The sequence below is a fragment of the Pyxicephalus adspersus genome, chromosome 8 (assembly GCF_032062135.1).
Source record: "Pyxicephalus adspersus chromosome 8, UCB_Pads_2.0, whole genome shotgun sequence".
Classification (NCBI taxonomy): domain Eukaryota; kingdom Metazoa; phylum Chordata; class Amphibia; order Anura; family Pyxicephalidae; genus Pyxicephalus; species Pyxicephalus adspersus.
Genome location: NC_092865.1, coordinates 33,770,312 through 33,910,341, shown reverse-complemented (window position 1 = coordinate 33,910,341; position 140,030 = coordinate 33,770,312). Strand labels below are relative to the sequence as shown.

Genomic DNA, 140,030 nt, shown 5'->3' with positions numbered 1-140,030 from the left:
TATGTTGAGACAAACATCTGTCCTAATTGCATTTATTAAAATAATGCTTTTACTGGGGAAAGCTGTTTATTTCAGCCTTTGATGAGTTTATTACCTTTTATATTGTGCTTTTTACTATTTTTTTTAAAAATAAACTTTTGGCCAGCATCCAGAACAAATTAAATGATTTTCTATAGAAACCTATGGGAAATCATGTTTCAGTTAACAAAGATTTCGACAAGTGTGATTCCCAAACAAATTATCTTTGTTAGCTGAGGTATCACTGTATTAACATAAATTTATGTCTAATATAGGTAAATGGATCTTAACTAGGGGGTGTATCTATATTTTACAATTATAAAGAAAACTTTTCTGTAACAGTGTATGACAGATGCCAATCATTGCTTCACATACTGAAATAGGGTTGCAGCATTTTTGCTAAATGCTCCCCGCTACTGCCCTTGATCTGCCTCAAAATTGAGAGACCCCAGGGATGAAAAAAAAATTTGCAGAATTGGCTTTGTGATCCCTGAGGTCTCTCCATTTAGCTAAATACTGCCATATGGCTTTACTTTAGTATATATAAAGCGGCACTTGGCGCCTGCTATACACTGCTACTGAAAATATTCTTTTATATTTCTAAATTTGGGATCCACTCACCATTTGCATTTGGGAATCTGCATCTTGAGTTGTGGACAATGTTGCTCTTTTGAAATCACTTTGTAGAGATGATAAACAATGCTGTGTGTTATTGGCTTGCCTGCTAGGATTTCAGTTCTCCAGGCAGTAGGCACCTACCAGCCTCGTAATGTTTCTTATGAAGGCCCACTGCACAATTCTATTACACCTTTGCACACTCACACCGCCATTTCCTTAGTTGCTTATATTCAAGCCTATCACAGCCCACCTCCAGAATATTGCCTCCTTCTATTAATAATAGCCTTTCCAGGCTGTCCTAGCCCCCAATAAACTATTCTTACCCAGATTTCCCCCAGCAAGCTCTCCAACCTATGCCTGCTACCAGTGGCCCTACCTGAAAGGCATGCTAAAGGGATGTTTTAAGTAGGCCACTACATTTTAGGCCTCCTTTATGCCCCCATATAGATATTTATTTATCTTGGGTCTTCCTAATTATCACCTTGTTTTCCCAATTGTGGCCAAATTAAGCCACTTTCATATTCAAGCAAAATGTTTTTTTCATGTGCAGTCTATTAAGCATTTTGTTTATTGCTACAGGCTATCTTGTCTGCGAATAATTGTATTCTATTGCAGGCATATTGTGTATGCATTGATCTACACATAGGACAGGCGCAAAAGTGATTATCAACCTCCCACATAGAGGTATAGTTATACAGCAGTGATTCTGGTGAGAGTCAGCTAAAGCCAGACGTTCATAAAAACTGGGCAGAGAAAAGGTGATAACTGTATAAACACTGTGCACTGTTAAAACAGCGAACAATGTAATTGATTGACCTAAGAAAATGAACAATACCCTACATTTATAAGTGCCAGCTTTCACAAAAACAATACAATATTCATAAAATGCAAAAGGAAAATTAAGCGATAAACCATATGGAAAGGGAACTTGACATTTTAGTGCTTGAAATTGGCTTGACATTTTAGTGCTTATGTATTTGAACACACTTTTCTTCTAATGCACATGCATGTATTACCTGCAAAGTTGTCCAGCTACTGGCATAGCTCACCATAAAAGACCCTGAACTCGGCCCACAAACCCTTTTTTCTTCCTTTTATGTTCCTTGTCAGCTACTGCATCACATCAGCCATTCGACGATCTCTGCCACACTCTTGTCTCTATTTATAGGCCACCATAAGCGTAAAAGTCTTTGACACAGGGGAAATGGCAGCATGAGGCTAGGTGTGGTTCAGGCAGAAGGGCTGTGTGGAGCCTGTAAGCTGGGAGAAGGTCTCCCAAAGTTGAGGTCTGGTAGACCAGAGCCAGCAGGCTAAAATTTGTGTTTTATTGTCATGCATTAATGACTTTGATCCCCTGCAAGAGAAAATCCAGGATTTTGTTGTGTTTGTAGAGACTGTTATAACTAAAAGTGGGCACAGTGCCTGAAATTCAAGTGCAGTCTGGAATACCTCTAATTATCTCCCACGACTGTTGAAACAATAAATTTGCCTAAGTAAACTAGAAAAAAAAAACTCACTCACCTGTACCTTCGCAGATCTGTCAATCCTTTTGGAAGTTTCCTGGATTGGGTCCTGCATCATCTCAGTATCCCCTTTCTCCACAGCATGGAGGAAGCAACTGGTACTGCCATCTTATGATGTCTGCGCTCCTGCGCTTCTGTCTTCATTGCCGCAGGGAGGGGCTTTACCCTTTTTTTCTCCTCTCTCTCGCCTTCTCTCTCAACCTTTGTGGATAGGCAATGGGGGCATCTTTGCCGTTCTTTTATCCAACAATAGTTTTCTGGAATATGGTTTGCCAAAGTAGGAAGGGGGCAAAAAGTAGGTAGTCTAACTAACAATTACCTTTGCAAACTCCAGCGATGTCCAAAATGGGATCCCACGCAGATTGTTCCAGCCGAACCCCCTCGCTTGTCCCCAAATGGAAAAATCATAGGAGCACCTCTTAACTGGTGGGGGTGGAAAGGTGCACGTTCCTATATTCCTCTACCCTCTAGATGGTTTAATTGCCCTGTTGAAAAAAATATACTAATTATTAAGGTTTTTGTTTATTAAGGAAATTGAAAATAAATTATACTCATACCTGTTTGGCTTGTGGTATTTGCTGGCAAAGAAACATGCATTGGCTGGCAAAGCCCCCAGATCTCCTTATGTCCATATAGATGTTACTCAGATGGTGCATAATACATGTAAAGTTCTTCATCTTCACCTGTAAAAATGGAAATGAATGGCTGTAGATTGATGATTTCTGCAGGGGCGAAGAATGCAACTTCTTCTTGCAGTTCTTCAGACCATATGAAAACTAGCCTGGAAAAAAATGATAACCTTGGTTAGTTTAAATCTTTAAGGAAATCACAATAAGTCATAAAATGATCACCTAATATATAAGACTGATTGGACATGCTACATACCTCAATGATTCCAGGAACAGCTGCCTGGCACAAGGGACAGGTACCTCTTTCTGTCAGCCATCTGTTGATACAGTACAGGTGGAATTTATGACCACAGGGTAGTATTTCAGTTTGGTCCCACTGTTTGTACTTAATCAAGCAGATGCTGCAGCTTGGCTGATCCTTGGGCTGCTGGTTATTGGCTGGGGGTGTCTGGTTGTTTGGGGTCCTGGAATTCCTGGAAGGTATTCATCCTTGCAGCTGACTGTGATTACTGATGTTCTGATACTCTGCTTACAAAAGTAACTCTGGATCTGGTCTGATGAGCTATTGAAGAATACTGGCCTGCAATGACAAATATATATGGTTCGAATTTCTGAATGAGAGATGCATCCATCCCAACCAATCAATAGCATGATCCCAATGCCTACTATTTATCACATTTTGTAAATCAATAATCAAATAATGAAAAAAGGATCCTCATCCTGATGTGGGTGTGTGGTGAATATAGACTGAACTATTTTCATTATTTTAAAACTAGTAAAAGAACTTTAAATGAAGCCTTTCATGACCTTTCCAGCTCCATAAACTGTGAACTATCAATCCACAATTCTAACAACAGAAACAATATTAATGCCTATTTCCATGTTTTTTATTAATATTAAGTTGTTCTTTTTATTATATATTATATTGGCCTTACCTGAATGGCTTTTCTCCTCATGAGATGAAATCTGACGAATGTTATGCTGTGAATGGCCTCTCAGTGTTGGCATCCTGATGGTATCAGATGCTCTTGTAGAAGATTCACCAAAATAACAAATAGAAAACTCTGAAACCTGCAGAAAATCTCTGAGAAAGCGCTTTGGAGATGCTTGCACAGTCGCTACTTCTTAGCAGGTGGTCAGTTAGCACAGCTTCAGTGCTTAGCCTTAGCTACAATGGTATTGTCCAACTGCCACACAGCTCGGGAATCCACAATTATTTTTATGTCCAATGAGATTAGCCTGCCTGTACTAGGCCTTACAACACACACTCAGTACAGTAAGGGTGCCTAGCCTTGTGGAATAGCAATACTGTTGATGGTACCATCTAACCTCGATTGTTCAACCCTTATACCAAGTCCACACACCATACAGTCGTAATTTGTGGTATGTTAGCATCATAGGACACATCAAGAACCCTCTAGATTGCACAGCAAGAAGTTATAACCAAACTTTTATTCTGTAAACAGATTTAGGCTAGGTAGGATGCTAAAGACATTTTATTTTTTTACACACTTTATTCAGGTAAGCTTAATCAGTCAGTAATGCAAACCAAGTTAATAAATAGTATTCATCATTTGACTGTAATAATGATTATTCACTGCATGTATAACAAAGGAAGTATAATAATAAATGTGCCTTGCTGATTTTCTTAATAGAAGTTTCCCCAGCAGGTTTAGGGTCACATTTCAGCCTAAACTACCTAACCTGTGGCCACAGTCACTAAAGCAACATTTTATCTTTACTTTCTGTTCACCATTGTTATGTTTCTTTTGACTCATAAAGTCTATATCTGGAGGACTGCCACCCCCACACAGCCGCTACCCAGCTCAGACTAACTGGCCACAACCACTCCATGCAGCAGCTTTCACTGAAGATTGCATCTTCATTGGCATTATACGTATGTCCAGGTGTTCCCTAGTAGTATACTTCCTAGCCTGAACTGGAAGTGTCAACCTGCACGTTGTCCATATGGAGTGTTGTTTTCAGACAGATTCTGCAGCTTCTGTTTTTGTGCAAGCTGGTTCCTGCTTTTTTAAAGACCTCATGCACATCATATGTGTTGCAGCATTGCAAGTTGAAGGCGCTTTGGGCTGCTTGCGCAATAATTTCTAATTGTATCTCAACATACATAAACACTAGGAAATGCACTTGACCCCTTGTGGATGCTGCAAAAAGATCTTTGTGCACAAACTTTTTGCCATGTCAGTATGGTACAGATTGCATTTCTGCAGACTTGCTACCAAGGTTATCAGTATATTGCTGATTCTATAACTGTGGATATGATTTTATTTGTGTCAGTAGTGTGCTGATTCATTCTGTGATATTTTTCTAGATATATCAGTCCTGCACAGTACAGTAATTATTTCTTTGCAGATGTGTGCATATGTTAATATGATACTGAATAGGCCTGAATTAATAAAGCCCTCCATGATCGGAGAAGATAGACTGTCATGTTAGAACCTATGTGATCTAGCAAACCTGGAATGCATTTCCTAAAATCGTTTGCTATTAGTTGGCAAACATTTTTAGTCTTGGACCAGATCTATTTCAGATGGGATAAGAATATTATGTTTAATTTTAGGGGGTTTGTATGCCCAGATAAATTAAGAAAGAGAGTTGACTGACCGGATAAGCGGCCTAATGAGAGATAATGATGAAGATATAAAAAGTTAAAATTGCTTAACAGCCATTTTTCTCTATTCCTGCCTCTCTGGGGTAACTTTAATTTCTCTGGCATACCTAGATTGTCCAATAAACCAGACTTTCGCCTTTTGGGGGTAAAGTCTTTGGTTAATCTGGTGACCCATAAATCATTCTCTTTCAAAGCAGCACATTCTTTGTATCGCTTTTTGAGATCAGAAAAGTACTTATCTATTATCAGCCCCAAACCCACCAAGAGGGGCAATGGTGGAGGTCTATCTCCAATATGGAACTACGTATAACTATGCTGACGGTCAGATGTAACTTAGAAAATGGAAAGTGGGAAACCTTTTCCCACTAACACCCCAGTAGACATTTTGGCAGACTTTAGGCAGGCTTGGAGAGCGATCTCTTCTTCAATGTAAAGGTAGATGACATTAAAGACTTTCCAAGGTGACTACTTTTCCCCCTCCATTTCTTCCAGATGGGAACTAGTGTTTCCCCCCCATTACTTAAGATGTGCGCCTGCTGAAGGAAATCCATAGCACATTTTATGGGGCTGCCCCAAGAAAAAACATTTTTGGACAATATGTCCTTGAACATCTGGTGAATTACCTACCTTAGTCTCCTGAGTGGACAATTTTTGTGACATTAGATTTGCAAGGGGTAAAGATTAAAAACAGGTGCAGAAAGCTGTTATTATTAATCAATGGTTGTCAAGTTAGCTATACTATACAGATACATAAGCCCTAACCCTCCTACCCTATCTCTTTTTGGAAAAATTGAGCCATGTGTTTCACATGGACTGGTTGGGGCCCCCTCAAGTTAATGTTTTTTTTCACTGTGTTGGAATCTTATGTGCATGCTCTACCAGTGTATACAAAACAGCACAATATCAAAACATTCAAGCAGACAACATATGTGTACAGGTTACTGGAAAATGACCCCCCCAGTCTTGTTTTAATAAACCAAACCATTCTTGACTTTCATATGTTACTTTGAAATTGTATGCTTTGTACCATTGTTAATATCAGTGCCCGTGTTGATGTATTCTGTTTCATTCTACTTGTGTAATCCTAGCAAAAAAAAAAAAAATTAAAAAAAAGGTAAAATCATAGATATTTAAAATATTTTGGCCAAACCATAGAAATAGGCCCAAAGCAACTACACTCGGAAACAATTTGGAACAAATGTTTTGTTGACTTCAATTTTTAAGCTTATTTACACTAAAATAGGTATGCTGATTCTGAAAGTGGAGTTAGTTTTCTTCTATCACGTCAGGTTATTTCTCTACCGCTTATAATAATGCGATTACTTTAGTGTGGATTTGTATAGGCTATTAATTTACATGCAACGTGTGGTCAGTTGTGTGCTGCTCTACGTAGTAAATAAGCAAAATTTATTTTCCTACTTACACACGTATTTCCTTTCTTTCAGATCATATCTGGCTCTGCTGTTTATCGTTGTAAGTGCCTAAACAACCCTGATTCATTTTGTTATATCTGTGGCAGTTTCACCATTCACAGTCAAATGGCAAACATCAGCACATTTGTAGAGCAAGCCTATTTGGCATATTTCAAAGTTAAACTTGGGGATCAAGATAAGTCTTGGGCCCCTCATAAGGTGTGCAAACAGTGTGTTGAGGGTTTACGGATGGTGATTTGGCCCACTCTCCTATTCTTTACCCCTGCATGGTTCTCTTTGGCACCAAAAATCATATCCTGAATTGGCAGGGGCTAAGTATAATAAGACCTGGACATTGTACATTAAACATAATTGTGCTGTTTTAGTGCTCCATGACTGTGTAAACAATAGCATTTCCTAACAGAAAAATGGAGGGCAAAGATCCTTCTTGTTGCTAAGTATGTGTGTGGGGGTGTACATAAGGCATTAAATGCAGCTTACAATAAACATGGAGCCATATAATTTGTGTGCAGAGATGACACAGGAAGAGTTAAACAAGCAATGAATCCCCGTAGAAATCTGACTGGAAAGAAGAAATGTTTTATTACATTAATTACCTGCAGAGTTTCTCAACAGATGCTTTGTGTAGGCAAACACAGGCATATGGGCCTAACATTGCTTAACACAAGAGATGCTTTTCTGTAAAAGTGTCCTTCTCAATAATTTCATGTTCTTTTCTCCAGAACAATTTCTATTATATAAATGGCTTTAAGGAAACATGTCCACAACAATAAATGTCTGACAACAATTCGGGTTTAAATGGATAAAGCATTAAACAGGGAGGGGGATTTTCAGTTACAGAAAGCTGTGGTCAAGGAAATATTTATACTTATAAATATATTTAGATGTTAAAGATGTGATAAATACATTCATTGACTAGTGAGTCTAGATGAAGCAGGCACAGCTCCATGTCCATTGAAAAGATTCAGGAATGAAATATGCCCTCCCTGTTATATACTGTGCTAAATATACATAATGTGAATGTAAGCTGTAACAATAAATGTCTTAAATGTGTTTTTTGAACACCTAGGTGTCTATTTATAAAGCAGTGAATCTGGCATTTCTTGGTGGTAATCAATTACTTTAGAAGTAGAGATCATTTTTTCATCTAAATATTTATGGTTTTGTTTTATACATTATTGCTGTGACCTTTTAGGACTTGCCAGCTCAGGCTCATATAAAGTACATTTTCATAGACTAGACTTAGCTGAATCAGAGGGTGGCATAGATGCCACTGAATCATTTCTCTGTGTTGGATGGAAAAACTAAGCTCACACAAATATTTGCAGGCTGGATTTTCAAGGGATCAAGGGTTTGATGAGTTACACTAGGGAAAAAGGGCACATAAATTACTAGAATGTTTATATTGCCTAAAATATTTCATTATTATAAATGAACCCAATAATTATCAGGTGGTATTTATAGATTAACTAATACCTAAAATATACATAGATCTATATTTAGTATTAAACCTACTAATCTCTATTTGAGTCTGGTTAGCTACGTTTTATACTACTTGGCAATACGCCATAATTCAATACTGCACAAACTTCATTTGAAACTTCATACAATGAGGAAGATGTTCTTGTACTTACTGTTGCCAGAGGCACATTGTGACCTACAAAAAATACTATTAGGTTTGTTGGCTTCACCACTAAAATTGACATTTGATCGGGGAGTGATGTGAAGGTAAGGGAGTTACATGTAAATGAAAATCTCCAATCAGGATTTACTGTTGGTGACAGTTATCATCTAAATACATATCCGCATTGGAAGATACTTCCTATAGTGGTGTTACATTGATAACTGTAATTTTTTGCCTTACTTTCCCTCTCTGTGGTTCTCAAGCAAAATCAGACTTCAGTAAAAAAAAAAAAAATATGGCCAATCTAAGCCTATCCTCCTTTTTGGACTAGAATAGAAACTAGAATAGAAAGCTGGAGTTATACGTCAGCCTATTTAGATTAGGAGTTTCCTTTTACAGGTAAATATTGCTTTCTGTAGAAATATACAAATGATTAGTGTTAATGTGTGGGGTCCTAAAGATGGCAGACATAACTATTACAAACTCCTTGCAGACATGTTTTTCATACTAGACATGTAACACCCACACAAACCACAATATTAAAGCAATCGTTTGTGTTTGTGAAAAACAAAGCATAAATATTTAGGGTGGAATGTTCACAGAAAGATAATTCTGTGTTCTATTCGGAAAGAAGCAAATGAAAAATAATTAAATGTAATTTATCTTTTACTTGAAAATAACTTGACATCTTTTTAAGCCTCCAGTTCTTGGCATTGGGTATTCTGATTTGCATAATCTAAAAACATGTTTTCTTTTCTCTACAAGACTGAGGACCCCATAGAAGGATATAAAAGGACTATACAAAAAGACAGAGGATCACAACAAACAAAGGAAGCCAGATGAGGTCTTGCACAAGTGTTAAAGGTTCAGGAGATCAAGCTATGTTACCTTATACTCTACATTGCATTATTTTATATAGGTTATCTATTTGCTTGTGTGGATTAATCCTTATATATAGGCAAAAATTATACCCTCTCCTACCCCACTCTAGCCCACCCTGCACCGATTTATACCTATAAAAGCAAGATATATTTGCCTAAATCTGCTGTCTAGCTCCCTTGCCAGCACTGTTTCCATATGTTAGGGAACGCTAATCCAGTTGGAAATATGTACCCATAACAGTTGGTCCCCTACAGTCCCCTTGGACTGATTTAACTTCTACAGACATTGCTTCTCAATCTAGAGAGGACCCAATCTGCTGGACAGCCATGAGTCCAAGTCACACAGGCACAACCTATTGCACCAAGAAAAGATGAGAGAACATCCAGGTCTTGAGCATATCATGACCATTGCTTTAGGTGTGGAAAAAGGGCAATGATCATTTAGTAGGGAAAGGGGGAAGCCTGGAGACCAGTTTACTTACTTAATATTTGATATATTATTATTGTTATTATCAAGAACAAGCACCTAAACTAATTAAAAATGAAGAAATACATTAATAGATGACAAACCATTTTTTTTACCACTAAAAACTGAGTCTTATCATAGTGTCATGGTCAGTGACGACATTCTGGTTCTGGAAATCTTAGGATATCTAATCTTCATCTTTCACTGCAGGGGACTTTGTAAGTGCTAGATATGGGCAACCTAAACTGACCTGAGCTGGTCTAAACGCTTCACAGATCAAATAAAATTAATTAGACATGGAAATGAACTTAGATTGTTCTTCATGTCATTGCTATGTGCAGTTTAATTATCTGAAGGTTATGGCTCAATAGAGCATAAGACAAGTGTGTACTGGTTTTCATTGCTTGTCATGGTGCTTTGTTCATCTGATATATATTTATAAGCAAGTCATTGTGTTTATACTGCAGATATGTTATCTTCTATATATAAAGAGTATGTAAGTTTATATGTTCATTTATTGGATAGTATAAAGCTACCTACAGACATTTACAGAACCCAATCATACACAATCTGGCAAGCACAAGTCTTTGTAAAGAAAGATAACTGAATTAACATGTACATTTGTTACTGGGTGACTGCACATTCTTTTGCCTGTGGTGGTATTTGGCACATTACAAACCCTCTAAAACCCTAGCAGAGAATTGCTGCCTAAAGGCCTTTAAACATTCCAAAATGTGATTGGAAAAAAGAATAAATAAGGTTAAGTTATCTTGTGTCTGCAGAAACATTGTGTATGTGAAAAAATTATTACAGTTATCATCGTGTATGTGTGCATTTATTTTGGTTACACTTCTGTTTTATTGTGTACTTGCTCCTTTCCTTTTAAAACACCTTTTGATCCTGCCAGTACCCTCGTTTTGCTTTTTGATTGTCACCACAGCAAGCATAAAACAGACCTGTACTGGCTTGGTCAGTTTGCATCCCTGGGCTACTGCTTTGTAGACACAGGTCTCCATCTCTTGGTGTGCTTGTTTTATCTATAACCACAGCTGTTAGCCCAGCTACAACTTCACAACAAGTACACAACAGATTGTGTCATTATTTATTTACCATAAATGAGGCCCAAACTGAGAATCCATGTATGGAAAAAAAGTACACCTTATGATTCAATAGCTTGTAGAACCACCTTTAGCAGAAATAACCTTCAGTAATCATTTTCTGTATGGCTTTATCAATCCTTCACATCATTGTGAAGGAATTTTGGCCCACTCATCTTGACAACAATACAGAGCTGCATAATATGGTGGTGCTTTATAAATACTTTTTATTATTATTATTATTAATAATATTATTAATAATAATATTAATAATAATAATAACATTGCTTCAACTCATTGAGATTTTGATCAGGTTAAAGTCAGGATTTTGACTGGGCCATTGCAACACCTTGATTCATTTTCCATTATGGTTGACTCAATGGGCCTGATTTATTAAAGCTCTCCAAGGCTGGGGAGAATACGCTTTCATCAGTGAAGCTGGATGATCCAGCAAACCTGGAATGGCTTTCTTCAAAGTTATTTGCTAGCAAATGTTTTGAATCTCAGACCAGATCCTTTCAAGGTTTTCTGAATCACCCAGCTTCACTAAAGAAAGTGTGTCCTCCCCAGCCTTGGAGGTGGTTACATTTACCCATGATCAGTTATTCAAGAGCATTTGATTAGCACCCGGCTGCTACTTACCATTTTATCTCCTATGCAAGTGGTAATGGTGTAATGCTTTTTCACTCATTGCATAATTGTTTTGACTTGGTCTCTGTTATACAATGACATGGTGTAATAAGCTATGTGGTGTTCATGTGAGATAGCATTTACCTAATTTCCTGTCCCTTTGATACAAAGACAAAATGTGAAAGTTGGTATTGACAGAAGTTCTAACCCTTCACAACTTCAATAAAATGTACTTTTATTTTTTCTCTGTTACTATTGGTCAGATTTCTCTTTGCCTCACCACTTAACTTTTTGTCTGACATTCATTAAACTCTAACGGAGAAAACTACATAAAAGGGGGCACAGGGCACCATATGAAGTTTTGTTTTAGCTTGGTATTAATATGATTGGAAGACTCAGTTTTATTCTGCAAGTTTTTGACATATGGTATGTACAGTATATATTTTTGTGTAAACCCCCCCTAGGAAAACAGGTCATTATTTATTATTGCATACAGCATTTCCACAATACTGTACATAATGATATCTATTTAGAATAGTTTGTGTAAAGGCCTACGTTGTTGAAATTTGTTTTAGACAATGGGCTTTGTATTACTATGTAAATCCATGGGAATGCGAAATCTGCTTGAAAGGAATCAAAACCAGATCAGAATGAGGTTAACTGCAGATCAATTGCATCTGTCAATGAATTCTGAAAAATTGCTGACTGAGGTCAAACCAATGTCACTGAAAAAGTTATAAAGGCCATAAATAAATTTTGAACCCCAATGCTATAACTAGATAATTGATTATATCTACAAATTTCAAACATTCCATGTAATACATTATTATCCTTACAAATATGAATGGATATCTTTGTTTCTTATTCCACAATAAAATAAAACAAGTCACAAGCATAAGAACTACATTTGCAATCTGAACACCTAACACTAAATTCAAAATAGCAGTTAAAAATTATAGCGTTTACTGCTTCTGGGCACGTCAGCAACATTTAGGGTAACAGGCAGTAACTGCTAAATACTGAAATGCCTTTGTTTTTATTTTTCTAACTTCAACATGGAATGACATAATTTTTATGTCGTTAAAAAATTGTTGCTCGCAAAATAAAAAAAAAACACACGCTTTTTAAAAAATCAAATGAACCATTTATTCAAGTTCATAATAGAATATTTGAAGAGCAGCATTTTTTTGTGTTAGAAATTGAAAAGCAGCAAAAACCAGTATGTACACATATAGTAGAGGGTATCACTAATATTTGTGTAAAGAATTGAAAAACCAACACTTAAGCTAATGTTTGAGAACATTATGTCTCTCTATACTAAAGCCTAATTACCCATTAATGCTACTCTATTTACTGGTAAACCAATGTATTTGTTTCAAATTGGTTCAAGAGAGCTGTTTTTTTGGCAAAATATTTATACTATGAATGTCAAATTCTATACACAATTCCACTTTGACAATAATGCACTCCAGTGGTCAATCCACTGGATGGGAAAAAAGTATAGACGGGTGGCAGCCCCTGTATTGTGACTCAACTCTTCAGTAACCACCGTGGGACAATACCTGTGTAGGGATTTGAAATAAAAATCCATAAACTTTCTCAACTCATTAGATTTCAGCTATAACTATATATGTGTGTGTGGAATAATTCTTTAAGACCTAACCTATATGTTAAATATTTAGTTACAAAAATACCCAGCCCTCTTATATACAATTATACCTAGCCCAAGATATTGCAAATCAGGCCCCATATCTGCTTGTCAAAACCTTGTGTGCCCTTCCTACATATAAGCTGTGTACGCTCTATTCAGTCCTATAAACCTTTCCAAGGCTCATTCTCACAATAGCAATGTGGGACATTTTACTACATACACACTCAATGCTGTTTGCATTGTAATTCTCTTTAATGGGCAGCTCTTTTATTTGAATAGGTTGCAATTCTGCACAACAGTACTTAACCAAGATGCATTTGGTGTTCCATTAACAATAAATTGCAACTAAGAGCAGCAGCACATGTGATGTTTGTTGCTGCATGTTGCATGAACACGACACAATAGTGTGATTGAGCCCTACTGTGTGCTCGAGCAGATCACAAACTCTCCATAAGAATGTAGATGATGTTTTGACAAGCAGCTGTGTGGTCTCATTGATATATCATCAGATAGAGGACAGGTTAGTATAATACTGACAGGGAAGGGGGGGTTGGCAGAGAAGCTACAGCATATATGTAACTACACATGTGAATTCGACATTCAGATTGCCACTTTTTTATTTTATACTTTTGAAATCCTAATTCCAACTTTTATAACAAAATTAACATCATAAAAGTGGGAATAAGTTTTGTTCCTGAGAGACTGGGATTTCAAAATCAGTTAATGCCTGTACCATATTTATCCTGAAGTGGCAATCAGAACCTTCATTCACCTGATTGCAGTAACTGATGGCCATATTTGAAAGTAACATATTCACTTTTTATTGCATCCTTGTAATAGTGACTGTGGTAAAAGTGATGATTAGGGTGTTTGAAATAAACTGGTCACTGCTATTTCTTTTGGGGATTGTAATGATCAAAGTGGCAATCTTCATCGACTCCTATAAAGTGGTAATTAGGTATCATCACCACTTTATAAAGGTTCTAGTTTATTGTACAAATGAATACTGTAAAGCCACCTGGAGCGAAAAACTTTGGCTGGATTAGGATAACTACTGGTATGTTTGTATATGCAGTCAGTGTGGCCATGGGGAGATTTTCTTACACTTCAATAAATTCATTTTTTTTTTATATGTGAAAAATTCATATTTTATGTTATATGTGAACTTGGACCTGTAATGTTAAGGTTACCTGCCACAGGGACAGATGAGGCCAAGTCTACTCATAGGTATGCAACTTTGATAGAACTTAAGTTTTACAGTATCTACTTTTACTTATCCAATATTGAAGAAAGTGTTGGCTAGAGTTTTGGTTTTAAACTTACAAAGTAAGAATGTAAAGAAAAAGCAAAATGAACTAAAGTTAATTTGAATACAGCAGAGTAATAGTTCTGAATTGAAAAGATTCTGGTTGAAAAAGAAGAGAACTCTGCAAATTCCTTTTTTTTTTAAAGTCAATGACAGGTATAGTGTTAAGCAAATACAGAGGGCTGAATTGCCTTAGCCATATACTCAGCCAATTCAACCAACAGAATATGACAGCTGTCATTGCCTGGCACCTGGATTGCCTGAACAAAGAAAGGTGCTCAGCTACGTGCAGGTCCTAGATACACTTTCATCAGTGAAGCTGAGTGATCCATCAGTGAAATTGGGTGATTTCTTAAAATATCTTTATTATATCAGGCACATTGTGTGCAGCCAATCAAGCAAGGGGGCAGCTGGGGATGTTGCTAGTTTTCAGTGAAAGTGAAGAGGGGCGGTGCTAAAATGGATAATTCTGGGATTACATATATGTACATTGCAGGACCCTGCAAAAGTGAATATTGGTACAAAAGACAAACCCTACATGTTTTCCCTTCCAATATCAGGCTGCTAATTGGGCAGAATTAAAGCAGTCCAACCAAATCACCTAAATTTTAGCTCTTTGGGGAGATTTAGTGAGAATAAGAAGAGATCAGCATGCATTGGTACGTGTGGATTAAGGTAGGCCAACCACACTTTTTTCACAGTAATAAAACGTTCTTTGTTTTCTCCAACATTCCCACGTCCATAATCCGTTCCTGTGTTATTCAGCTTTTTATACCCAGTGTCCTCTGGCTGCCCTACACTACATATACAGAACAGGGGGACAGAATAGCACCCCCTTCGTGTAAATACTTCTGACTTTCCAGTAAGCAAGGCAACTACAATCCCATTATTCAGTGAGGACATTTTCCAGCACATCTTAAGCACAATTTTAAACAGACTCAGACATTTGTTTGGCTCACAGCACAAGCCCATACTTCTTGTAATAGGCTGCAGACCTTATTTTTAGAAATATGTCAGACACATATATTATGCAATTGCTCAGGAAGATCTCTTTGAAATATTGCTGCAAGTTGTGACAAGACCCTGCTCCTATCCGCTTACCAGAAACAGTTGTAGTTTGCAGAGAGAATTACACAACAAGGTCATTATTTATTATAAGACTATAAAATTATTACAGCTGACCATTTTATCCAGGATGATAACAATTTCCTGGCTTTTATCAGGGGGTAGATTATTTTCTTTATTAGTATTTTGGATAGAATGGGGAAAGTTTAGAACTCTATTCAGGATTTACTATTACCATGGGCCATAGAGAGTAAGTATGGGTAACCCTGCAAAAGGGAAATAGACAACAATAAAAAGCTGATAACGGTTCTATAAGTTTGTTACTTAACATAATTTTTTCTTCTGCCTTTTTTGCTGTTGATGAGTTTTCTTTACTTACTATCTAGGCATTGAGTGAAGGAATAAAACTTTCCATTAGAACCTCTACACATGAGTAGTAATCCTTCCATACTGTTTATTTATATAGATTTTAACATTTTTGCTGTCTGTTTCCCCATTGGAGAGATTTAACCTTCTTTTTTCCTATTGTTAATTTTTACTAGGGCTTCGAATAGAGGGAAATCCAAAAGTTTGAGCTGTCACAAGAACAGAAACAGAAGTTAAATCTATGAATTGGGGCGTGTGTTCTATGGACAGATGCCTAAGGCCAGGTTCACTGGTTAGGGTCATTTATAGAGAGAGAGATTGTTAGTACAGTGATCCATCCTGCCAGATCATTAAATGACTGACAGCATCATCCACTGTTGATTACTATTGGGGAGGATGCATGTGATGTTATTTGTGTTGTCTTAATTGGTGCCCCATCTTGTTTGAATATACAGTTGCTAAAAAAGCTTTCCTAACAGTCCAATATAATTAATATTTGTCTATTTCTATCTTTTCATTAAAATAATATCTATTTTGCTCATTAGCAGTCAGTTTTTCATAAGTGGCAATAGATTGGCAATACATTGCTGAGCAGCATGACTGATGATTTTTTTCTTCTGGTAACATAAATAAACTTTATTTTTAAAAATTGGTATATGTGTGTGTTTTTATTTCAATTAAGGACCTTTTGATGGTGTCTGTGTTTTTTTTTTTTTACAGTTAACACTTTCTGAAATTGGGGAAGGGGTACTAATGTTGGAACAATAAAGTGGATCCTGTATCATTGTTTTACATTTTTAACGATGCAATACCCTTTCCCAATACTCCTACCTGGCCATTATTCTGGCACGTAGCCTGAGTGGCTGGGAAAAGGGGGAGATCAAAGCTGTGGTCCCTGCTTCCTGTACCAAACCTAGCCTTAAACCTTCTTTAGCATAAGGACCTTATAGGACATACAATGCCCCAAAAACATTAAACACACAGATACTTTAAAAATCTATAAGTTAAGTTGAAGTTGGCATTTAAATACCCCAGCATTTACCACTGCCTATTGACAACTGATAGGTGCCTGGAAGTGGAAAGAAATGAAAACAATAAATTATGGATTGCTCCTTTTGTTTTGATCTGAAAATGCAAAGTATATATTGCCTATTTTTATACAATATTTATATTCGCTGAGCAGGCTAATACAAATATGAGGTTTATGGGTAATTAAATTATTAAATTTAAATCCACACTTAGAATCTAAAAGGAAAAAGAAAACGGGAATTCCCTAAACATTACTTCCCCTTTATTTTTACAGCAATTGGCTCTATATTTAATTCTTTAATCAACATTAATTTTGTATTTAGTTTTAACTTGGACTTTGTTCTTCCGTGTTTAATATGCATTGCTCAAAAGCATCAGCTAAAGTAGTAAAGTATTAGTATTTTTATATTACCAATGTTTTATGATCTAAAAAGCCATAACAACAATTCATTAAACCTGATTTAAAAAATGGAAATGTTGGAACTCTTTTTACACAGACTCTGAGAATGGTGAGACATGCAAAGGAACCCTTTACCAGTAATTAGTGGTCGGGCTATGCTGTAAGGCAGGGGTCAGCAAACTGCGGCCTTTAGGCAAGATATAGCCTAGCTGTTAGTTTGTTCCAGCCTAATGCCCCCTGGCCAATCCGGCCTAATGCTGGCCGGCAACCCGAGGCTCGAGAGCCGCGGGTTGCTAGAGGATCGGCCAGGGGGCGTTAGGAATTACTGGAGCCGGAGCCGCTGGAGCTCTGGTGCTGCCCCCTTGCAGTTGCTCCCCTATTTACCATGGCCGGTGTTGATACTTCCGCCGCTGCGGTAAATAGGGGAAGCTCCCTGAAGGTAAACCCCTCTCCTCAGCAATGCATACAGAGAAGAGGGATTTCACAGGGGGAGTTCCCTGGTGGTGGGCAGAGTCATTAGGGCGGGTCCAGCCTAGTGTGCTCCCGCCCACCCAATAAATAGCCTAGTGGCCATAAAACTTTGCCGACCCCTGCTGTAAGGCATGATTTATTTTTCTTGACTAGAAAAAAAACTGGCACAAAGATTAAATAAAGACTGGAACTAATTAAAAAGAAAAGGTGCACCATGATGACCATGATGATCTTGTTTGTATTGATTTATACACAATAAATAAAGCCTCACTTCCCCACTTTTTTGATTGTTTAAATTATTCTTTACATTTTTTAGTTTGCTTTTTCTCTTATTGTACCTTGAAATGTTTTTGTTCTGACTTATATTAAACAACACCTTGTTGCATTTTCTTATTTGGAGGACAGTTAGTTTTTTTTATCATATTGGTTTTAATGTAGTGTTGGGTAGTTGGCTAGTTTTTTCTATGTAAGAATGCTGTAATAGAGAAAAGGTCAATCACCTACAGTTATATGAGCAACCAACCACTTATATAGTGTAGAAAAAGGAAATATGTGATGCCAAGTTCAGGGGATATTTGTTGTGTTGTTGTGCTGCGGATTTACAGCTCTTTATTTGGGATCCAGGCCCAGAATGCCCTGGAAGGAATGCCCTGGAAGGAATGGGTGCGCCAGGCACTCCATCCCTCTTCCAGGCCAAATATTGAGAATGGCTCCAGAGAACCTGGCTCATAATAAAGGGCACCTTCCTTTGTGTCAGGGAGGAAGTTTGGAGCATGAGGCCAGGTGTGGCTGTGTGCAGCCTGCATGCTGGGAGAACCCAGGAGGTCTCACAAAGTTTGTTTTTGGCACTGATAGAGAGCCAGGAGCCTAAATTCTTTTTTTGTGTGTCATGCTGTGAATTACATTGATCAAGGAAATCCGTGATTTTGTTGTGTTTTTGAACTTTGAATGTTTTGAATTGAACCTAAAGCCTGGGATACCTCTCTGCAGTGAATGCATTTGATGCCAATCTCACACAATAGGTACATAAAAAGAAAACAAGATCAAATAAACCTGAGCCTGGCGTATTGCACAGAGGGGTTCTATGGGTATTAACATTCATGTTTGATTCACATATGCTACAAAACAGTTTTATATCGTGTATCATATATAATGAAGAACAACTATTGCAATACAGGTATTTATGTACAAATATTGAAGTACAGGTCCATACAGGTGATTACATGAGTTCAAATTAATACATAGGTTCAAGTTTATCCTAAAATCTCTACGCGTTTTGCAATGCTTTTTGAGGGGATGTAGGTAGTCAGGTATCAATTAATAAGGAAGGACTGTACAATCAGTATATATAACTTATTTATATAGTCATAATCAAGGGTTGGTGATACCACCTTATTGAGTATCAGATGATTACCCCAACAATGAGACTAAATTCATGTAGGAATAACTGGGGAACTTTTCTGTGATGGTAAGACTAGATGACTGATTGAAAGTAGAGTTTAGACACAAGCAGGCCATTTGTAGCTCAAAATGTATATTGTCTTATGGTCTAAAATCTAAAATGACTGGGGTAGGTGGATGTCATAGCATGAAACACCAGTTATTGTAGATTATTTTTTGTTAAAAAATAAATAAATATATATATATATATATATATATATATATATATATATAGCGATTTAATTATAACAACATATAAAAGTAATATGTTTGCAGCTTTTATACTAATAGTTTGTTTCAATGCTCACACACAACACACACATATAAGTATATATGATGAACTCCACCCAATAATATATTTTTCCTGTCTTCTACTGATGGATTTAAAATGTGAAGATATAAAGAACAGCTGAAAAAAATAACTTTAATAGCTTTCTCTTCTAATGTGATTTTATAGAAACATTATATTAGGTTACTGCACTAAAGGGCCAGGTTTACTGGATTAGAGAAGTAATGTAAGATGTTCTAGCTTGACATTTAGCTGAAACAAAATAGACACTGAAGTGAAAAAGTGTCCTTGGTGACATTCTCTTTTCTTGTATTTACTCCATCTCTCAGTGTGGTATTTAAAATAGATAACTGTTCTTGTGTTATTCCGCACGTAGGTGTCTTCATTAGAGTCTTTACATTCCGTACCTCCATAAATTTTATCAGGAAGATATTGCTCATTTGCACAAATATGGCTTGCACTTGAGTAGGAGAGGCAAAACAAAAATATTTGTTAGGGGAATTTTAAAATCTAACCATTTAACCCGACTATACCCCTTAATGAAACCCATGTATGGGTTGGTTGTAGTATATATCGTAATTAGTGGTGAATGAAATTGTGGGCTTTTAAAAAATTGGGAGATTTCAGTAAGATGTCAGCATTTTTGTCAACATGCAATCTTTAGGAGTACTGTATAGGCGCAAATATATTTATAAGGGTTTTAGGTACTCGTGTTGGTGTTCTTGGTAGCCATCCATTTGTTAATGGCACACCAAACACAACCCACAACCATACTGCAGTGCAATGTGGAGTGGTTTAAAAAATACAGCATGCACTACATTTGTGTGTGATGTTGGGACACCTAATAAAATGAGTAAGCTGCTGAACCAATACATAGAAATGCATGTGAATTTTGAAAAATGCATTGTTTACTCATGGAGGGAATGAGCCCGTACTTCCTATAATATAGCAATATATGCAAAGTCTTCACTTGTTGAGTTCAAGGCCCTTTTATAATCAATATATTGTTTAATCTTTCCATAAATGAAACTAAAAAAAACTAAAATTGTTACCCAAAAAAAAAATTAGCTAAATTAAAAATAATTTTTTTGGGGTAGGGGTGAGGGTTTAAAACCCTCTTTTTTATCAAAAGCATAAATCCACTCCCTTTCTGTCTTAAGCACAGAATGAGACAATATGAGACATATGTCATGCTTCCATTAATTGTCTATCTGGGATGACATTGCCTCTCCCTTTCTGCAATAACCACCTGCCTTATCCTATTTTATACAGAGGTTCCCCTCAGCCACTGCTGACAATAGATCTTTGCTCCTTTGTATTGTATCTGTGCTCATGAAGTCTCTACTTTGTGACTGTACCGGGTTTAGGTTTAGGAGTTTGTGAAAAATAAAAACACCATGACAGAAAGCACCAGAGCCGAGAAAAGGAAAATTAGGAACAGGGACTGCATGATACGGTTTCATGGGCCCCTTGGCATTGAAGGCGTTAAAATAAGTTCACAAAGGAGAGGTGGGAGGAAGAAGGGGTTGGTAGAAAGGAGGAGAAAAGTAGGGGTTCAAAAAGCCAAGGTGAGGAGTGGGGCAAGGCAGTTGAGATCTGGTACGGAAAAAGTTTCCTGCCTGCCCCCTTGTTTTGGGGTTTTTGGTATTGGTGATGGGCATGGTTTTAAGTTAGGAATAGAGGGCAGCTGGGTTTCTGAAAGGTAGTGGAGAATGTGGGGAGCCCATCTTGGGTTTGGGTGTGCTCGGAGGTGGTAAAAAGGTGGTAAATAGGTTATTATGTCTAGTTCTGGGAAGGGACTGCATATGGCAGATATCAGCACCGGAGCAGGGTTTGGGGGCTAGGGGCCAAAAATATCTAGCCTTGGCAAACCTAATTGGTCTAACATTACCATTGATCTGAGGCCTTCCAGGAAGAGCAACGAAAAAACCTGGGTGTTAAACTGTTGTTATGATTAAGTTATTGTTAAGTTATTTGTTAACTTATGGTTAGTTATGTTATGTGAAATAATGTAAAGTTATTAGGAAAAATGTTAACTTTTGTATAATACAGATTGGCTGTTTCACCCAGTTTTTCTCCGAAAAATGGTGTGTAATTATTGGGGCTGGACTGGTGAAAAGGGGGAGGGGTACGGGTTGGAGGTAGGAAAAGGGGGCATCAGGGCTGCCCCAGTCAAGGAAAATACTAAACTTCTGCAAATACAGGGAATTTCTCATCTCATAGCACTGCCTCTCGCATGCAGTATCAGCACATAGCCATTTCTTGACAAACTGCATTTGTGTTTTTATGATTGACAGGAAAGAAAGCAAATAGAAAAGAATAATAAATAGCAAATAGTGAAAGAAGAGGGCTAGGACAACTCCTATGAAGTTTGGTCTGGATGATCTTTGTAGTCCATCAGATGGGAAACAAGGTGGACTCAAGATACCTACTGCATATACTAATGCTTGTTGTGTGGAAGTCAAATTGTCCGAAATTAGACTTTTCACTTTTATCACAGGAGATTACATTCCTGAATCCATATTGCTATTGAATGTCTTTTGAATGTGGGTTTTATTACCTCTCTCATTATTGTGGGTGGCACAGTAGCCTTTGCAGTGCTAGGTCCCAGGTTCCAATCTCGGCCAGGGCATAATCTGCATGGAGTTTGTAGGTTCTCCCCATGTTTGCGTGGGTTTCCTTCTACATTCCCAAAACATTGCAAGCTTTCCTCCAAAATTGACCTTAGACTGTATTAAAGACATATTACTATGGTAGGGACATTAGATTGTGAACTCCTTTGAGGGACAGCTAGTGACATGACTACCGTGATGTCGACACTATATAAATACTGTGTAATAATAATAATATTGAAAGGGATTCCAGAGGACCTTTCCCATGCAAACATAAATTATATTAAAGTTTTATCCTGTATTAGCAGATTTATATCTTTACAAACTTTCTTGATAAATGCTTACAGAGGGGAAAAATTACCCCATGATCAATGAATTTTAAATTGTCTCTTTAGAATCCTAAAAGTGCTGTTACACTATCAGTAATAATTTGGTGAAAGCAGATTTTATACACCACACTAATCCTCCACCACCATTCCACTTCCTATATCACAGAGATGTTTCCACTACTTGAGCTGCATACATTGGAGGAATATTGTATTTATCCACAGAAAAACAGAAAAACCTTAAATTGGTAAATTTTCTCAGTCCATACCCTTTATGTTATCTATATAATCAAAGGTCTGTGTGTTGTATTGGGGGAAACCAAGGAAGTTATCCCTTAACATAAATACCCCATCAACAACAGAATAACTGCCGCTGATACATCATTGAATGCAGACTGACAGTTTTTCAGGTAACATATGTAATTTTAGATTATATCCCCAGACACAGAACACATAATAGGAAATAGGAAATGGTTCCTTTTGTTTTAAATACAATGTTATACTTTGTTACTTTCACTGATGAGGTCATTTCCGGTTTGCTCTGATATAATGAATGGAGTTGATATCATGTATCAGAACATTTGTTTGTTTGGCCTGATGGAGGGCATGTTGCCCAAAACCGTTGCCATGTATGAATAACTATTATTCTGTTTGCATTGATATTCCATAAGAATAAATATTTTTACTGGTACCGCAAACCTCTATGTGTTATTTTGGATAATAAAGCTGCTGAGAAAGCTCTGCTTGTGTGTGCATTGACCTGCTGTAGGCAATCTGCCACCCTTACTCATTTCCTGATATCCTAATATATATTTCTTAAAAACAGATATCATTTAAAGGGACATTCTGACGTGTACAGCGTTCTCCTACGTCATTCATTAATCTGTCCTGGCATTCCCATGGAGGAGATCACAACGGGTTGCCGCTCACTCATCCTCCCCCTACATTCTCTATAGAACAAAGCAGGGCTATGTGTAGAGCACTCGTTCATCTGTCACTGAAAATGATCACAACAGATTATTTTCAGCAACATTGATCTGATGTGTGTATATAGCCATAGGAACACCAGCATGGGAGTACAGGATTTTGGCTACTCACTATAAGTTGAACTGTAAGAAAATGAATATTGTCTAAATACAAAAGGCTTGAGTATTCTTTAAAATTTTCGTGTGTGATTTGAATTTCCTACAGATATTTGCAGTGATCCAGATTGAACTTTCCCTCCATCCAGGAGCATCCTATATTAAAGACCATTTATTGCTGCTCCCCCTCCTAGAACAGGTTTTGTATACATTCCCTAGTCCAGTATTTTTCTATGGGAAGCCTGTAATAGGTGGGCCTTCTAGGTTCCTTCTCGCTGCACAGGCATTCGAAGATGCCACAGCTAATTTTACCATTTTATCAACTGGGCTTTCAAATATATTTTGTACTAAAAGAGTGGATTGTGCTCCTTTGTGTCTATTGAGGAATATTTTCCAATATAAGTTTCCATTTCCGGAGTTTTGCTTTAATTTAATCACCTCCTATTGGTACCCATTGGAGACTGTAGTACAAGTGTAAGGGACAACACTGGCTTAGACGCTTAGCTGACATGTAAAGCTGGCATAATGCATTTATGGGAAATTGCTTCCACAAAAAAAGCTGGCTGTCCCTCCTATGTATAGTAGTCCCTATGATTTCTTCCATGGTCCACCATCAGCAATATCTGATGCCAGCTCTGATCCAAATATTTAATTGTTCCAACTACTTACTTTAACTGTTAAAAAATATCGTAGTCTTGTCTTCCTGCACAGGCTAATTCTTTATTGATTAATAATATGAAATATCATATAATAATAATCATATAATATAATATTAATAATATAAACTTATCTCCTGCAGGTTCCATCATATTATGGTTGGGCACCCTGGCTGCTTCTATGCCAGTCTTTCTGTTTCTGCTTTTTCCTCTGGTGCTGCACCTGACATTCTGCTTGTGTGAAGACTATCTGTGAAACAAATACATTTCTGGTGCTGCATTATGGAGGAACTTATAAGAGATAGCCTATAGAAGGCAAGTAATTGAAAGGCAACTACAACTGACCGCAAACATTATATATATATAATATATTTAATTCTTGGTCTTTTGTTCAACTTTTGAGAAGCCATGGAAGTTTACCAATCTGAACCTTCTGGTTTGGTCAGCTAATTCCTACAGATTAGTAGCAGCACTAAACACATACCTCCCAACCTTCAGAGATAGAGAAGGGGAACATTTTAGCTTAGTATATGTAGGCAAATGACACATTCCTACCATGTCCCAATTTCATGGACCACACCTATTAAATATGCAAAAATGATAAGCAAAACCATCAAGTTTATTTTCTTAACTACCTAACCTTTATATTAGCTTTTCAACATGTCAAAAAGAATCATTTAGAAGTCAGGTACAAAGGTTTACTGCAAAGCACACTTTTTACAGAGGTTTAGCTATTCACCCATAAAGAGAGACATCTGATGAGGAAAGAAAGGGACAGTGCATATAAATCAGAGACAGCTAAGGTCTGATTAACACCCTTTTGCAATCAGTGTAAAAAGTTGATCCTATTCCTATAAAAGTCTTTGAGTAGGATAAACATATCCAGACTTTGCTATACATCAGCCCACAGGCTTTCAGGTTAGCACACTCTCCCCTGATCATTCCACTAACGTCTGCTTCTCCTCCTCCTCTTCACACGTCAACACTAGCTTATTTTTCCTGCTCAACTAAGAGGAGAGGAAAAAAAAAGGAAATAAAAAAAGAGAAAGGGAGGGATGATGGTAAAAGGGAGGGTGCCAGGGTGCTGATAGCAGATCAGTGGGCGGCTGTGATTGGCTGCTGGCTGCCTCTGAGTCCTGTTGTTTCAGGCTATAAAAAGATGAGAGGATGGGAAGCAGCAGCAGCAGCAGAGCAGTGACAAGCTGGACAAACACATCCAGTGACATAGAACCAAAGCAAAAAAGCAACTCTCTCCTTGTCTGGGAACCTGACCTCACAGCCAAGATGTGCAAAGGACTAGCTGGGGTGACCTCTTTCCCTGCCACCTGCTTGAAAAGGTGAGGCTATGGTCTGCACAGCAACACACCATTGGGATGCACTGCAAGGCATTTGCTACAGAGATATGCAGAACATTGCAGCACAAGGGTGCATGCAGAGTATCTGTCACCTTTGTGGGTGCCCTATAGAATTGTGCAGGGCATTGCAGCACAAGGGTGTATGTAGATTATCTGTCACCTTTCTGGGTGCCCTATTGGATTGTGCAGAGCATTGCAGCACATGCAGAGCATTGCAGCACAAGGGTGTATGCAGAGTATCTGTCACCTTTCTGGGTGCCCCATAGAATTGTGCAGACCATTTCATCCTGCTTCCATACATTGAACACCATTGGTTTATTTAGACCGTATAGGCTTTGCTATCTGACATCATATATGGGCCATTAAATTGACGCTCATGACATTTTATGTTCATTGTAGTCAGCTCTCTTTGATTGGCATGTATTTGTTTTTTTTCTATTTTTATTTATTGTTCTTTGATGCAGTATGGTAGTTCTATTGAGTCTTAACTATAGCTTTATATACTGGCCATTACATTTCATTAACTGGTTTATTGATTGACCATGGTTGAAATTGATCATAAGATGTAAACCTTCTTGGGGGTGGTGGCCTATAGATTATTGCCTATTATGTAACAGTGAGAAAGTTCACTCACTCTTGCAGAAATCAGCAAACTGCTTAGTTTATTTTGTGTGTGTGTATATATATATATATATATATATATATATATATATATATACATATATATATATATATATATAAATATATGTAGATAGTATAGTATTAGGGACTCATCCCCAAGCCCCATTAGATACTTAACATTAAAATATTTACTTCATAACCAAGAGTAATATATTCATGGTTAGATCACTTTATATAAAGGGTATTTATGTAATTGCATATATGATGAACTTTTTTGGTACATTTTTTAATTGGCAAGATTTTTTGTTAAAAAAGACAAACAAGAATACAAAAACATAATGATAATGGAATTATAATGTAAAAAATTGATATTTGTGAAAACAACCCTAAGAAAATGTATTGTTTGTTAAACTGTTTGTTATTATGAATATGCCTTTTGGAAATGTATTTTGGGTTAAAGAATCATGCAGTTCCTCCAGTTCTTCCTTTGTGCCTGTAAAGTAAAATAGCAATTGTGACAGATGCAACTCTCAATAACATAATTCCTTTTAAAATGTCATTGCAGGCATGTTCTTACATTATTCTTTTAATTAATTTTTTTAAGATTTATTACATGTATGATAACATTAAAGTATAGGAACTGGAGCCTTATTTAGTGGAGTAGTGCTACAAGCATGGGAACAGTTATTCAAATTCCTATGATCCTCAAAGCTCCAAAAATAGTCATATTTTAATTACTGTAATAACATCAGGAATTAAACACTGATAAACTACCTAAAGGCGAATATGAGGCAAATAGGTAATCATTTAAAAATATATAGAGGGGATTCACTGGTGCTGTAATAATATGAATATGGGAATATGCATCACAATTTAATGAAAGGGTAATTCAGCATTCAGCATTTAGCATTTTCAGCATTTCAACATAGCAAAGTTTCACTCTGTTGCAACACTATATATTTTTGTTGCAGCTTCCAGATACAGAACACTGTCCAGGCGTTTAATCTTATACAATTGATAAGCTGTTCTCTGGAATAATTTGGGGGATTCAAAAAAGAAGCCTTCTGCTCATTTTCGCAGTTTACTTAATACCTGCATGAATTTAGAAAGTAAAAGTGATTATTTCAACATGTAACAGGCTATTGCCTCATAAAGGATCAATTATTTGTTTTAATAATATATTAATATTATTATATTATTAATAATATTATATTATTATTTAACATATTTATTTATATACTTTTAATGGAGCAACATTATAAATATCTATGTTCAGTTAGGTAGCTAATTAAATAGTTAATATGTGCTAGTGAACACATTATGATAAATGTGATGTCTGTCAGTAAAGAATGCTTCCACTGGGGGATCTCTGGTTAATATTTGAGAGACCCGTTCCAGTGCTCCATGACACAAGCCCAGCATCTGGGGGATGTAGTATGATGAAGAGCAAACTTGCACTTGCCTAATGCATGCTAGACCATGGATGAGCGGGTTTGGAGAGGAAAATTACAGGATCAGAGAGCAGTGGCAAACGAAAGCACAGACACAGGGAAATAGTATAGCGTAATAACACTAATGGCTTTCTTCAATATAAGAAATGCTAATTTTTAAAGCAGAGGTGCATTTAAAAATATTTTTTTAGTTATGAATCGAATGTTAAAGGATTAGAATTTTTGAGGATTTTTTTCCTGTTTGAGACTTTTTTTGTGAATGTCTTATCGACATCCGCCATTGGAACAGGCACAGGGAGGTAATCCTAAAATGTGGAGAATGAATTTTACTGGGTTTAGGGAGATCACCTGTCATTATCATTTCTATCTCCAGGAAAGAATTAAAACTATATGATATCTCTATCCATTGGGACACAATCTAAAATCAGGAAGGAATCTTTGAAAGAAATAACACAGTTTAATAAATATTGCCATTATTAGCATTCTGAATGGGCAGATTGTAAGGAAGTACAGGCAGAAGACATTCAGTGTCTATAGAAGTCAAATATTACTGCTAGCATTCACCTGCAAAATAATATAATCTACATGGTTGCTAAGGATACCATCTATACTTTTCTCTCTAGCCTATGTTTTATACATCGGAGCCACTAGCTATCAGAAATTTAGAATACCCTATTATTTCTTCTGCATAACATATTATTATATTAATATACCATATAGTTCCGTAGATGCATGAGATTCTAGATAGGGTTAATTAAATTATAGGCCACTTGTGCCTGCAAGATCATGTCTGCATCATAACACAGAGATATCAGATGTGACCTGGTTTATTTATGACTATGACATAATGGATCATAGCTAATGGCCAGTGTCATTGTGTGACAGGGTATAACCTGTGAAGATACACATGTATAAACACACAGAGACCTCTTTTATTGTTATCATATGCTGACATAATTGTTATTGCTGTAAATGGCTTAATTATATGCTATTGGCTGTTACAGCAAAGCACTTCAAATAATGATATATAGTGTAGTTGTACGTGGCAGGGATATTCCATCATTACATGACTGCCTGAATGTCTCCAGTTGTAACACTTAATTAGAAGGAACTAGTTTATACTTTATAGAAATATACAATACATATTATCTTGACCTCCGAAGCCAGTAGATAGGCATTTTGTGTAATTCCCTGTTGTTAAAACCTCTTGATAAATTAGGTTCCTACTTTTTGACAAAGCTAACATTGTTAGCTCAGCATATTGAATTCATTATGTCTATTCTGGATCTGAAGTGACCATTGAGACTGATACATACAGCCCTGCATGATTACCTGTGAGGATCTATGAGTCAACAAATCCCACTTGCCAACATTTTTTATGACTGACGCTTAAGGTGTTTCCACATTGTCATAGATGACGTTTAGTAATATCATTTTGCTACTTATCTCTGCTCTGCCTCAAGCTATTAGATTTGCAAAAGGTTCAGTCTATAAATCTCAATTTCCCCAAATATCACACAGGCAAACAGTAAGGAAAACATGTTTTTTTCCACATCCTAGAAGTGGTGGTGGGCCCACATGTGGGTTCCCACCCTCATTGCTGTCCATGTAATGTAGGCTCAAATACTGCTACATTGGAAATACCTCATTACAAGCACAATATTGCTTCACCAACCTTGCCAAAGTTAAAGAAGGCAACAAACATAGTATTTGCTAGAAATGCTTTTGTTCCTCAGTCCAGCCATGCACACATTTATGTTATCTTCTAAAGTACAGACTTTTGTGTCATCAGGAACAGTTGAAGTATACAGAAATACTACTGCAAATGTGTGCCAGAACATGCTAAGGTAGCACACGCTATCATCTTGACATAATAAAGGAGTAGAACTAAAAGGCAATTTAAATCCTAATTGAACTTTCAGATCTACCTGTACTTCCAGTTTAAACCATTCCAGGTGCCTGCCCCCTGGCACTAGCTGCAAAGTGGGATCCTTACTCACTAAGGTGTGGAAGCATTGGTGTCTCTAAAGAAATGCAACACATTCCTTGCTGAGATAGACCAATAGCTCAGCAATCATCGACCCTCATGATTTCTTATGATTGGAGAACCACAGCTTCCCCTACAGCTTACTGGCAAGGGATAGGTAAATTGACTGCATAAAAAAAGCCTATCACAAGTAGAAAGTTTAACTGCCCAATGGCAGACATAACCGGCTAGCATGGTTTGTTCATGAGGACTTTTCTAAAAATTTTGTGAGCTATTGTCAAACATGTTTCCAAGCTTTACCGGAGAAAAGGCATAAGGAGGCAGAGCCTACACCTTTTGTCCTTTCAAACTTATCAACATATTTCCAAGTATCAGATGAAAATATCCAGCATTGGTTTCCTAGTTAATTCCCTAATGGAGTTCTATAGGTTTAATAAATCAGCAGATCATTATATCTTTAAACACCCCAACAAGAGAAGTAAGGTAGTTGTGATAGTGAGAAAAAAATCTCATGTTCAGCAGGGAATCTTGATTTGCAAATCTGTAATACATCATATAATGCCATGGGTGCTTTATTTCATCAATTTCCAGCCAAAGCTAGAATAATAATCCAGTTACTAGTGGTATAAAAGATTATTTTGTTTCCCAGCATCTAGACAAATTAGTGGTACATAGCCCTATAGATTTATTTGTGTGAAATGTCTTCCTTCAATCTATTGTTTAGTTTTATTCTCACATTATACTATTGCAATTTTTTTTCAACAGTGCCAAAGATATGAAGCATCGACTTGGCTTTCTTCTGCAGAAAGCGGATGGCTGTGATAATAGCACTTCTGTGAAGAAAGACAAACCTGCTTGTCAGAGGTAAGCTTATTGTGTCCCTCATGTGTTTATGTTGCACACTAATTACCAATTATTTGTAGATGGATTACTAATGGTGATCTCATGACCAGGAAAAAAAAATTGATCTCACTAAAATACAATAAGCTGAGGTGTTTGCTAATCAAATCTCCCAAGTGACTGTTGAGTTAATCCTTAAGTCCATGATTATATATCCAAACTTTCCAAAAGCTGAAGGTCATGGTAATACCGACAATGGCTCAATCCAATGAGCTACAAGGGGTGAAGTTTAATTATAATTGTTGTGCAGCTGCTAATTCCTGATGAATACACCCAACTCCAATTACTACAAAATTCTATATCGTTCATCTTCCCACAAAAGTTTCTGTGGAACCTGGTCTTATTTAACTCAATTGTGCTAAAAAAACCCACATATTATATTATCTGTTCTAGGTTAATGAAATTAAAAAAAAAAATATCCTAAAGTTGAACTCCAGGCAAAAAAGACAAATAAATACAGCTTTGTTACCATGTTTCTATGTTAAAAATTATATAATTAAATAGTTATTTGAACAATAACTAAAAAGTTCTGTATTAAGTATTTAATCTGGTTATTTAGCTAGAGTTTAGCCGTAACTAATAAGTATTTTTTTTAGTATAGCAGGCTCTGGTTTGCAGTTGTTTATTGTATTTGCAGTATCATGTGCCATTTTTTAATGAAATATGTGGCCTGTGATGTGTTCGCATCACATTTATAACCCAACAATGTAACCATTCATAGAGATAAACATTTATTCCTCTGCTTTGTTTTTAGGCTTACTTATGATGAAGTGAAGAAATGGGCAGAATCTTTGGAAAATCTCATGAACAGTGAATGTAAGTAAGACAACGATGTTAATGTGAATTACAAAAGTGTGAAAAAGACTAGAGCTACATATTTATCCCCAAACATGCTACACCATTTATACAATGTAAAACTGCCTGTATTGTTCTATAGCTACTAAAAATGTAAAAATGCTCTTGACAACATAAAGCATGAATGAATCTGAACCAGATTGGTAGCTGTAGAGAAAACCAATTTATAAATTATACAAGCGGTATGTTTGTGGAGCGCTGGATCTCTAGTAAATGTTAAAGACCATGGTCTCTGCATAAGATGAGACAGGTGGAACTCTGGAGAAAAAAGACCCTTGGAAATGTGTTAGCACTCTGTTTTATATAACTCCAGATGAAAAGCTTTTCTGAACCTAACACAATTCCCATGATACTTCTTCAGTTTTCCTTATGTGACAATTGATGACGATTGCCAACTATTATTTTATAACATGGTTAGCTTTAAAACAACAATGATTATTAAACCTATAACTGGCAAGCGTGACTATTTATTAGCGTGAGTTCATTTACTGAATAGAAGCAAATAGCAAACAAGAACCGCTTTGTACTTATCTTAAAGTAAACCACATAATTAAGTACTTATTTTACACAAAATACTTATTTACACTTTGACAAGAATTTTATAATTACATTGATGTGTATAATACATTTTAAGTTTAGTCAGCATAAGTCACTGCCCAGATTTACAAGACAAGCTAGTTATCCAACATGCCAGTTGTGTATGAAAAAGATGGTTGGCTAAAATGGCTGTATGTCTAACTTGATCTTGCAAGCTAAAATAATTCTAAAAATGTCAATTATATAAATATAAAATGTATGCAACAAAATGTGTTATGCTTTATTATTATGAACTTTTTCTGTGACGTCGAACTATAACTCCCAACATTCATTGGTGGTCAGAAAGAAAATATCCTTCCAGTTGTAGTGAAATCACAGATATGGAAACAAGTTTATTGAGACCATTAGCTTTAGGATGAATCAGACCAGTTATAGTCTTTAATTTTTCATAAGCTAGTTCATAACTGTGCATACGTGACTAAAGTCAGCTAGGGAGATCCAAAACACTGGGACGTGAGAAATAAAACTGTCCTAGAGGCATTGCCCTAGAATTTTCGAGGTTTACAAAAGGATCCAGTGACGTCAGCCCAGGGTCACTATTTTGAAATGACCTTAGTTTGGATGTGATACAAGACACAGAGCCCTGGTCCCCAGATGAGGGGTGATTTTTATTTTTTCTAGCTGCCCTTTACCATCATTCCCATACTCAAGTGTCTCTGCTATCTGCTGACCTCCATTACGTGAGACAGATGCTCAGAAATAAAACATATGGTGAGAGCATCCGTCCGGCTCTCATCTTGAAGTCAGGTCTCTTTATTTATTTTACACTATATTCTGTAGAATAACATCCCAAGGGTACTCAATATTTCTTCCAGCTTTTAAAATCCATCTTTCTGTTGGATCCTTTATGTATGATCATTTGTGCTGCATTTATTTACAGTTACCATTATTATGACATTTAGGTTATATCCTTTATATTTATAAAATTGTTCTTTTTTGTAGGTGGCTTGGTAGCTTTCAGGTCATTTCTTCAGTCTGAATACAGCGAAGAGAACCTTGACTTTTGGCTGGCTTGTGAGAATTACAAGAAAACAAAGTCTACAGCAAAGCTAGCAAGCAAAGCCCAGAAGATCTATGAGGACTTTATTTCAGTGGAGGCTTCCAGAGAAGTAAGAATCCCTTGTTACATTTTTTATTCCATGGGGGATGAGAGACTTATAGCCCCATGTTTTAGGGAACATCACAGAGGTTTCAGAACAACCTTTGTGGCTTTCCTTAGCAAGCTATTAGAACTTCTTGCTGTAGCTCATTCCAGCAGAATGTTTAATTTATATTCTCTGTCAACTCCATTAAAAATAGGTTTAATAATGTTTGCTGGGATTAATTGTACTTGTTTGTGCATCTGAGCTCTCCATAGAATTAAAGTTTACTGAACCTGAGCATGAGTTGTTAATTAGCTACTCAGTTCAAAGAAACATCTGGGTTTCCCAGAGCTTCATTACCATAAAATGTTAGTATGTGAGGGGGATTGCCACGGCTTTTATTATATTTTTAAATAATCATTTTCTTTTTCTAGGTGAATCTGGATTCAACTACTCGAGAGTATACAACTAACAGCATACTTCAACCAACACAATCATGCTTTGACCAAGCACAACACAAAATCTTTATCCTCATGGAGAAGGATTCCTATCGGCGCTTTCTAAAGTCAAATTTCTACCTGGACCTTGTCAACTTGACCAGTGGAGGAAACAGCAAGAAGATGAAAGGCCTCAGCACTGACAGCAACCCATTTATTCCTCAGTGTGCCTAATAAATATGACATAGACTGTGCATGGCCGCAGCTAAGAACTAAATGTCTGTGTGCTCTTATCTATACTGTACGATGGCTCGGATCCGGTCCTGAGCCAGCTCCTCTTATTTATTAGACGTGTGTGTGTCTTGCATGCATTTCTGTTTCATTGGGGTGAGCTGGAATTTTCACTCAGACCCGTGCAATGTTATTTAGATTAGGGACTCACTGGCAAATGTGTGAAACAGGTCAAACTGAATTTTCTCAGGTGATAATTAAGAAAGGGTTTCAGGTGCCTTCTTTGTGAAGGATTCATTGACTAATCTTATACCCAACATGATGCTACTGAGATCCATATGACTCTAGCAAAGCATAACATTAGCTTGCTTTTTATATATATAGTTAAAACAATGCAAAGGGTCTTCCTTGCATTTTTAAAGCTTTCAATTAAAAGAACCTTATTAGAAACTAGAGTTCTCTAGCACAGGTAAAGTTGGGTAGCAATTTTGTCAACGCATCTACAAAGTCATATTGTTAAAGGACAGAGAAATAAAAACTACTGACTGGAGCAGGCAACACTGCTTTTATTTTATTATTTATATTTATTTTGACAAAGCTGTCTTTATTTAATTACATTAATTCACTTTGTTTTCTATATATATGTTAGATTTTTTGCATTATTTTTATATGGTATGTTGTTGGGATAAGAAGTATTGGTAAATTATGCTCTCATTGATCAAAGATTTTATGAACAATCGAGAGGACTGAAAGCAAATCAATAGCTACTATTGAAAGCTGGCAACTGCTGTGGGTAATAGCAGGGACACACATTTTATCGTGTTACAAGCATGTATTTGCTTGGGTACTTTGAAACTTGTGCATGTTTGTGATGTCAAAAAGTCTGTAAGCCAAATAAACTATGTCACGTAAAGAGCGAACTATTGTAGCAACAGTATCCTGGGATATTTTATTCAGTACAGATATGTCATGATGTGTTCATAGGCACTAACAATATCCATAGGTGTATTTATTAAGCCTATTTCAAATGATATAGAGATGGAAACAGTAATTTATGGCAAGGCCATGTCTACAACTGGGCCAATTAGTGTCCACGCCACAATGTATTTTGTAGACAGGGTCTTAGTGTCCGTGTATATCCTAGTCTCTATACATTTTTCTTAATGGGTGATCCTTTGTTATGGGACGATTGTCCGCCACGAATTACCTCCTTAATTTGTTGAAGGTCGTGCTGGCCCATGCAAGAATACTATTACAAACCCACAATCACCTATGGGAGGCAATGTTAGTGTTATTTACAGTTGCCATTGTGTAGCAAATGTCTATTAGTTCTAATCACTGCAAAACACATTTACAAAGGCTGGAGTGTTGTCCACAACAGCAAAATGTATATCTGCTTGGTGTACCACCAGTGAATTGTTAAGCAGGAAAATACATTGTAATATTAGTGTTGATTAAAACAGAAGAATGTGCAGTTTGTACATTTTTATTTTACCAAAATTTAATTCATGCAAATCTGTCCGACCCGTGAAAAACCCCACACTTAGCCACTTCTGAATGCATAGCAAACTTCTGCAGTGCACCCAGGAGCAGGAATCCGCATTGCAGGAAACACATTTGCATGGAGATGTGATTGGGGCTGTGGTTTTTTTAAAGCAAGTGTGCAACCAAAATTAACTTGTTACTTTCTGTAACCACACATTGTTCTACCACAGTTGTGTCCAGCCGTGTGCATAAAAAAGTTTCTCAACTGCTCACTTTCTGTTGAATGGGAGCAGCTGTAACTGCAATTGAGGCTGCAGCAGAGCACTGCAGTTCCCTGTGGGTCTGAAATGCCCCTAAAAAGGCACTTATATTAAGAATCAAGGGAGATATTTATCCTAATTTATGATTCCCCCCAGAATTACAAAATCTGCATGTGTTCATTCAAACGAAATCAAGTGATACTACTAGAAATGCTGGGAATAACTAGATATGCCCAATGCAAAAATAAAAGATAGAGAAATAAAGACAAATCACAGTAAATATAGCCACTGAAAAGTGGAGATTATATAAAATGTATGTGTAAGCAAAACAATAATTGTCAACTGTTTCAGTTGGCAAAATGCAATTGGAAAAATAATAAAAGGAATGTAACTGGCTACTGTGGACAATGCTTTTATTTTCTTTTGTGGTTATGTGCAAGCTTTATATAGCAATGGGAATTGGCAAGCCTAGAGCAATGAGCGTGATTTTTGCATGTTTCTTCACACAATGGTGTCAATAATAATAATAAAGTCAATAATACATTCTTGTCTCTAACAATGAGCATTGATTAATGTAGTGTTTGCGGGCAATGACACTGAAACATTCAGAGTTTCCATAGTTTTGCTATTAAAAGAAACATCGATTAATCAGCAAATAGCAGAAAAGCCCATTGTATATAATATATGACACCCTTCCTGCGAACTTTGTTGTAGAATGTTAGTAAATACCAAGTCTTTTTTTAATCTATGTAATCATCACAATATTTAAAAAATATACCTATACATGATTACTAGTTAAATATGTGCTCAAATCTCTATAAAACGGTATAAAATGATTTTTGATACAATAGCGGTGCAATAAATGGTAAAGAGAGATTATTACGAATAAAGAAGAGCAGAGCTTAATAAATTTAGGCTGAGTCCCAGGCAACAACTATACACGTAGCAGATATTTATACTGTATATTATTATAATTTGTAAGTATATGTATCTGCAGTTATTTTTCATTTACTCTCCCCTAGGAAGCTGGGAAAGTGATATCTTAGCTTGGCTACACAAAAACTTGCAGTCTGCTGCATGGATAATGGAGTCTCCTGTATGCCAGTGTCAGTTGATCCTAAAATCATATAAAAGTCAACACCTTGATCAGCTCTCAGTATTGTTTAATACGTTACAATAGCAGTATTTGGCTAAAATTAAAAAAACAACTTAATATTATTCTACAAACCCAGTTAAGGTTAAAGAGACAGTATTAGTGTAATTTACCTAATAACTGTAAACTTTTAAAATCCAACGTAACAATTTAGGTTAGGATCATATCTCCCTATATTCTATTTAATTTCAACCAAATACATTATAAATTAGATTTCTGTCTGTAGGATACTATAAGAACAAAATACCTTGTGGAGCTCATTAAGATACCACTATGCCATATAGCGCAGGGTTGTTCAGGAAAGAGCCATGTTGTAATGTCATCCATTGTAACAGTCCTTGCAATTTGGTAAAATATTTGTGTTAAATAAACTGTAATGTCAGTGTACAAACCCTAATGGTAAGAGCAGAATTTACATATTTTGTGCCTGGGTCATGTTATTTGTTGCTGGATACAAGATTATTTGTTGTATAACCTAAAATAAAGATATTTCCTACTGACATAAACATTCAGTTTGGGTGACTCTATTCATTAGGGAGCTGGTAAAGTCAGAAAGCAAAAATGGGAAACAGTGTGAAAGACTGAGAGACAGAGAAGATAAAGAGAGAGACAGAGAAGATAAAAGAACAGGAGAGAGAAAGAGAGAGAGACAGAGAAAAGATCAAGAGAGGGAGAGACTGAGCGTGTCTGTTAAAAAATAGATGTTTATTTCTGGATTTCCAATAAACAGTTATTTTATATATAACAACTGCAATTTACAGCTTCAGCTTCACATTAGCTGGTGCAGCTATATTGGTTGGGTTTTTTTCTGTAGAAACCAGTAGTAAGAAATGTGTGTTCAACTGATGCAGACATACCCTTCTGCAAAATACTATTTGTTAGCATCCTAGTCCAATGACAGTTCGTTCTAAGTCACTAAACAAGTATGCAGATCAGTATTGACTTCACTCTATATGTTCTTGTTCCAGGTCTGTGGCTCAAAATATTAAAGTAGCAGATGCAGAATCATCTACAATGGCAGCCCTACATTTCTTGCATTACAGATTTCCTTTACTCTGGCCTTACACCTTTGCTTTGCTCATATACACTAAGGGTATATGGACACTGCAGACACTTCAGGTGTTACCAATGAAGGTTGATGTTAATGCTACATCAAGCAATGATTTTATAGACACTTATGGAAATATTCAGGGGAAAATCTTTTTAGTTCAAGCATGACTGTGTTCCCATGTGCAAAGCCAGCTCCATAAAGACATTGGGGATTATTTACAAAGGTAAAATAAGATGTGCACGTTGAAAAAAAAAATTATCGCAAGGGATATTTCACTTGGCTTAGTAAATGAGATGACACTCAACTGACTTCAACCAATTATGTGCAAGGAAAAATCCTGTTTTTTTAAATTTCCTTGGATGTGATTGCATTTTCACATTTGTTGAGCTAAGTAAATTGTCCTTTGCAAGGGGATAATTCATCTTTTTTGTAAGTCAGCCCTATTGCTTGACAAGTTTGGTGTGAAGGAACTTGATTGGCCCGCACAGATTCTCATAACTGTAGCATTGTGGCTTAGTCTGTAGAATTGATACCGCAGTGAAATGTAGAAGGGTAACATTCTGTCAGTCTGCACATTCAGCAATATAATGGATAATGAATATAGTGTTCAGGTCCCATTTTATTAGACCCAGCATATTGTCTCATGTTATATTGTCCTAATATTCATTAATTAGGTATACTTTCGGGACAGATGTATACATATCGGTGCATGTGCCTTGTCAAGCAATGCAAACAATATATGAGCTCTTATTCTATCAAAATGAAAAATGCTATATCACACCTTCAGAATAAGTGTTACAGAGATACAAAAATATTGAATGACTTGTTGAAAATATTCCAATGACTTAAATAAGATTACTATTAGAAGGCTTTTCTCATGTTGGTCAAAAAGGGTTGTATTATACTTTTTACATTATATTATTTAAATCTACACCGATTTAGCCACTAGATACCATAGAATATTTTATGTTTTTTTGTGCCTGATTCATTAGGTTCTCTAATACTGGAAAAGATCGACTATCATGGGTGAACCTGGGTGATCCAGAAAATCTTGAATGGAATTCATAAAATCACTAGCTATTAGTTGGCAAATGTTTTCAACCCTAGACCAGATCAATTCCAGGTTTGCTGGATCATAATGATTTTCCCATGATAGTCTATCTTCTCCAGCTTTGAAGAGCTTTAATAAAACAGGCCCATTCTATATGGATTTTGTTACTGGATATGTGCTGAAAAGATTCTCTTTACGTTTTGATGTAAACCCCCTCAATTGCAGAATGCTTTATAATGTAGATTGCAATTATGATCAATTGCTGAGATGTGGCTTGCTTACTTCTGGATCATGGAACATGCAGAAAATATTAGTCAGCTAAAATTCTTGTTGTGATCCGGTAACTTGGAACGTATTAAACCCAAAGCATTGGCATGACAACCAAGTAGAAACAATTCTGGAAGAAAGGCAAAGGAGTGGCAGTGTACTTATTTCTATCTTAACAAATCTCCTTTCAAAATCTGTCTCTTCTAGATCACAAATACAGCAACATTTTATTTTCCTAGTAGGTCTTGTCTTGATTGATATATCCTTTAATTTTCTTTTCATTATTTATGTTATTAAACAATAACAATTTATAGGCAATGGTAATGTAAACAAAAGGAAATGCATTATTAATTAAGAACCATGGCCATGGCCTGGGAAGTTAACCCCCCACACTCATTTTGGATTAATGCCAGATAAGGGTAATGCAATCCAACTATACAACATACTAAAGCAGATATACTGTATATGCTCAAAAATAAATTGTTCAAATTATAAAAGAGAGAAGATATGTTGATCTTTCTGAATATATGCTGACTACTACTTATATTATTATTTTCTTTCAAAAACTCTGTGGTTCTTTACGAAACTCAGTAGAATCTTTCCAACTATAGAGGTTAAACTTACTGCTCTGTAATTAATTTGGTAAAGACAATACTCCTTTTTTAAAGATAGGCACCACATTGGCTTTACACCAATTCACTGGCACCAAACCCATGATTAAAGGGTCTTTTAAAACTAGAAACAAAGGCTTATTTCTTTAAAGAAATGAACAGAGCACACTCCTTTGAGGGTATGGGGGTGTAATCCATCTGGTTCTGGTGCTTTTGTCTTACTTTTGATTGATCATAAAACTTTTGAGCCTTTAGGCTGTGGAAAAACTTTTTCTATTTTGAACATAAACTCCAACATTTTCCTTTTTGTACACAGCGCTGAAGAGGGTGTTTAATAGTTTTGCATTTTCTTTGTCCCAAATCACCCCCCCCCCCCTTCTCATCTTGCAGGGGCCTTCATGCTCCGATCTTTTCCAGCATTACCTGCCTCACCCATACTAGATAGGCTGCTCACCTGGCTGTTAGGGGTAGCAGTGACATCTAGGGCTGTTACCTCTAGGTTTACTACCCACACTTGTTCACACAACTTTTTTGGCTACTTAAACACAGGACTTTCCTTTCTTTTCCCGTTAGCTCTTCCCCCTCCCTGTAAATACAATAACCCATCTTCAGACCTGATCATCCTGATTTAACTCTCCACCTTCCACATCTATCACAGCAGTATTCTTCCTAGAGATGTTGCTCCACTTGTTCATGCATTTTGTAACGCATGAGGTTCCACATTACACAGGGGAAAAACAACCTAGGCATATATTATATAGGTGGGTGAGGTTCCTAATGGTATACCAGCTCACACCAATAGTTCTGTAAATCAAATTATTTCCTCTTTCATCTCAGACATAGACAACTCCACACAAACCAGTTAATATAATCTTATCACTACTGTGTAAAACTAGGTAGACTTTGATCTCTGTCAGCACTGATCACACAAACACAGGACTAGTAGTTACTATTTATTTTAGCTGCAGCATTACAGAGGTTATAAAAAAGTATAGGCAGGTAAGTATAAAGAAGTAAATGAAATAAACATGTCCTTGCATCACAGCACCGTCACAATCTGCCTAGGACAGCATAAATAGAAAAATCAATGGAGCATTTACTGTACACCTATTTGCCATGTAAATACACTTTGTTATTGTATCATGATATGAGATACTGTACATTAAGGTTGGACATACACCAATAATTTTGATTGCATAATGCTTTATTTAGTGCAATTGATCGCTAATACATGCCACTTGTGTAGCTTACCCCATAGTAAATACTTGGCCAATAGGTCCTGGCAATCCACCATTACCAATTAAAGCAGCAAAGTTGAGCTTCTAATAAATGCCAGAAGTTTGCCTAAGAATTAATGTGTTATTTGTTATTTATGTTATCATCTTAGCAAATATTTAGGAAGTCACTGTGATCCCTGACACTTCATAAATCATTTGTTTCAATGTTATTAATTACTGCATACAACTACCCATGTAAAAATAGGAGTTAACAATAAAAGTAATCTGCTGCATATTGAAACCACTAACATCACCACTATCGCTTTTCTAGTGCAAATTGGGAGAATTAGGTTTCCACACAAGGGCATCAGCTTTGGCAGACCAGTGTCTGAATACAGTATTAGTAAAGCCATAGGATGATTTAATAACAGTAGATAACAGTTGGGGGATATATTAAACATATACCATTAACACCAGCACTGAGCACCAGCTCTTAGGAGTCTATTGACGATATATATTCTCATTATGATTTATGTTGAAATCCAGAAACTAGACCTTTAGGCGCTTTAAATGCTTCATCAAAGTTGCTTAAAGTTGCTAAAAGCTTCCCGTACTGCTCTTCTACAAGCAGAATCCCAGATACAGCAGGCCTTAGAGGTTATAAAGGCATAATACTTTCTTGCATATAAACAAGATTACCTAATGTTCCACTAATGTTAATACCGGCGCTGAACCTTTTAGAAATTTATGTAAATCTATTATGACATCAGATCTCTACTTTTTTGATCAACAATCAGAAATAAACAGAATCAAACAAATAAAATTGAAATTCTTTGCTATGGGTTAGTTCACTAATTGTTTTTCAAACATTTTTATTAAATATTATTATTATTATCCAGTATTTATAAATATGGCTGTTTGTGTTTTTTTTTATTTTATTTTATGAATACAGTATAACCAAATCAACCCAGGTAAGAGATAAGCAAGCAGGGTCATTTCATATGTTGGAATAACTTGCTCAGCATTGGACTGCACAGATTCTACCGACTCCACAATGTGGCTAGCTATTTTTCTTGGATAATGGGTTACACAGTACCAGAACAAAACACATCATGGAAATGATTTAGCTTTATTGTTGTCCTTTGAACGCTTTTTGTAACCTTTTTAGGTATTCTTATGAACAGTTTTTCCAAGGGGAACATTTTGTTATTCAAGAAAAAAGCTGGCAGTTGTTCCCTCTAAGAAGTGTAGCACATTCTGCTCTTGTTCTTACAAGTGACTTTTACGCTGATGCTTCACGTCATTGCTATGTTTATATCTTCCTCTAGTTGTAGCCAAACCTGTCAAAGGGACACTCACATGCACTATGAAAATAATATTCATTTGTAGGTCTGAATAATAAATAAAACCTGAAAAAGATGGATTTCACTGATGCTCGGTGGGAAGACCTAAACAAGACTGAGCAAATCCTTGGAGCCTGGACATTTAACAGCTGGCGCCTAATTGTAATTTATGCTCTTAGAATTGTGGATTTCTTTCCTGGTTACCCTACAACCAGAGTGACTTCTGGATATTATATCATCGTACTTGCTTCTAAGCTTTGAATAGGATTTCCACCTTTGACACAGAAAATGGGCTACATCAAATTCCTGAAAAGGTTTAGTAGAGGGCATTGAACTAGGTCACTAGTGCCAATCTAGCTCTAATCCATATGAATTGAATTGTTTTGTAAATCCTGTTTACTTTTTACGGTTGTATCAAGAATAGAACTAAACCCTCCAATTTGTTTTGTACAAAAGAAATCTTAGGTTTGAACTGTAGTCAATCTTATGGAATCTCTAATCAAACAAAACAATATTGTTTTCCACAGTATTTTAATTTACATTCAACCATATGTAGTTTAGGCTACATTGAAGACATGCCTCTGTGTCCTCAGCAGTAAGGGTCTAGAGGGTCTAGTTTTACTTCAAGACAAACCTGGCATAAAATAAATAAGGAGTTGCAACTGATGACCTGAAATAATTAAAAATACTGTTCTCTGGCTATTATGCTAACTTGCTGGCTTTTAAACTTTTAGTCAGTGACCCAAAATTGAATATCAGAGAACAGTCAAAGTCATCTGCATACTCCTGTACTCGCTGCCATGACATGTAGCATTTCCAAGATAGGCAATTGGAGGCAGCCACAAAGTTTATCTCTTAGTTTTATCACAAAGTTTGCTTTGAGAAGACCCATATTGGTAAAGAAGAGTTTTTCTTAAACACTGAACATTTTTAGGTAAGCATATTTCCAAATTGCTAAATCTCTCCCCTACTTCTACTTACTCCTCTACTTTTTGGAAATGTAATTTATCTCTACAAAATTAAGAGCAAGGGGAAGGAGTGCATAAGCATGGTGAATTTTATTAATTAAGGAATGAAACAAAATGTTTCTAATATCTACATTTCCAAGATGTGCAAGATGTGAATACATTTTTGTGGTGCAGTATACACAACTTTAATAAAGTAATACCAAGATTCCTTTTTCTAAAGAAAATATCCATCCTATTAGCATGACATGTAGGTGTACAGCTAATAATTTCTCAAGATGAATCCATATTTGAAAAAAAAAGCACTAGCCTCTGGCTGTCCTGGCAATGTAATCAATTACACTGTAGCAAGGAAGTCTACAAGCACATAATTATCTTCACCTAAGTGCAGATAATATATATTGGAGACATCTTAATGCATATTATTTAAGAAGCAAAGGTTGAACAAGGTAATATAGCTGCTAATATATATTATGTAGGAGATTGTGTAACCAATAAAGTCCTAAAATATTCAAATATGTATATAGATTGCTAAATTTGAATTTTGGATGAAAATGCTAAATTTCTGGGGACCCCAAATCATCTGATAAAATCAATGACCTGCAATCATTCTCTCAGTTGAAAGGCTCCACCATGAGCCATCACATTGACCGTAAGAAGTGAGGCTCAAAAAATGTTTCTTTTTTAATGTTTTCTATGTCTAAGTTTTCTATTAGCCATGTCTTTACATTCCCAATTGAAGGTAAGTTGCAGTCAAGTCAAGCCTTTTTGGTTTCTTTAAGGAACAATAGCTACATAATCCTTGCTTTTAAATGGGTATCAAAGCTCTCCATGTAACCCTAATACTTGTCTTCCTTTTGGACCTCTCACATTTCAAGGCTAATATTTAAAAAATAAATAGGGAACATAAAAGGTAGAAGTGTTGTCTAAAGCAACCAATTAGACTGACTGTATGAATATTTTAATATTTTATGAATGACAGAAAATATATCAAATACATATTTTGAATTAAAAAAATATTATAATTGGCTCTATTGGCTATTATAATTGGCCCTATATTATATCCATAATACTTATTTTTCCCAGGCACTCTGCAGTCATATGTCATAGTTTACCCTTTGTGACAGAAGTCTCTTGCTGGCTGGCAGGAGAGTTTTTCTGTTCACCAAAAATGTATCTTTTTATTGAACCAAAACAGCACAACAGGCCTTGGTATTATGGGCTTAATAAAGGCCTATATTAACAGGGGTATGATAGCTAATATTATTCTACCTGCCATATTTCTACAGGTTACAAAACAGAAGGCCGCTCTGTTTGATTTCTGTAGACAACATCTTAGTTAATTTCATACATGTCATAGAATTTTGGCACTTTGAAATTTGAATTGAATTATCTATTTTTGAATTTGAATTGAATTTCTATTCATTATTAGGGATAAAGCTGAGGCTTGTTCTCTGTGAAAAACATGTCTATCAGGGAAGGATAAGCTTTGGAACACTTGCCGAGGAATAATTTACTATGAACAACAATGGAAACCACTTTCCAAAAAAATACAGTACTGCATATAATGGTTTCCTCATTATTCATTTGGTGGGCTGCTTCTTTTGTGTATGGTTGATATGCTCACTCTTCATTTTAGCATAATCAGGAATAAATGACAGACCATCTAAGTAAACAAAGACCATATCATTGTATAAGTGTTTTACTGTTTTCAGAAGGACTGTTCTGCAGTACAGGGGAGATTCATCTTCATACATACATCTCAAAGGCTTATAGTGAAACTTTCACAGGATATTAACAGCATTCTCCTACAAAGCAAGAATACAGCATATACCTTGGAGCAAAAATAAACTCAAAATTTAAAAGACACACCAACTCATATTTTTGGGTTACTGAGCTGTGCAGAAGTCCCATAACACAAGCAAAAGCATTAGGGTAACAGTAATGTACTATATTATTGCCAATGTGTCCTGTATTGAAGAAAGCAAGTAAACCCTTTTTTTCATTATAGAAGCCATCAGGGGATGATGCAAATTACACTTATGTCCTAATGTTATTTACTTGAGTAGTACAAACTGGAATACAAAATTTAAATAGGGATTAAAGGCCTTTCAACCACTACATGGCAATTGCTTCTTGAGGCCCAGCATTGACTATATATTCCCCAAAGCTGTACCACCGCAGAATGTAATTGTCTTTATGTTATGTGGGGGTCAATGAGGTGATGCAGTGCAGCCCAGGTTCAAGCTACATCTTTGAATGACTATGAATAAATCATTTTAATAAATATGTTTTTATACTGTGATTTCTCAACAAGGTGTTGCACCATTGATTCATAGTATATGAATACATGTTACTGCTTGCTAACTGAAATAAACAAAAAATATATAGGGGTCTATTTATAAAACACTGGGTGTAACATATCAATAAGTATCAGTTGGAGATGCATAGCTATTGAAATCCTCCTGAAACATTCTCCACCGGGGAATGTTTGATAAATGTCACACTAACACTTTATAAATAGACTCCAAATGGTTTGGATCTGCTATGCTGTGTGGCGGGTGTTTTTGAGAGTTAATATATATATTCATGTAAATACCTATTATGTAAAATAAAATTACTGGAAACCAATTGTTATCTTTTGTAGCGTATCCTAATTTACATATCGCGTGTTCTAAAGACGGAGGGTGTCCTCTCCTCACAAAGAATTAAGATTGCTTTTATGCTTAATGTCAATGTTTCCTCAAAAGAACAGCAGAATGGAGATATTATGCTTCTTCTCACCTCACCAATCCCAGCCATGAGCAGTGACTTCTAAAGGAATTTTATGTATTAGTCTGTTTTTAAAGGATGACAACCTGAGTGCTGTTTCCATAGTTTCCATAGAGTTGCATGTTCAAATATGACAAAGCCCTTTGCCTGCTTTACAGAAAGGATTTCTCATAAAACTGACAATACAGTCTGTATTTTGTATAAATGTATTTGGACAGAATAGATGACATTGTTCATTTGCTTGAGCTCCTATCATAACCGAGAAGACATGATAACGCATCTGGTTTATGGCAATGACCAATCAGAGATAGGTGCTATTGGTTAGTTGTCTCAGGCTTTTGGAAAACTTTGATCTTATCTCTTAAAGGGGAAAGATGATTAGTATTGGTAATTGGACCTTGTTATGGTTCTAAAGGACCTTCCTCACTTTTACTCATCAACACTGGGGAGTACCATCTGCTAAGTTTTGGTCCTGGGGTCTGAGGGTCAAATTTATGAAACTGTCAAATATGAGCTGCATTATCCATAACAACCAATCATGTTTTAGTCTGTAAACTGACCTAAAATAGGATTGGCTGATGTGTGTAATGCCATCATTGCTTACATTTGTTTTACTTTATATATATATATATATATATATATATATATATATATATATATATATATATATATATACACAAATGTCATCTGCCACCTTCACCACTGACCTATGAAAGAGAAAGTAATGTTATGCATACAGAACAAAACAGGTCAGGGACAGGTACATTTTGGGAAATTTATTTTAACAAATATATCAAAGTATAGGTGCATACAAATGTGTATTTTTCCTATATGCAATATCTTACCTTAGTCTTTTGCAGCCTCAGATTAATAGCCAGTGTCCTGGAATAGACATCCCTATAACCCCATTTAGTAATTTCACTTCCATTATAGAACACTTACATTGCTGAAAGTAACCTATAAGGCCCCTTTACCCCAAAGTCCAAAAACCATTCCACCTAAGCTGTCATCTCCTAATGAAATAGTTTGTTTACACTGTACATCTGACATAATTAATTGTCCATCAAACCTTTCTGTAAGCTTTTCAACCCATTCCCGGAACCATACCACCTGCCACTGTTTCCTATACTTATCCTGGGGCTAGGAATGCTTTCCTTATGGCCCTATTTAGGTAAGTATTGCCTTCAGAAAAATAACTTACTGTGACATTCTGTGCAGGCCACAAGGGCATTCATGCAGAGGAGACAACAATTTGGAAAGAGGGTATAGTAGTTGAAGTACCACCATAACCAAGCAAAAAGGACAAAATTAAGAGTTAGAGTTTATTGATTGTTCTTTATGGTCAGCGGTTTCAAAATATAACGCAGTATCTTAAATAAAGTGTTAACAGAACCCAATGGGCTTCAAGAAGTATTTGTGTTGTACATAATAACCTATTAGTTTTCACCTGTCAATAATGGGATTAGATGATTTTGATTTTGACTACACCTCCACTTTTGCTCTCCCCAATTGCTTTGAAAAAGGATAACTGTGAATGGTAAATTAAATTGTAAAGATATATGTTAAATAATACTGACATCTATAAAAATTGCCCCTGGTTGTCATCAATAGGTTTTTTGTTTTTTTTATATATATTTTGTAACTATTTAATTTGTGTGAGTTTATATAACTTTAATACCTAAAACAGATTTTTTTTTTTAAAGAAAAGGCTTTTTAAAGGGATCCACTAACATCTTTATTGTAGGACATTTAAAAACAGGAAAGAGAAATTAATAGGACTTTAGATAAGTTAAAATAAAAGCCACTAATGGTATATTTATTGGGATCTGGAGTGTCCCAATAATTTTAAAGGGTTACAGTTTCCCTTCAAATTGATTTATAAATGATCTCTTTTAATGAAAAAAAAATTTTTTTATGCTGTATAATTTGTATAACACAGGACATTTTGGCAATAACACTGGCAGTAAAAAAGGTCATTAGAAGAAGCAGCTGCAGAAACCACCGACCAACACATCAGTAAATGGAAGCTATTGAATGCTGGGGAGCACTACACAGCTCTGCCATGCTGCTACTTCACAAGTTCTTGATAGATCTCTGAGCGGATGAATCTGGGCAGGGAGTCCTTCTCCATCAGAGCAAAAATTTTCTTCTGGGCCAAATCAAAGCTGGAGGATGATGGTTCCACCAAATTCTTCATTGTCACTGCTTTAGTGAAGTGGTCAATATTGACCTGCAACAAAAGACAAAACAGAAGAAACAAACACAATGAAAAGTAGGATAACTGTGCCATTACAAAAAAAAGTTTTTAACAATCATATAACTATTAACAAAGTTACTCCAGGCATAAAACATCAAACTAATGCAGATATGAATTCAATATATATTCTATTCAAATATTCAAATATTGTAAGCAGTTGAATTTATCATTTTTTATCATTTTTTGTCATACAGTACAATTTAGGAATAATTAGATGTTGTGCGGTGCACATGTAAGGACAGAATGAGTGAGCAGAAAGGTAAACCTGGTTTGTGATTGATCCTGTAATGTCCAGTTACTGGCTGGCAAGGCAAGGAGATGACCTAGTTGTATTGCATAACTGTAGTAAAGAAATGTCAGTTCACCATCAACGCCAAGCCCTCCTTTACCCGTTCTCTGTTGTCCTATGCAAATCACAGGACTAGAATAACAGAGTATGAATCAATTTTATGAAAATGTTAAAATTTTATATGCAAGTTGTTTGGATTTGAACAGATAATCTTCAGACATCTGGTAGAGCTGAGAAAAGTTCGCAGTATGCAGCTCTGGAAAAAATGTGTTAGTTACCACATACTGGTTTACCATTTTACTGACATTATATGTCCATTAAAGTATGCTGTAAAAACATACATTTAGCACTGCTGAATTGGAACCGGGCAGAGATAGATTGCTTTGTCTCAACTTGCCATTTTGAACATACATTGCAATATGCTGCATACATACCAATAAGCTTTTTTTTTAAGTTACAGGTTGATCGAAGTATCTAGAAATATGTAAGGGTCTATATCTGTGTGCTTAGGGTTAACTGATACCTTATATAAATTATGTATATGTACAGATGGAAATTTGTATATCCTGAGCAAGTATATGTGTATTGATGCCTGACATTCCGGATAAAGACTTCTGCCATTGTGAACTTGCAAGATTTCTTTTCTGCTGCTAAAAGCCATGACTTGTATTCAATAGACATAAATGAAAATTGTACAGCAGTACCAATGCAGCTGATAAACAAGCTGGATGTGTAAAAGTAGAACAATGTGTTCACAGATTATTTGTTCTGTTTACAAGGGTACTGTTCCATTTTTCTGTCTGTCAACAAGTGAAAACACAAATATACTGCACTTAGGTGATATCACTGCATGATCACTGAGATATAAATATGCCCAGTGAGTATTGAAACATCACTCATATATTAAACAATAAGCATATGCTGCTTCTAAATTCATTACAATATTACCTTAAAGTAAATCTAAATCCAGTTCCTTAATTGTCTTATTATCTTCAACATGGCAATGCAATTTTAAAAAACGAATTTTCAATCTTTAAAAAAATGAAGCCTGATATATATCCAATACCCTTAAAAAATAATCTTCTAAATATCTAGTCTAATTTTCCTGTTATGGGTAACAATACCTTGTGCCTAGCTCCAAGTTGCTCACCTGCGTTATCACCCTGGCACATTACCAGTTGAGACTTTAAGTGTCAATGATGTGCAAGCATATTGCACCATGGTCACCATCAGGAAATCAGCCCTGAGAAATATCATGTAGCTGCCAGTAAAGCGTAGGCATATACATGGAAATTAGCGGCAAAGAGGCGGAAGGAGTTCAGTAACACCTAGATACACAGAAGTTTTGATACAATTTAGATGGTTTAGATTTACTTTGAATGGACATGTATACCTCACAGTTGTGGTCTCTGACAACCTGAACAATCAGTGCATACAACAGTGTGCTTACTGCCAATGCAGTTTATTGCCAGACTTATTTGGGGCTTACACATACTGTGTGTATAATTCTGTAGTTTTCTACTTTTTTGCATATATAGAAACTAAAAACAAGCCATAGAGGCCAGTTGGATACCCAGGCTATTAATTATGTCATCAGACATTGGCAGGGTTGCCTCTACCCCTAAATCAGATTTGTCAGCAGCTATCCCTCCGAATTTTAGTCCCCGTATAAAAACCATTAGAAAATTAAATGTGATAACTTAAAGATGTTTTTTTTATACACATCTCTCTTAGCTTTAGTGGTACTTTACCAGAAAGAGTGCTTCTTGTTAAGTATTTAAGTTTGTATATAATACATTTTGTGTAGTTGTCACTTTTTGTATATATTAGAGTTTCCACTACCCTGACTATCGTAAGGAGTTCTCATTCTCAGGAAATGAATAAATATTCTTATTAGAAAACCCTCTTCTGCCAGCCATCCATCTGGCCAAATTCCAGCTTAGCCCATAGTGACGATTTTCATAGTACCGCATGTCAAAGGCTATGGTACTAAATATTTACACAAGTGCCTGAACATATTCAGGGTCACTATGACTCCCTTAGGGCAATCAACATCCGCAATATGTGGCAGGACCCGCTCCTTTGGGATAAAACATCTGTGTTTTACTTATGGAGATCATCATGGGAAGGAAAATCCTAACTTTTGATACGTGATACGTGCAGTATTCAGATTTTGAAACTATTCAGCTGTTCTTCTTAGGTCAAAATATTCAGACAACAGACGGCTTCACCTTTTAGCCTTACAAATAATTAGAATATCTTTTCAGGAAAAATGGAAGAAAGCCACAAAAAAAGGGAAAGAAAAAGTAAATGGAAAAATGTTAAATATGAATAATTTATTTTTCCTTTCTTGGATATCAGTAGGACCACTAAGTTCCTTAGCTGCACTGGTCTCTCTAAAGTAGTCAAACGCATCAAAGCTAAAGCTGTCTGATCAGAACAAGAATATTTTGGACATTGAGAGAGAACATTTTCACACAGAGAACATTGGCTCGACTCTACAGTAGGCAGATAGGGAACAAGCTTCTCTAAATAGGCTGTGGATGTTAAACAGAACAAATTGAAGGACTTGCCACAACTTTTTAAGGTTCAAGTATGACAGTCATGGGTACCCTAAATTGGTACATTGTTATGTAGCTGGTGGTAGCTGTTTGGTTTCAATCAGCAGAAGAAAAGACTAAGGTTTTAACATGGAAAGGCCTCCAGCCCTTATCCTGCTCAGTGACAAGATTTAAAGATGATTTCCATAACTGCTAAATTAGACCATTGTTGCAGCACTTCTCAGAACCTTCTCAGAACTTCTTAGCATAACAAACCACACAGCATTACTCATTGAATTTATCCATAAATGGAGTGAGCAGACATGGGCAGCATTTTTTTGACAAATATCATAGACAACAACATAATAAATATATGTGGAAAGCTATTTAAGCTTTTATTTAGAAACATTTCCAAAGTATTATTAAAGTTTGTGTTAGATCTTGAAGGAGCACTATGTTCTAAAGACAACAAATAGTCAAGAAAAAAGCAGGGAATCAATACAGATCAATCATAGCTGACTTACTTTTCATGATTTGTTTTGATGTTCTGGAACATCTTAGATTACTGAGAAATTTGACTTTTACTGTCTGCCCTAGTTCTCTGAATATCCTTTTTGTGTTACAAATAGACCGTTATTTAATAAGATCTTGCAAGCAATGTGACATTATTCATGAAAAAAATTACATTTCATTTATATAATAATACCAGAAATACCCAAACTCAAAAAGTGCTATGCTTACAAGTTAAGTTCTAAAACAGGAAGTTATAAAAATATTTTACAGCTAAACTTTCTCATAATTCTATACTCTATGTACATATATCTCTAATGTACTAAAATTGTTTATTCTGAATTCATTGCCCAATGTAAACTAACAATTTAAGCTCATGATGTTTGTTAGGAGCTGCAGATTCATATAGTGCCCATCTTATGTACTTGATAATGGACATCCAGCATCATTTCACCCTTTCCTCTTAAATCTGAATGTCCCAGGCTGGCACTTGGAACATGAATGCTTATCATCCCTGATCCTTCTTAGGGCGGTCTGCCTAGGAACACCTACTCCTTTAGATAGATGTCTGCCTATTAAGCCTTTTCAATATTTGCACAACTCTTTACTTTATTTATTCTACCAGCCACAGATAATATTAGGTTCCAAAGACAATAGCTGTGTAAGGTCAGTTATGTATGCTCTGATAAAAGTACCTGATAAGCACATTGCCTGTTTTGCTTCTTCATTTTTACTAATGCAATCATTTTGGAATTAGGTTTGGTGTTCAGTTTCTGGTCTCTGTGAACTTTGACCTAAACATTGATCAAATTTGGTGCCTACAATTTTTTAAAATCTTTTCCCTTCATTAGGGCAGCTGTATGATATACCTGTCAATGGCCGTGGCAGGATTGGTTGAGTTGTAGTTAGAGCCTGTCATCAGCCACTGGCTGGATTCACTAAACCATAGGCTATAGCTGTCATTGCTAAGCTGTACATATTGCCTGTCATCAGCTGCTGGCTGGGTAAGTTGAGTTGTACTGTATTGTACCCTTTTTGCTGTATTTGTATGCTCTACAAGCATTCCAGAGACCAGAATAAAAACTATCTTTGCTGTTTGCCCCTTTTCTTTACCCCTATTTGTCCCTCCAAGCTCTGCCCCTGACTAGTAGTAAGAGGAAATGGCGCGTTGACTAATATTGCACCATCTGTCATGTAGGCCGCAGTGACACCAGCCCTCCATGGAAGATGGAGTCAGGCATGGAAATTTAACAGCCTGACATGATGATGCGGAGGGCGGGTTTCCTACACAGGATATCCAAGTTCAGAATCTGAGTGCAAATTGTTCTAATTCTGATTTCTGAAGGACAAAATAGTTTAAATCAGAACCAGAACTATTCCACCATGACGAGTCATGATTCCATTCTATAAAGCTTCAGGTTCCCCTTTATTTAGAATGTGTCCATTTCTGGAGATGTCACTCAAATATATTGATTAGATAAAATGTTGCAGGTTTAACATGTACAGTCTTGAGAAAAAAAGGGAAATCCTTTGAATACATTAAGGATGTGAATAAGGTTTAGGAGGGCTGTATTTTTATTATAAAGCTAAGATTTAGTAGTGAATGCTCAGATGTCCAGCAGCAATAATGAGCCAGTAATCTGTAAGTGAATTTAAACATGCCTGGTATAAACACTTATTATTCTAATATGTTACAAAAGCCTAAATATAGTTTTTGTACCAATAAACAGCATGAACCATGGTATATCTTAATCCTCACATCTGATTGCCCTCTGATTTCAGTGTACCTTCAGCAAATCATAAAGACATCTCAGTTCATTGATATTAAAATACAAGTAAAATAGTGTATTAAAAGTAATTAGATTATTGTGCCCATTCATTGAGTCAGCAATAACTTGGCTCTAGCTGTGAATGAATTACAAATAAGTTTCCATATTTCTAATTATGTTCCTCTAAACAATACTTAATATTGAACCTGACCTTTGTAGCATCTCCATAGAAACAAAGCACTGAATTCACTCATGTCCATGCAGAATTCACATGTTTCCTCACTTACAGCTGTGTTGTGCACCTGTCTCGTGTAGGTGTGCAGCCATTCGAGTTAACCTTTACCATGCCTAATATTATTTGCTCATCGTGACACTTATTTACTTTTAAAAACTTTTTGTATACTAAAGCATACTGTGCTTTGTCATGAATATGGATTCTACCTACAACCAGAGTGGGATTCATAAACAGATATGAAGAGTTTGGCATGGAAATATCTGAGATGGTTAGCAATGCTGTCACTTTTGATAACATTTTGTTGCTGGGCAAAGTTGTCCTAATGTAATAATGGTGCAAGCCAGAGCCAGACCAGAATTTTACTCAACATGATACGGTGATAGACTGTGATTATAACATATAATATAAAACGGGAAAAACTGCTTGGTAAACTATTATTAGTAATAAAGAAAGAGTTAGGTAAAACGTATATAAACTATATCAAGCTGAAACAGTGCAGCCAATATGTAAGCCTCTTTCTGATCCCCAGCCCAAAACTGGCCATATCAGATAGCACTAGTATGGTTCTATATTTAGGACTCATAACGGAAAGACAATTTATTCATGCATTGTCTGCTTCCTGGATGGGAAACTGGATATGGTATTCCCTTGGGATACAATTATTTAAGTTCTGCATTATAAGTGAACATGTTGATATCCTGCAGATTGACATGGATAAAAGTAGCTGGTTACACTCCCCAGAACAAGGAGAAATGTTAAAAACTGATAAAACACTTGACATACATTAGCTATTTCTTTTCTTTCAAACACATAATTACAAATAATTTAAAAGTACTCCTCAGGACTTATGGTTAATTTGCCAAGGTTTAGCAATAGGCAGAATTATCATCATCACCTGGCTAGATTAAGTTTAAAGTAAATAAACTTTTGCTTAAATAACATAACTGATCATAAATATTATGGATATTAAAAGAGAAAATAAAATAATACTTGCTGTTGTGATTATGGTTTTCATTTTATGAGAAAAGGGGAATAAGCTGGAGTATTGCAGTTTCTTTGTTTCTTTCTTATAGGAACCTCTTTGAACAAGGTGAACACATCTCTCTTGTGCTCCCTCTAACGATCACTAAAGAATGTGAAGCTTCTTTACAAGATCAGTAATAACACTTCCTTATTTAGGTAAATGAATGACAAAGTTTAGTTGCTGATCAAATTTATTCACAAATAGGAATGATTTTAGGCACCATAGATGTAAACTCTAAGCCATTGCAGCCTGCTGAACGCTCCAAATCATTCAAGGGTAAAAGGCCCTTACGTCCAGCTAGGAGTGGGTATGCCCTTAAGGTGCGTACACACTTCCAATTTTTATCGTTCCAATCGAACGACGAACGATCGATTGGGCAAAAAATCGTTCGTAAAAAAGTAACCAACGACGCCGACGAACGAGGAAAGTCGCTGGAAACGAACGACCGGACCGACGGATCGGATTGGACGACGATCGTTGAACATCGTTCGTGTGTACGGTCGTTCGTTGATCGTCCATGTTCAGAGCATGCGTGATGAACGAACGTCCATTCACTTTCCTGTCGTGCACATAGTTCCTCTATCGTTCAAACGATCGTATCTATTGTGTGTACAATATCTACGAACGATTGTGTCGTTAACTCTATGTGCAGGATCGGTGCTATACGATCGTTCATATATATCGTGCATGAACGTTCGTCGTTCGTTTTCCAACGATAATAATTGGAAGTGTGTATGTAGCTTTACCGCTAGGAAAAGCCTGCTAGTCACTGCATCTGAATTCAGGCTAAAACACTGGCCAGGATGGCAGCAGAAGTTGCAGAAACTGTTTTTTTCAAGAAACTAACCCAACTGATTTGACTTAATGTTATTAATTTCTTAGGAATCTATTAATTACATACATAATACTAAATTATTATATATTTTTATTATGAAGCAGTGATTCTGACATCCAGTGAAACATTCCGTGGTGGAGAATCCTATAGGTCCACCTGTTTCAATAGTTGTAACTGATTCTTCACCAGGAAATGTTTAAGATGGATGCCAGATTCATTGCCTTATAAACAGACCCCTTAAGGAAACATAGCATTACTGTTTTCTGCCTTATTTTTTTTACATTCTGTCTTCTAGCACATGATCAATATTGGCTACAATGAAGGCAAGCCTCTGGTAATAACTGTCACAGCTGGCAGTATGCTTACGTCAGCTCTCACCCAACTGTTCAAGAAGATAAATAATAAGGAAGCTGTAAAAAAAAAAGTATTGATATACTGAATAATATACCTACAAGCCCACGCAGTTATCACAATGCAATTATTATTCCAATAGTGGTCCTTTAAAATGGAAGAAAACTGTCCAATCCCAGAAATATCGCAGATTTTGTGAACGAATTATCTCCTTCTCCATTAAGGAGTTTATTGGAAAGGAAATGAATCTTTACCATTGTTGGCAATGAGTTTAAATAGCATCGCTTCTCCATTGTGAAACATTGATTCTTCAAGTGCTAATAACATGTGTGGCAGGTTTCGGAAACCTAAAGTGACACAGGAAAGTGATTCATTGCACAAGATTTCAGTAGTAAAAGCCAATTGACTAAGCATCACCTTTCTAGCCTGAGTCTACCTACGCATACATCTGAGAAAAGTTCAGAGTGGTAAAGGTGTCATTATTAGTGTGGGTACTATGTTACTTACTGAGGAAGTATGCACTAGAACTGTAGTTGGGAGTACACAAGCATTTTTTCTTCAGTTAGGTAATTATTTAACATTGCACATGTATCTTCATTGCTTTTGTTATCAGGTTCATGTAATCCTTTGCAGCAGCACTCATGGTAGATGGAGAAGACATCCAATCCCCTCAATCCAATCAGGGCTCTATGTATGCACAGGTTAAACATGCTTATAAAAGGCAGAGCAAGTTATGACGTCAGGCAGGGCTTTATTGCAGAAAGGGACAGGTACTGCACAAAATAAATGTACTTGCCTGATCACGTTCCCTTTCTACCAATAATCCTAAGGGAGCTGAGATACCCAATGCATCCCAGCTTCCCATGCAGATGCCAGGACTGAATATGCATGACTTCACATGAGTTACATCATCTCACCCAATCGAGATGACCGAAGATCGAAACAAAGAAAAGATGGAAGAAGATTGAATCACCTACGATGGAACAAGGACAGTTGATTGTCTTTAAAAAAGGTTGAAATCAGGCAGGTAAAGTTATTTTTATTGCAGAAGGGGCATCACCTGCCTGATTACAATTTTTTGCAGGGTTTCAGGGGTTTAGTTCTACTTTAATTGCATTAGAAAAAGTGAAATCGATAAGCTGACTGAGCTCAATTGAAAATAATTTGACAGTACTTTTTAAATGAATTTCACATACGTGATTGGCTGTCTGACTATAGTCCAGGCTTAATAATATTTTTATTATAAAACACAATGAAATTTCTGTTTAGGGATAAGAATCAGGATAACATGGGATAATTTATGTTGTCCTTGTCCTTTACCCATTTGATTTGTGGCACACAGAATGGGTACTGTTTTGTTTATAGCAGAAAATGACGTAGTCTGGAAATTGCTAGATGTTGGTTGGAAGCCATGCTCTACTTTATAAATTATTACTTCAGACACAACTGGGTATTTGTGGTCACAATACTGAATAACTTCATTGTTGGTTGTCATTTATTTTCTTGTTAATTATTTTGGCTCAAGTGCAATGTTTTGGCAAAAAACAATCAATCCAGTTTTTTTTGTCACGCCAAGGTCATTGTTGTTTCCTCCATAGCTATGAAAGAAATCCTGCACCAACTTTTAGGTCTTCCTGGAACTTTCAGGACTTCCAAAACAACCACACAAAGTGCAAGCTTGTTATCTTTTTCACAGACTGTCTGTTATCTGGCAACACTATTGGAGCATGTGAGGCTATGTAACAAGTTTTACTACCAAGGTATAACTGCAGATTTGATGGAATGATCTTTAGTGATACATATGTACTTGAAAGAGTCAGCTGACCTTTTGGGCCCTCTTAAATATCCCCTTGTCTAGAAATGTGCACTAGAAAGACTTAAAAGGTAATACCTTGCTCCATGGAGCACTCCGGTAGTAGGATGAGTGAACTTGTAAAAGTTACAATTAGGGGCATTTAATAAATTTGCAGGATTTATTGGGTGTTAAACCATCAATATTGGATTCAAGGAAAAACAAGATGCTCCATAAACGCTGCTATAAGATCACATCCAGAATGCCTTTTCTTTTACTGTTGCCTGTTCAGTTCTCTTGCAATATCTTTTTCATAGTTACATTTCAACTAACCAACTAACTTCCTGTTGAGATTATCTACTGTATGCTAGATGGCCAAAACAATGTTTTAACTTGTTCAAAAAAGATTGGGAATCACTGTGGTATAAACAAGCTTTTATCTGGTCAATAACCAGAAATGCCTGAAACATTGTGTATCATCATGATCTAAGAACCTGCATAGAAAATCTACAGCAACAAAATAGTAAACCAAATCCAGCCGGGTATATTATGCACATATGTTGAAATATGCCCTTTTTATATTACCTAATAGACATAAAAAAGTCTGTTTTGATTGTGTTAAATTAAAAATAGAAATGTTTCTATTCCTTTCAGGATAATTTAGCCTCATCATATTATTTTTTTTTTGCATGATGCATTAGGCATAGTACCTGCAAACACTCCTGTGTGCCTGTGTTATATAAATGTATAAATCCGCTACGCTATTATTTATAGAGTTTAAAATAGCTGCTGTTAATACAAAGGCTATCTGAGTGCATATCTATTTTTGTGACTTTAATCAAGCTTAAATCACGACTGAGTTTCTATAAATAATGCAGTACTGGATTTATGAGCCTTTATTACTTGTTCTTCTAAGGATCAATGAATGTTTTATTTAGTGATTTCATGATTCCCTAGAAAGATCTATCAAATTAATACAATGGCCCTGATTTATTAAAGCTCTCCAAGGCTGGAGAGAATACACTTTCACCAGTGAAACTGGTGATCCAACAAACCTGGGATGGATCTGGTCCAGGATTCAAAGCATTTGCTAGCAAATAGCAAATGACATTGAAGAAATCCATTCCAGGTTTGCTTGATCACCTAGCTTCACTGGTGAAAGTGTATTCTCTCCAGCCTTGGAGAGCTTTATTAAATCAGGCCTAATATATTTATATTGTCCTCAAAGCTTTTCATCTCTATATCTCCAAATTGTATGAGGGGATATGTGGCACATTTATATTAACCTTGTTCACTCTGACAACTAAGAACTCTTGTATACAGATACAGCTTTACCTTTCCTGACACAGCAGTTGTACAAAGTGTTTGAATATTTGAATCTGTGTGGTCCAATAGGTAGATGAGTTAGACGTTGTATATTTAGTAATTAGTACCTGGTGACAGGAGAAGCCTTACAAAGCCCTAGAGTTCCAATGCAATACAAGAGTGCATAAAAGTAGAATTAATAAGTATACTAATAAACATCATACAGGCATTTGGTAGGATATTTAGTTGGAGATAATATATGCCTGGAAGCATCCATTAACCACATGAGCAAGTGAGAAGACTTTTTCTTCTACTACTGTACAAAGGACAACTTCATAATGATAACATTCCCATCATCAGGGCTCAAAGTGAGAATACATCTACCAAGGGGTTCAAAGACAGCAACGTAAACCTAACACAAGTCCCAACCCTTTTTGATGTTCATAACTAGGCTAGGATACAATAATGTTTTTTTCTTTATATACAGCATCTCAGACAAGGATCTAAATGCTGTTTCAGCTAACACATTGAACTACTGCCAAACCCCCCAAAAAATGGTTATTTTCAGATGAAAATGAAAAATGTTGCAGTTGATAATGATCTGTTTTTTTAACCTCTGTCTAAAACAAATTATTTGAATTGGGATTTAAAAAATATGAAAAACATTAGGGTCAGCCAGGGAGATAAAATTTCATTGCTGGTCCCTTTTATTTCAAAGCTACCTTCCTCTCATAATATAAAGATGGAGCTTGGCAACTAGCCACTCAATTATTACTTACCCATCACTGTCACACGGAGAGTGTAATGGACTCTGATTTAGCTTCACTTACTTTATTGACACAGGCTTGTTTGTACAGTATAATGATGAAGATGTTGTATCTGTAACTTTATTTTGCTATTTTATGGTTTATTATTAAGTTTTTTTGTTTGCTGAAATTATTTCAATCAATTTTTTTATTTAAAGATTTGTGGATCAAAATATATGGGTAATCATTTGATAGATTCCTGCAGGTTTCTACATTATAGCATTTCATCAGTCTATTGTAAGATTCGTTACCTCTCTTGGAGCCTCTGTCTGGATGAATTCCTCATAGATTTTCTTGGCTTTCTGAGCCATTTTATTTGGTGACTTGGTCTTCTTAAAATCCTCACAAGCCATCCAGAATTCAATATTCTCCTCGCTGAATTCCATCTTCAGAAAGCTTTGGAAAGCAGAGAGTCCATCTATACAAAGGAAACAAAGAAAACATTAAGATAGTCACATGCTATTTACTACTGTTTCATGAACATATTAGATGATTGACCTATGTTTATAAATCTTTCTCTTCTAATCTATTTAAATCTTAGAACCTTAACGTAGGTTTTCTATTATATATTTGCATTCCGACATTGTTTCTTCTGAAAAGAATGTTATCTATAAAGCACTATTGTGATAATGACTTATTTCTTAACTAGCCTAATTAGTATATTTTATTTAGAAATTGTACTTTATTTGGATAAAACTTGTTTTTTTACCATAATGCTGTGTAATATAAAATAGATGTATCAGCCACCACCTTTCTTACTTCCTATTTATTTTAAAGCTACCATTGCTGAGTGTGCCATGTAGCTTTCGTGACTTTTCTTTCAGTTTTTTGGGCTGTTTATCATTTTGGCATTAGGTATACATGCCTCACAGTGGAAGGCTTTTTGTGTTTGTGGTAAGCGGTCCATGGATACTAGACTGTACTTCGGACATGCAAATACACGCTGGCCACCCTCAGTGATGTCGAATATACAAACATGAATTGTATAACTTGTGGGAAACAAATGAAGTTTAGGCCTATGAAACAAAGTGGTGGAAAGCATCTTTGAGATTGGCTTATCAAGGGAAAATAGAGCCATGGAACAATGTTTATTAACCTGTGTAATTAATATTGCCCTAAATGAGCCATGATTGATAGTGTATATTGGTGCCCCACATTGGGTTTTATCTCAACACCTAAACATTCAGATTTACCCTTAAATGTTAAATGCAGCCCCGCTGACCAATAGGGCACCTCAAGAGGCAGAAATGAGAGAGACTAGCCTAAATACTACAAGTAAAGTCATGATTTCTATGTTATCTCAGCTGCCTATATCTACAAAACTTTTGATTGTTCTGATATGTAGTTTTCTCTGGAGATAACCTATGCTTATGTTTTATTTTTCACTTTATGCTATATTTAAATTGCCAAGACTTGTGGCAAGTATATGTTAACTGAGACGAAATTTCACAACACAAATCTAAGAACCAATCTTTTGATGGTAGTCAAGGCACTTTTGTACAGGATGTATCTATTCAAAATGACACCTGGTTTTCATCTAAATGATGGAAACATTTGACTTGATGGAAACAACTGACCGTGCCTATTATATGAGTCTCACGTATACATTTCCAGTGGGCAGTTAATTTGGGAACAGTGATCGGTGCAAAATCATGAACATAAATTTATTGTATAGTTTAATGAAAGCTTTTCACCCGTGCAGATTAGATTACATGGCTAGTCAAAACAGAAAATAATACTTTGTTTTAGACCATTGCAGTTATTACAGCCTAAGGGTGGGGGACGTCTCTAAATATTTTTGGAGCAAAAGTGGCAGACATCAAGTACATTAGTTAGAATAATAAACACAGGAAGAAGAATTAAATTATTGGCAATGACAAGCCTTTGCTGTGTTTTTCTTAGATTGCAAAAAAAAAGTGTCCACATACAATGACTTATTAGAGAAAAAGGAATCAGTTGAAGTATATCTGTGAGCAGGTGCATTATTACAAAAATGCAAGGCACCATTAAAAAATGTTGTTTGACCTCCATTATCATCCCCCCCTATGCACTATATGGAACTTTACACACTAATTGCACCACTGTTCCCTAGTTGCTTGTACTATATATTTACAATGGTGACCCTTTCAGAACACTAGTATTTAATGCAAAAATACCTCTTATAGAGCAAATATACCATAACCATAGCATACACTGGTGTTGTGGTTAGAGCAGACATACACCTGGTATACATGTTGCTTATGCTGTCAACACAGGATAGCTTCTACAGGTAAACACATATGTAATTAAAAATTGTATTTATTGGATAATTAGTGTAATATTTGTGTTAGCTATTGCAACTTGAACCTAAATTTCCTGTCTTGTACTAAACTCACATTTAGCCCAAGTTCCCTTAGTCATGCATTATCTTTTTTCTACCTAGTAAACCTATTACTTTGAAAAAAAGGAAAAGGTTTATGTGGTGGAATGGCTTGCACCACATCCCTTGAGAAAACATAGCAAAATTGTAAAAAACAATGGGACTTTTAAGGTGCAAAAAGGTTTTGTACAATTTTGCTGTAGTTATTACTATTTACAGTTATTACAATTGCAAGAATCATTTGCATTCCTTGCAATCGAACATCTAGCTTGGCTGCATTCAGTGTATCAGTGCTTACGTTTTCATCTTACTTGGCTTTTCAGTCACTGGGTACATCTTATGGGAGCAGCTTTGGTTATACACACATTGTTGGTTTTAATGCCTGAAACCCCTGGTATTGTCTCATAATACCAATGATGCTGTACTGATTTAACAAGTGTATTTATCTGTGTCATATTCACCTTCAATAAAGAAGGATAAACCATTCTTGATCCTCAGGGTCTAAGAAAGTGGACTTCACTTTACGAAATGCGTCCCAAAGGGACTTACTGTATAAGTAATAAGACTATGTGATGGTCTTTATAAAAACTAGTACATTAAATTTCCTACATGGTTTAAAAAGATATATGTATTGAATATTTTGTACAACTAGAACACAAGATGTTTTCAGCAAACTTTTATATTGTCAATGTATTTTCTTTAAAGGTAATGATTTTATTATGGTCAAACAAATATTTTTGTAATGTTGAAATTGTTGCTGTAAAATTGCTTGATAATACTTGGAACAAAACCCATCCATCTGCCTATGGCAAGAGTGATGTGTGTAATCAATATAGTAGGCTAAATTTCCTCAACAAATTAAATCTTTCTTTTATCATAAGCACCATAATCTTTTTTTAATTATAGTACAGTAAGGCAGATGGCTAATCCTATAGATATTTGCTTAGTTGGTAAAATTGTAGAAATAATGCACATTGTTTGGAATTCTTGCACTAAAAAATAAAGAATTTGCACATAGAAGAATAATGGGGACTAGCTAGTTGTTTGGGTTTCCTTGTCTCCATGTCTTCCTGTGTTCCCTGAACATGCATCATCTTCTATATGTATATTCTCAAAATACTGCTTTGCTGTTTATACTTAGCAGACATCTGTGTATTTTGAAAAACAAATGTGGCTTGTAAATTAATAATAATTAAAGCAGAAAAAAAAGAATTATCTCCAGGGTTCTGTTTCCTGTGTAGGACAGGAAGTTACATCATTGCTGCAAGATTTCTCCCACTTGCCCACGCATCATATTAATATTAACTCACATTGTGTTTACACTCTACAGATAAAAAAAATCTTTGTTCTGAAAATATGTACAAATAGATACATAAGCTATTCCGTCATTAGCAAGTTCATCAGCAAACAGACATAAATATGTATGTTATAGGAATAAGGAAATTAGATTCTGGATGAACGCTAAGAATAAGAAAGAGGTCTTTAGCTCACATTAACACTGAAAAAGTATATAGCATTGTATATTATTCATTATCATTAGATTATAAAACATGGTGAATGTTATGCACCTATCACAAAATAAATAAATAACATAATATTGATGTGGCATTTATTACCATATATGAGTAAGTGGATGTCCTTATCCTGTACCAGTGAAATGGTCTTAGTAAAAACTGCTGTATATATAACATGACTTTTAGGAACTTGCCGTGAACAAATGGTCAAATCACAAACATTTGCCAATGTATGCATGTGGCATAATGCAGACCTAGAATATGCTCCCTGGTCAACATTTACCACACAGATGAGATGTTCTGCAAGTGAGGGTTTTAGCTATGGTTGCATACATTGATAATCTGTATTTTGTTACACATTCTTTATTTATTTCATAGAATGATAGCTATCTTCTCTGTATGTTGGCATCTTTTTCAGAAGACTTTAGACTAAGTATCCATTATATCAAATCAGTAACCATGAATGTAACAGTCTTGATCCTGAACAAAACCAACTTCTTAGTCAAATGAGTATAATTCTTTACACAATGTCCATTGTCCTTATGTGCGAACTTAACATTCCCCATGCAGATTTGTAACTATATACTAATATCCTATATAGCAATGCTATACAAAAGTGACTTAATTAATAAAAATTTTTAGGGTGATAAACAACTTTAAATTAAATTAGCACAATAATATAGCTTTTTCAGAGATGGGGTAAGTCTTTCACTACAGCCAAAAATGTACCACTACAATTATTTATTTCACAAACAGATCTTGTATGGCGCACTTTCCTGGATGTCAGTTATCATAACTACTTTTGTTACATTCTGCCTATAATCAAAACTTTTGGATGCAAAGGAAGCACAAGTCATATACAGATTATATAATGTCTCTTTTCAGTTACTCTAATGCATAACTATATATTCACCTAAATAACTTGGAGCTTGCCAATCATACATTGGTAATACATATATGATGGACCTAAACAAAAGTGCAGGTATTATAAATATAAGTCTAGATTCTTATCAAATTGAATATGCATTCATTTCTAAAGAAAAACACGGGGGGCTCCTCTTAGAAAAATACACAAATACATTTCTTTCTGCTATAAAACAGGATATTGTAAAAGCATGGAAACTGTTTGCCCTATGTTTTGAGGAGGTCAAAAACAGTGGTGCATAATAAAATAAAAAATTATGCCCATATTAAATAGCGCATGAGAAATTTCAGAGGACATGTACACCATGAATTATTTGTCCAACCACAAGGCTGGGACGTTGGAGCCCTTTAGGACCCTTGTCTGAAATACCCATTCCCCTATGCTTCTTCTCATTCGGTTCTCTTTATTTTATTGACATCATATTCACAAGAGCCCGGCCATTGGTTCTTTATATTATTAACATTTTCTAGGATGCAGTTTTCATTTGATTGTGATTGTGGGCCCACAAGACATGCATTGTATAATTATAAAAAGATTTTGTACTCTTTGTAAAAGAATAAGGAGTTTTTACCTTACCAAAGTGAATGGCATTACACTGCATCTTTTTAATAGCAAATGGAGGACAGAATGTCCTTTGTGAAATTATTTTTCTATTAAATGTTTTTCACCTGTATTGTTACAAGTAACAATGCAAGTAAAGTTATAATTGTTAAATAATTTAATTAATAAGGAAAGTGCTGGATAATGTTACCATTTTATTTAGAAAAAAAGGATAATACATACATTTTATTATGAAATAGAATACATTGTATTGCATTTTTTATGTTAGGTGGTGTCCTTTCAGAAAAAGGTGCCTAATGAACACATTTTGAATATTCTAATTTATTCTCTAAAGCCATACACCAATTATTTTCAGAGGACAAAACTGTATTCCCAAAAGGTCATTTTTCTGAAATGCGTAAGATGCAGTCTGCTAAAGTTAATAAGGTAATGCTTTAAGACTAATCTGCTTCCGTTAACATTTTTCTATGAGAGAGATTCCATATGAAGATCCCCTTTCTCTCCAAACTCCTTCCTATTTGTTTGTTTTTTTTTTACTCCCTCTCCTCCTCTCCTTTTTCTCTTTCTCTCTTACCTTACCTTACAAATCTTTGGGTAAATATATGCATGGAAAATGTATGCTTAGACAAAGTAAAAAAAATATGCATTATATAAACATTCACATGGTTTTCCCTTTAAAATTGATGGCAGCACAGAAAAATACTCCTTGACCTGCCGCATATTCGTCGTGAGGTTTTCAGTCTTGCTTGCTGTGGATTACAGTATTTAACCTATCCTTATAGAACTGAACCCGAATCCCTGCCTTTCACTGTTTAACTATTTGGGCCTGATTTATCAAAGTTGTTCAAGACTTGAGAAGATAGACTAATATAGGAGAACTTGAATGATCCAGCAATCCTGTAATGGATCTGGTCCAGGTTTGAAAACATTTGCCAAATTATTAGCAAATGATTGTTTGGAAATGTATTTCAGTTTTGCTGGATCACCTAGGTTCACCAATGATAGTCTATCTTCTCCAGTCTTGAAAGCTAATTCAGGCTCTAAATGCAGACATTTTCCCACCAAAACAATGCAGTTGCCTTGACTTCCAAAAGTTTGCACCAAACTAACACACATGTGAAACACTTCAAAAAATCTTTTTAAATATTTTTGCTATGCTGGAATCGCAATTAAAACCTTGTTTTTATTGTCTGCTACTGTCCTGGTTGACCAAAATCCACATATTCCATGGGAATTTTAAAGATTAATGAAGAACTACAAAAAGTATCTACAAAGAGAACATTTTAACTCTAGAAAGTTTGCAATAGGTTCTGCACAGAATGCCAGACTTCAGAAGACAGTTATGATTGTGATTTGATTTCTAGCACATTAAATTATTCTATAATATGCTAGAACGTTGCCAAAACAATTTGTCTGCCTTGCTCATTACAATAAAAGAAAATATTTGCTGAATGTTTTAAAATGCCACACACTTTTTTTGTCTTTTAAATTAGAATAAAATCACCAATTGTGACATAAAAATGGTTCATGCAATCAATAAATAAACCAATATTTAACTATATACTAAGTTTCATTTGCACAGTACAAATTACTTTTTGCAACTTAAAAAGTGATAAACTTGTCCTGATGCACATTGCACTTAGCTTTTAGTTTCTACATCTGATTCTAAATGACAATACCTATTACAACTGTGGGTCACATAAAAGCAAATACCTCTTAGCCATTAAAGTTTATTAACAGATTACCTTGCAAAGAGATCATTAGCAATTGATTTTTACCATGACGGTTGATGCCAGTATAGAGACTATATTCTTCAGCTATAAAGTGAAACAGCAAACCTTTCTGCAAAGTCTTTAAATTATTTTGTAACCTCCTGTAAGTTATTTATTTTTATTGGGGAGAGAATACATAGCTAGATGTAAATTGACTGGCAAAGTGTGCCTGCTTCATAAATCTTGCAAATTATACAAACACTAATCTTTGTATTATCAATAACACCTAAAACCCACAAGGATATTGAGTGTTGGTATGTATTACAATATGCTCAATAGATTGTATATGTGTGGATTTATTATTATTATATTTTTACCACTTCTCTATAGTAAATATCGCCTTGTGTTTATTTGTAGAAATAAACCTTTCCTGTGAACAACATCAGAACCTGCTAATGTTCCAGTAAACAGAAGAATAATTGTGTGCTCTTTTCCTGCTGTGGGGTAATGCGATAATACAAGCAATCTGCTTTTCATGGCCTTGAGGCTAAATAAATGGTAATTATAAGGCTGCCAAACTGTTTCATAATTAATCAGGACAAAATATGACACTTTGCATTGAAAGGTCTTCTAATCTATTTTATCTGCCGTCGGTATATGTTCTGATCTCTGTTGTTTTTTGGGCAATTAAACCCAGTAAGTATGATGACTCCTTTGAAAGAACAGCCAGAGGCATATAACTAACAGAAGGAAAAGTGCAATTTAATGTGCGTGGATGAAAGGGAGCTACTGACAAATGGCCACAGACAGATATAGATACAGACCCTGCCCTATAAATGGTGTCTATCAATGCACTTCTCTGTGACTACAGTATAATTGTGTACTGAGGCATTATGAACTAATTACTATGTAAAAACTGTACTTACAGGATCACACCTGACTTTTATCTCCGATCTGGGGCAAGCTTTTTTTTCTCTTTTTCTATTTTTTAACATGAACCTTAAAAAAATGTTCATTGGCATACCAAACTGCTGGGTTAACAAAATTGTCTAGAAAATATCCAGTGAGCTGCAGTTCTCCAGACAACAGTGCCTTGTTCATGCCAGAGGTCAGAGGAGAATGGCCAGACTGGTTAGAGCTGATAATAAAGCAACAGTATCCCAAATCACATGGGAGGAAGTGTATGAAGATGGCAATGGTTGGTCAAGGGGATCAAAAGCATTTAGAATTTAATGAAAAAGTTGAAATAATATTTTATTGAAAAAATGTCATTTGTTCATAACACACTGCCAAATGAAATTTCATCCTGTTACGGTTTAAAGAAAACTAAAAAAACTCAAACAAATATAATAGAAAGTTCCCTTGAACCGATTGTAAGCCTTTAGTTGACCCTGGTAAGCCATATTTAACACCTTCCTCTTCCTCTGCCCTTAGCCATTATCTTTCTCCTATTTTTTACCATTTTTGTTTTTTGTATTCATTATTTTTTGCAACTTTTTTCAGTGTCACGTGTCAGTGTTAAGAAATTGTGCAGAACTGAATATTTTCCAACCAGCAAAGCTAAATGCCTATTTTAATGTCACTACTTATATACTTAAAACTAACAAAGCTTACAATAGATGACAATAGAATGTACAGAAAAGAAAAAAAACATTTTTCCAAAACCATATTGCTAAATAAAATATAGTTTGTCCCCAAAAAACAATGTTTGTACTATTTTACTTCACTCACCTAAATTCATGTGATATTAAGTACCCCCTGCAATTATGGTCTGGGTATATAAAGAGATGAATTATAAACTTTAGGGTTAATATAGAAAAGTAAAAAGCATTTTCACTTAGCTTAATGTTCACATTAATGTGCAAAATATTAGATGAATCTGCATCCATTCAATCTTCCAATCATATGCTGCCAATTTTTTTTGTTTAATCCTGTGCACATGACTGATGAACATCTTCAGTATATTTTGTAAAGCAACCTCTTCGAGTTCTACATTGAATTCATCAATTGATTCCAATTTCAACAACATTCCAATTTCATAGAAAAAAAATACATTTATTCCTCAAGTTAATACTATGCAAGCGTAAAATCCATATTTAGATCCATTTTATCATCATGTGATATATAAGTGTTCTAAAGAAGAAAGATGTTTAATAGGAGCCACAAGACTCTGCTCTTGAACCTTTCAAGGAATACAAACCAGGACAGGGTCATCTCGGAATATAGGACAGGAAGGTCTGGATTTTCCAGTAAAAAAAAAAAAGATTGTGGGAAAACACTCAGCTATATGGGGTCAATGGCATGGATTATAATGATGTTAAGTCTTTGGTGATGAGATATAGACAGGAAGCAAGGGAGATGGTGACTCACAGCTGTTCTGAAGAAGCTTCTCCAGAGAATCTTTCCATTGCAGGGCCTCATCAGTTGATGGTCTAATGGAAGAAAAAGAGCAAACTATCATCATCAAACAGTCTCAGGAATTAAGTGGTACTTATTTTCTTTATACTGTCTATTCTGATCAAATAAAGATATTCGTATCATTTTTTAAAATATCAACTAAAATAATCATGGATGTTTAAGAAGGTAAAGGTAATTTTCATTGGCACTAATGCCACATCATTATTAAACCATATCAAGTGGCCGGTGATTTATAATATGTGTCATGATACTTTCAATGGTGCAAAAGACTGCATGTTGCAGTTTTGACAAGTTAACTTTACTGAATAATAATTGGCACTCTGAATAATGCTTTTGAAAACCCCAAGTCACATTTCACTAAATATTTGCCAGTACAGCAGTGTTAACCAAGCCTATGCACATTTCACTAAATATTTGCCAGTACAGCAGTGTTAACCAAGCCTATGAGTCCATATTTTTAAGCCTAATTTAATGCATTTATCTTTTCCCAGGCTGAGATCTGATATGCACTTTGGAGGGTTTGATCTTGAATGCTCATTAGGACCCCAATGTAAAGTATAGAAGGAAGAAAAGCCATTGTTTTACCAATGCATTGGGGCTGATCTATTGTAACTCTCCAAGGCTGGAGAGGATACACTTTCATCAGCGAAGGGATCCAGCAAACCTGAAATGGATCTGGTCCAGGATTGAAAACATTTGCTAACAAATAGCAAATTACTTTTAAAAAATCCATTCCAGGTTTGCTGGATCACCCAGCTTCACTGGTGAAAGGGAATCCTCTCCAGCCTTGGGGGGCTTAAATAAATCAGACTCTGTGTTTTCTTTACAGAATGATAACGAAATGGTGGGCTTCGTCTTAAACACCTATGCGTGCTTCTGGTTCTTACTCTTGTTCTTGTGCTAGCTTGTTCTTACAAATCAAGTGTTACTTCCAACATCCATCAACCAGGACTTGTTCAGCAACTTTGAAGTTGTAATCTGATGGCTTGCACAAAGGAAGTGACTCTAGGCTTTGGTAAGAACATTTTGATATATTAGCCTTGTATTGTTGGTAGCCCCCAAGGACATGATTTGTGTTATAATGTGCTCTGCTTGTAAATGTAGGTGTAGATATCTGTTTAAATACCCATATGCTAGACTGGTGGACTAGTGTAAAGTTGCAATGCAGTTACTGCCTCCTCATACCCATGAACTGGACACGCCATGTTGAGTCTGATAGCAGCCTTTAGAGAAAAAATAGCATTTGGTAGTTCAGTACTGCTGGTGGTTGTATCCTGTAGGATTTTTAAGTGATGGTTGCTCTAAGAACCAACAGTATGGTATGGACGGCTGAGTGGCTGTGACTGGCAGGATTCCCTCCACTGGGAGTCGCACAGGAACCTCTCTGTTCCTGCTGCAGGTTTGGACTTATCCTTAAGGTTGAGTACTGGACTATGTTAACTACAGGCAGAGTCATCATCCCACTAATTGTTTACAGGGTTCATTCCAACTAATGATGAATTTTTTCGAGTTTTGCGTAGCACAGCATAAAGCCTATATATAAGGATATGTCCTATTCAGAAGCCCTGTTCTGCATTTGATGAAACAGCTGAAATTATCCTAAAAGGTGCAGATAGTCTATTAAACAGCATTCTACAGGTCCCATGAGAAGTGCAGTAGAATACCTGTAGATTTATTTTCTGATCTGAACTGCCAAAATGCTCATACTCAGTATGTTGATTAATGTCATTGCAAGAAACATACATAGAAGTGCAAAAAATATATATGTGTTAACACAGACAAAGTGCATAATACACTCATCTGGCATCACTTGGGGATATTTCATGTAATCATGAGCACATGCTGTATGTCACTAAACAGATTTTCATGAACACTTTTGTTTTGCTGACCCCTAAAGGCAGACAAAATACTGCAAAAACTAAACTGGAAAAACTAAATAAATATAGACACCTAAGTCTTATGGAAAGCATCTTTTCAGGCAAATATGGGCTTTTCTTTCTGGAGGTTTGTTAGCAAAAAAAAAAAAAGAGGCTGCTGCATCTAATTTTAAAGGCAAGAATGAACAGGTCCACCCCCTCATTACTTGGGCATACATCAGATTATATGCTGTCTATTTTTAGCTACTTAAACATGCACATTTTAAAAGGGTCATCTGACAGGGTAATGCTGAAAATACATATTTGTAAAACATGTTTCTCCTTAGGCCCTTAAGGCTAAAACTTGTCAAAACATGTCAAACTAGAGGTTTTTGCAAGCAGTTTTACTGCTCAAAACCGCAAAAAGAAAAACAGTTGACATTAGACCAAATAGGTTCATTCCTTAATAGGCAATATATGGCACCCCAGCCGCCTCCATAGACATAAAGACTTGTTGCCCCTTGGGAATGAATATAAAAGCTTGTGCGTTTACAAGCAGTTGTTACAAGTGGTTTCAATACAAAAAAGAGAAAAAAGCAACCGCTCTGCTAGACATTTGCAGCTGCTTGCAAAAGCCTAAAAATGCCTAGCAGTTACCTTCTGCTACCACTCCTGAGAATCTAATGTTTGACAATAGCAACTGATGTTTGAAAATGCTGGGGTACTTTACCACTAGTCTGAAATGAACCTTACTAAGTTCTTTGTAGCCTTCCTGAAACTGTAGCATTATGGAGGCAGTCATTGCAGACCTCCCTGAATCTGCTAGCTTCATGGTATTAAAATGTATGTATTCCAGTGATCTTTATCACTGAGACAGAAAGTGGTCAAAAATGTTAACGTTGTTTCAAGAACAATGGGGGCAGATGTTCCTGTCTAAGAAGTTAATTGCGCTATCCTAGTAGAGATTTCATTTAACTTTCTATTTGGTCTCCTAGGCAGGAGATCTCTCCAATAGGACAAAGTCAACTTAACCCCCCCCCCCCCATAAAAAACTCAAAGACGTTTTAACTCTTCACTACTCTCTCCAATCTATCTAATACTTGGAAAAACTATTTGCTGCACATACATTTCGTTCTCTCATTAAGTAAAGTCAGTGTTAACTTAGCTTAGTGAATAAGATAAAGCTGTGTTTAATTAATGTATCCATTAATTTTCCCTTGCCTCCAAATTGGTATTTAAAGTGAACACATCTTATTTACTAAGAAAGGTGAACAATCTCTACTGTAACAGTAAATCACCCCCCTTAAGTCACTAAACTGTACCAAGTATGCACAGAAGCTCTCACTTTTATCTGTATTCTTGTTCCAGGTCAGTGACTCTGAACCCACATTGTTTATCTTACTTATTTTTTGGAAAAGGGTTCACAGTGACCACCCTCATATTTCTCTTTGTGCAGGTATCCTTTAAGCCAGGGGACAAGACAGAAGTAAACTGTAAATAACTAAATAACTGGCTTGAAAAGAACATCAGAAGTCTAGTTATCTGATTTATTTTAAACTAAAAGTCATTTGCAGTGTACATGGGGGCCTCCTTCCTTTACAATTGTCTGTAATGACAAGTGACTCTTTGGCCTCAGGTCTGATCCCTTCAGTAGAAGAGCAGCACAAAATTAGATGTTCTGCAGGATATTTTACATTTGTCCAATAATTGCTCCACAATTTGATTATAGAGGTATCAGAGTCACAATATTCAATCTATCTGTATCATTTAGAGAGGTGATTAGAGTAATGAGAGAAGCACAGACATTATTTATACAGAGCACCAGGTGACTGCCGCCAGGAACACGAATGTAGCATGGACAAAGAAAACATGGACTTATATAAAACAGTACAAAAATAACTATACAGTATAATATTCTATTAAAACTCGAAATTCGGAGTTCTATAAAATTACTATTACCATACTATTACTATTATAAGTACTAATAAGTACTTATAATACTTCCTCATATTTCCCTTGTTATTTCTTTATTTTTCATGTTTTAACACTTTTTTTTTAACTGTAGTTCTTGTATTTGGGATAATTATATCACCCACTATCCTGTCTATGTGTTAGCTTGTGAAAGATGAGCTGTATTCCCCAAATCGTTTGCAATAATAATATTTTTCTTTTACATCTGGAAAATCCTGTATGGTATATATATATCTCAATAGACTTTAAACTTAAAAATTATAGATTGCTAACATAAAAAGTGTTAACATTTGACATTTAGCTTTGAGCCTGTTCATTAAGGAAGTGCAATGAGCAATCATGCAAGGCAAAGCCAAGAATTCAAAGTCCAATTCATAGAAAGGATCTGGAAATCATCTCAGTTGATGTTAGTGCATTTGTCTGAAATGAGATTTTGGTATACGGGTTGTAGCAAATTATACTTGATCTCTGAATAATATTGTCTTATTGTATAAGATCATTTCTTGTATTAAATGATAAGTGCCATAAAGCCACACAGAAATTCTATAATGCAGGTAAGTGTGCATAATCACTCAATTCATACTCATACAAAAAAAGTAATGAGCAACATTTACAAAGCTAGCTAGACTGAGAAGTATTAGGGAGTATTACATTCTAATAATAAGGAGTATATACATTATTCACCTGGCCAGTTGAATCTCTTTTTAACTTGCACCAATTATTTGCAAAGAAATAATAAAAATAGTTTGATCTGCACATCTGATTGAATGAATAAAGCTGCGTACACACTTGCAATTTTTGTCATTGGAAAGGATCTTTCACGATCCTTTCCAACGACAAGGGGCTGCAAGATGCATGAACGATGCTGTACATACAGCACCGTTCATGCTCTATGGAGAGGGGAGGGGGGAGAGCGACGGAGCGGCACCCTGCTGCGCGCTCTCCCCTTCCCTTTCATTACGATCGGCTGTCGTCCATCGTCCGTGGATCCGGCAGGTCGGTCGTCCGGACGATGGACGACACCGACTGTACACACGGAAGAATCGGCATCGGCCAATTATCGGGCGATAAAAATCTGCCGTGTGTACGTAGCTTTAGGTGAGTAACAGCTTAAACAAGATAAAAAAAAAATCCTTTGGTAAATAAAGCCTGGCATAAGGAACAGTTGATTGATTGCTACTTGCAAGTCTTTTATCATATAGACAGGATTTTAGTCATTGTGGGCCCTTATCAATTTATATTCCCAGACGAGCCATATAGGGTTTGTTTTGCTTCCTGTTTTAAATGTATGAGCTAAAACAAGAACTGACACTCTGATGATAGCAGGGCATGCATTTACCATCCAGAACAAATGTCTCTATGGTAAAAATATACCCTGGAGTCACTTACAAAAACTGGAACAATAGAGAAGTTAACTGTTCAACCACTTAAATCCAGTTTTTTTTATTAATATATCTGACCTGTATTTGTAACTGACATGTATTAATGTATTGATTCACCATTCATACTTTCAGAGGTCTCCCAAGCCTCTGTAGTGTGAATCAAGTGGAAAATGTGAGTTGTAAAGCAAACAGGAAAGATCTGGGCATTACTTACTCTTTTGGGGAGAGATATTGTAACTTTTATATACAAGTTATTTAACAATAACAAAGTGGGTTTTACAAGCTAAAAACCAAACAGAATATAACATCTTTTAGATCAGTTATGCATTTATATGGTATATTCAAAAAATAAATAAATGTATACAGAAAATGTATCCAAAAGCATTACTTTGAATGTAAATGCAGGGATCTATGGATCTATGACTTCAATGCCCAACATCTCTGTTTTGCTCCAGTTTTCTCTGATCCAGCCTGGGTAAACGAACCCCCACTTCACCCTTAATCTGGCAACAACTATGATTTTTTCAAATTTAATATTGACCGATATACATATAGAAACTTACTTGGGGGCCTTGATTTGCTTCTCAGGCTTTTCAGGGTATGGGATAATAAGGTCGATGGCAGTGTCAGGCTTCTGGAGAAGGGTACCAAGTTTGGTCTTAATCTCCTTGGCTCTAAAAAAAAAAAAAAAAATCAGAAAATTTTAACATACAGATTTCTTTTGTTAATAACACATGTTCAAGATTTTCTTAAAATCTACTTTTTTTCCATTTAAAAATATACCTTTTCTATTTCAATATGTAGCTGGCAAAAATTTAAAAGTAACCGATATAAAAGGAACAGTGATCAAAGATAAGTATAGCTCTTAAAGGAGGGCTTATTACTTTAACCATATGTCTGAGCAGAGGTTAAAAATCAGTATTTCATAGGTAAAAAAACATTCACTATAAGTGCTGCATACAGTGGACCCTGGACAATTGCTCCTTTTCTTCCAACACTGAGACAAAAATAAAGTTTCGTCTTCATGTTGTGGTGTGGTGTTTAGGTGTGCCTGGACTGTGTGTTGCCTAGTCCTGGCCCACCTACTCCTCAAACATAAAACCTGTATTCCATTTAAAAGTAATCTGCATTTCTGCTTTCTATATTGATGCACGGGTTAGTGCTCCTTTCCTATATGACTATAGTTGTGGGTTCTAGACCGGACATAATTATCTTGAATAGGTTTAGCTGAAACTAGAACAAAGTTTTGCCTATGATGCTTTCTTTTATTGTACTAACAGTTACATTTTCAGAAAACGCTTCCCCTTGAAAATGTAACTGTAAAAAGCCCGAACCAGCTAACCCTACTGTTGTTACAGTCCACTAACATATTAGTGCACTAATATAGCCACAATCAACTTAAGCTTTGCTAATTAATAATTAGGTGTAATTTCTCTTTTATTATTAATTAGCCTCCTATTTTAAATAATCAACATTTATCCAGTACTGCACCCTGCTAACCTACAGCTAACCTCTGTATGACTGGGGCCAGGAAACAGGAAATTCATGTCAGGAGAACATGGTATGATAAGATTTGCAAAATTTAAAATGCCAGATTGTACTCCTACAAATTATTAACTTTTCTGTAACTAAAATTACATTTTCATTACATGCCATTCATATATATACACACATATATATATATATATATATATATATATATATAATTATATATATATTGGTTTGGAGCTCTGCTCCACTCCATCTAGTGATCAGACTGTAGCAAGCCAAAAAGGTGAGAGAATTGATAAATTTCTTTAATCCAGAGACACTAGTGAGCCGAGCCCGTCTGACAGCTGGGCCACAAGAGCACGGGGACCAGCGCAGGTCTGCGGCTCTGTCCAGTGCATCCCCCAGCGGGGTCTGGAGAAGGACCTTGCTTGGGGAGGGGGGCGCACGGGCCAGAGCTGCGGACCCTGTCTCCTGTACGGATCGCAGGCTCAGACCTGCCATGGAAGAGTGGGCGGGTTCTGGCATTATGACGTCACTCAGAGGGAAGTTTCTTCCCCTTTGAGTGACACAGGACATGCGGGATCGGGAATCCGTAGATTCAGTGGTCTGCGAGCTTCAAAAGGTTGGGGACCACTAGTTTAATCCATTATTCAGCATCCCAGTTCAGGGGGTAGATTTCTTTGAAAGGCAGTAAATAACTGAAAGGGCTACATTTAAAAAGCATCAAATGTGACATTAAATGATGGTAAACCTTTATTGGCATTTAAAACACAACCACCTGGAGATTCACCTGCAATGTGTGTTTGACGAAAGTCAGAAAGTCAGTTCATTGGGCCTCATTTATTAAAGTTCTCCAAGGTTAGAGAGAATACACTTTCATCAGTGAAGCTGAGCTATCAAGCAAACCTGGAATAGACTACTTCTGCTAACAATAGTTTTCAATCCTGGACCAGAAACATTCCAGGCTTGCTGGATCACACAGTTTCAGGGATGAAAGTATATCCTCTCCAGCTTTGGAAAGCTTTAATACATCAGGTCCTTTGCTTTAGACATTAGCTCTATTTATACATCAGGGAATTTATTCAGACATTCCCTCAAACGTTCCTTGGTGGGAATTATTACTGCTATTGAAACACATGGGCCTGGAAGATTCTCACATGGGAAATTTTGAGGGAATGGGAGGGAATGGGAGAGATTTAGGGAACCTGATTTACTTGTTTTATAAACGGAGCTCTAAGTGTTTAACTTACACATTATCTTTTATGAATGCAAGTAACGTGAATAATATATCTGATGTTAATTCTGCTTTAACATTTTTAAGCACAAGCTCACCCACAAGCCTTTCCAATACATAACTCCAGTCATAACATTCCTAGAACATTGGTTTTGTACAGGATTGATGCCAAGTTTTATTAGATGACATTATTTACTTTAGATAAAGGGAATGAACAAAATGTATCACAATACAACATTTCCAACAACACTCTTCTTGTGAGGAGTAATAAAAAAAATAAAAGAAGATGTAATTTTTAGATGGGCCCAGTGATATCAAACACAGTTATTTTAGATTATTTATGGGAAATGAGGCGATAGAGAAAAAAAAGTTAATATATATTTTTTCCTTTAGTGTAGATATTCTTACAGATATCCTTTATATATTAATATACTCTGACAGCAATACAGAGCTAGGCCATGTTTATCTAGAAGGAAGCAGAGCTTTGAATAAAGACGTCAGCATGCAGTTTATAGATTAAGGACGTAATATTTATGTCATTCGTCTTCCTTGACTGATACTTGTATATTCAGAATACTTTCATTTTTCTGTAGTTGTGTGATGTCCTACTTGTGAACTGTGCATGAAGTGTACATTTTCACCATAAATGCAGAGTTAGTTACCATGGCAACAGAGAAATTAGGGCTACTTAAACAGCTTTTTTGATGTTCTGCTGTGTATTATGTAATATGTCCTGCAGTAGTCAGTTTCTAAAATGAACAGCCTTTGCAAAAATGTGATAAATTAGGAAAGGGAATTGCTATTATAATAATAATTAATGACATTATGCAAATTATACCAAAGTGCACATATTTTATGAAGCTCTATACAACAAATAGCTGCTGCAGATCATAAAACTTGCATAACAAGTGAAAATTACAACATGGAGAGTGGAACCATGCCTGATCAAGCTTACAATGTATGGGGTAGAGGGGCAAAATAAACAATAGTTAAGAGAAATTAAATGGTCATAAGACAAGTAGAAAAATTTGAAGATTTTTGGTGGCCTTCCATTTTCTTTTATCATGACTACTGGAACATCCTTTTCTTTGTTATTACACTAACTAGACTCTTTCCTCTACAATTTATCTTGAATGCTGCGGCTAACTTAATCTATTCTCCTGTAAATTCTAACTGGCAAGTCCCACCAAACCTAGTATTGTCACCAAAATTGTTGGGTGACAAGAGGACCATTGGCAACCCAAATGAAAATATCCCAAGCGAAAAAACATGTAATTTATTCCCATATAAATGTGTTTTCCTGGCTTTATTTAACTTTTACTGAATTAAAAAAATTACACTTATGACTTGTTTCCACAGCCCCCACCATGACACTACACCAGTATTTCCCCTATGTTCAGGGGCTTTGCCATTACCTTAAAAAGTCAGCCTGTGGTTTTACCAAATGTGCTTCTTTAAACATAACTATATAATATACAATACTTCAACATTGATTAAAAAAAAACACTAAAAAAACAATAGGGGCATGTTTCCCAATGCTGGTGACAATGCTATGTTCAGGCGCTTTGCAAATAACTTCTTTTGGTAATCACATTTAAGTGCATTTCATGATAAAAAAAATGATTATTTTGTCCATTTAGCATCCATCAACAATGGGTGTATTAGATGTCTACTACCCTAGCCTCATACTATAACCCTTTATATGTGTTATGTGTAAATGAATCTGGCCTAGGTCAGGCAAATGTTCTATTTGAAGCAACACAAACAGAAGGATTAAGTTATTATCATAGCAGGAAGTTTTGATAATGAACACATTTTACAAATCCTGTGTACAGCTTTGATTCAGGTTTAATCCAGCTGTTTTCTTTGAGAACAACACTATATACCAAAAACTACCCTGATGAAATTGCTTGTACAAGTAATTTTTCTGGCTTCCTGTACATCCCTTGTCAGGCTAGACATTAATAGCTTCCATACCTGTGTTATTTTTGGGCCCTGAATTTTTGCAAAATTGGCCAATTCCACAAGAGCAAGACACAATTCTTCATCATTATATTTAGCTATAATCTACAGCACCTGGTCAGCCAGATGGAAATACTTCATTGTATCTCTCTCAGTTTGCATAATTCATTTTTCATCTATGCTGCACCTTACTAATAACTTTTATGTACAATATAATAAACACACTTATATGTTCTAACCAAAGTCTCAAGGCATTGAAGGTTTCTGTCATCAAAATGATTTAACAATTCCCAGACAAACAGAAAAATATGGAAAAAGGTGACATCATAAAGCTGAATTCATAAACTGTACAAATAAATACTTTTCTATTTTTATTACTTTTCAGATTATTGTATTTTTCAGTGTTCTGGCTGGATGGAGCAGTTATTTTTATGTCTTTAGTGATACCATAGTTAGATTGGTTAGAATAGATTGTTAGATCCCTTGACAATACAGACAGAAGCTAATGCATTTTCAACATTTGATTTACCCAAATTTGAATAGGTTCAGTGTCATTTACCGTATTTTTCGCCGTATAAGACGCTCCGGAATATAAGACGCACCCAATTTTAAAGGAGGAAAATCAAGAAAAAAAAGATTCTGAAACATTATTCCCCTTCTGATCACTCATGTGCCATTCAAATTCCCTTTCTGATCACTCTGTGCCATTCAAATTGCCCTTCTGATCATTCTGCCATTCAAATTCCCCTTCTGATCACTCTATGTCGTTCTTACCTTTTTTTCCACTGTACGGCAGTTAGGGCAGGGATCAGCAGGGGGCGCTGTGCCGGCTTCTTACGCTCTGCACTGCAGCCAGGAGGAGACACAAGCTGCAGCCAGCGAGGAGAGGAGACACACGCAGGATCGGGTACCAGGTGAGTATCTAATTTTAATTATTTTATAACACATTTGTCGTATAAGATGCACCAACTTTTCCCCCCCAGTTTTGGGGAAGAAAAAGTGCGTCTTATACGGCAAAAAATACGGTAGATGAAACAGAAGATTAGTAGTGACAAGGGTACATTGGATGGGATACAAATTTTGGTAATTGACTTACTTTTTAATGGTCAGCCTCTATTTTATGTTGTGGTGATTGAAATCTAAATGATATTGCAAAATACATCATCATCTAAAGTATTATAATGTTAAAGGAGACCCTGGTAGTATTTGATTGAAACAAATCTGAGGTGGTTTCTCAACCTGGTTCTGCTAGACAGTCTAATACCTTTAAAGTCCCAATCAAAGAATGAAGTGGGTTGCCTCTTTTGTAATACTTCTGATGATCCTACTCCCCAAAAGATTACAGTCATTACAAGGAGTATCTCAAAATACTGAGAACACCGTCTTTGATGTGTTACAAATACCTGTGTATTTCAAGATTGCACGTAGGTGAATTTTGTCTGCTTTGATCTTTATTTTACTTCATTATATCTTCTTCTAATGCTAAAAATGCTTTATATTCCTCTGCCCATTTGTATTCTACACTTAAAGTAATTACCATTTTATTTCATGAACTCATGACCCCTTTATAGCTCCCCTACCACCATATTTGTTGTTTTCCGACTGATCAATTTTGTAATGTATTCTTTTTTTTTTTTTATAACATTCTTTATTTTTGAAAAATATTTTTAAAAAACAAACAATACAATATCCAGTCAGGATGCAAAGGGGTAGAGGTATGTATTCTAATAGTGTAAAACCTAAGATAGGACACATTTGATAAGAAAAATACACATAGCATAAACCGTTTCAATAAATTAAATCTCAATCTAGATAGTGCGCATTGCTAGTAAAGATAATTCTCATATGTATGACTATAGCTACATACACACTTCCAATTATTATCATTGTTAAACGAACGACGAACGATCCTGCACGATATCTACGAACGATCGTATAGCACCGATCCTGCACATACAGATAACGACACGATCGTTCGTAGATATTGTACACACAATAGATACGATCGTTTGAGCGATAGAGGAACTATGTGCACGACAGGAAGTGAACCAACGTTCGTTCATTACGCATGCTCAGATCATGGACGATCAACGAACGATCGTACACACGAACGATGGTCAACGATCGTCGTCCAATCCGATCCGCCGGTCCGGTCGTTCGTTTCCAACGACTTTCCTCGTTCGTCGGCGTCGTTGGTTACTTTTTTTACGAACGATTTTTGCCCAATCGATCGTTCGTCGTTCGTTCGTCGTTCATTTTGAACGATAAAAATTGGAAGTGTGTACGCAGCTTTAGCCATCTGCATTTTGTAAGTGTTGAAAATTCCCCACTGAAGTCAGCAGGATACAAAATAAATTTTGACATGAAGCATCACAAGCAGAAAGAGGAGAAAATAACAAACGAAATGTCACGTACCAAATGTTCTTTAGGGATTGTTAATCAAAGAATAAAGGCACAATCCATTAAACCCATTCATGAATAAAAGTTGCCCGAACTATAAAAATTGGTTCAGGTTGGTGGGTAATGTTTAAGGAACACAAAAAGTACACATTTCTGAAGTGTTCTGGTAAATGCAGAATATTTTACCATGATAGTGGTTTGAACATCCATAGAAGCAGGAACAACATACAGCTAAAATAACTAGAAAGTTGCTAACTAGAACTAATGATGGGCTAGTTACCTAATTTATTCACTTTACCCGTTTAAAAAGTTTTTTCACATGGCGAATGTTGACTCTACATACTCTTTATATTGACTGGTGGGACCTATTATAATAAAATATGTACACACAAACTAGAACTATTGGATGTGAACTAATAATGTTCTGGTATACGTTTTCTTTTTTTAAACTGCTATGAGGGCCAGTTTGAAAAACAAAACAAATTTCTAGTCAGCTAAACATGAAATATTATGTTATGTAAAAAAAACTTGTTGATTACAAAACCCAATAGCTTAAGCTTAGATGTACTTACATCTAAATGATTAGGAGCAGTGACTTATTCCCCTTTCTTCCCATCCCTGCCTGCTCAGATCATATTTACTATATGAAGGTAGAGAAGATAGAGAACCATACAGCCTAATAACACTGCTGTGACAAGTTTACTTTTTATTCCATTTTTGTTAAATAAATATATATTTATTCATTTTTATTCGCAAACTAATATAACTATTAGCTAAATAATATATACTATTATACCTATACCCCCTTCCCACGACATATTACGTAATCTCATGTAGTATAACTTTACTGTATCTTCTTACCATGGCAATCCACCAATGGAGGGATAAAAACCTCCGCTACCTCAAGTCATTGAGTACACTGTAACACTTCACCATGGGAGTGCTTGAAAAGAACAGTCACATTACATGCACTAGTAGGTATCTGTAGCTATCCAGTGGTAAACTATTGACTTTGAAAATTGCTACATGTTTTCTTTAAGATGAGATTGACTCATGGAAAAAAACATTTTTATTGTGTTCTATTTGCCAATAATACCATGTTCCTACCTAGCAATAGACAAACTCATTCTCTGACCAACAATTTAGAGAACAAAATCTGTTTGGCCAGTTTTTGCCATACTAATGATCAGTGCAGTTTTGTCTCTCCTTGGTAATGGGCAAATTACACAGTTACTGTGGATCTTGGAGGAGCAGGATACCATTGCCATTAAATGCAAATAGCTATTTGCTACAATTTAATGCTATCATGTAATGGTTTATATACTGAATTAAATAAAAAATGTTCTTTCAACTAGCTGTTTTCTTTGGAAAGAACGTGACCTCTAGCCAGGAATGCACAGTATTTTTCAGTCAACGCTACATAAAAAGATGACTCAAGTTCAATGTTCTCACCAGCTTAGAAAAGAGCTCATTTATTACAACAGCAAACATTCAGACATGCGTCTGTACCAAATTAGCTGACCTTTCATTTTTTCTTTGTTGTCTGTTCAACAGGCCATGCTAGAACATAATAAATGTATTTATGTATTCTGTGTCGGTACTTAAAATGTAACCATCTAGCTTACCCATAATTATTCTCTTATTCTAAAATTTAATGATATATCTAAGTTTGGTTTGATCGGGTCCATGATTTAGATTCCCTAAATGCTCTACCAACATTTAACCAGCAAAAGAACCTGTAATAAATTTATGTCAGTAATATTCTTAAAATATCTGATATCTTAAATGTGTTTGCTGTTCTTGCTGGTGGTTAAGTCACTGCCAAGTTGTAATGTGAATGTTCCTTTCAAGCACCCCCAAGGTGAAATGTACAATGGTATTCAGCAGTTTGGTACTCCCAGTATAGCTGCCCATTACTGATTGCATTAAAGTAAAATTTTGCCATTCCCACTGTACCACTCTCGCATCTAAAAACTATAATACTGGCAAATGACACCCACTGCCCAGATACAGTAGTGTCTCTCTTCCAATCTTTTCCTTTATCCAAATTTCAAAATTCTGTCTAGTGCATGTGATATCTTAACACCAGCCTGCTTCAGACACAAAGAGTTTCTGCAAAATGGGACATTCTCTGTGTATTGTGCAATTTATCACCGGTAAACTTGGAAATGGTCAAAGATTCACTGTGGAATACCTGTGGCAAGGCTTCTCTATCTTTTTAACAGGGGGGAACCCCTTGAAATAACTTTCAGGTCTTCAGGGGCCTCCTACTATAAATATTATATCCACAGCTCACATTAGGCTGAGTACACATGTGCAATAATTGTCGTTGTAAAGGATCTTTCACAATCCTGTCCAGCAACTAAGGACTGCAGGATGCAAGAATGAATGCTGTACATACAGCATTCCCTGGAGAGGGGAACGGGAGAACGACGGAGCGGCACTCCGCTGCACGCTCTCCCCCTTTGCTCCCATTAAGATCGTTCGTCGCCCAACGTCTGTGGATTCTTGTCCAATATCGATTCCTGTCCGATATCGGCCCTGAGCTAATTATTGGAGAAGAACCCTTGGACGTGTGTATGTAGCCTTAGTGTAGTAGTCACTAGGAAGAATGTTTCCTACATTGCTTGCTACCAGGAAGAATGTCACTCTTACAGATAGCCAAAATGATCATTGGCATCTTTTAAACTGACCTGAAAGCTACAAATTGCAAATTGCTTAAGGAACCCCTAGCAACCTCTGGAGGATTCCTAGGGTTCCATGAAAGCCTGGTTGAGAAACACTGCTCTATGCTATATGTATAATTGGCCAAGTTGGCCAAAGTATGAGCCACAGCACATAGCCCATGGAACACCTCAGATTGTGGCCCTCAGACATATTCATGCTGATCACAGCTGATGGGATCTGAAGGGTAGAACAGAGCTTGGTACTCAATCAACACACAATACCAGTAAAAGAAACAGGCACACTAAAATTCTGAAAGGAAACTCACAAACACTTGAACTCTCAGAAACACTTCTAAAGAGACTCCCAAGAATAAAGGTACTTTCTGATAATCTCAGGGACACAGTACCTCTGCAAGGAAATTGAAAAGGCACTGGAAATCTTCAGCAAAAAGAACCTAAGGAATTCAGAACATCACCCGTACATGGGCCTGTGGATGAAATAAACCTTTTGCAATGGATTTGTCTGAGCTTAAAGTGAGAGGTTGCTTTACAGGATAGGCATGGCCATGCTGTGTGGAATCTATATTACCTAGGAGGTTCAAGATAGGGCAACTCAAAACCAGAGGATTACGGTGCTGCAACTTTAAAGCTAGAGTTGGATGGGAAGCTGTTACTTAGCAATGCCAGACTGGGCAAAAAGCTGGCACTTAGGAAGCTATGCACTTGGCATAAACTGCCATATCTCTAGGATCACTAGGTCTTGAACAGTAATTTAAGAAAATATGGGTCCTGGAGGGTTTTGTACACGAATCAAAGAGCTAGTAGGAAAGTATTTCTTCTTGCATCTAAGTTTGTTTTATATTCCTGGACTGCTACTGAACAAAGTGTTAGTTCTTAGGACTGAGATATTTGCCCTGGGTATTAGTCGTATGGATCCCAGATAAGTCACACTAGCTACATGAGTGGCTAATAAAATGTTGACCAAAGCAGAAAACACAACTTTAAGAAATTGTGTTTGTGAATTGTGAATAAATTCCACAAGCAAAGCCTAAATCTGACATATTGTCCATCTCCCATCAGAATCCGTGTGGACTATTGGTTTCAATCCATTTTTCTGAGATGTGTCAGAGTAAGCAGAAAGCCTGGGCTGAACAACTATAGGTACAGGCTGCGAAGAGCTGCTATGGGAAACCTGGGGTGAATACTCTATTAAGAATCAGTTTTGAACTGCCTTGGATAGTCTCAGAACCTAAAGGACACAGGGACAACACAGACTAGAAATATATTGAGCTCAGGATATTCACACATTGCTGCAGTCTACCATATTATCCATTTTTTCAAACAAATTTCCTTTAGTGAGGTAAAATGTCAAGTGACCAGGTCAACTGTCAAGGGCAAGTGCAGAATAAAAGGTTTGCACAGCAAGTTGGTGACAGCTTGGAAGATTTTATCTCAGAATTTTACTCTAACAATCTATTAAGAGGAACAAAAATGTAAGGCTTGTGGCTTGTTTAGACAGGGAACTGAGCTTCCTGAACCAGGGGGAGAAATACTGTCCAAACACACTAAATACCACTAATAAAAAGTAATATAAACTACTAAAATATACTTGTTGGCTGCAACTTACTGAAAAAAACCATGGAAACTCTTTCTTATAGTGCAAACCCCAAAAGAGATAGGACCACTGAGAAAAAACAATCAAGGAAGAATGTGTTCTTCAAACACATCTATGCTCACTGATGTTAAGTGAAATAACGATAAATATAAATCAGAAATACCACCTAAATGAAAAATAGACACAGACAACTAATTTTCTTTTTTCTTTGTTCATGAAAGGCCATGATTTAAGAATAATCTGCATAAATGGGCTAGAGATACCAAATTAGCAAATTAGTGGTATTACAAGAATCACACTTTCTTCTTCCCCATTCAGTTTCAAACAATTCAAATAACATGCTGCAATCAACAAAGCATTGAGGAATTCAATTGTGTCCTATTTCTCATACAGTTATTTAACACCTGGAAAAATTTGCCTCTGTGTTTAAATGTCACCATGGTCACATCCAATATATAGCATATATAGAATTACAAGGATTTGAAAACACAGTAGGAATCAATATTTTATTATTTTGACACATATCTACATAACTTTTCTATGTGAAGAGATTTTTCTAGGTGGGACAATTTACCTATATATTACTGGGCTTTAAAAGTGGGTATTTTACACCTTTTTGTTTTTTGTATATTTATTTGTAGTATTCCAGTAGGTAGGATACCTCAAGCTACGTAAAGGTAGTATTCATAATATTTAAAATAAAAGTAGAGTATTTAAAGGAGTAAACTTTGTAAAATCGGTCACTAGTAATGGTGCTTTGGTGGTGCTGAGTAAATTTACAAGAACAATACTTTTATATGATTTGATAGAGAGAGGAACGTAATTAAAAGACTAATGGACCATTTTGCAGGTCGTTCTGGGTAGTATTGCTGATCAGATTATGAATCTGAGACCAAATAGGTCTGATCCTTGGTGTTTGAGCAGTCCCTTGGAAATAGGCAGTTCCCACACACAGAAAAAAAAACCGCTTAAGGGGGTCCATAGTTTTCTGATGTGTTAAATTTGGCAATAAGTTTTGCGTATACCTTTCAATTATCCAGAAGGAACTTCCCATATGTCCTAAAGCGAACAGAATCCTGGATGCCTACTATTCCACTAGAAGGTGTTTCTAAGTTGTCAGAAACAATAAAATCTGAGTATTCCTTGTGATCTTTGGAGAGCAATGAGAAGGAATAACTTCATGTTCAAAGTGCCTAGAGTGGTCAGCAATGGCTTGTTTTAAAAGCTTTGATTGCTTTATGAATATGTAAATACTTTGATGCCTATAGTCTGGGTAAAAGTGTACTTTTACTAAAATTTATGTTTAAAACAATGCATTTCATTCAGTGAAAGAACATTTAGCACAAACCCTAAACATATGAAAATTACACTTGTAAAAACATGTGCCACCATCCTAGAAATTTTTGTATTTCTGTTTTTACTAATAATCTATATTTTGTCTATAACACTGATTTCAAGTTTGAGTATGTGCCCTATAAATTCATTCTTGGAGTTCTGAGAAAAGTAGTTTTTACTGGTAAATTGCTAGGTTTGAGCCATAATTTTTTTGCAACTGTATCCCATGTTATGTTATCCACTGTTATTTCTGCTAATAGTAAAATCTTTTTCTAAACTTGTGAGTATGACTGCTTTAACTATAACATATTGCCTATTACTAATCTTCCGTGGAAAAGAGCTCATGTCTGGGGGTTGAAGTGTTCCAAGCTGCAAATGTTACATAAGGCTATATATTATGTTACATAGGTTTGTAGCTTGGAAATGGTGACCCTAACATCCCTCTACCAGGTGTTAGCATGATTTCTAACTCTTAAGTCTGTCTTCTCAAGAAAAGATTTCATGTGAGCCAGAGCCTCAAAGGACCCTTATGTGGTCCCATGTAAACATGCCAAAACAAAAGGAAAACAGATCAAAATGACTGCAAAAGTGCAAAATAAAAGAAAGAAAGTTTCCATAATTGGAGCGGAGTCTTGTTGTCAAGCTGTTCAGCTGCTATTTCAAGAAATGCTGTTTATTTATTCAGGGACAACCGCATTAAAGACGGAATTCTGCTGGGTTGAAAACACACAGATTTAGTTTTTCCTTTTAAACAATTTATCTTTCAAAAATAAAACATTTATCAAGTTTTCTGATGCAAAAGGCTACAGGTTTCATAAATAGTTTCTGACTCATGAGTTCCAGGCTATGGATGCTACAAGTTTCAAACAACGAGGTGCACTCAATTAAATACTGGGTTATTTCAGAGAAAATAAAACTGACATCATTATGATATCAACTTACATCAATATGAGCTAAACTTTTTAGCTATGTTAATAGAATGTGGATAAACATGGGAATCATCAATTTATTACTGATGTGACTGTGGATCTGAGGACAGGCCACAAGAGCCCAGATTTTGATCAGCAAGATGATCAGTTTTGATAGTCTCTAGTGCTTATACGCTTATGCTGCTGTCCCTATAGATCTTTTTTGTTGTTACATTGGACAGCCCAGGAATGTTTTCCAATTTGTGACCGCAGCAGTGATTTCTAGTAGTATGGTACCAATCAATAATAGAGAAAGGGATGGATGGTAGCAAGGTCTGAATAAGAACAATCTAAAGCAATGTTTAATGTGGTGGTCATTTGGAAGAATGACCCATACATTGCTGGCTATTGGGAAGAATACCACCCCTACAGATAGCCAAAAAGATAATTGGCATCAGTTAAATTGACCTGAAAGTCACAAAATACTCATTGCCCCTGGCTCTGGAGGAACCCAAAGTTTCCACAGAATCCACATTGAGAAACACTGATCTAAAGTGCTAAGTTTGTTCTACACTTTAATATACATTTGTAAGTTTTCTTCCTACACACATTATTATAGAGCTTAGGAGCAAGCTTATTTGAAATCTATCTAATATATGTGGCTTTAGGTTTCTGCACCATTTTTTGGATATTTGTTCAGTTAACACTCTGGGTCAATTCATAAACAAAAATGATTATCTTGACATGACAAGATATTAAAACTAATCAGATTTTCTCATCACAACCTACATTATATTATTACACATAATTGTCTTTGATGTGATCTCTTTGAATTAAAGCCAGACAATTTGCAGCCTTTGCAATCTCAGAATGGGATTGAGAACAGACAATAGAGGGGCATTGGACTTGTTATTAACAAAGTTTCCTCTATGCCCGTGCCACCCTGTCTGAAGATTGCAGGAAATACTCTGAACAAAAGCTTTAAAGTAGAAAATGTCTTTCATTTCACCAACACCACCCAAGGGAAATAAGAGCAGGAAGGCATGATTGTTGCTTCTGCTGTAGCTAAAGGATGTGGAAAGTATTTTGTGACACAACCTTTACTTACATAGCAGCACAATTCCTATATAACAGTTGGGGTCAGTGAAGGGCACTAGGTTGTTACAGTTTGTAAATATAATAATGAGTTACTGCATATATCTGTATAATAATATCTGTAATAATATCTATAAAAAATATCTGTATAATAATCTATATAAACTGTGAATAAACTGTAATATCTGATTTGCATAATCGCGTAATTGCGTAAAAACATGATTCAAAATTCCAGTCATTTTCCTTTTCTTTAGAGTTTTGCATAAAGTGGAGAAGTGATCTCCATCAGATTTTTTTTGCTGTATGTATCACATTTGGAAGTCACCAAGATTCTCTAAAATGGAAAGTTCAAAATGAGTAACGAAAACTTAGAAAAGGTTCGAACAATTTACTGCCTACCCAAATAAATATTAAAAGAACTAAAAAATTGGTCTGGGGTTTGGTTTTATTGTCTGATAATAAAAAAATGATATTGTATTTTTAGTGAGCAAATATTTTGGTTAAATATTAATAAAATAATCAGCATTTTCCAAAGCCACTGCAGCTCACTCCTATATAACCACTACATATCCACTAAAGTCACACCTGTATAACCCTTGTGGACCAGAGCAATTTGTTCTATATAGCTCTATTTAACTGTTGATAGCTTTGTCATATAAAGTATATAAAGCTAAAAAGTAATACTTTACTTATTTTTTGGGGCAAACCAGTTTATTTAAGGCAATATTGCATTGCACAAACTGTATTTCCATATATATTTATGTAATTTGATTTGCTATTGGTCAGTGTTTCTGCACATTTCTAACATGGGGAACTCATTGAAAATAAAAAAATCATGTGAAAAATAATATAAAACTAAATCAGCATAAACATAAGAGCTAACGGATGAAAAGGAGGATTAGGTAAAGTAGGGATAATTAGGGTTACAAAGTCTTAATAATGGGTTACATAGGAATACATTTTATTAGAAAAGTTTGTTTAATACTGTAAGAATTGGCAGTGATCAATCAAGAGACACTTTGATTGGTCTTTAAAGCACATGCTTGCATTCAGTAATCAGGGGTGGATTGTGCACATTCTATAGTCTAATATTTACATTACTGAGCATTAAATGAAGTGTTAGACAAAGAGAAAATATTGCAGTAAAACATTACTTAGTAAACTTGTTGGTTTGACTTTCACATTTTTTCATGCTTGTTCTTCCATATCTTTTTCTATTACATTTGATTACATTACATATCAAAAGAAAACTATGAACAAATCATTCACCTCATTTAACAATTACATTTAGAATATTGTATATACATACAGCCCAGATATATTTCAAAGACGAAAGTTAAGGACAAAAATAAGTGTTGCATGAACAATCTATTTTTGCAGATCAAGGGATAAATGAAATGGAAAATAAAAGGAGACCAGTGATTTGCAAGTTTAACAAGGAAGTTTGAGCATTAGGCTGGTAATATAATTGTGTGCCAAGTTAGAAGAAGTGAGAGGAGACCCCACACATAACATTCTTAGCTCTATGAAGAAAGGAGGTCTGTACTGATCACAAACATTTCATCTGATGTTGCAACATGATCTTGATGTGGTGAAAACTCATGTATGGCATTGTTTTATGGAGTGCAGACATCCCGTCTGTGTTCTTTCTCTTTAGCTCCTAGTGACAGTATTTAGTCACTAATAATATGTGGGAAGTGTGTTCAGAAACTTTTCTCCATGCTAATAACCTTGGAAAATTGAAGCCATATGGGATAAGTATTTGACTTTCTACATTTATTACCATAAAATAGCAAGACATATGAAAAAAATAAAAATAAAAATATTAATAAAAAAAAATAAAAGAAAATATATATATATATATATATATATATATATATATATATATATTTATATTGGGCTTTGCTGTCTAACCAAGTACATGGTGTGCATCCAAGATATTCTGATGCTATGGTATTTACTTTATATGAACTAATGTTTTTCAACCAATAAGTACAGACAAATAAGCATACAAATAGCACTACAAAGAAGGATTTCCAAGACTCAGTCATCGGACCTGTATTCTTCTCTGTTTAAAATTCCTTCCTTGGCAAACTCATATCCTGTTTTAGCCTACTGTAAAATTTGTGTGCAGACCTAAAATTACTTGTTTACCCCTGTCTTGTCTACCACTGCCAGGACAAAGTTTCATGCTGCCTGTCATCCATCCTATAATTGCTTAAATCTCTTTGTTTATTCTGCAAAAATATAACTCCATATATATGTTCCACTATATCTTGCCTTGACTACTGAAAAGTTCTCCTATCTGGTATTCTTCTAACTAGGCTTTTCCCTATCACAATGTATCATACCTATCCTTTCCTCTACTCCGTATCTACTGCTCCATATACCAAATCTCTACGCTAGCCTCCATTTCAATAATAATAAAGCTACTATGTTTTGACTGTATCTGCCTCTGCAGTCTCACATTTCTGACCTGATACATAAATATACTTATATCTGCCCTCCCCACTCCTCCAATGACCTTGTATTGCCTTTTTCATTCATACCCTCTTCTCACCAATGGCTCCAAGATTTATTAAGGGCTGACCCCACCCTCTAACATTTCCTTATATTAGATTTAATCGAAACCTTACCAGACTTAAGTAAGGGCAAACAAATCTAGTCAAATTTCTTTCCTATATAACACTAATCGGCAACAATTTTATTTATCCTGTTGTTTAGTACAGCGGTCGCCAACAGGGGGTCCACAAGAAAATTTAGGGGTTCCGCGGCTCTGGCCGGTGCTTTTCAGAGCGGAGTCAGGAGAAGGAGCCCGCTAGGGGGATGCACCTGCCAGAGCCATGGCCCATGTCCCCTAAGCAGTTTCTAGGCTCAGGGCAGCGAGCGGGCTGTGTCCCTGAACATAATCTGCCCACTCTCCCATTGCAGGCTCAGATCTGTGATGGGAGAGTGAGCAGGGCTATATCACTATGGGGGAGGCTTCTCCCCCTTTGAGTGGCACCCGGCCCCCCACGCATGCGCGGTCAGTAGCCGGTGTTTTTAGCGGCCTGGGGAACCGAAAAGGTTGGTGACCACTGGTTTAGTATGATTTCCCATCTCTTAGACTGTAAACTTGTTGGGCAGGGCCTGTATCATAGACTGTATTGGATATGAATGCAGGTTTATCATCTACAGTTCCTACTTATTGGACAGCATTGTGTACATTAAAATGTTGGAACAAATAAATGGTCTTAAAAATAAGTACGCTTGCACTTTGATTCCTTTAAAGTAACATTAGAATACACAATGTGAGTCATCCTAAAAACATTTTAAAAATCTGCGGATACAGGTATAAAATAACGCTGTACAATAGGGGCAAGGGTTCTCTGAGGTCAATAGATTGCCGTCCCTGAACATATGTCTAATACATTTTCAACTAGCTGCATAAGCTATTGTGGAAATGCACATTTCTTCTGAGACAGCTGGAAAAAGATATCACTAGGTCAATGGTTTGCTTTCCCATTAAATTACTATTTACTGGGTTTTTTAGCCGTTGCATTTCAAGATTGTTTGCACACTGATGGAAGCTGCAGTGTCGCCCATTTAAATGTTTACTCTTCTGCTGAATCTTTCAGCAAAAATACATTAGGCCAGCTGCAGGCTGATGAAATGCTGGTTTTGGCAAAGAACCTCATGTAGCCAATTGGCAGGAACAAAGACAACCACATTATAGCAAAGTGTCTTTTTAGCCCTTGGTAATTGCAGCTAATGGCCATTTGTAGCCAAACGAGGAGGTGATGATGAACTATTAATGTTGTAAACTGTGAACTGGTATGTAACTTGTTTAATGAAGCCTATCGTTTAGAAGCCACTTATCTTAGCCAGTGAGAATCTGTGGGTGAACTGCTACTTTTCTTCAAACAGGTTTTAAGGGGTCAAACATGTGGATCCTCCTAATAAACATTTTCCACAGAGGTGAAATTGATGTGTTATCTTAAAAAGGAAAATACATACAGCAAAAATACATTGGCAGTTGTTCTTACTCTTTCCTATTTCACAACAATAAAAAATTGGGGGAGGGCACACAAAACAGTAAACTATGAGAGGTCTATACAAGGCAGATAGTATAGGGTGAAAAAGCTGCAAAAAGTATAACACCAATACTGAAAGGGCCAGCAATCATTTAGGAAATGGTCGGTATTTTCCTATTAAATAAACTAAGTTTACCCAGTTTTCCAGAATCCCCTTCAAGATATGAGGAAACTGAAAATACCTGTTTGTCTACTGCTGATTTACCACCTAATTTTTTCTCTGGTTCCTTTAAAGGGTTAATGTTCATGTATATTAGGTATTTGCTTCTGAACTGTGTTGTTTCACCACACAAGTCACCAAAATGCAAAAGCAGCACAAAACAACTCTGAAGCAAATAAGAGCATTTTAAGAGCAACAGAAAGTATCCAGCACTTGTTTTGCTCGTAAGTCTGTTACCCATGTATTGAAAAAGATACCATGGGTATGTTGCTTGGTATAGCAACCACTGTTCAGCCAACTTTCCAAGTCTGTAACAAGTTCAGCTGTCAGGATTGATAATTACAAAGGATTATTGGAATTTAATTCTAGCCTTACTCAAATGCAGGTTGGAAGAAGCACTGGAAATCATTTAATGGCCAAGAAATGATTTCAGAAATTTCAACAAGGTTTAATATGCATAAGTAGAACAGGAATTGTGTACGTTCAAAAGGCAGCTGTTAGTATGTCAGGTAGACAATCATTCTTTCCATGGTAAGCCTGGACAATATTTTGGATTTGTATTGAATCTCCATGTAGTTTCACTGGTCTCTGTTATTCAGACACTCCTATACACACACTGTCAATTAAAATAAAAAATAACGTGGGTGTCCTTGAGACAGAAGCCATCAACACAGCATACACGCCAGAATCTTGCTCACCTAAAGCTAACTCTAAATTACTATAAATATGTGACATCATTAAAAAGTAAACTTGGTCTATGTTCCATACAGAACATAATAAAATGATTTATTTTCTACAGGATTGTGAATTATGTTTTAGTAGTTTATCCTCCCACCTTCTATGATCAAGTCATTTATGCAATAGCATACATAAATAATTTCAGTTGTTTGTCGCAACATATACCTGACTTGTTTATAGCGGCCTGCCAAGAACTTCATAGCAAAAGGTGCCGAGATTTCATTGCCCCTGGATTCCACATTTCTCCACAATGCCTACAGCTCTGGAGATAATTTTTACCTTTCAATACTTGTTTAGAAGACTCTGGGCTCAGGTTCACATAAAGAAATATGTCCATATGTTTGCCATGGCCCATTCAATGAGTTTAACTTCTGAATGATGAAGTTCAGTTCAATTATTACAAAATAATAAATTACTAATTATCCTTTAATATATCCTTAATGTCTCTTGTTCTAATAAATGTTCCCACAATGACTATTTCACTTCCTGTGACTGTTCTTTATTCCTTATAAATGTTCCAAATGCTAATATAATTTGTCTTGCTCACATTCCCCTGTCAAAGAGTTGTCCAAATTTTATCCTCAAAAGACTTTTAGATGCCAAGTTTCAATGTACCCCTTATTTTCCTTTGTGATCTGTACAGCAGTTAATTGATGGATCGTGTGTTATCTGAAAATTGTGAAGTCATAACTCTGTCTAGATTATGACCTCTGAATTAAACAGGACAATTCAGAGGTCTACCAAAAAAAACTAAATGTGAAACATAATTTATAATAAAGAATAATGATTTAAAATCTTGTCTAATACTTCCAGTTGAACACAAATTTTAGCAATGTGTCACTCACACACATGTTTAATATGAATCTGGCATAACATGGTCTTTACCGAATGCTTCCAACCCAATTCGATTTTTTGACAAGTTGCTGTCTATGATGAGTAAAGGGAAACCGTAAAGGTCTATCTCCTATTTGTACCATTTTTCCTGAACTTAGCCAAGCCAAGGCCATCTGTCAGCACTCTGTCTACTACCTCCATCACTGATTTAACATTCATGGGGTGCTTTCGCGACCTATGTTTGTATGTTTTTGTTATACTAATTTTCAAGGTTAGCTGCACCCTACCCTGACACAAAACCCTAACCTAATCTTGAAATTACAAACTAACCTTACTCTTAATCTTAATTAATTCTTTAAAAAGACCAAAATAACTTAAACATATCAATATCACTTAACCTCTTTCTAATCCCTCACCCTTGAATATATCTAAAGCCTCGAGAGACAGGGGTTTATATTAGGTAGGAGTAGAAGATGAATTGGCTTATTTGGAGCATTAAAAGACAATGGGTTCTGATGAAATTCATCGCACAGTTCTAAGGAACTTCAATCTATAGTTTTTGGACCATTATATGATCTTTCTAGTCAATCATTCCAACAGAAGTTTCCATTAATGACAGACAGAAAAGACTGTGCCTATCCACAAAAAGTTGGATAACAATAAACTACCAACACAATGGGCCTGATAAATTAATGCTCCTCAAGACTGGGGAGGACTCAATTTCATCAGTGATGGTGGGTGATCCAGCAAACCTGGAAAAGATTGAATATGTAACCTCCCCAGCCTTGGACAGCTTTATTAAATCAGGCCAATTTTGGTAGTACTGTTGGCCAGAACTAGAAAGGTAAACAGTTTTTGGGGTACCTATTTCAGTTGATTGTATATTGAGCAAACATTGTGGCTTGGCAGTAGGGAAAGCAGATGGATTTCTGGGTTAGTTGGACCTCATTTAGTATAGCTAGTTCTGGAGAACTCAGAAAAATAGGGAGTGCATTTTGTTGATGAGGTATTTAGGGTAGTTTAGTTTAACTCTCAATTTGGCTCATCCCTTACACACTTTCAGACTGCCATATACAAGATACCTTTAATAATACTGTTTTATGGAGAGGACAGCTTACATTGATCAACAGAGTGCTCCACAAGAACATACACACCATAAAAATATTAGTGTCCCACCCTATTCATACACATGATTTTTTCCTTCCTGTTATATTGACAATCCAGATCTAAGGATGAAAATACCTCAAATGTGACTCAAATGTCACAATTCCTATAACACGTTAATCTGACATTTAAAAAATATAATCTTTCAATTTTATTCTTTTCCATATGATTTTTATTTTAATGCCTCCTACACTAAAATAGAAATAGAACTAATACAAGTAAATATAGAAACCTTTATCCAAAGGAAAATTATAAAATAATAATTCTTGTTTTTTGTTACAGCTATTTATAAAAACATCCAGATTACAATGCCAATGCCTGTGTGATTGCCCCCTTAAATTACAAGGATATAAATCACCATGACTAGAAAACAATTAAGGGATCTGTTTTCCAATCATTTTATTCCTAATATAGCCCATCTGCTAGCCATCATTTAACGAAAGACCCGTATAACAGAAACATTGACATAACAATATCAAAAATATATTAGGGCAGAATGGGGTCATAGACAAGTAAGAAGCATTATCTATTTAAATGATATTGATCTGGCAATAGGTACAGAGAAACAGAAAAATACATATACATGGTCTGTACTAGCATGGGCTACCCTATCAGACATCAATTGCATACTGAGTAATCCTCTCTTGTGAAATGGCAAGTTGGTGGATGGCTTTGATCATGATCCCCTATTTTACTAAATGTGCCTAAACATTGTAGTTAAGTCCCCTAGGGATGCACTTGGCCCCAGGCTCCTCTCTAGGTTCCTCTATATGGAAGATCATGCACTGCCCAATGTCCTACTAAACAAAATCCAGGGCCAGTTCCATCATACAATATACAGCCATGTATGAAAACATCTGTTCTAAGAACTGCCTAGTACTGCCTACTACCTGTAACTATAGATAGAATGTCAATAAATAGGCCTAATAATTGTTCTATATAATTGGATGCCCTACCAAGCCAGTTTATTTGACAGGTTATTGCCCTTATCTATGAATTAGGACCTTTGTAAAGAATATACATAATATTATATAATATTATTAATATTATTATTAATAATATTAATAATAATAATAATAATAATAAAATAATAATTGTTTTTAGGTAGGGCACAGTTTGGGCTGAGATTCCTTAATCTATGGGAGCATATTTCAATCCAATGGATAGTAAATTTTGCCAATAACCTTTACACAATTTTAATTCAGCTATTTATATTTTAGTAATCAGATTGCTGAAAAACGTTTCATTATTACACATACACTTCTTCCAAGCTGTTGAATATACTTAGAAATATTTCTGTACAAGACCTGCCAGTGCATGTTCCCTGCCTTTTTAAGGAAGGCATTTTACCAAGAAGATCAAAAAGAAGTCTAATAGCATGAAATGGGACACAATACTAGCAACTGAACACAGTGCACATAAGGGGAGGGTTACCGCCTAATGCTAAATTTGTCACACATGTGTAATAGTTGTAGACGCAACATGTCTACAAAACATCAAAGATTTAGCCCACGGATCAGAATACCAATGCCAGTAGTTTATAATATTTGGTGTCATCCGTTTGCCCTATACGCTATATAAGCAAATAAATGATCAGTAAAGGAAATATAATGCTCTGTGTGTATCTGTTCAGTTTTTAAATATTATAGTATTGTGAATAAATACTAGAAAATAAAGAAAAGTGACACATATTTTGACTTCCACATTAGAGAAATATGTTCTTGTTTTCATTTTATATTCTGTTTTTAGGACAGAACAGTCACAAGTGAGATACATGACGGTCTCAGATCTTTGTAGGGTTGTTTTTCATAGCGTCATAGACGATCATTAGTGTCACTCAGAACACTGAAAATCATTTTTTAAAGCAGTGAATTTGGCATTCACTGTGCGTGAATTAATAACAGTAATTGTAAACCCATGCATCAGCAAGATACACCCTACACTAAATGTTTGATGGGTAAGATTGGGGACTTGGGGCCCACCAGTGAAGTAGCAGGAAGTAGGGTCCACCATAACACAAAGCTGACTGGATACAGTGGTATTGTTTAGGGAGGCAGCAGGGGCCCACCAGAGGTCACATATTTTGAAAGTAATAAACCTCATTAAATTAAGTAGAGTTGTAGGCTTGCTGGGCTTCAATTATCATTGTGTCTGAGCAGGGAGGGCTCTGCAGGGGACTTTCCAAAGCCAATCACGTTTTTAATGTTTAAGACAATCTGACATAAGTGGGGGAACACTACTATAAATACCCTAGAACCAGCACTGTGTTAGAGAACTGTAACGGTTTATGCTTTCCATACCAGCTATTCAGATTACACCTTTTGTGTGCAAATGGAAAACAAAGCATGGATCTGATTGGCTGATCTGAGCAACACAGTCTGAGAATATTCCCCTAATCATGCTAATGGGTGTTGTGTCAACATTTTCCTATCATCTAATTTTAGCCACAATGCTTTATTATTAATTTTAGTTTATTTTAGACATACTTAAAAAGTATAACGAACATCTAATGTTACAATAAAAATACATGACGAGCCATTCTGGAGATCTGTGATCCTAATCAGAGGACGGTCCCATGGGTCACACAAAATTAATTGGTCCAGCGTGCTATTATGTTTCCAGGGTTTAAGGGTACGTCATCAAATATATTATTCACAAGGTTTTGTGAGCTCTCTTTTTCCATACTTTGTCAGCTTCTCAGCCCTTTGATTTATCAGATTATGGTTTACAAACTAAAATAAGATGTTAGTTTCTGTTCTAACATGACAAAATCATAGTTTAGGCACACATGAATGCAATTCTTGCATTTGACTTGATATATATGCATTTCAGTCTAAAATACAACAAAGCAGAGAAAGAAGGAGGAGGAAGCAGCACAGGAGAGAGTCATGTGTCCTGCAAAGAAAAAAGTATGTTTATAGAAAGGCTCTGATTTAATAAAGTTAATCAGTGAAGCTGGGTAATCCAGCAAACCTGGAATGGATTTCCTAAAAGCCAGTAGCTTTTTGTTAGCAAATGTTTTCAATTTTGGACCAGTTGCATTACAGGTTTGCTGGATCACCCAGGTTCACTCCTGAAAGTGTATCCTCACCAGCCTTGGATAGCTTTAATAAATCAGGGCCGGAGTGAGAGAAGTGACTCGGAGATGAGCTTATATGCTTCTTCTCCATTCACTTTCAGGTCATAGTGGGTGTGAACCTATAAGTGAACCTGTAAGTGAAATGGAACAGGCTTTGCTGTGTAGCAGAATTCTCAAGATTGGGTGGACAGGTATAAATCTGTTGACAGGTAATACAGCTAGCACATACTGTATGTTGGGGGACATTGGTTGGTTGTGGCTTGTCATGTATTTTTATTGTAACATTAGATGTTCGTAATACAGCTAGCACATACTGTATGTTGTTCCCCTATATTCGTGCAGTTCTGATTTACCAAATTCAAAAGCACATATCCAGAATAGAACTCAGAGCTTCTATAACTGATAGTGACACAAGTAAATACTTTCAGTCTTCCTGTGAAGATCTGCTGCTTATGGTATATGTATTATTGTGTCTTACAAGACTAACCGTTCCCTATGCATTTAGTTTATTAGCTTAGAAAACTTTTGCTTTAGCCTAGAATTATGAAGAAGCCACATTTCTGTCTGCCCATTTCTTCCAAACTGAACACTGAATAAAAGATGAACTTTCACACATATAAACTTGATTTTGAAAAACTGTTCTCACTAAACCCCGATCTATAAAAGTCAGAAAGAGGTGCAATGATTCTAATGGAAAGTTACGCTTCATTGCTTTTGGCTCTCTTTTGTTACAGAGCAAGGACACTAAGTTATTAAATAGTGACAAATCCCCACATTAATAAAAAACATTTCTCAGCTCATCGTCTGTATTGAAGTTGGCACATTCAATCTGTACTGCACATCTCTGAAATATGGACAGCAAATGTAATATCATTTTAAACTAAACTGTAAGATGGTATCTGAGTAAAAACTGAGTGACTGCGGGCAATTTTTTAAATACACTTATACAGCTGCAGTTACAGCGTGGGGCTAGGACCCCATTGTACATAGATTGACACACATTACCTGGAAGTTCTTTCTGCATAAAGGGTGCTAGTAAAAAAATGACACAATTATGTGTAATATAGTCTGTTCCTTCACAGCCAGATGATTTGTTAAAAAGATAAAAAATCGCATTGACTGGAATAAAGCTCCCTTTTAACTCCCAAACGTTTTTAATGCTCTGCTTATGAAAGTAATGATAAGATACCCGGGTGCCTGAATGTTGCCTGTGAAGCCTACTACATCTAAAGCTACCTACACTCACTAGATAATTGTCACCCAAGATTAACAGTCTCGGAGTCTCGGGTAAAGTTGTGTACAGTGGTCCTCCAACGTTGTTTAGCGACCCTTTGGGTAAGTCATTCACTGAATTACCAGGATATCAGCTGTACTTTCCTATGTATCTTTGCTGTGCCCCATTGCCACTTACAGAGCAACAAAGGCATGACAAACAATAGCCAGACACTTTAGTGATTTCAGGACTGGACTGGAGAGGGACCAGTACAGGCAGACTGGCACACCAAGTCATGGGCACCTCTCCAATTGTCAAAGGCTGAAGAAGACAACTTATTTCCACAAAAAGAAGAATTTTGCTTTACCAGATGACAGTGAGGCTCATTTATTAAAGAAGTTTTTCCTGTCCACCTAGCAAAATGATGATGATGATGCTTTTCTGAATTTTTTTATATTTCTTTCATTTATTTGGATATTCTTTGCAAAGCAAACCAGCATTCCCAAAAGATTAAATGAGATATAGGACCTTATTTATTAAAGCTCTCCAAGGCTGGGGAGAATACACTTTCATCAGTGGAGCTGGGTGATCCAGCAAACCTGTAATGCATCTGGTTCAAAATTGAAAACATTTGCTAACAAATAGCAAATGACTTTTAGGAAATCCATTCCAGTATTTGCTGGATCACTGATGAAAGGAGAAGTTTATTAAATCAGGCCCATTAGGTGCAGAATGATAATTCACTTTGCTAAGTAAATGGCCTAAACTCCTAAATCAACATCATTGTTTCTTTAAGTTACACTAGATACACAGTATGCAGGTAGAACAGGCAATTAATATAATGTTATACTTTTTAAGGCTCTATTAAAAAAACAGGGAATCTTACATTCTCTCAAACATTCCCTGGTGCGAAGCAAATACTGCCACTGAAACACATGGACCTGAAAGATTCCCACAAGGGAATGTTTGAGGGTATGTCTGATTCTGTTTTATAAATAGAACCCTCCCTGTCTATATGAAAAAAATCTATATGCAAGCCTTTGGGTCTTCTTGCTTCTCTAGGAATACAGAATAGAAAGACATTGCAAACAGATATAAAGTAAAGCAGTAGATTTTCAAGGATCTCTAAATTTATATGTATTGTTGATAACTAACTTGTATATGTTTGTACTCTGAAATGTCAGATTTTTATCTATATGCCTGAAGAACAAATTGGGAGGGAATGTTTCTATAAACAGTGAATGTGTTATTTATCAATGCTTTACAATGAAGCTTCCAGGTGCATTTGTTTTACATTGCAGATAGAGATTAACCATCTGTGAATGTCTGGTGAAAGTCACATTACCTTTTTTTACTAAATGTTAGAAAAGCTTGCATATAAATATTTTGATTTCTCACTTAAAGTGATTTCTCACAACAATACAGCAGAATTGAAGGAAGTGAATACTGAAGGACACAGGCATCATAGGCTGACCTCCTACTAAAAATTCTAGCTGCCTGTTTTTTTCTGGAATCAATACCTGACTGACCCGGAACATAGAATGTAGATCCAGAATGTCAGAATAAAGTCTTTTCTACTGCTGTATTCCTGTTCAAGGATTAAAAGCGTATTAAAGCTATTAGATCAGATGACATCGGAATACATTTCATAGTGTCACAGTACAGGTTTCCTTTGAATTTGTGATACGTATTTCATTATTCTCTTTGATATATGACTGTGACATCTTTTTTTTGTTTGTGCCATTTCCATAGAAATGTCAGTGTTCTACGACTGATGATCGCTGAAGGTTTCAATTGTTTCTTTATGACATATAGCCAAGTGAATGAATGTCAGTGTCAACAAAACACCAAATACTAATTCAAAAGAATGAAACAAATGGAAGTAATATTTGGCATCAATAAGCACATTGTCTTGCTGATGTTTCACCTTACAAACATGAAATAAAAGCTTTTTTTACAGCGTGAATTTTGCACAACTCATAATCATTGCACAATCTCTTAAAGACATAATCTGCAAACAATTATGAAGCTTCAGGTTCAACATCGTGCCATAAATACATGATTTATCCTAAGGTGAAGAGAAACACGTGATGCCAAATGTAAACAGATGAATAAAATAATCCATAGACATATAGCTGCTACTACTGGTTTTTGGAAAGCATATGGAAAACCGTCACGTGTATACAGTTTTCTAATATATGTGATTTAGTCCATGCCATGTGTGCTTTGACTGCATCCTTTGAAAGGAGACAACAAAGTAAAATGTCTTGTATACATTTTAATTTACAATAATATACCTTTTAAAGACATCAGAAGCTTAATTATGTACATTTTGCACCCATTTGCAGTCTGTCTATGATGCATTTTGCAGAACTCTATTGGATGCAGCCATATGCTCTAACAGCACAGATAGCAATTCAGATACAAAACAAAAAATCATTTCATTTTACTGGTGAGCACTCCAAACATTGGAAGTACCTTTGGAAACAACTTTCAAAGGTGAATGAAAAAAGTTTAACACCCCTAGTAGTGTGCACATCCCAGAAACCGATTGGATCATTGGAGCACTGATTTTCTATATTTTCATACAAATTACACAATTATAAGTGACTTTTTGAAACCAAACACCAAAATGAAAACCAAAATAAGTCTCAACATCTTAATTTAATCACTTTTCAAGAAAAAAGAGACCTTATTACAGCTGTTTCTGACATTAGAAAGTGAACTAAAACCCTTAGTATAGACGTAACACATTTATATGGGTAAATATAACATGAGAGTGGAAATGGTGGAAGTTTACCCAGATCAACTGACCATAAGCACAAAAAACAGCATTTGATTCTGGATCTGACACAGATTGGTACAGAGCATAATGTGTTCTGTTCCAATAGCCCCTAACAACTGCCGGTTAACGGGGGCACTACCTGCTGTGTATGATATCAGTGTACCTGGAGCCAATTCCAAATAACGTGCAGTGTCCCCAGTGGCTGGTGGTTGTTACGGGCAGTACCGTTTTTTCCAATCACCAGCTAACTGGAATTCTCACAGCTACACAGCTATTTACCTTAGCAATGGGCTCCCATAATAGTCTGATCGTGGGTTTGCTGAATATGTTTGTCTTTGAACAAGCTTGGTGAACACTCTTTGTAGTTCAAATGCAAACCGATTTAACCGGTGGCCAATAGAATCCAGGTATGTTCTAACAACACTAATGTTGGGGTATGTCCTTGACACTCATTAGAACTGAAAAAGCTTATTGGAAAGGCAGCCTTCAACATTACAGTACAAATCCAGTTTAAATTTGACTATAGTTTCATGACTTAAGCTACGTACACACTTCCAAAGGTTCTCGCCCGATAACCGTCTCAGGGACGATATTGCACGAGAATCTGAAGTGTGTACAGCGCGCGTCGTTCATCGTCCGAACGACCGTCCTGGTGGATCTACGGACAACGAATGATCGTAATGCAAGTGAAGGGGGAGAGCGGGCACCGGGGTGCTGCTCTGTCGCTTTCCCCCTCCCCTCGGCATAGAGCAGCCACCCTTTTTGTTGTGTAAAGAGAACAGATTAGATTATGTGTTTGCATTGATTATGTTCTTTTCTGTTCTGATGACGGTATCCACTTGCCAACAGGCACTCAAGCAACAACCTGATGGAGGTCCAATTCCTCCTCACTCTGTCCAACACAAAAAAGTATTGGCTTGAGTAACACCTATGTCTTTTGGACACTAATGCGATTTGCTGGGACCTCTTTCTCTGCAGTTCTTTCCCAGCAGTGGGCTGTCTGGGTTGGTGCAAAGAGAGGCACTAACATAATAGCACCACTTTCCACATTGGGCTTTAATCTATATTGTACATAAAATCACTTTAGTTCTTTATTAAAGACATAGTAACCCATGCAGCAAATTTTCTTCATGAAAAAGTGAGGATTCTGTGCCAGTATCAAATGAATTACCCATTAGGCTGAATATGCCTTTACGCAATGTGTTGCTCAATTCATTTCATGAGAATAATATCAACTGAAAAAAAAGTAGGTTATGTTTTATAAACAATATGCAGTAATCACCCAAATGAAATGACTGCAATTAAATCTTGTATTACAGAATCATGCAAAATACAATTGGATGAAAAATCTCATCAGGGCAAGGAAATCTTGAGTTACAAAACATTATGAAAAAAAATGAGATCAACAGCTCAATTATAATAAAAATAATAGAGCAATCAGACATGGAACTGCTACCTAGAACGAGCAAGTGTCATTCTTCCAATGTAACCTAGAAAATAAAATGATGGTTATCATAGACAGCAGGCGTATTCCCTTCTTTACTGTCTTTAACGTAAATAATTTATTTATTTTTTAAATATTAATTAATGTTATTCTAATATACTGTAAGAGTACAGTTAAGTTGTATAACTGAGTACTAACAATATGACTGCCAAGCAAACATCTAATGGAGATTTGTACTTTTGTGAGGTCAGGAGTGGAGTTTGTACAATAAATCTACATAAAGATGCTGGAATATTGTGGCCCAGTACAAATGATCGGGACTGTCTCCGGCCAAAAACTGGTAAGATCCAAGTGAATCAATGAATGACTAAGTTAGAATGACCATGGTACATTCATATGGAGAGAGGTACACAGGGGTGTCACTCGCTTGTCCTCCCCCTACCCTCTCTATAGAACAGAATGTGTGTCATGCCTGTTCGTTCTCCTGTCACTGGAAACAATCACTAAAGATTGTTTCCAGTTATAGGAATATGATATTTGTACAGGGCATAAAGATCATTTGGGGTATTACAATATACCATACACTGTTCTATGTTACCATGCAATGCAACAGGTGCAAGAAGCACTCCAAATTGCACATATGGGTGATAATTTGGTAAATTGCTTAAAACTTTAATCACTTTAAATACCCAATGATGTGCAAAGGCCAAAACATCAACAAAATCATTGTGTGCATGTGATTACATAAATAAAGTGAAAGCAGCTACATCTGATGTATAGGTGAAATAAAAAAAAAATACAAACTGACATTTGTAGAGACATTTATTAACTATACCTCATTTATTTTTATCTCATTTTATGTTTTAGCATGCATAAATGCCTGGTCAGTTGAGGATGTCTGGTATAAGAAAAAATCTACTGAACAATTTTCTCTTTTTTTTTGTTTATATGGAAATGGCATACTCACTACACATGTTCTGTGCTCAGTATTACAACAATCACTGTGATACCCAACTCTAGGTGGCTGATGATAGATACCCTTGCAACCAAGATCTTTTTTTAGCTAACATTATCATTTTATATATAACAAGTGGTATAACATAGAAAATTAAAAGCAGCATGCAGTAGCAGCAGCCCATCTTTCACTGACTTTAGTAATCTAAAATCTGTTTTGTCTTTACAGACTTTGTGTCTCATCACTGCCTTATTAGGGCTAATTGCATCATGTGTGATAAATTTGCTGGAAAAAAAATCTACTTTTCATCTAATAACCATGTCATGATTTAGTATAGTGAGCAGTTCTCCAAGGCAGAATTGTGAGCATCAAGCTTTATTCCACTTTCTTATTAGGAACGTGTTTCTGGAGATCATTTTGAAATATTGGCACTATGAGGTCCTCATCTGACACTAAAACATTTCCGAGATAATTTACAAATGTTTATAAGGACGTGATTCATTTTTATTTCTCACTTCAGTTGGCAAACTTGTACTGTCTATTGTGGCAAACTTGGTACTTGTTTCAGACAGCTCGGAGAACAACTTTTATCATGGAATTCTTTATCATTTGCTATGATAAACCTTTAAAAGGCAGACTTCACAAAAGGAGATGGGTTTAGTTGAAGGGGGATTTTGGCACATTTATGAACTGTCATACATGTGTTATAAACTGAATGCACATTCCAGACATGGTAACCCCTGACTCTTGGCTGCCTCACTGGAAGACATGTATGAAGTTTTCTATAACACTTCTTTCATGTCTGAGTGCGTGCACGGACTAAAAGTGAAGATTGTACAAGTCAACACTTTTATGTATTTGCCCCTAGAACATTTTTTGGATAAGGCCAATTGCCACGTGCAATACAAAGTAACTGTAGGGAATATCCACCAACATTAGCCATATTCGTAAATTTAAGAAGCTAAAACTCCAAAGAAGCTCCATAAGTATCATTACATTGTAAATTTTAATAGTTATTGATTACCATGGAATCAACATGGCAGCAGTAGATCAAATGGTTAAGCAGCAGTAATAACATGATGACAAATAGTCATGTCCACAAAATCCCTTGGTGGTCCACACCATAAAAACCGCAGTAAGTAGACTGGTAAGTAATAGTTTATCTTTCCAGGCTGTTCTTGTTGTAAAATTGATTTTCATATGTTTAAAAATTAGCTCGGTAGCTATAAAAAGGAAATATCATTTCACGTTTGTAACCAAATTAAGTGTTTGATCTGCGGACAGTTAAAGTTGCAGTAACCCGATACCAATTAGACTACATGATGACAAATTAATATTATTATTATTATTATTATTAATAAACAGGATTTATATAGCGCAAACATATTACGCAGCGCTGTACAATAAATATTTTCTTGAACAATACATCTTTATGTATTGTTCAAGAAAATATTTATCTATGCAGAAGTATTTATATTTGACTTCATTCATTTTAAGAAAGATCTTTAAAATGCAAAAAAAAAAAATTATTTTTTTGATTGAGAAGATGATCAATTCAGAGTACAGTTCTACATGTCTGTATAAAAGTGATTTTTTCCATACAATGTTATATAGTTTAAAACATAAGCATAACATTCTTTTACTTTGAGTTTATGTGTGTCATTATTTTACATCTAAACACAACGTTGAGTGCTTTGAAATGATCTCATACATAAAAGTTGCATGCCCCATCTCCATTTTACTACATGTGTGTAAAGAATGACTAATAGCAGATATTTATGTTTAATGGTACATGTCCCAATTTGTTGTAGGATATATAATTGAATGATTTTTCTGTGCTTTTATTAGCATCTGTGTATTGGTCATGGGATTTGGTAACATTAAGACCAGAACGGTCCTTCTGTGATAACATAAAACTTGACGTCATTATACATCAAAGAATATAATCTAATTTAAACATGAAAACTTGCCAATAACGAAGCTTATTTCCAGGGATGCCTTACTTATGTAGATAATATAAACTAAGTTTTAAATACTAGGAATGATTTACTAAAGGAATAGACGATTCTTATTTTTCCAAGGGAATACTATAAGTAATGTGTACTATTATTATTTAATCATGTTCAATGGAATCAAAAAACATTTTTTGTTAGATCATGATTGGTTGATTGAAATGAACAATTGAACTTGATCCTTATCCATATAAACTTGCAGCGAACCTTGGCTAAGTGAACATACTCTGCACCTTTAGTAAATCAACTAATGTCTTAGAGAGTTTAAAGTACTATAGCCTGTTATGACATATTTGCTAGACAAGAATATTAGATAATTAACCATCCCATACATTGCTCAGTTCAATGTAGGATAATGCTTGAATCTGAAGGTCATAAGAGCTTGCCTATGATTAGGGCAATAATTGTTAATTGCAAGCAAATTGCTAGTGGACAGACAATCATACTGTCAGGATTTAGAACAGGAAGATGCCATTATCAGCAAAACATCTGTCCTTTCATTCTTATCCTTATTTGACTTTTTACTAGAAAGTTTTATTACTAAAAACACATTACACAATGGCAACAGAAATTACACAGAAATAATTATTTCAACACTGATTCATTCTGTTTTAGGGCACTGATTGGACTTCACAAATTGCATTAGGTGTACCAGTGTAAGACAATCACAGTATTCTGAGGACATGTATTGTAAAGACATATAAATACAATTCTAGTATATGTGACGGACCTTATGATTTATACAATTCAAGGATTGTAAGTGTTATTTTAAGGGTTTGGAAAAATGGATGCACATTCAGTGTCAATGCCCTGATGGTCACCATTGCGGGAGGGCTTGTCAAGTTGTGAAATGAATGGGATTTGTAGCATCCATGGCAAGAGATACTGAAGACTACATTAATTTTCAAGCATTGTATCACAAAGCAAAGGCACATGTCTTTTGGGGGATTTTACATGAAGTGTCAGGAAGAGCCCAGATCATGCCAAGCTCTCCCTTCCGATTGATTTAAATTAAAAAAAAAAAACAGATATAAAACTATTTCTTTGTAACAATTATAGAACATAGGGTTACAGAAACACTTATTACTTATTAAACACTTATTATTAACAGAAATATTATGCCAAATATAAATTACATTGTATTAAAACAGCACTGGAGCTTTTGTCATAGCTGCCATCATTTAAAAGACCAATTGGGAACGCTATTGGGTATAACTTAGCTGCCAAGAGACAGGTTGATGGGTAAAGTGTAACTTTGTTTCAATGCACTTAAATATTCCACAACTAGAGATAATATGAATAGTAAGAATTAAATTTAGCATTTTGAAAAATATTTTTTTTGTTTTATAAGAGTTCAAAATGGAAAAAATAATTCTAAATTATTAAAAATCCTAACACCCTCTCTGTGAATCCTATACAGATGCTAAGTGTGTCTAATAGATAAATCCTATAGAAATAATGATTGAATAAATTCAAGTAAAAAGGAACCATTGTAGCTGATCCTTACACACTGTGCACAGACCCAGCAGTATTAGTTGTACTTGAAAGAGCCTCACCTCTCCAGGCAGGTGTGGGGCAGTGCTGCTAATCCTTTACACATTGTGGCTTCTGGTGTGTGTTGCTGCTGCTTGACAAGTGACTGCTATATTCTTTTTCTTTCTTCTTGGCAGAAGGCTTTGTCTTTATGAGGACAGTTGTCTCTGGTTTTCTGAGATAGCCCTGTGCCTGTCTCTGGCTGTCTGCTAATGTCTATATCTTTGACAGAAGCACTCTCTCTGCTTTTCTCACTCTGGCAGTCTCTCTTAGTAGCTGAAGTATATAGAGGTTTAACCCTGGAAGTGAGCCAGCCCCTCATCCAATGACATCCTCCTTAACAGCACAAGCTGGAAAGCTGGAAGTTCTGTGCTTTCCCCAAAGCTAGATAGGATGCAGACCCTGGATGTTAACTCATTGTGGGGGCTTCCCTTGATTATAGGTTTTCATATGTCATCAAACGTCTAACCGACCCTAACCACTATCAGTGAACACATAATCTGCAGGATTTTCACATGACGTATACCCAACTGATAATTTTATGACATAATAAAATTTTCCCTTGTAGTGGGCAGGCTGAATTGTACTATTTTGCAATAAAATTCCATGCCATAATGCTACATTTATAAAATTGTAAAATATTCTATTTATGCTTAAAAAATATGCAAGATTACATTTTTTAGCAAGAAAATCTGCTTTTTATTTTTTACATTCCTAGGATCCCCATTTAACCTGGAACTGACTGATTGCATCATGCTAAAAAAAAGTTTCCCTGTTCTAAATAAATAAAGGTGTAAGCTAAATATTTGGCTTTTTATATTTCCTTCATAACGATACTTACAATTACTATTTTTGATGTCATAGTGTTTCTTGCCATGTCCTCTCTGTAAAAGACAGCTGGTGGTATAAAAGTACTGTGTAAAAGCACAATGTGCAGTGAATATATTTAAATGTTTTGCATTCATTTATGTCCCAAGTTAAAATTAAATTTCACATATGTAATTATTTCTGTGTTCCATGTCGTTCAGTTCAGGGGATCATTATATTCTTTCAAACTTCCATGGACCTCATTATACTGGAAGTGAACATAGGCACAGAAGAAAATTGCTCTGCTAGTAAATCTGCCTAATGTACAGGTAATTATAAATACTTAACAAAGCCGTACACTACACCACGGAACAGTACATTTTGTTTTGTCAACATTTGACATTTTTTAGCGTTATAATATTGAACAAAATCTCTTTAAAAAGTTGTATGGAAATACAAAAAATAGTTACCCAAAACTCCCAGATCACTGGTTTTGGTTGGTTGATTTGTGATTTAGCACATTATTCTGTTCTAGGCATTTGTTATGTCTTAGGAGAAATATGGTTTCTGCTGGTACTGACCTTCTTCTAAACATGCTAGTTATCTAGAGGACATGCTGAATTGCTAACCTGAATCTGCATACAGCCAAAACATTATTATTAGTTTTAGATCAGAACTCCTAATGGGGATACTGATGATGATTGATACTGATATATGGAGCACCCTTAATGCTTGTTGAAAATCCAGAGTATGCATAGCAGTGGACCCATTTAACCCTGTTGCAAATTAATGAATGACAAATCAGAAATAGCTGCTGTACATTTCCGTGGAGGAGAGCAAAGCAAGTTTAAAGTAAAACAGTGCAGAAACATAGTTTGAGAATCATCATTATAAGCCATCAAAAAGATTGATTTAAGGGCTTAAGGTGGGGGGCAGTAGTAGAATTCATAATGAAGGTTTTTTTTAGTTTGATTGGGAGTCCTTCAAGCAGGCAAGAGGGGGCACAGTGTTTAGAATGAAGCATAAAACAAAAAGCACAACACACATAATGAGGCTGTGTGTAATGTACAGCACACTGTAAAGAATGAGGCACTGAGAATTATAAAATGAACACCAAAGTGTAGAGATTTGGAGGCATTTTGGTTAAAGGGGAAATATACAGCACATCATACAGAATGTGGCATTGGGGGAAAAGGAGAATATACAGCACAGCATACAGAATGTGGCATCTGGGGGAGAAAGAGAATATACAGCACATCATACCATAAGGAAAAAAGAGGGATACACAGTATAGATGAATGACCAGGATGCATAGAAGGATCATAGGAAGGATAAGGAGGTCATGGTGGATGCTGTAATGGTGGGGTCCTGACACCAGTTTGGAAGTACTCACCCTGGGCCCTCAGAACCCGAAGTACTTGACTCTCACCATCATCTCTATATTCCTACAGATTAGCTAAAAAATGATAACAAAGACCATCACATGCCCAGTACACAGTTTATAGTCACGTTAACCAAAACAACGAACATCACAGATCACCATAATTGCAAGGTATCTTTCACAGGTTTTCACATAACTTACTTGCTATATGGCTGACATTACTTATTTAGCTAAATTTATATGACACTAATATATTACGCAGTGTTTTAGTCCATATCACAATCTGTCCCCACCACCGTCATATGTCAACACAGTATCAGGACAATTTTTGAGGAGAAGCCAATTAACCTGACTGCATGCCAGTGACTGAGCCAATACTATTTAGTGGCTGAAGAAGAGGATTACATCTATAAAGTGAAGGATTTTATGGTTGTGTTCCTGTAATACTGGGGTTTTGGTATGGGGTTAGGTTTAACACAAACACTTTAATTCTTTCTAAAAATCTAGAGAGTGTTGCAAAAGATACCCTTATAAACCATATGTACTTGTTGTTATGTTATAAACTCATATGTAGGATGGAGCAACTGCTTAATATACATGGATAGATCACACCAAGGTAAATTCAAAGCAACACATGTTGTATAACTTCATTTAGAGATAATTATGTTGGAGTTATTGAAGTCCTATACAAATAAATGCTGATTTATCTCTGAATTACTGCACTTTACTGTCATAATAACAAGGTATTTCTTGTATTACTTGGTCTTATATTACCATTACAATATTTAATATATAATTATAACACATACATCATTATTACTTTATTTATATATAAAACTCTACGTGTTATAAACATATTTCCCTGCCAGTTGGAACTGTTGGAACTGTGCTATGAAAACACAGGAAGAAACAAATACAATTTGGATGAGTAGTCTAGTGGATCAGCAAACCAGCTACACGTATAAGGCTATGTACACATGTTGAATTTTTGTCTCTGGAAATGATCTTTTGTACCACATATGATAGATATACTGGCTTTATCATACAAATAGGTGATAGTTCTATTACTTATTGAACAGGCCATAATGGGGTGCTTAAAGTAGTCACAATGGTCAGTTGCCATTCCCTTTTTTTCCTGCAACAGTTTTAGCAGCCATGGCTAATATTAGCGTGCCAATACATTTGCCACTGTCACAATTTTGTTCCGGACTGCTCTAATATTACCAGTGTGACCCACCTATAGTCTAGTGTGTGCCAGCAATCAATGTATATCAGTAAGAAGAAAAAGCCAATCTTGGGATCAGATAAAGCTGAACACTAGGCAATATGAGAAAACACAAATATATGCAGGCATTCAATGTAAAAATTGAGCAATTACGAAAAAAATAACTCATCTATTTTTACATGCAACTACTGTAAGTAATTGAATTTGATCAGGGGTTTAACAAAAGAGTTGAAGAACAGCACCAAAATTTACCAGAGGTAAGTGCTAACAAAAGGAGAGTAGAGTAGAGCAGATGTTGGATCCCAGCAAACTACTTCCTTCACAGTCCAAACACAACTAGTCATGCATGAACAAACCCAAATGTGTTTTACTACAGGCTAAATGGAACTAAACCAAAAAACTGTGACCCAGAAGGTCCTTTATTGCAGAAGGAACAGTCGAAGTCAAATTTTAATTGCACTCACCTGTCCCCATGCCATCATCGGCACTGCCATCTTCTTCCTTCTTCTCTTCCTGCTTTTGAACTTCAGCCATCTTGATTGGCTGAGCAGGGTTGCCTACACAGGTGTTTGTTCAATCCCAGCAGCCACAGGGGAAGCCAGGATGTGCCAGACCTGGAATCGGTTCCATTGGCAGGGGGTTGTCAGAATGGTACTGCCCCTAAGGAGCATCAACCAATGGGAAGCTGCATTACTTACTTTCAGTATTAAAAATTCAGGTGGCCAGCCCGGGCAGTGATGTTTTAATATTAGGGCTTTTCCTTCCAAATACAGTAAAACTGGTCACTTGTATCTATGTGAAATGCAAACAGTTTGCTTGAAATTTAGCTTTAATGTATGACTCAAAAAATGTTCTGCTTAACAAATTTAGAGCTCAAGACAAACACCAATACATTGTTTTCAGAAGCACATATAGAATGTTTCAATACAATTAAAACCTGTCCCTTTTAGAAGTCATTTAGAGCCCTAGACCTGTCAGAGATGGTCAAATAATGATGAGTTTGTGAACCTTCTAATCAATATCCAAGCTCAACCTATAAAAGGCAGCATCAGAAGAAGAACTTGCAGCTTATGACCATTAAAACCACCCTCAGTTCTTTAGCTGACATTGCCACTTTTATTTTCGTGGTCTCAACACAGAGACTGATACAAATATAAGGTTCTTTAATGTTCTTAGAGTTTTGCTGGCAAAATGATGAAGTCAATTTTCCTAATTGCTTTGCCCTTGCATTAAACCTGTTGGCCTCGCTGAAGCTTCAAACTAAAATTCCTCACTTAAAGAAGGAACATTACGATGATGATGAGACACAGGTCACCGTGGTCAAGAGGAAAGGCTCCAAAGCTACAGGAGATATTTTAGGAAGCTACTATTTAGAACCAGGGAATATTTTGAGAAATCAGCCTGGGTGGTAGAGACAAAGTAATAACATAACAAGTATGTTTGGTATAAACATTAGGCAGTTCTAAGATTTAATAATTGCAATAATTGTAGGAAGAAAATGTAATGGGCAGACTAGGCTGACCTGTTTAGTTGTTGCCAGACTAGTTTCTGGCCCCACAAACCATAATCAGAGTGCTTTGGGCTACTTTCCAGAAGAAAATAGTTCCAACCACTGCCTAGCTTGTGTTTTTAAATGTTATATTATATTAGGAAGTATGTGACTTATGAATGGTGTTGCTAGCTAATGTGTCTAGAGCCTCACCAGCCTTAATAATAAAATCACAGTCTCACAGGCCATAGTTAGGTACTATTGCAGTTTTTATCCTTAAATACATTTTTGTCAAATGCAATTTATACTTTTGCCAGTATAATAAAGGAATCACCCCCCTACAAAAAAATGCTCTAAACCCAACAAATAAAATCATTTTCGTCAGTGTAGGACAACAGAAATGTAGTGGCCTGTGTGAGCTGAGATGATGGAACAGATATGTATGATTTGTATGGTCTATATATAATCTACTCATTCCATCAATGTACCAAGTAATAGAGAAATCATTGTAGCCTAATAGGGAAATTAAGTATTTTACTTGCAAGCTTACCAAGTGAAAATAAATAATAAAAACCTGAAAAAAACTAACTCAGACACCTTATCTAAGCACTGGTATTCTGCAATTTATACGTTTTCCAGGTTTGCTGGATCACCCAGGTTCTGCCATGATAGTCTATCTTCTCCAGTCTTGGAGAGCTTTAATGAATCAAACCCACTGTGTGGGGCTAATGTAGGAGAAATTGATATATTCAATGGGCAAATATTATGGGTGCTATGTATACACACTGTATACAGGTATACTATAAACCTAAATACATTCTTTTTAAATTTAAATGCACTTTGATAAGATGATCAATGTCACGCTGATGATTTTTACATCCACATCTAATGAAAATACAATAGAATCATTTTGCATGGCGGTCATATCAGAATGAAGATAGAGTGGAGCTGGCTAGACATTGGTGAATAAATACAATATACTAGAAATTCACTTTTTAGCCACAAAGAGATTTATTGGCTGGTTACAACTTTGACTTTGCCAGTCCCAACAGTGATATCAAGTTGTTACATTACTGGATCTATGAATTTTGTGTTTGAACAAGATTGAACAGATAAACATATAGCCCATAGCCCAAGTTATAGTCACTCTCCAAAAATGCCTATAAACTGAATTTAATTTGCAGATTGAGTTTCCTAATTATTTTTTGAATAGATTATGGAAGAATTGAAAATCTTAGAACTTACATTTTTTTTATAGCCAGTGCCCCCAAGGTGGATTCATCCTACATAACAGGGGAATGCACCTAGACAGAAAGTGAGCAAAAATTTGCTGTGCTGTATGTTACATACCTATACCTGCTGCACTCATTACTACAGTACACTGACCCCTGAACTTGGTACATTACATACTTCTGATCCATGGGCTCAATATGCTATAATGAACTTTACATACCCCAGACCAAAGTGTTCATTTTCTCAAAAGTTGCTGGTTGCTAAGTAGTATGTTTTAAGGTCCTTTAACCATTTTCCACTGACAAACTTTATATTAACAATAGTCAGTGCTCAGGATATATTAATATATTGTTAGCAAACTGGCAGATTGTATATTTGCCTGGATGCAGATAGAAAGTTGTTCCATACTCAGTTTAGTATAGTCACACTTTTGGTCCATCATTAAAAAGAACAAAATGAACTATTTTAGCAGACTTTTAAAAGTAAAACTGAAAAAGAATAAACTTGCAACATCCTCAACCGGTGTCTACCACCACTGTGGTAACATAACTATGTTGCTGCCCACTTGCTTTAGCTGGTACTATGTAAATCAGCAATGCCAACACCAACCATTAAAGCCTTCTTTAAAATGATGATGGCCATATGATTTTCTAACCCCAGCTTAATTTCATGCAACTAGGAAAATGTTACATGCAATTTAAACACTTTAATCACCATACCTAGCAAAGCATGCCCCCCCCCCCATGATTTTACATTCACCTTGAAAGTGTTTCTATGGTGAATTAGGGATGAATTAAAACCCCCTGTTGGGTGTTACTGTTGTTTGAGGCTTCTTGATTTTCCCTCACGTCTTTTTTCTGCGGTTTTTCCTATTTCTTGTCCGAAAGGTTGCCCCTAGAACAGAGCCTGTAATAATCAATCCACAATCAGAATTGGGAAGAAAGGGAAAATCTTTATCAATACCCTTGGCTTTGAAATGAGATGTCCAGCATACTTGTATATGTCAGGAGTCCACAAATTGTGTCCATGTTATGTACCTGTGGCTGCATTAAAAAGAAATCATGCAGTTTAGTGTTTCATAGTTAAAAAAAAACAGTTTAAGCCTTGGAGTTCTGTATGTGTATAGACACCAATAGTTATTTCTGAGATAGATGGGATAGATTTGGTGCTTAAGAAGATGCAAATAGAAGGGAAAATCTTGGCAATACAGGCAGAACTGATCAATTTATTATAAAATTATTATTAAACAATCAATGTTCACAGGGACAGGAAACCAATATTTATCTCTGTAAGGTAGATATGTATTTGTTCTCACGAAATTTCACTCTGTTCACTCTGACAAACAAGTTAAAGGACCTAAATATCCCAAACAAACTCCCAAAGCTATAGTTTATTTATTAAGCGTTGCTTTACCCCTCCTTTTGTTATGTGAATATCAACAAGAAAAGCTTGAAATCTGCAGAGTATGTCATTCTGCTGTTTCTCATGACAGGTCAGAGACTTAGATTTGAACTGGGCTCAGTTTTAAAGCTCTTGTAAATATAATTAATGTACATCATTTAACCATAAAAAAACAAAGACAATGCTCCAAACATTTTCCATAAGCAAAAAAGAGAAAAATTGTCAGGAGTATTTTTAGAACTCATTCGTTTCCTCAGTTAATTTCGTACATACATCAATGCTTCTCAATGTATATTTGATCCTAATAAAGGTTTCTATCGAATGGTGCGTTCATTGATCTTACTTGTTGTAGATGACAGCATGACCATGTCTACCATCCTCAACATAACTTACGTTACAAGAAGAATACTCAAATCCTCAACTTCTTTTTACTAGAGAAGGTCAGTGAAATGCAGAATATTAGCTTTTATGCAAATTACATTAATAGTTCATGGAAATTGAACTGCCCTGAAACTGAGCCAATAAACTTCTGCAAGTATAGTGTTTGAATGGTCTATTTTAAAATCAGGTCAATGTGCATGAAATTTGCATGTGATTTGCAGAAAAGTCACATTTCCTGCATCTCTTAGATTGTAAGCTCTTCGGGGCAGGGTCCTCCCCTCCTCCTGTGTCACTGTCTGTATCTGTCTGTCATTTGCAACCCCTATTTAATGCACAGCACAACGTAATATGTTAGATATAAATGCTGTTTTATTATTATTATTATTATTATTACTATCATTAATATTATTATTATTATTAATAATATTAATCATATTAATAATAATTTCAATAATCATCTTTAGTCTTTTCTGTTTTGATTTATAATATCTGGCAGGTAAAGTAAATATTTCCTAAAAAATATATGAGGATGCCACTTTTAAAAACTCTTTCTGAAAATGCAAGTTGCTGTGTCAATTTTTAGAAGATATGTGCCATGTCATATATTTGAATCAGAGTATATATTGGATGTTCAATCAATAAACAAACAGCCAACATGTCTTGTGGGTCACAATAAAACCCAATTAATCAGAGATTCTGTGAACTAGACTTTGTCATGATCATTGAACATGAATTAATACACTTGTCTTAGTTTTGAAAATAGCTTATGGACCAGCTATGGCTGGTCTGTATTGGTTCCAGAAAATATTATTGTGGATGACTACACAAAAAGTCCTGATAAAATCAGATTTAAAACTGTACACAAAGCCAAAGTTCTTCACAGACCAAGGCTATGCCCCTTTAGATTGGGGGAAACAAATCATGTTGACTGGAAAGAAAGAGAAATGTTGGGTATATTGACTATTATGTGGGTTAGCACACACTTTATAAAAAGTTTTTAAACAGAAAAACTGGGGGGTTAGAAAGTTACTTGGTGATGTATGGTATTCTACATAACAATAATCTATCTGGTCTTACAATTGGAATACAATTTTATCTGGGCTAAAATATTGCAATACAGTGCTTCAATTTTAAATCCATTGTCTATCATGCAACACACATCATTGGCTGTTTGTTGTTAGCTTATTGATCTGATTTAATTTGACCCACTCCGCCCAATCACTAAAATGAACATTTGTTTGCATCATGAGAAAAGACATGGAAATGTATGAAAAATTTTAGTTTTTTTTGTGTGTGAAATTGCTCTCCAGTCTACAATGCTGATACATTTATCTTTTCATACCTTTTTAAGAAATGTCAGTTCTTCATTATAATCTCGTCTTGTCATGATTGCTGACCATGAATAAGTTCTCTTGTCATGGTTTTAAGAATGAATTTGGCTGGCGTTTATCACTGCATTTTTACTAATCCTTAAAAATGGGAGAACTTTCCAGGAACAATTTGTGTTTGAGATCATAGACTACGCAGAGTGGGAGGAAGTGTTAGATTCTGGAAATCTCCGTCATCAGAAGCTTGAGGCTTCAATGACAGTGGACTCAAGAACATACTGATTGAGTTGTGTTTCAACAAGGCTGAAACAGACTATATTTTAGGCCGAGACTACCTTCCTGAAACCTGCTCTCCCAGACCCTACATATACAAAAACAAAGCCTTTAGAAATAACAAACACTTTTTACAAAATGTCATAATATGCAAAAGTACACCATTTAGTAGCAGTGTTTTCCTTCATACCAAGGAGCACTTAGCACTCTGGAATGAAATGCCCTCCCAGGCTGTATGAAGATGTTTTTTGTTCTAAATGACAGAACTGTTACTGTACATCTGACTATACTGATCATGATGGGAAAACGTCTACAGGTGGTGGTGATCTAAGAGTCTACTAGAGTCATAGATGAGAACTTTGAATTTCTGAGAAGAAAAAACAGCTAGTGCATTTAATGTGGCCAGCACTGAACTTTGAGAAGTTTTGGGATGTGACCTTAAAACCCAACTGAACCTTAAAATTAAACAGCTAAAGGCTAAAATAAATGGTGTTTATTGTTCTACGGTATTTTTTTTTTCTAAAGCATATCTTGTGTAAAAAAGCATCTCCTCTGCCAGCAGCTGTATAAAAAGGACCCTTGCAGTCTGGGTGGAAGCAGTGATCACTTTGGAGAGGACGTGCCACCTACTGAACCAGACCTATATAGCTATGATCAGCAAAGCTGACACTGCCATCTGATTGGGAGTGCTCTGGATTTGACTCAGCAGGTGGCATGTTGGATCAAAAAAATCACATGAAAAACTACATGAAAAGAAAGGGTCCTTCTCTACATCATGAGGGACTAAGATGTGCTTTTCTACTCCTCTGTTGTGGCTGTTTTGTAAAGAAAATGTTAAGAATGTAAAGAAAATGGAAAATGTTGTACTTTGTGCAAGCTAGTTACATCATCCTAATCTAGATGGCTGTAACAGAAGTAGCTGCTAACTATAGAACCTTGTGGATTTTGTATTGCTAGTCAAAGAAAAGTATTTGCAGATTATAATTTTGTTTTAAAGATAACTCTACACTTGTATGTTAACGAGTGTTAATTTAAACACTGACTTGCATGATGTTGTGCAGCCCAAATATTTAGACTGGGATGCCAGTGGAATGGCAACGACAAGAAAACTGGATCGCCATGTTTTTTTTTTCGGCGCAGCCCAACACAGCTTACACCAACACATATTTTATATTTCATCCTAATGCTTTTTAAAATGAATGGTGCCACAATGTATCACACAGAATGCTGGGCATTACAGTGCATTGTCCCAACATCCATGCAATACTGCAATGTTCTGTATATGCTGGCTGATTGTCTTTCATCTTGACCCTCAATGACCCAATACATGGAATCACAGGCCTGGAACAAGCATGGAGATACAAACTTCTGACTTTGTGCTCAGTTTCTTAAATTTCAGAAGTGTTGTTGGTCATGGATGTATTGAAAGCCATGGTTGAACAAAGGAGAAATGAAACTGGCAGTTTAAGAAGTTAGGAAAGGCAACTCCTTGGAAAAAAATATATATTCTGCATGTTCTACAGATTGCCTAAATAAATAATTAGATGCTCTTTAAGAATCACAGATTATATAATATATAGGGGAATATTTTTAAAGAAATGACAACAGAAACTGCTGATCCAGGGAACATCTGACTGCCTCACAGGATCAGGAAGGAATGTTTTTCCCCTGTTAAGTGAACCATGCTTTATAAGGGGTTTTTTGTCTTCCTCTGGATCAAAGATGTATGTTTTGGGATAAGCTGGTTTCTAGTATGTTTATTTCCATAGTGGTTGAACTTGATGGACTTATGGATTTTTTGAACCTTACTATGTAACTATATAAGGATGTGTATGGTTCCTTATATTTATATCCTGCCTTTCAGAATGTGATCTTTACCTGCTTGTACGTTAATCAAATGTCAAATGTATCACTTTTTGTAAAAATTGTACTGAAAGAAATGAGGTCTGACATTTTTTAGTTGCCTGGTTATCTTTAACCTTATTACTTTCTTTACATTCACTGACCCAGAATCATCATGCTACAAGAAAATTGATTTTACCTATTTATATGTACAGGTAGTCCCCGAGTTAAGAACATCCAACATATGGACCGCTACTAGACACGAACAGGGCTTTCCTTCTCAGTTTTGTGCAGGACGGAGGCTTAATGGGGGTCGCATGACTTGCAGTAGAAGTTTTTTGGTTGTAACTCTTTAATGACCAAGACAAACTGTGCAGTTGTTTCTTTTTGCATATCAAAGCACAACTTGTGCCAGAAGTTCAAGAATGTCTAGGCTCCAATAGGTTTTTTTTTGCTTTGTTTGTGATTAACTCACAGTGAGGATTTTACACAGTGACTGACACCATGCTGCCTATGTTGAAACAAACATCTGTCCTAATTACATTTATGAAAATAATGTACCTGTTCTAACATACATATAAATTCAACTTAAGAACAAACAAGTCCCAATCTTGTATGTAACCTGGGGACTACCTGTATATTACATATATTTCAGCACTATACTCAGCAGATTCAGCTTTACGTATAGATTTTTAGACAAACTTGTGGATGGAGTGACTCCATGTATTACTGATATCCTATAAAAGTTGGTAATTGCACTAATCCGGTGCTCCTGCTAGATGCTAATCTTTGCTTTTGTATCCTTAATATATAATCAATATTAGATATGAAAAGTTTTTTAAAATTTTGAAAATCCTATCAAAAGTATTTAAAATGTAAATATTTCCATAATTAAAAAATACTGTTTTCCATAGTTCATTGTGTGACTGTAGCTACAGCATTATATTCAGTTTGACTGGATTATGATCGCCAAAGGATCGCCGGCTTTACACATTTAAAGGTAAGTGTTGTTTTTTTTTACCTATAGTTACGCTTTAATTGTTTAGTCCTGCATATATTATAAATTAAATTTATAGAAAACGTTCAATTACTTTTGTGAGCTATTGAGTTCTGTAAATAATCATCATTTTTAACAGCATACAGGATGCATGTGTATAGGACCTAAGTGCTCTACTTATTGGCTAAAAATAAAAATATTACATTTCACTTTGGTAATTTACTAAAAAAAAATCATCCAAAATATTTTTTTAAGTAATAACCATAATAAAGAAAGAAGCTATATACCAAACCACTGTACATTCCCTTTTAAGGAAAGTGAAAAGAACATGAATTAACTTTTGACAGTAGCTTGTAACAGTTTATGACAGATGTGGAATGCAGTGTTTGAGGTTTTATATGGAATTGTTTAGTCTTGGAAATAATAAAGAATCATATAGAAAACACATTAAACCCAGTAACACCTAGCTCATTACTTTAACCCATGTACCTGTAAATAAATACCTACTAGCAACTATATGTACATAGGGGTCCAGTTAATAATATTTTAATACATGATTCACACAACTTTTAAGATTGATTATTTTTTCTGATTGGATTCTGTTGGAACCATTTGTGAATCCTGCCAATATGAAAGTTGTGTAAATCTTGGTGAAAAACATTTTTAAATAAACCCTTTAGCAAAACAATTGGCTATTTGGGGGTCTTCAGCAATCAGAAATCAAATGCAATAACCAAAACAGATATTCTAAAATTTTCAGTTAAACAGATCAATTTTAAGATGTTTTTTTTCCTAAAAGTAAACTACAGTATGCATTTTCATTTTGCTATTACATGCTGATTTTGAGTTTTTAAGGTATATAACCCATAGGTGTTTGCTAACGTTGGTTCCTGATGTCAACCACTAGCCATGTTCCAGCTCTGCTTTATGTAATTGTAATTACAGCTGGCACATTACATAGGGCCCCCTAAGCTGCACGTTCTGTTTTCTCTTCAAAGGAAACATTAGGGAACAAACAGAATGACAAAAACAAGGGGATCTGTTGGGCCTGGGAGATCATATCAGATAGAAAGAGAATGTCATTGACATGAAGTCAGTCAAAATGACAGAGACAGAAAAAAATGGGAGGAAACAGTAAGGAAGTTTATTTTTTGTGTTCTTACTTTAGTTTAAATGTTTAAGTAGTTGTTTGTGTAGCTATCATTATAGACTTGTATATATGTCCCACAGGCCACGCATAAGGGAGGGAACAAAAGGCACAAAACTACACAAAATACATTGTCTAGCCACAGGCAATGGCATAAAATGGGAGATTCAAACTAGAAATGTGTAGTAGACAATTCTTTCAGTGTAAGCAAAGAATTATGCAAGAAAATGCATTACGTTTTATTCGAAGGCAACCTATATTTTTTAATATTTTTTCTAATAATTTGCATGTTTTTTAAACTGACGTTTTATTACATTATATCATTTTTGAATACATAAAAAATTATTCCCAGGGCACAATGGGTATCTAGGCAGATAACATGTAAGAAAAGGCCTGCCTTCTAACCCTTGGTGGGGTCACCCAATGAGAGATAATTTACTGCTCTAACTTACGAACCTATGCGTGAATAGCAGCTCAAGCTATTGAGATCTGTAAACAACAAGCTTTCAACAACAAAGGAGATAGAGTGTTAAGCTAAAATATTGCCCATTGACTGCATAAAAGACTGCAACTTATTTTTTTAAACATTTTATATCTGCATAAAGGACTAGCAATAATAAAACACCTAAATTCTAATGAACATAAAAAAGGTTAATACCAGCAACGATTATTGTGCATACAACAACTGGTCATCTTCAGACTACCACTAACATTGCTGATCCACTAGGCTCCATCTATGACTCTGGCTAAAGCTTCCTACACACGGCAGTCGATTCGCATTCGAGGTCAATGGTTGTGCTCAGCTTAGGCAAAAATCTACAGTGGTCTCCTGACATCATTTATCAATTTGCCCCAGTACATTAATGAATGACAATCGTTGTTCAGTCCTATGGAGGAGAGCACAGTGGGGTGCTGTTCATTCATCCCCTCCTCTCCCCCCTTTATAGAACAAAATGGGCGCTGTGTATACAGCACTCGTTTATTCATCTATCACTGGAAACAATCACAAAAGATCGTTTTCTTTGACAATAATCTGATGTTTGTACAGGGCTTAAGAACATTTAAGATTTAGATCTTACATCTTCTAAATGATGGGTTGAGTATTAACAGGACCCTGATGAGAAGAATGTGACAGTAATGATCAATGTTTGCTCTAATTTGTAGGAAAAAAAACAATAGTTATCATGTTTTATCAGTTTTGTACTTTATTTATAAAGAAGATTGATATACTAAATCTGGCAGTGGTGATACATATCTACTGAATATTTTATATATATATCTATGTGCCTAAAAAATGCAAACTGCTCTGATTAAAAAGCATTTTTAGGGTCTATGTATAATAACTGATGCTATTTACTATGCAGACTAATCCTGGACCTGAACATCTGGAAAATACTGGTTTTATTTGTACTTTTATACTGCTTATATTTATACAAATACTTACATTTACCAACTAGATGTTGTAACTGAGCCAATGGATATTCGTTCAAATTTGCATAGTGTTCAGTTTTAGTATACTATATTGAATCCAATATACAAATATTATACTGTATAATGTAAATGAACTTATATAAAAGTACCCACAAAAATTCACATAAGACATGGTGACTCGTTTGTGCTCTGAATCCTGTTCTAAAAATTGCCATAGAAGGAAAACAGGAAAGTACCAACTGTAGCAACTTTTAGCAACTCACCAACTCAACTATTTATAAACAGCCATCTGCACTATATTACTGCAATTTTAAATAGAAATTGTTTTGATGATCTGCTTTAACATCTGTATGAATGTTATGCACCTAATTTATTGATTTATGCTTGGTTGGCTTTCAATAGAGTACAGTTGACACTATTCTGGATCCTGGGTTTGAATCCTACCCCAGAAAATGTCTACTAAAAGTGAAATTGTCCTTTAAATTTTTCTTTCTTGTGCTAAAATAACATTTGGCACAGCTTTTCATAATGGGTTTGATTCCCACAAGGGATAATGTCTGCTAAAAAATGAAGTTGTTCTTTAAATATCCTAATATCTAATCTAATAAAAAAGTTGACTTTTCCTGACACAAAAGGGACTGGACACTTCTGATTCAACACAATTTCAGTTTCTTAAAAATAGGAAAATGGACTCAAAGCAAGCCTTCTGTAGCTGGTAGTACTGTGGAATAATTCATCCCTAAATTCACATAGGTTCTCCGAAGACAGATTGCAGTCCCTATATGTAACAGTTTACAATGCTTGGTCTTTTATTTCATAGGAGGCTTGGCAAGCTGTCCTGTGCCTACTGCCAGAGGATGCAAAAAGATGAGCCCCCCTGCTATCATAGAGACAGTTTTTGCAAGGTGCATGCAGCTACAAATGTCAGTAATGACTTGTTCACAATTTTTAAGACTGTGTAAATAATTGAAGGTTCATAGCCTGACCACATGTCTGTTTTAATGTAATAGGTGTATTTCTGGCAGTATTTATTAAAAGCCAGCTAAATATGAATTAAAAGTAATTTTTAGTATGAAGCTAAGATTAGAAACATAGGGACATGACCCCAAACTTGCAGTAGGAAAGTTCAAAACCTACCTTAGAAGGTATTATTTTCCTGAGAATGAATTTGATGCCTTGAACAAACTTCCTTTGAATAAGGGGCACGAGGAACAAACCACTTGGTATTTTCCTGATGTCACACTTCTATATTTCACATTTGCAGTATTTTACGCCTCGGCATGCAGTTAGTAATTTATCCTTCTATATGATAAATTATTGTATTGATTTATAGGTGTACCATTAAAAGTTGATCCTAAAACTACTATTATTGTATTCCCTCTTTGCCAGCTTTCTCAAGCGTCAAAGAAAGTCATCTTGTCTCCCAGATTAAATGACCAAGTATGAGAAATTATAAAAACTCTCTGGCGGTGGGAATTATACAAAACTGACATTTATACAAAATCTAAACTGACACTAGGATTATATCACATTATCTCAGCACTAGGCACTGATCACCTAGGTACACCATGTCCTGATCAATACTTACTATATATTCATTGTTCATATATGCACAATAAACACAGTTACAGTGTGTTGAACCATTCAGTGTTGGGTTCATTCCCTGGTGTATATCATCTACCATATGTGTTTTCTTCCAGCCTTTTCTCTATCACATCTGGGAAAAGCTAATTGGCAGTGAAAGTACCAGAGATTTTAGCACAGACCACAGGTTCAGTGTAGAAAATACTGAGGGCTGGGTAAAAGAGATTGGACATCTGGGATCCTTCAAAAAGTGGCACACAGATGGAAAGCAGAGGAGGTGAATCTCCCAATCATCCACTCAGAGCTCCACCAGAGCTCATAAAATCATAATTGTTTCTTTTTTCACAAAGATCCTATAAGTTTTATTTTACTGTATAGTTTATTTCCTATTTCAGTGAAAGCCACCCTATTCATGGAGGTTAGAAAAAAGAAAGAAAAGTTAGTTAGTTAAACCTAAACTGCAATAAAAAAACATTAAATAAGGAAATGTAATATTTTGTTTCAAATGCAATTAATATATACATCTGAGCTTGACATCAGCTTTTTTGTGTCCCCCAATACAGTAGACTTGAAAGGGAGGAAGGAGCCATATTGGTAACAGGTGTATTGTGTGCATATCATTGTCTATTCAAGGGGGCAAAGGGGTAATGAATCTGTAATTCAATTTCTTTGCAGTGGTCGCCTATCTGGCTGTGCTTTAACAGGTAAAATTCTTAAATGTGTATTTGAAATTCTTATTTAGGCTTTAAGAATAGAATTTAGTTTTTGTAAAAACGGAATAATGTATAGACATGATTGAAGAATATTGCAATATTTCTTCGGAATTGAATGAAAGGAAACAAAGAATATATTCCATCCCCTAAATATTATTGTGTCATTTATTTAAAGAACAGTTTCTGTGAAGTTTCTAATAATGTTTTTTTAGCATAATATATATTTTTAGTGGCATAATTTATTGCACAGTGTAAAAAAAGGAACATTCATTGTGCACTAAGAACTCACTAAAGGCTTGTAGGGATGGATCGCAAGAACAAAGGCTGCCATGTGGCTTGTGGTGGCTGGCACATTGCCTTCTGCTAAGCTGGCCTAACAGCTACATGGATCCTTAATGAACCAGCATTTGAACATTTTACAGCTAGTGGCACTGGGTGGTTTTAATGCGGTCACTGCCACCCCCATTCATTCCCTATAGAAGGCCAAGGATGAGATAGTACATGTGTCTAAGTAGTGTCTAGTAGTTTGGTGAAGAAGTGGTAGATCGATGCTAAAATGAAATGCAAAGCCTAACATAGACTGTACCATTTAAGGTCTGTCTGTTGGGTTTTAATGAAAAAAGAAGATTTTAGTTTTGTTTGCAAAAAAAAGGGAACAATTTTCAATTACCATAATATAATATAAAGAAAATTCTTAAGAACGCTCTTCCATTAAGTTTGAGGTACAAATAAAACATTTCTTCTAAACTGCTACAGAGATATATGTTAGAAGCAGAACACAAACCCCCATTTACATAGGTCCTTGTGTGATTAAATATTGCAGGCAAGATTCACTTATTTAATGTGGCCCCTGCTTTCCTCTCTTTAATTCCTCCTTTAAAGTGCAAACGAATAACCCGGGGTGTACGAGTGGTTGATATTACACCTTATCTTTATCATAATCTCTGTCCTAAAATAAACAAGAGCACATACAGAATTTTGCAAGATACTTTGCAAATTAACTTTTAATCCATTGCTGGTTAACTTTTAATCCAAATTTTGCTGGTTGCTAGCTGAGGCCAAAATGAATAAAATTCTTTTACCTCCTACTCCTGTGGATTCCTCCATCTTCCTCTGTTTATCCATCTGAAGGCTACTTGATTGCAACTAAATGTGATTCATTAGAACATTGTAGGAGCATCATCAATGATGACTAGCATTTAGCTATACTTGCATACCCTGGGACAGGTAAGCAGAAACCAAGACATAATAATATTAATAAACAGTATGTATATAGCGCCGACATATTATGCAGTGCCTTACAATAAACAGGACAATAAATGACAGACAGTGACACAGGTGGTGAAAGCAGCACACACTAGGAAGGGGGATATAGAATGATGGGTAAGTTGTGAGGGCTTAAGAGACAGAATGAAATGGGTTTTGAGTGCTCTTTTAAATGAGCAGAAAGTAGGAGCAAGCAGAATAGGATGAGGAAGACCATTCCAGAAAGTGGCGGCAGCTCTAGAAAAGTCTTGGAGCCATGGGTGTGATGAGGTTATGAGAGAGGAAGTTATTTGTTTATGACATATGAAGACATATGTTTAGCTTGCCATGAGCAAACATTATAATAAACTATAGACCAGGTATACAGGATTTGTCACAGGGATCTTTCAGCATCCTACTGTCTGATTGTTCAGTTTTCCACAAGTTTTCCACAAGTTTTCCACAAGTGTTCCTTGTGCGCATACCAAATCTAAGAACCTTTCTCTGTCGCTGTACAGCTTGTCTGCATGTAGTAGAGGAAAGTCATTAATATATCAAATGCAATCATCACATGCATTTATTTTAGTAGGTGTTTCAAAATCCAATCTTTCATGCAATGTACCTTTTAATATGCATCTAATTAATTTATTCGTTTTTGAGTAGCTGCCAAATCATGTTTTGCCTATTTTTCCTAATAGCTAATTTATTACAAAGTCCAATTTTGAATTACCCATTTAAGGAGTGTTGTTGTCTACAATAGCTGTTCTACACTTCCCTGTTATAAATGAAAAGAAACAAGAAAAAAAAATGTTGGCCTTCTAGAGGGTCATTTATTAAAACAATTTTTGACTGTCACTTTCCATAAGTTAACATTTATGAAAGGACAGTCAGTGTTTTTCTATATTTAAATGGTATTTATTATTACTTTTATTTTCAGCTTGTGCTGCTTATTTTCCACACATTCTAAAGACAGATGCTGGGGATTCAATTAAACCAACTGCATGTGTTTGAAGGTGTGGTGGAACTGGAGTGCCCAGAGGCCCAGAGCACCATAGCGGGGGAACATGCCAACATGGACCAAACCTAGGATCCTCTGCAGCAATTGTGAGAGTGCTAACCACTAAGCCATTTGTGCCACCCACCTTCATTTTGTAATGATTAAATCACTTCCAACACAAAATAAATTGAGGCCAATATTGAAAAGTGGAGATCATTGAAAAAGTGATCCATTGTATCCTATCGGTTTGTTACTTTTAAAGCCTTTCATTCTATCAAGAGTTTAAAAGTGGCATCGGCAGCTGATCACCACTTTCATAAATTGGGCAAACAGAAAAAGATTTTACGATGAGCAGATAGATAACTCATAATTTTTGTCTGGTTGTTTCCTAAAGTGGAACTATAGTATTGCTTTGAAAATCTGTGAGCAGGAAGAGAAGAAGGTGATGTCTGTAATTGTGATCAAGCAGGTATATTTATTTCTATCGTAGCCTTGTTCCACCTTCAGACTTTTTACACATTTTTAGGTATGTCCCTGTGGATGAAATGTATTTTCTCTATATTTCCTGTTAAAAAACATAGTCACTGGGACTGAAAGTGGGGAAAAAATTATAGTTGTCTTCAATAAAGGAATAAAATGGAAATATTTTAAAAGACACCTATTCAAGACACAACCATTATAGACAAGCCAGAATCATAATTCCCCCTTGTCACTTTTACCAATCCAGAAGCTGTGTTTGACTTACAATATTTGTTTGTCACAAAAACAATTAGTGTTCCTAATCCACCTGGGATTTTCTTATTTATTCAGAAGCACAAACCAAGTTTTAAAAACCACACCCAGTATCACGCGGGAAGATCTAAGATTTAGGAGCTCAGTGAAAAGCAGGGATGTTTGGTTTGTGTGTCATCCAAAAGTAATTAGATTAAAAAACAAAAATAACAATTCTCAAGCCGCAGACACAAATGTATTTAAATCCTTTAATACCAGCTGTAATAGTCTGCAGAGTACTGAGGCTTTATGTGTATGAGTTAAAAAAACAGTTGTTAACATGCAATGTGCTGAACTATGCTGCCCAACAAACATGGCAAAACTACACTACTAACTTGAACAGCAGTTTATTGGATCTAAAGTTTAAAAGGATAAACCATCTAAAGCCCATTTGGAAATGCACATTTTCCTTTGGTGCCCACAGATGTAGACATCAAATATTACACATATTATATAAAAAGGGATGAGCGAGAATGCCTCTGGCATTCTCAGGAAAATTTCCTCGAATTTCCGATGGTTCCACGAAATTTCGGCAAACCGATTTCGTGAAACCATCAGGAGATTAAGGAAATTATAAGGGAGGATTCACGGGGGATTCACATGATTCCCTGAGAATCCTCCTGTTTGCGTTCCGCGGGGCACTAGAAGTTAATTAACCTCTAGTGCCCAGGGATCTTTTCAATGAATGCGGCCGACAGTGTGTGATCCCCGGCACTAGAGGTTAATTAACCTCTAGTGCCCCGGGGATCGCACACTCTTCTCAATGAATGCAGCCACAGCTGCAATTATTGAGAAGATGCCCGGCAAAGAAGAACCTCCTGACATTAAAATAAGTATCTCTTACAAATGATACATTTGTATCTGTAACAAATGTATCATTTGTAAGAGATACTTATATTACAATGTCAGGAGGTTGTCCTGTGCTGGGCATCTTCTCAATGATTGCAGCTGTAGCATATGGGTTTTTACGGTTAGCTTATTTTCTAGAACTCTAGAGTTCCAGGCTCTAAACCAGCCAGGACACTATCTGCAAGGAGTTTGTATGTTCTCCCTGTGTTTGTATGGGTTTCCTTCAGGAGAACTCCGGTTTCCTCCCAAAAAAACATGCAGTCAGGTTGATTGGATCCCCATATAGTTTAGACTGTCCTATTACCACATGACAATGGTAGAGACATTAGATTGTGAGATTCTTTGAGGGACAGCTAGTGACATGACTATGCACTTTGTAAGGAGTTGCATAATATGTTGGCACTATATAAATACAAGTTTATAATACAGACGGTAATTAGCGCTTTGACAGTTCATGGACAGATAATTAAAAAAAAAAATTTCCAATGGCTACACAAATTGGAACATAAAACATTTCTCATTTTAGTATATAAATATTTCCTCATTAAGGCAAATAGATCAGTATTATATCTGACATGGATTATTCTATTACTTCCTTAATTTACTATCAAATACTTTTACTGTCTTTCTAATAGAAAAAACAGACTATGTTCAAAGTTCCACAAGTTTAACTTTCTCTAAATTATTAAAACGTTTAAGCACAGGAGAAGACAATCTAACAAGAGACAAAAGTGGCGTCCACCATTATTGATCTTCCTACAATGTTTGTATGTAATGCTGGTCCTCATGTTTCAATGCCCTCTAAGTCATTGACCAAAACAAACATGCAGCTTGGACATCACCCGAATTCCATTATTGCATGCTTATTCTGGATATCTTATTCTGAGAATTTTTTTAAGACTCAAAAGAGCCAGGCAACCAATGTTTCAAGTCAGTAATTGCCACTTGTATTTTTTTCTCATGACATGTTTCTTTTGTAGCCTATAATCAAAACAATGTAATATGTTGCAGTTCACCAACTTTTAGATGTGGTGACTGCATTAGTTTTAATTGTTTAAACTATGTAAGTAGTATATTACATTCACAGTTTTACTTCTGGGTCAAAAGCTGGTGCACTCAAGTCAGTTAATCAATCTGAGACAAAAATAAGTTTTGTTTTCTGTCCTGGGAATATTTGGGATGTTTTCTTTGTTTGGACTATGAATAAAGAAAAAGTTTTTCATCAACAAACCATTGGATAACTACCAATGAAGACATAAAAACTTGGAACAAAATGTTCAAAATAGTGCTTGGCACAACTTATAGCTGGCAGTGTGTCGAAATGTGAGGAATTTTCACGATTACAAGTTGAAAAGAGAGATGAGAATAAACAGCTAGGAGAAGTAAAAGTATTGTTATTACAAAATTACTTGTAATCAATTGATGAACCAGTAAAACAATAATCATCTTTCCTGGGATGTCTACAGGGAAGTGAAAATCTAAGGGGGAACAAAATCTAAGGGAAGTTCATGAAGAGCTAAGGAACTGTAGTAAAACAAACGTTTACACATTTGGTTGATTTGGCCTTTTATGAATGCTTCAGTTCTTTTAAACAACCCCAAAATATTACAGCTAGATGGCAAATGGCTTTTTCCAAAATTAGCCTCATTCAGTGTAAATTGTGTAGGCTTTGCGGCACCAAACAATTTATTCAAGCTACTAGTACAGGGGGAATAATCATAAGCAGTATTTTGGGGCATGCCCTTTATCAAACCTCAACAGATCACAATCCACATTAAAAATTGAAGGTTATTTGGGACCAAATTTGTGAATTTATTGAAGCTTGTGTTGTTTGAACTTCCCTATTGCCAGTTACGCTCTATTTTAAATTTAGAATGTCAATAATACGAGGGGGTGCTGAGAAGTTCCTGGCTTTGCCCCCTTCCAGCTGAAATAGAAAAATGGTTGTGGGGCATATGACAGCCTAATATCTTAGTATGTAACTGTGCAAATATTAGGTCTTTGCGATTCCTAAAACTGTTTTTTCTTTTAGTGAGAAGCTGTGATGGCAGAAGCACAAGCAAGTTTCACGTCGTTGGAGTTACGGGCCGTCATGAAGTTATTGTTTCTCCAGGGAAAATCATCAAAGAACATTCACACTGAGATGTCAAAAACACTGGGGGAGAAGTGTCCTTTCTACTGCACTGTCAAAACCTGGATATCTCATTTCAAGACTGGGCATTTCACCATTGAAGATGAGCACCGCTGTGGGCTCCCCCCGACCTCAACTGACCCGGCAACCTGCGATGCTGTTCATGAGCTGAATTTTGAGGACCGGCGAATATCCACAAAAAAAGTAGCCCAGATACTTGACATCTTACAGGAGCGTGTTGGGTTTGTTATCACCACTATCCTAGACATGCCCAAGCTTTCAGTGACGTGGGTGCCAAAGTGTTTGAACAGTCATCAGAGGAAGGAATGAGTTGAAGCATCCAAAGCCATTTTGGCCCATTTTGAAGCTGCACAGAACTTTTTGGCTAGGTTAGAGACTGAGGATGAAACCTGGCTCCACACCTATGATACTGAAACCAAGGAACAGTCAAAGAAATGGAGCCACAGTGATTACCTACGTCGGGGCTCTAGTATCACCGGACAGTATTATGCTAACCTCCTGGACCAGCTGAAGGAGGCAATTAAGACAAAACGCTGTGGAAAGTTGACCAAAGGGATACTTTTTTGGCGCGACAATGTACCTGCGCAAACGTCCAAAGTTGTGGCTGCCAAATTGAACACTTGAGTTTTCAATTGGTCCACCATCCCCCCTATTCACCTGACCTGGCCCCTTCGGTTTATTATCTGTTCCCGAGTTTGAAGAAACACCTGAAAGGGCAACGTTTTGAGGACATTCCTGACATCAAAGATGCTGCTAACAGCTGGTTTGCGGCCCAAAGGACTTTTTTTTAAATGGTCAAGAAAATCAGCAACTACGCTGTAACAAGTGCATCAGTCTTAGGGGGGAATATGTTGAATAGCCCTAATGGCTCTCTTCTTTCTGGGCAAAGCCAGAAACTTCTCAGCATCCCCTCGTTATTATGCATTTAAGTTGTGAGACCTTTTGCCTGCTTAAGTGGCTACTGGGATTTTTTTGAGTAATTCCCTATTTATGACTTGATATCCTAACCTTTTTTCTCCTACATAACATTACCCACAAGGGCATATGACAAAATATAATATTCATTCTGAAAATTATAGAACCCCTAAATCGGTATTCTTATACCTATCATAACGTGGGCAAAATAAAACAATGAATGCAGGATGAATATGAACATGACATTTTTCTAAGTTCATGAAAGTTAGATGTTCCTTTAAGAACACAGCTTTCACCACCTTTATTATCTACAGTTCTTGCCCTTCTTGCACTTCTTGCACTTGGCATTCCTGAATTGTAGGACCACTTGCTGTTAGTAATTTCAAATGTTTCCTAATGGCAGAGAAAGAGAGTTTTCCTAGGGTAACCTCTAGCATTATTTTGTTTGTCCCACAATGTAATAAAGCAGCTATTGTGTGTGTAGCTTGGCAAGTATCACCAATAAGATGACATACACTGCTCAACCGAGTTTGTGAAAAGAATATATCTGGTAGTCACTTGACTATGGATAATGACAATAATCTATCCCTTGAGATATTAGTTTGTTGTTGATGAAAACAAGAGAAAGACTTGTGGGAATCCAAATTTTTTGCACTCGAATGAATTTTATCCATGAGAAGGTGCACGTTTCTAAAGGAACCCCTAATATCCAGTTTCATAAAGTGTTAGCCATTAATGGAATTATAGAGCAAAAATCAAATCCCCATTACCCTATTTGTTTGCACAGCTGGCTAGTTTTCGTTGTTGGACGAAGCAGAATATTTGAATTTCCTTTTAATTAAGCCCTGTCTGTCTTACAAACCCACACGGGAACAGCTTGTCTATTTATTTTCCTCTGTTAACCTTAGATCTTCTTTTGTATTTCATAGCTCTTGAGATGAAAATGAACTTCAGAATTCACAAAAGCATCCACTTAGCTTTTAAAACTTTCCAATAAACTTTAGCTTTTCTCATTAACAGTATGGAAACCACTGGAATATAACCAAGATACAGACACTTTTCAATTGGGAGTTTTTGTGTCACTAAATTATTTTGATAACATTTTTGATATAAGTTCTCATGTGCAGCCACCAAGGGTATTAGTGTAACTTTTGGTTTTGTCTTTCATTCTCCTAAGCCGTACAGACAACTGAGTGGAGTTGGTTTTATTTACAGATAAAGTAGTGAAATTCAGTAATAGGAGAACAAGAGTGTTAAGTCACTAGCATATTATGTGTGGGAATAACATTAGCATACTCTTGATCAGCCTGTAAAGAACATTTCAACATATCCAAAAAATAACAAAAACATATTCTGCCAAATTTATATTATGATAGGTTAAAGCAGAGCTAAATCCTTTTTTTCAAAAGATGGCGATCAGACGGGTCATATATTACAGAAGGGAGGTCCTTTTTTGCAGAAGGATAAGGTAAATAAAGGTAATTGCCTGAACCCAATTTTTTAAAAAGGCGCACCTGTCACCACTGTATCACAGTTGTTTCGATTTGTGGTAATCTTGATTGGTTGGGCTAATGTAACTCCCAAGCCGGGATACATTGGGTATCCTGACTTCCTTCGCTGAGCTGCAACGGCTCATTAGGGAGATCTACTGTTCTATCTGTCCTGGTAACCTTTGTCACCACATGACAACATGATGGCAATGCAACAGTTTTCCAGAGATAACTTCACATGGAGACAGTGGATCCAGTGACATCTGTCAATGGTGGTTTTCAGTGACATGTGGGGATTTACACCCACTTTATGGATATGTAGATAAAGAAAGCAAAAAATGCATTATCCTACATGTCACCCAATAATACCCAAGTTACAAGGAAAATAAAAATCATGAAGATACAATGGTAAACCAAGGATTCTATAAAAAGAGCATTTTATTGTTTTCAAGTTAATAATATTTTCAACAAGCACAGAAAATAAATATTCCCCTATGTAATTTAAATAAACAAAGGTTTCCTAATTTTGATCCTAGCCTAAATGACCACTAAAACTCTCTTACCGCTGTCCCTCCCAGGGACAAAAAGTGCACTATTCACATATATATTAGGTAAAAGTAAACGGGGAAATATATATCAATATATATCATTACAAAATTATTTTATATTGAAAGCTCACTTTCACGTTATATTGAAAAAAACCCATGTTGCTGGGAATGGAGTACAAAACAGGACACAAGTGTTTCAAAACAAGTTTGTTGTTACAATTTGTTCTGTTATAAAGCAACACAATGATTTTTTATTGTATCAACCGCCTAATAATAAAGATAACAAACATAATACAGTGACAGGTGTTGACATAAAATCTTACCCCAGGTCATTTTTCTTTAGTAGTTTAAGTGCATCACACAACACCCACTGGCTTGCCGAACAAAGGAATTTAAAATGAGTTATAAAGAAATATTACCATCAACAAATGAGAATTACAGTTTTCAAGTAGGTGCTTTGGCAAACCATGAATATTATTATTATTTTTATTATTCTTATTAATAATAATATTAAACTGTATTTATAAAATACTAACATATCAGTGTTGTACATTAAATAGGGGTTGTAAATGACAGACAGATGCAATAACTTCTAATCTAAATGACAATACTGTTGTATTGCCTTTATTTATTATTTTTAAAGGCAGTGAAAAGTGGTTTTGTACATTTTTAAAAAAATGCATATTTATGCATAATTTTGTATTATATGCATAATTTGTAATTAGCATTTAAGTTCTACAACTTTAATGCCACACAGATAGATTGACGAAGACAAGGGGAAATCTAGCTCCCTTGAGACCATTCAAAAATGGGGCAATTCAAAACCTATTTTTAAAAATTTCGCACAGTTTATGTAAATGTTATGCTGTGGAGTCAATATTTTCATGTTCTTAGACTGTTCTTGTATTCTTTTTTAGATTTATGTTTTGGCGAGATGATAAAGCTGCATTATCCTACTTGTCAACCAATAATACCAAAGTTACAAGGAAAATAAAAAAACATGAAGGTTACACGGTAAGCCAAGGATTTTGCAAAAAGAGCATTTTATTGTTTTCAGGTTAATAAAATTTTCAACAAGCACAGAAAATACATAAACCCCTATGTAATTGAGATGAACAAAGGTAACCTAATTTTGATTCTAGCCTCACCACTCCCTTGAGACTATTAAAAAATAGACCGCTACAAAAACTAAATTTAAAAATTTCACACAGTTTGTGTAAATTTAATGCTGTGGAATCAATAGTTTCATAAATTAGACTGTTCTTGTATTTGTTTTTAGATTTTTGTTTTGGCGAGATGTTACCTACAAAGTTAAAATCCATTTCCAGGCAAATTGTTTCTTGTATTTTTTTCCATCTTTAGACACATTTAGATTCTCTTCCTTTACAAGAAAAGACTGTAAAAACGGAGAATCACCAGGACACAATGGCATTAACAAAAATGTATCGCCATCAGCAGTTTTATCCCTTCCCCACTGTAAAATGGTTTTCCCTGCTGGAGAGATTTTCATAATTTCCTATACAGACAAGCATAAGTAAATAGTAGGAAGAAATTACAAGAACAAGAAATATTACAAGACAAGAAATCTTGCATATGAAGCAGAGAAAGTAATCAAAATTTGACAACCCTTCCATCAGCCATCTGAAACTGAAAAAAAAGATTATGCAGGCATTTAAGCAATGTACAATTGAATTGATGGGATATGTGTAATTTATTGGAGCTGTTAACAAAGAATTTGTCATTTAGAAAACCATTTGGAGGGTTCTGATTTTTTTAATTTTATTTCATGAACTGTGATAGAGTGATAGATTACATATTCAGATCATTACATAAATAAGATCACACATGATTTACAAAACTTGGACACTGGAAGGAATTTTAATGCAAAAGGAATAAGAACCCCAACATTGGGAAATTGCTCTGCATTGTTTTAGGAACCTTCTAAAAATTAGAGGCGTCTGTCTACTAAATGCAACTAAATAACTGATACATTGGGGCTGATTTATTAAAGCTCCCCAAGGCTGGAGAGGATACAGTTTCAACAGTGAAGCTGGGTGATCCAGGAAACCTGGAATGGATTTCTTAAAAGTCATTTGCTATTTATTAGCAAATGTGTTCAATCCTGGACCAGATCCATTCCAGGTTTGCTGGATCACCCTGATCAAAGTGTATCTTCTCCAGCCTTGGAGAGCTTTAATAAATCAGGCCCATTGAGCAAGCCTAGTTCCTTTATGTCTTTTGCATAGGGGATCTGTTGCCATATTCTGTTGCCTATGTGACATTCCATCCATGAATCATGGTAGACTCTCTGTAATGTGTTCAAATTTTCTCATTAAAAATGTGATTTCAATAAACTTCCACCAACATTAATTCATGTCTAAGACTAACTGGTCACAACATCTGCATGACACCGGGGTCTCTGCTTCACGTCCCACAGGATATGAACTTGGTAATAATGGCTGAAAATAACAAAAGTTACAGGACAATACTAACCAAATACTCCATCTGTTTATGCAGGGCGGCCTGAGTATCTGGACATTCTGTATTATATGTATGAGACTCTCCAGAATAAACCCTCTCTACCCTATTATTATTAGATTTATCATTGCCACACTTCCCCAAGGAGTATGCAGGTTATAAATGTCACAAAGGAATGCAGTCTGTACAATTTTCACGAAAGAACAACAACATTTAGTACAAAGTTTCCAAGAAACTTTAACATTAATTACAATAGGAGTTACTAATAAAATCTTAACCACATAGAAGAGTATTCATTTGATAAGGTTTTGTAAGCACTTGTTAACATTTATATGTATTTGTGTAACTTTAGTTATTCTAAGATTTATGGCTGTCGGGTACACCATTGTTTTTTAAAACCACAGAAGACAACAGAAGGCATTAAATATGTTCACTGCAGAAATGTCTACCTTGGCTAATGGGGTGATCAGAGTTAAACCTAGCTGATGATTACCTCAACAAGATTTGCTATATTGCCTGTTTATCCTGATCATCAACAATGCCTTTTAACTTTCTTGGCTTGACACTTATGATTTGGTGTGTTTCTTGTTTTCGTTTTTTTTTTTTTGTCCAGTCAATAGCTGTCTTTGGGAAAGGGCTGAAACCCTAAGTTGGGAGTTTATGCCACAAACCTTCTTGCATGTGGCCACATTGAAAAAGGCAGACTTTAGATCAGTGTTTCTCAACCAGGCTTCTGTGGAACCCAAGGGTCTCTCCAGGGGTTGATAGGGGTTCCTTAAACAATGATCAATTTGGATATCTTGGGTCAATTTAACAACACCAGTGATCCTTTTGATTACCTGTGGCTTCGTCCACTGACCACCACACTAATGTACTGTGAACTGTGGATATAGTCATTATAGTAGCGGGTTCCCTGAAGACCTGCAAGTTATTTCAAGGGTTCCCCTGTGGTAAAAAAAGGTAAATAAGGCTGCCTTAGATGATGTGCTATTGCATGAGCCCATATCTACAGCTTGTTAATATAACAAAAGAGATGGTGATGCATAATTGTAATAAGATGCTTGTTCTCCTTTTACCAGGAATATTCTTTAACAAACCATCCTTTTTTAAAAGAAAAAAGACACTCCTGATTGAACAATTGTCGGTAGCTAACTAGCTGAAAATCCAAATGGCAATTCCTTGAAATAAATATTACATTACATATACCATTACAGTGCATGTAAACCTATTGCTAGGCACCTTGTGCTTCAAAACAAATTGATGAAATGAATGGTACCTTTGTTATTTATCACAAAGCACCTTGTGCTCATTCATGTGTAATGAAATCAAACATAAAACTGGCAACAACAGCAGTCGGGTTGTCCCTGCCAGACTAAAAAATACACTGTGCAAAATGGTTACAAAACAACTAAACCAGTCATACCATATTATTTAAATAAACTCTGGGAATTCTCTGGAATAAACGTGAACAACTTTGTTATCGTTTCTGCATAGAAAATAAAAGCTAGACAGGTAATACAAATAAAAAAGAGAAAATGGAATACCGGAGCCATATTTAAAAAAAAATATATGTTGTAACATTTTTTATATGATGTTACTAATTATAAACCATTTTTGTTTCATTCAAGCAGTTGCTAATGATTTCTTTTTATTGCATATAAAGTAAACAATCTCCCTTTTCTCTCCCCCTCATGATCAATAATCTGAAGATTGACATTTTTTTGTTAAGTAATTATCATACTACATAATCAGCCATGTAGATTACATAAAAATGATTGTGATACAGCAGCATAGCTCTCTTCAAAGAATGGGGATCATAAATGTGGAAACCATGTTATAAAGTTTGACAAAAGTTGTGGGGAGACATAGACTAAGCTGCAAACAAGATTGTGCACAATGACAAAAGCAGATAACCCAACAATCTCTGAGTGATCGAAGGCTTAAGGACCAAGCCATGTGTATTTAGCCAACTGTCCCAGTTTGCCACCTCTGCCACCTCCATAGACTTGAATGTAAAATGCCTAAAATGGCTTGTACATGCAATTGTGAATGCCTGTAATAACTTTGCAAATGCCTGCAAAAACCAAGCTAGATGGGCATGGAAGGCATTCAAAAGAGTTGCCCATTTGATGGACTTGTGTCTTTTTTCAACCTATGTAACTATGTTTTTTTACCACAGGTAAAAGACTAAGAACTAACTCTAGACTGACAAAAGAGAGATAAATGTAGATTTTAATCATTATTTAATCAATGAATCTATTTTAATTTTACATAGTCTAAAGCTACGTACACACGGCAGATTTTTATCGCC

At 35.8% G+C, this 140,030-nt stretch overlaps 2 protein-coding genes across 2 annotated transcripts; one reads left to right on the top strand and one right to left on the bottom strand.

Annotated features, from left to right (window-relative positions):
- Nucleotides 1-25,404: 25,404 nt before the first annotated feature.
- On the top strand, nucleotides 25,405-37,164 carry RGS4 (regulator of G protein signaling 4). Its single transcript, XM_072419968.1, has 5 exons — nucleotides 25,405-25,581; nucleotides 30,424-30,522; nucleotides 31,313-31,374; nucleotides 32,953-33,119; nucleotides 33,527-37,164. Exons 1-5 carry the CDS (start codon nucleotides 25,412-25,414, stop codon nucleotides 33,761-33,763), a joined length of 735 nt encoding a protein of 244 aa, XP_072276069.1. The 5' UTR covers nucleotides 25,405-25,411; the 3' UTR covers nucleotides 33,764-37,164.
- A 3,414-nt stretch (nucleotides 37,165-40,578) lies between these two features.
- On the bottom strand, nucleotides 40,579-109,311 carry RGS5 (regulator of G protein signaling 5). Its single transcript, XM_072419980.1, has 5 exons — nucleotides 109,066-109,311; nucleotides 74,910-75,020; nucleotides 69,090-69,151; nucleotides 59,900-60,066; nucleotides 40,579-48,165 (listed from the first exon to the last, which is right to left on the bottom strand). The coding sequence occupies exons 1-5, from the start codon at nucleotides 109,107-109,109 to the stop codon at nucleotides 48,004-48,006; spliced, it is 546 nt and encodes a 181-aa protein (XP_072276081.1). The 5' UTR covers nucleotides 109,110-109,311; the 3' UTR covers nucleotides 40,579-48,003.
- Between the last annotated feature and the right edge of the window lie 30,719 nt (nucleotides 109,312-140,030).

Excerpts from the sequence above, each read along its gene's own strand:
- RGS5 (XM_072419980.1), bottom strand. The coding sequence starts at position 109,109 with ATGTGTAAAGGATTAGCAGCACTGCCCCACACCTGCCTGGAGAG. Across the intron at positions 75,021-109,065 it reads CCCCACACCTGCCTGGAGAG|AGCCAAGGAGATTAAGACCA; the intron begins GTGAGGCTCTTT and ends TTTTTTTTTTAG. Across the intron at positions 69,152-74,909 it reads AAGCAAATCAAGGCCCCCAA|ACCATCAACTGATGAGGCCC; the intron begins GTAAGTTTCTAT and ends TTCTTCCATTAG.
- RGS4 (XM_072419968.1), top strand. The coding sequence starts at position 25,412 with ATGGGAAGCAGCAGCAGCAGCAGAGCAGTGACAAGCTGGACAAACACA. Across the intron at positions 25,582-30,423 it reads CCTGCCACCTGCTTGAAAAG|TGCCAAAGATATGAAGCATC; the intron begins GTGAGGCTATGG and ends TTTTTTCAACAG. Across the intron at positions 33,120-33,526 it reads CAGTGGAGGCTTCCAGAGAA|GTGAATCTGGATTCAACTAC; the intron begins GTAAGAATCCCT and ends TTCTTTTTCTAG.